The 105,143-nt window shown below is 40.9% G+C and overlaps 6 protein-coding genes and 1 long non-coding RNA gene across 20 annotated transcripts; 3 read left to right on the top strand and 4 right to left on the bottom strand.

The window, feature by feature from the left end:
- Positions 1-12,152: 12,152 nt before the first annotated feature.
- mtfp1 (mitochondrial fission process 1) lies at positions 12,153-21,710 on the bottom strand. Its single transcript, XM_003455571.5, has 4 exons — positions 21,558-21,710; positions 17,721-17,848; positions 16,378-16,610; positions 12,153-13,972 (listed from the first exon to the last, which is right to left on the bottom strand). The coding sequence occupies exons 1-4, from the start codon at positions 21,625-21,627 to the stop codon at positions 13,906-13,908; spliced, it is 498 nt and encodes a 165-aa protein (XP_003455619.1). The 5' UTR covers positions 21,628-21,710; the 3' UTR covers positions 12,153-13,905.
- A 12,553-nt stretch (positions 21,711-34,263) lies between these two features.
- LOC112847309 (uncharacterized) lies at positions 34,264-36,185 on the bottom strand. Its single transcript, XR_003220789.1, has 2 exons — positions 35,178-36,185; positions 34,264-35,100 (listed from the first exon to the last, which is right to left on the bottom strand). It is a non-coding gene; the product is annotated as an uncharacterized LOC112847309 (long non-coding RNA).
- A 7-nt stretch (positions 36,186-36,192) lies between these two features.
- LOC112847308 (piggyBac transposable element-derived protein 3) lies at positions 36,193-45,050 on the bottom strand. Of its 3 annotated transcripts, XM_025908656.1 has the most exons (3): positions 44,579-44,600; positions 40,759-43,603; positions 36,193-39,049 (listed from the first exon to the last, which is right to left on the bottom strand). In XM_025908656.1, the coding sequence occupies exon 3, from the start codon at positions 38,812-38,814 to the stop codon at positions 37,639-37,641; it is 1,176 nt and encodes a 391-aa protein (XP_025764441.1). In that variant the 5' UTR covers positions 38,815-39,049; positions 40,759-43,603; positions 44,579-44,600; the 3' UTR covers positions 36,193-37,638. The 3 variants fall into 3 exon arrangements, with proteins under 3 accessions (XP_025764441.1, XP_025764440.1, XP_025764442.1); XM_025908655.1 differs by having other exon boundaries at positions 42,485-45,050; XM_025908657.1 differs by lacking the exons at positions 40,759-43,603; positions 44,579-44,600 and adding an exon at positions 39,136-39,523.
- A 118-nt stretch (positions 45,051-45,168) lies between these two features.
- Positions 45,169-53,830, top strand: lman2la (lectin, mannose-binding 2-like a). 2 transcript variants are annotated; one of them, XM_003455572.5, is made up of 9 exons: positions 45,176-45,485; positions 45,785-45,903; positions 50,055-50,172; positions 50,276-50,358; positions 50,470-50,502; positions 50,834-50,995; positions 51,107-51,221; positions 52,153-52,278; positions 52,361-53,830. In XM_003455572.5, exons 1-9 carry the CDS (start codon positions 45,218-45,220, stop codon positions 52,501-52,503), a joined length of 1,167 nt encoding a protein of 388 aa, XP_003455620.4. In that variant the 5' UTR covers positions 45,176-45,217; the 3' UTR covers positions 52,504-53,830. The 2 variants fall into 2 exon arrangements, with proteins under 2 accessions (XP_005460257.3, XP_003455620.4); XM_005460200.4 differs by lacking the exon at positions 50,470-50,502 and having other exon boundaries at positions 45,169-45,485.
- A 2,409-nt stretch (positions 53,831-56,239) lies between these two features.
- Positions 56,240-65,790, bottom strand: wbp1 (WW domain binding protein 1). The gene is made up of 4 exons (XM_003455573.5): positions 65,530-65,790; positions 64,329-64,431; positions 63,078-63,245; positions 56,240-62,100 (listed from the first exon to the last, which is right to left on the bottom strand). Exons 1-4 carry the CDS (start codon positions 65,590-65,592, stop codon positions 61,580-61,582), a joined length of 855 nt encoding a protein of 284 aa, XP_003455621.1. The 5' UTR covers positions 65,593-65,790; the 3' UTR covers positions 56,240-61,579.
- Positions 65,791-67,473: 1,683 nt separating this feature from the next.
- On the top strand, positions 67,474-83,224 carry LOC100701678 (ADP-ribosylation factor-like protein 3). 7 transcript variants are annotated; one of them, XR_003220787.1, is made up of 10 exons: positions 67,474-67,593; positions 68,712-68,855; positions 68,967-69,083; positions 69,167-69,217; positions 69,432-69,617; positions 70,851-70,967; positions 80,939-81,014; positions 81,205-81,350; positions 81,490-81,614; positions 83,145-83,224. XR_003220787.1 is itself a non-coding variant. In XM_013264319.3 (6 exons), the coding sequence occupies exons 1-6, from the start codon at positions 67,591-67,593 to the stop codon at positions 70,899-70,901; spliced, it is 552 nt and encodes a 183-aa protein (XP_013119773.1). In that variant the 5' UTR covers positions 67,474-67,590; the 3' UTR covers positions 70,902-71,913. The 7 variants fall into 7 exon arrangements, 2 of the variants coding, with proteins under 2 accessions (XP_013119773.1, XP_005460258.1); XR_001222920.3 differs by having other exon boundaries at positions 83,142-83,224; XR_001222919.3 differs by having other exon boundaries at positions 81,487-81,614; positions 83,142-83,224.
- A 10,747-nt stretch (positions 83,225-93,971) lies between these two features.
- pax8 (paired box 8) lies at positions 93,972-104,179 on the top strand. Of its 5 annotated transcripts, none has more exons than XM_005460208.2 (12): positions 93,972-94,111; positions 95,980-96,136; positions 97,849-97,990; positions 98,118-98,315; positions 98,494-98,570; positions 98,731-98,856; positions 99,669-99,844; positions 99,925-100,045; positions 100,277-100,528; positions 100,740-100,841; positions 101,962-102,051; positions 102,874-104,179. In XM_005460208.2, the coding sequence occupies exons 2-12, from the start codon at positions 96,115-96,117 to the stop codon at positions 102,942-102,944; spliced, it is 1,377 nt and encodes a 458-aa protein (XP_005460265.1). In that variant the 5' UTR covers positions 93,972-94,111; positions 95,980-96,114; the 3' UTR covers positions 102,945-104,179. The 5 variants fall into 5 exon arrangements, with proteins under 5 accessions (XP_005460265.1, XP_005460264.1, XP_025765256.1 ...); XM_005460207.2 differs by having other exon boundaries at positions 97,825-97,990; XM_025909471.1 differs by lacking the exon at positions 100,277-100,528 and having other exon boundaries at positions 97,825-97,990.
- Positions 104,180-105,143: the final 964 nt, after the last annotated feature.

Genomic DNA, 105,143 nt, shown 5'->3' with positions numbered 1-105,143 from the left:
CTAACAGAGCTATTTATGGATGTCTGTATATTCCCTTTGTTGCCTTATGTTTCCAGTGAAGATCGCAATATGCTGACTTATCTAGTCCATCCTGACATTGGTTCAGTTCTCACATTAATCACTACGTACAGCTTTATGTATTTGAGAAAACAGCCAGTAGCTGGTACATATTGCCACAGAGCAGAAGCCTTTAGTCTGGTGATTCCTCTTATATCTGCGCAAAAAAAAAGAAAAGAAAAAAAGCAGGGAGGGGGCAAGATATGAATCAGATGGATGAGCGAGAGGAGCTTAGCCTGGTGGTTATTGATCCCTTTGCTCCAGGAATGATCCAGAACTCATTTGGACACTTTTCCCCCCCTCTTTTGTTCAATACACCCTTAAAGGCTTTGAAGACAGTTTGGCCCACTTGGTGTGAAGCTGATAGGATGAGATGCTATCAGTTTGAATAAATCTATTTCAATATGCCACACATTTCCCCTTTGTCAGGCCCCTGCTGACCGAGGAGAAAGGAAGCATTACTGCTGTGATTAAAGATAATATGTTTGTCCGGACAATCTGTTTAGTTGTGCCGTGCATCCGCGTGCGCTTTATTCAGGAAGTGTGTCTCCTGACATGTAAAAGGACGCTTTATATCAGGCAGGACATCAAGTTTTATTAAAGCTCCTAAAAAATGTGGTTGCAATTCGTAAATATTTATCAGTGATATGAAATATTTATGATGAGATATAACAGCCAAAGTTTAAGTTGGAAAACATCCTTATTAGTAAGATTTTTTTTTCTGTTACTAATACGCTTGAAAAGGTTTGCACCACATGAACAATGTCAAACAAAGACATTTCCTGTAACTGTGAAACTGCTGTGGAGCAAATAAAAGTTGTTCACAGAAATCAGCCCTGTCCCCTGTGATACCAAAACAGCTCTGACTCATGTGGGCACAGACACAGGACCTCCCATGGGAATGTGGGCAGCAGAGCCTTTGGATTCGTTGGGTGGTGAGATATCTGTGCATCGCGTTTGTTCTGGCAAATCTCATGGTCACTTGATCTGATCGGGATCTTTGGAGTCCAAATCAGTACTTTGTGCTTTTTGCTGTGTTCCTGGAGGCAGTGCTGAGCAGTGTTTATACGGCGTGCTGGGTCACCCTGCTCCGTTGCCGAGGCAGCTGACACTTGGAGAAGGGGCTGCCTTTGCCAGGGTGGGTTAGGTACATGTCAAAAAATAACATCCACATCCACTGTGTTATTTTAGAGTCAAGTTTATAATCAAGAGTAGCACACATTTAGGCTATTTATCTAATATGAGGGCCAAAAAATGGTCACATAAGGGTGTGAATAATAAAAAAACACAAATAATTGTCATCTTGTTAGGCCGCCTCCATAAAACTATTTTCTTCTGCTCATCCAATTTAAGGTTATAGTGGTGGTGGACACCCCAGCTGTCATAGCGCGAGAGGCACGGTACACCCTGGGCAGGACACCAGTCTGTTGCTGGGCTAATAGAGCAATCCGTGCTTTCTCCACACAAATTTCCCAGCCAGCCAGCCGGTATATTAAAACCCACAACCTTCTTGCTGTGAGGCGACAGTGCTAATCACTGCACCACCGTGCCATGTTTGACCACCCACAGGAAATTTATTTTAAGGTTGTGATGCAGCTTGCACATGTAGTTGATTGCTTTTGATAAGGCAGAACTAGAGACATTCCTAGCCATGGATTTACACATTATGAAGACGTTACTTTAATGTGATTGCGAAAATCAGTTTTCAGGGACAAACACTGCTGTGTTTTCCAAATGTTTCACACAAAGGCCGCCATCCACATTATTATTAATTCAAGATGAGCATATTGCAGGGGATTATGGGCATCAAAGGGAGTTCATCATTCACAGCCAGAGAGGAATGTGTTTCTTTTGAGAATGAGCAGTAGCCTCGCAGTATCTTCATTAGCGATTGATGAATTACCGTGTGCTGAGTTAACATGCACCTAGCAGCAAATCCTCTCGGTAAAATCAGATGGGATTCTCGCCTCTCTTCGTGGGTCCAATACCACTCTGGCATTTCCTGGAGCGCGGAGAGTCTGGCTGAGAAGAATAGATAGTGTGCATTATAATGAACATGGGCTGACACCGCCTCATCCATCATTTCACCCGGGAAAATTATAGCAGTGCCAGAGAGAGAAGGAGAGAGAGGGACTTTAAAAGAGGGGATGTCTACAGGTCTGACTTCTCCTAGGCTGTCATCGGCTCGTTGTTGTTATTGTTTTTAACTGCTCAATCTGATTTTGCTTTGACTTTTAGGAAGATACTGTCTAGCTGTTGGGCTCCACGTCAGGTTACTGCATATTAACTTGGCCATCATAAGCCCAGAGCCAAATATTCTAAAGACAATCCATTTTAAACGATTTGCAAGCTTAGTGTCTGCATTTCTAGGTACGTTGCATGTTGGTCAGTCACTTGATCCACCACTGGTGTAAATATCTAGAAGACAGTAAAAGCATCATCATCAGATTTTGCATACACATTTCCTCTTAGAGGATGAATCCTAATGACTGAGAAGATACCTTTCCTTTTAATAGTGCACCATCGGATTATTGAAAGCCAGGTGATCAACATTTACATTATTAATTGGCTCAGTTATTTTATACATACATTCATATTTCCAAAAAGATTAATCTTACTGTCTTTATTAAATTGTCTATGACTTACCTGTGCAGGTATGGAGATGTCTAGGAGAGAGGGCAGTGGGCAATCCGGGAGAGTGAGTGAAGAGGCCTGAGGAATGGAAAAGAAGTGTACCGGTACTGATTTTTTAAAAACAAGGCTGACGCGCAGAGTAGTAACTACAGAGGGATAAAACTGAGGAGCCATATCGTGAAGCTCTCGGAAGGAGTTGTTGAAGCTCGGTAACAATCAGAGCTGACAGCGGGCTGAGAAAGAGCACTGCAGATGTGATGTCTGCTTTGAGAGTGTTGATGGAGAAGTATAGAGAAGGTCAGAGGAAGCTGCACTGTCTTTGTGGATCTAGAGAAAGCATATGATAGGGTGCCAAGAGAGGAACTGTGGTACTGCATGAGGAAGTCAGAAGTGGCGATGGTGAGGATGGTGCAGGACATGTATGAGGGCAGCGAGACAGCAGCGTGGAGTGCAGTAGGACTGACACATGGGTTTAAGCTGGTCTGTGCCCCTTCTTGTTTGCTGGTAATGGACAGGCTGACAGATTAGGTCAGGCAGGAGTTTCTGTGGACTGATGTTTATAGACAACACTGTGAACTGTAGTGAGAACAGGGAGCAGGTGGAAGAGAGGCTGGAGAGGTGGAGGCATGCACTGGAGAAAAGAGGAATGAAAGTCAGTAGTCAAGTAAGACAGAATATATGCGTGAGTGAAAAGGAGACAGGTGGAAAGGTGCAAGGAGAAGAGGTAGGGAAGGTAAATGAGTTTAAATACCTACAATCCAAAGCGATAGACAGTACACAAGACACCCAAAGGAGAGAGTCCAGGCAAGGTGGAGCAGGTGAAGACGAGTGTCAGGGGTGATTTGTGACAGAGCGATAGCAGCAAAGACTGAAAGGAAAGGTTTACATGAGGATAGAGAGACCTGGTATGATTTATGGCAGAGCGGAAGATGTGAAGATTAGAAATGAGTCTATCAAAGGGACAGCTCAGGTGGGCAATTTGGAGACAAAGTCAGAGAGACGAGGCTGAGATGGAGGCAGATTATTTTATTTTATCATATTAAGGGATGCAGGCCAAAATATTTTTTGTTTATTTTTGTTTATTTCACTTCTCAGTTGTCATTCTGAGCCCCGCTCCATCGTGTAGAACCACCACCATCCATATTTTATTTTGTCTGATGCTTTGGTTTAATGCTTTGCTTTCTGTCTAGTGCCAATTTGCAGACATTAGCATGTTAAACATTATGCTGTTCCTGCTCAGCGTCAGAGTGTTACAGTTATTATTATGAGCATGCTTGTGTTAGCACTTAGCTCAAAGTCTCACAGAGACACCAGCATGGTGGTTGACTCTTCTGTTGTCAGTAGTAAAGCAAATAATTTCAGTGACTGACACTTACTAATCTTTTAAAGGGTTGCAAAGCTGAGGGCCAACTTTTGGGAAAAGGTGGCAGTACAGTACAAACAGGTCTCCAGTCCATTACAGGGTTAACAGAGAGAGATAACCATTCATGGTCATTCATTTGCACCTAGAGCTACTTTAAAATCACCAGTTAGTCATTGCATATAGAAAGGTGATGAATGAAAGGAAAAAAACAGGATCCTCTGCTCCATCTGTGTGGGAATCTGGAGGATCTGGGGATTTTGTTTGCATGATTTGCATCAGATAGTCTCCTTAAAATGAAGGGTCATTGTAAAAAAAAAAAAAAAATTTTTTAAAGTAAATTGCCCTGGTTGATTACCTTCATCCTATCATGAAACATCGGAAGTGGTCTCTTCCAGGATGACAATGGCCCCATCAATATTGCACGAGGAGTCACCGAATGGTTTGATGAGCATTAATATGATGTGGATCTTATGCAACCCAGCTGAATGTCCATGGGAGATTTTAGCCTGACGCGTCAGACAGCGCTGTCTACCACCATCCATCAAAGCACCAAATGAGGGAATGTCTTTCATGATAGTGATCCTCGTTCTCCCTCCGCTTGACTTCCAGGAACTTTGTAATCAGAGCCAAACCCCATTAAAGTACTCTGGGACTCATCATCTTACCCATGCAGTTTATTCCTGTTTTTCCTTTAATTTGTCCTCATGTGTGGGACTGTGGAAGCATCTACATGTGAGGAAACAGAGCGGCCCTACCTGACCTGCTTGTCTCTTAAACCAACTTTTTTCAGTGAGGGGACAGCACTGCCTGCATGTTTTAATATTTTTCTGTTTTATTTAGGTTTTTTCCCTACTACTAAAGACAGCACTGTGCTTTTCTCTCTGTCCCCTATGAACCCACCACAATTCATCCTGATACCGGTGCCGATCTCCTGATTAGATATTTTCCTGAATGTGCAATGAGACGAACTTAAATTACACACCGAAAGTCGAATTATTCTTATTATATGCAAGGACACAGCGGAGGAGACGGTGTTCTTGTGTACCTGCGTGTGTGCGCCTCTTTGTCTCCCTGCGTGTGCGTTTTTCATCTCAGATCTTGGGTGATTCACTCAAGCACGCTGTGAAGACTGTTGTAATGGTGTTTCCGCAGCATATTGATTTCACGATGAGCAGATGATGTCTTTGTAAGATGACTCAAGAGATGGGGAAATTAGATGTTATCGCGCAACAACAGAAGATGAGGAATCATATGGTACGTTATCTGATTTTCAGAATTACGTCGAGCTGTCACACTCACTGCTGCACAGGGTGTACGCGGCGAGCCTCTAACGATGCAGAGAAGGTGATTAGCACACACAAGTGCGAGACGGTAAACAACATATAGATTTTAATTTACATTGCAAATAGCAGCTGCAAAGTTATGCAGGGTAGAAGATAGCCCAGAGGTTAGAGCGAGGCCTTTAATCCTCAGCAGCCACTATAGAAACGTGGTTTTGTTGTGGAAGAGTATGGCTGGAGTCATGTGTGGCGCTTTCATGTAGAAAGATTACCACAGATAGTGGGCTTTAAGTGACCACGCCAACATTTCCACTTGGCTGCACCCTCTGATGCCACCTGAACAGAATTCAGCAGGAGCCTTCAAGCGCTCTCATACATAATGTATCGCTGAAGGTCTGCTCAGTTTTCATGTTCTCCTAATTCATTTCACAAAGAGAGAGGGAGCGAGAGCTCTGCCAGCATGCAGAGCACACAGACTGTATCACACGGTAGTGCTTGGCAACACTGATACCAAGGACATACAGGATCAGTATCACTGATACCAAAACCAATATCTTTAACCTATAAAGGAGGCTTACGTGGGGCCAAGCAGTGCCTCATGACTTATGAGATGAATCATATCATCAACTTGCAAATTCTGAACAGCTTTCAATGATGACTAAATAACTGTGAGTTTTACTTTCCACAATAATAAGTTAACAAAACACCTTTTAGCTTTTCATGTGTTTTGAAACTAGGTTTGTTAGAGACCTGGAATGTAACGTGTCTGTCTCCACTTCTGTTCTTTTAAATGTGCCATAGGCTATAAACAAAACAGACGTGACAGTCAACAGAAAAAGGTGAAGGCAGATTTCACAGTATATCTTTGAGGTGTATTTTTTCCATTTCCAAAAAGGTAACAATTTATTTAACAGAATTAAGTGAGCTAAATGCAGAACATAGAGGATAGAAACAACGTAGCAGTTCTGTCATGCTAGTATTGAGCCAATACCAATACCAGAGTCGGATGTATGTTAAGCCAATAAATACTGAACCACATGAATAAAAGGCAGTGTTGTTATCATTTATCAAAATGAAGACCCTTATTTCCCTATAGCAGAATATAGGTCTTTTAATGACACCATATAGATTTCCCAGCTGTAATATCTGATGTTATTTTTTTTTAATGATTTAGTGTTGAATGCTATTATTATTTCACCCCACATTTTCAACTCAAATACTCTCTTTGGAGTTTATTTTCAAGTTGAAAATAAATCAGCAACTACACAATAGCAACAATGTGCTAATACCCCCTTCTTCCCCCCTTCAACACTTGTAACAGCTTAATCCAGCAGAGTTCTTCACGCTCTTTGTCTTCACATTTCCAAGAAACAAACTGATATTTATTAGCTTAACGCTCAGTGACACGGCTCTGGCCGTGGCCTTCATTTTTTATGTCGCCTCCCCTTATTTTCTTTTGTGGCCGTGATTTGATGTGCTGTGATTGTCTTTTGTTTCTCTTTTGCTCACAGCATAAAATCATTCATGAAAATCAATCCAAACACGACCCGCTCTTCTATTTTTCAAAACGTAGCCTTCCCCTGACCTCAATAAATCGACCGGCGAACGTTAAACATTTCAGTTGGTGCCCTTAAAATGGCCTTTCCACAAACATAGTCCTTCACTAAAAGGGGGGCACTAAGAGCCGCGTGTGTGCATTTGTGAGAGAGAGCGAAAGAGACCGAGTTGTGTAGCAACCACCACTTTTTAGGCTTTTTTTAATGCTTTTACCAGTAGAGGGATATAATTATGGCCCAGTTCTAATCATTTTAATTTTGTCCATTCGTTTTAGTTGATTTTATCTTAAAGAGAACAGACTTTTTTCCTGCCCTTTTATCTGAGAGTCAAATGAAAAAACACAGGATATTTCTGGTGTTCAGAGAAATCATCATGAATTTAATAAATGTGGTTTTAAAGGGAGCTTTTCTGTCTATTTCTTAGTTGACTGGCTATGGTAAATGGGCTGTTTTTTTTCACTCTTGCGTAATGATACTTTGGCATACAAACCAGAGCAGCCGGGGATCGAACCACCAACCTTCCAATTAGTAGACGTGCCCTAACTCAAGAGAAGTCAGCAGTAAATATGTGCTGTGCAACATGCATGGACAGACTTGTAAAAGGCTACCAACCAGACCACTTCTTCTAGATCTTATCCAGCGTAGCTCCAAAACCTTTGTTATCTTGTTGATTGAAACCTATATCAGCATTCACTAAACAAGATACTTATGCTTTCCATAGCATCTTATTGTAATTTACCAACTTTTTCAAGTTTAACACATACACATACCACAGCAATGCAGCAGCATCCTTTTTCCTCTTCTTATTTGGGCCTTTTTACCCTTTATTATGACAGGACAGTTTAGATTTAAGACAAAAGCTGGGAGAGAGAGAGAGAGAGCAGGAAACAGCCTGGGGCAGATTCACACCCGGGCCTCTGCAATAGCCTTATGGCACATGGGTCATCTGCTCCAGCCAGTGAGCTAAACTGACACCCTCACTTTCAGGCTTTATTGGGCATGACTGCTGCTTTAACTCCAGTCCACCTACCGAGTGTTTCACAGCGCTCAGCAGCACAGTCTGCTCGCAGGCACCAGATATCAACCAGCAGCTGATTGGATTTTAGTTTGTTATCCACATGTAGCACAAAACCTGTGAGCACATCTGAGCTTTGTCCAGTGAATGGCCTTCAAACATCGGAGCCTTTAGCAGGGCAACTGCTTTTCAAGGGGGAAGCGCTTTAGAGAAACAACACAGAGTGAAAGCTCTGAGCCAAGATGGCGGCCTTGGCAGTGTTCAAGTTTAAGTTCAAACAAGTTCCCAAAAGAGGGAAAGTCACACGCCTTACTGTCAATACAATGTTTTTTAATATGGGATCATGAGGAGCAGAGCAAAGCCAGTCTGAGACTCTGAGGCACAAGGTCAAAGCAAAAAAACCTGTTTCTTTTTTAAAGACAAGAAGCCCAAATAAGGTACTCATACTCTTCCAGTTTGTACTTACATGGACTGTACAGTTAAAGCAGGAAAAGGGGATTAGGGAAGACCTTATGACAAGAAATGAAGGCATAACACCACTATCTCTGCTTTCAACTCATATTTGAATGGAGCGTAATAATGCACGTAAGCTCAGAGAGCAGGCACCAAGCAGAAGAGTTTGAATTTAACCTCGTAGCAAAAGCCACGTAGTGTACACATGCAGACAGCTAAGTAAAGATGCTGTATATTTTTAGATGTCTTCCTAATGCCTGACATAATTTATATTTGCCTGTTACCTGGTACCTTCTGTTTATGAGAGGAATGAAGCTGGCCTAAAGGGGAGATAAAACGTGTTAGTATCGGACACTCTGGGCTTCACCTAGCTTCAGTATATTTACACAGGAACTGCATGAAAGTAGCATAATTAGTCCATAGCTGTTGTTTAGATCATGACATGATGTGTTGCTCTTTGTGACCTTTTCGCCTGCCTCACTTTGTCAGATAGGTTCTATTTAAGTGAGGTTTGATGGTAATCAGGCCTGGGTGCGCCAGTGACATTGAACTCAGCTGTCAAAGAAAAAAAAAGTGGTTAATCATAGTTAATTTATGATTCAGCAGGGGGAAGGGCAAATACTCTTTCCACGTAGGCCCACGTTGGTTTAGATAGCTTCTATTTTAAATGAAATCATTTAGAAACTGCATTTTGTATTGACTCGTGCTATTTTTGTCTTATATTAACACTTGTTTGACCATATGAAGCAGTTAAATGTGACACGTCCAAAATACTTAGTTTGGACAAATACTTTTTCACGGCACTGTACTTCCAAAGAGCACAGAGAAGTTAAAACTTGAGCAACATTTGGAGTATAAAGAACAACTTTTTAGTCTTAATAAAGTGCACCACCAAATGTGAGTTTTATCTGATATATCTGATATATATAATGCAGTCGATGCTTGCATTCTTCAAGTTTTGGGGGTGAGGTGTGTTTCTGCTTCAGATTGTGTGGATATCAGAGTGGGTTATGGGGGTGTAGAGGAGCAAATGAAAGGCTGGGAAATCATGGAGAGAGAAAAAAACAAAAAAACAACACACACACACACACACACACACACACACACACTGAGACAAGTGAGAAGGAGAAAGGGAGGTCTTTTGGCCACTTGTGGCCTTCGTAACCCAGGCACAAATCATAGAGGGACATGGCAATTGGAGTGACAGATGAACAATGCTCCCCTTTTCCAGCCCCCGTGAACAGGCCCATCCATCACAGCAGGGGAGATTAATTCAATTCATCAGTGTTTTGTCTCCATGGGCCCCCTAATGCCACCTGATATTGCTCAAAGGGGACTTATAAATGTTTGCGGATTTGATGTGAGCTTTGCTGCTTGACACCGAATTAAAACATTACTCTTTACTCGTAGCATTACACAGTTTTTGCCAACAGCCTGCCATCCACCTCTGCCATAATTCTGATCAAGATTAATTCTTATGAAGACAAAATTGTTTGCCAAAGGCGGCCAACAAGAACATTAAGTAGAGTTTGCAAAGAGAGGAGGGCTTTAGTAACGGAAGATTGATGGTTGCAAAAGAAAACACAGGTCAGGTAGATTTTATTAAGGCATTCAAGATGTACAGCACCTTGAGGCATGTTGGCACGAGACTGCCTAAGCTCATTTACACAATGACCAATTTGTCCTCTACAAGAATGGGCGTTTTTGTCTCTGCTGGCCAGCAAACACATTATTCACACAGATCTTCACAGAGGCAGAAGCAATGATTCTGTTAGTTTAAAAATAATATATACACTTTTAAAATTAGGCTTTAACGGTGCATAAACAAAGCGCTTAAAGCCAGACTGAGTTTGGAGTCATGAAGCTTATGGACATGCAGCACAACAGAAAAGGTCTGAGGTTCAGTTTACAGGGTCAGATATTACCATATGTAATAGAGTATAAGCTCAGTGCAACAGCATGATTGCAATTGTGCAGAAGCAGTTCTTTATAGTTAAACAGCTCAGGCCTTATCCAAAAATTGTGTTAGTGATGACACCCAGTGGCTGCAAGATGCACAACAAGCACAAGTGACTGCTTTTATATTTTGAATAAATGTAAATGCTCAGTTTTGGTCTGAAAAGGGTTCTCTTGAGATGCAGTAGTTCATTACAGTTACACAGTATCGCTGTGGAGATGCCCGGCTTGTGCACGTGTTACAGAATTGGCATTGGATCTGTAGAGTGTACATAAAAACACAAGTTCAGGTTTACAAATGTCTTGCAGGTTCTATTTTTTTGTTCCTTTCCATAAATTGTGGTACAGAAATTTAAAGTAGGAGGCCCAGTGCTTAGCAAGAATTGCTTCAAGTTTTCATGGCATAGATTCATCAAGTTGTTGGAAATACTCCTTGAAGACCAACATGAGGGTATCACAGAGTCTCACAGCAGCTGAAAGTAGCTCAGTTGACCAGCAGTTAAAGTGTACCTAACAAAGTGGCATGTGCATGTGACACATGGTGAAGATTAAACATGTGCAGCATGTGGGCTAAAGAATGCTTTTTAGAGCCTGAAAAGAGCAGTGGTTTGGGGACCACCATATCACTTTCATTATATGTAATCACTTTCCTTTTTATAGACTTCATCACTGCCTCATTTTTAGTCACCAGTATGAAAAAGTAGCACTGAATCAGTCAAGAGTTACAAAACAGCAGCGTGTTGCAAACATCCTCACATAATTCACAAACAATTCAAATTAGACAAGGACTTGTGGGAGTTACTTCAAAACATTTCCTTTATTTAAGCATAAACCTCCTTCTGAGCCTGATAGTAGATCCTGCCTCCTCTCCAGACACACAGGTAGTAGGCTGTGCTCAGCAATCCCACTATAAACACCAGCAGGATGGCTACTACCAGGGCAATTTTCCACACTGCTGATCCTTCGGCTTTTTTGAAGTCTAACAAAGCAGAAGTGTCACAAATCAAATCTTGAGAATGCAGGATGACCAAAAGAGGTCATGATTAATGGTGTTAGCGATCATGTTAAAGGTATGAAACCTCAACCCACCTTGTTCCCTCACAAGAAATTGTTCTGGGGTAGCTGATGACATCTGGTCCTTGGCTTCCAGTGTTCTGGCAACTTCTGATAAACTTTCAGGCATGCCATCCTGGACTGCTAGAAACTGTCCATCAGCATCAACATACTGTGGATTCTCAGTGATAAGCCACTTTTCCTGGGTGTACTGAAACATGGCTGTAAGTAGATACTCAAAAATATAAGCCAATTTATCAGATCCTGACCAAACAGTAGACGCATGCTGCTGTTTTCTTACCTGAATGACCACCAGACACGGTCAAAAGGGCCAAAAACACACACCAACGCACAAACATGATCACAGATGCTCACAACCAGCTTTCCCTTGGCTTTTTTAATGCAGCCACTTAATCTACAGAAGTGACATCAGCTGTGTTGTCCTGACTCAATCAAGGCAAATTACAGCAACTGGGCTCCCAAATCGCCTGCTTTGGTGTCCTTTAGAGAGCCCCCATTTCAGTGGTTAAACTACGCCTCTTTCATCAGAAAGTGACAGTCAGTCAAACAGAAATTGACCACACAAAGAGCAAGTTGTTATGCTGCCACTTGAAACAGCAGAGAAGAGTGTTCTTCCAGGAAGGCCTCGCTGCAGACAGTTAATCGTAAAATCCAATATTTTGTCTGAAGTTCAGAGGTGGATACTCCGAGAACGTTAAAGCCATAAATATAATAACTTGAGAACCAGGTGTGATGAGATTAAAGCAATCACTGAAACAAACCACGAACAGACAGATCATTTATTTCATTACAGTTTTGGTACAGAATAACAGGACTGCTTAATATCAGATATCCACTCTAATGAATGGAGCTTTAACATTCATCACACTCCATGTTGTGAACTACAGTAAACGAAAGTTTGAGGTTTGACCTTTTATTTTTTTGTCAGTTAAGGCTGAAACTGTGACTCATTATTCCCGCTTGTAACACACAGTCACACAAGTCACACATACATTTTAAAGAAAACCATCTCCCTCTCCCCCTTTTTTGCAGCATGCAAATCAGAAATGTTGAAACTGAATAAGAGCATTTTCACAAGGGTGGCACCGGTACACTTTGTAATCAAGGCAGGCATTTTGACATGTCACAGCAGGAAAAGCACTGGTTTAATCGATGACATCAATTTGTCATTCAAATGTCCCAATTCCCTTTAGCACAGCTGATCGGTACATTAACTGCAAGCAGACTTCAGAGCCTTTACGCTCCCTATTACAAATGAAAATAAGACTAAAATCACAAAGTAAACGTGCTTACAGTAAGATGATAACATTAAATACTGCACATCCTGGAGATTTGAGTATGTCTTTTAATGGAAACCCCCCCTCAAACAAAACAAAGTAGTGTTTAGGTGATCTTGTGACTGGCATCACTTCTTTGTGTCACCACGTGAAACCTCACAGGCTTTTCCCTCACTGACAAAAATAAAACAGCGTGACACAAACATGTTAAAGAAAGGTTATTGCTGATGGCCTTTACCTCCGTGTTTCAGCTAAAAACGTGACATCTAATCAAAGTATCGTGCTACATTTTCATCAAAATTTGTGAGCACTCACGAGATGGGAAAAATAATGTCCATTTACTGACAAGTTACTTTTTCCCTTGCATAGTTCAGCATGAGATTCAGCATACGTCTCTTGACGTCTCAAAGAACTGCTTGTAAGCACAGAATATCTGCATATTTCTGAATCCCTTAAAACATTTTGTGCATATCAATGACACTGGCCCTTTGGACAGTGATCATTCAAAGTCTGATCAATCAGTTTAATCTGAGGCCTACAGGAATCAACAGTCCTGGTGCCAGAGAAACATGTAGTTATAGATCTAACATCTTCAGACTGCAGTAAATTACACTGTAGTCCACACTGATCTGGTACTGTATACACAGATGGTTGTAAAGAATGCGTTCACTAACCTTCCAAGTAAGAAAACCCTTTCAGAAAAGGACAAAAACAAAGTAAAACTTTAAATTGGCAATGAATAAGAGAATGGCTTTTTGGCCTGTCATTACAGTACTGCAGAATATGGCTAATAAATACAGCAAGTGAAGCCTCAGAGTAACAGTTCACATTGTGCTGTGTCTCTATAAGATAACAGGAGTATGGTAAAAATATATATATGTATACCGCTCCCAAAGAGCAGAAGTTCACTGTACTATGTAAAGTACTTTTTTTAACCCATCATACCCATTTAAATATTTTGGTGTCACCACCCAGACCGCCCCTGAGAGTTTTAAATTCAGCATCCCCAAAAGGGATATTTCACACAGTCGGTTTTCACTTCTTATCTATCTTAACTAATGTAGTGCATTTCATAGTTCTGCAATTTAAAAAAAAAAAAAACTACAGTATTATAGTTTATCTGACTAACTGTGGACTAATCTCATTTCATGGATCCCTTCTTTACACATCAGCAATGGTCTGCACAGACTGGACTCCTGCTCGGTCAGAAGGGGGACAGTCTGTCCTGCGTGATCCCTCCTTATTTGTGCTTCTCTTCATCACCGTAGACCTTCCGAAGGCTGGAGTCCAGCAGGTAATCCACTGACCTGCAGAGAACATGGGAGTGAAAATGTTTTTATTTACCATGAAATTATTTCTGGTTCCATTTCCTAAAGCAGAAGTGATGCAAAGAACACTTCTGCTTTCAACAGCTGCTATTAAGCAACGTTTTATCAGTGAGTGATAGCGGCTGAATTTGTTTATAAAGAGAAGGTAGTTGTACAAGTAATATTGTGCAGCACCCATATTTTGAAACAATTTTTCTGTTATAAACAATACACACAGACTTAAAACCGGGGACATTAACTATGCTGTGGTATATTTGAGCAATTTGCCAGCGTTTTGGATAAATAACCTCTCTTATCTTATCTGTTTGGTTTTTTTTAACTTACTGAGTTTCTTATTCTGTTCTGCTGTATTTTATTTAGATTTTTACTAATGAGATCCTTTCCTTTATGTTAATCTACTTTTTCTGTTTTAATCAAGTTCTTTATTTGGGGAATCAACCTGGGTAGTGTCAGAAAGGATGAGATTGCCCTTACAAGTGGTGGGGCTTCCCCCCAAGGGAGGGACTCTTTCATTATAGACAAGCTGAAGACATTAGTTGGGGAGGGACTCAGACCAGAGATGTACTCCTCCACACCTACAGGGGGCAGTTAAGGTTGTTGTGGAATTTGGCCAGGATGGCTCCCGTATGTTAGATGAGGAGTTTCAGGCATGTCCACCTGAGGATCCCCCTGGAGGTGGTGGCCTTGGAGAGTTGGTGGCCTCGGAGAGTTGGTCTGAGCAACTCCGCTCAGACTGCTGCACCCGAGACCAAGTAAGTGTCAGAAAATAGATGGATTTTTAAGGCTCTTTTTTTTTTTTTTTAACTTTGTGTTTAATGTTTTGGTTGTAACAAAGAAATCCCCCAAACTTTGGGATAAAATTAATCACCAATTAATATTCCTCTTTTTTTTTTTTAATTAATCGCCGCTATACATTGTGCTTAGGGTGGTGTAAACTTTTCAGGCTTCATCAACAAGGGATGATATAAAACATTTCAGCTCTTTAAACTAAAAGCTTTAAACTAATTAGGTGTCATTTTTACAAATATTTCTGAATTTTTTAGCATGACTTGTATTTTTTGTTTGTTTTTTTAAGTATTTTAAGGAATACATCTAGTATTATTCTACTCCCATGAAAAAACAAGCAATGCATTTCTTCTTTCATGTGTCTACTGTCAAGAGATTTATTCTAAATAACACTTCTTCAGCTGAGAGTCAGAGAGGAGAAACACACACTGCAGTTAGTTTACTTGCAAGCAAGGGCAGTCACAGCACCCGCACAGAAGTGAGGGCTCTGAGACTCCCGCCGTGCCACTGCCCTGGTCTTTATTTATACATCATTGGGTGTGTGTGTGTGTGTGTGGGGGGGGGGGGGGGGGGGGGTCAGAGTGTGACCCCATAAAGACTTTCCTAAACCTGCTGGTCTGGAAGTCCAACAGTTCATCTAAACAAAAGGCACTTAGCTAAAAACAGACATAGATACGTTTATCCTATCATAAAACAATAAGAGAAGGTATGCCCTTTTCCCATGCTCCCAGGATGTGGGTTTGAATGCGAGAACACTCTGGAATGCACCCAAAGCCTTTTGCAGTCTACTAAAGATCACACGTCCTATCACTACACAATCGATTATACACCTCTAAGCATATATGGAAACTTATATCATTAAAAGATTATACTGACTACTAAGTACAATTTTCCATTGACATCGACAAAGCAGGAACTCCAGCAACACTTGAGGGAAGATGAACAACTTTAATAATAATTGAAGGCCATCTGATGAAGGCCATCTGATGGCCTTCATGACCCTGATGAAGGCCACTAGCCGAAACGCGTCGGTCAATTATTAAAGTTGTTCATCTTCCCTCAAGTGTTGCTGGAGTTCCTGCTTTGTGAATTCTTTCATCCTCTCCATGCACCTTGGAAGTAGGTGAAGTTGTGCCAGAAATTTTTGTTTTCATGTGTCTCACATGTCTCAAAACACCTGGGCCCTGTATATTTTATCCTTTATTTAACTAGCAGTTAATAGGACATTTGTTAGGGAAAGACAAATCCCATAAAGACAATACTGCTGAGCCACTAAATCTGTTTACAGTAGAAACATTTAAAAAATCATGTTAAAAAATAACCTATTTAAACATATACAACACTGGATTTGATAGGACTTAATATGATGTCAGTCCAACTCTTTGCAGCTTTAACAGCTTCAACTCTTCCGGGAAGGCTATCCACAAGGTTTAGGAGTGCATTTATCATTCTTCCACAAGCCCACTTGTGAGGTGTTGGAAGATCCATGTTTTTATGGACCTTGGTATGTGCACTGATGTGCAGTCATGTTGGAACAGGAAGTGCATTGAATTCAATGATTTGGATGAGTGAGTGAATATATTGTAACTTGTGGTTACCTGTCTATTGGAGTGATGATGAAGGGGATTGTAGAGAGACCTATAGCAGTGGTGGTCCACTTGCGGACAGGTAATGGCCACCTCGTGGTCCTTCCTAACAGGTACAGCGACGCGGCACACACACGGTTAATGGTAAATCCTGGGATGATCACGGATGCAAGAGCCTGCCACACAAATGTGTCCACCACTGCCACAGCAACCCTTGTTGTCCTCCCTGGGTTGTCCCCATGGGCCTTGAGACACAGTTGGATATTTGGAAAAATGAGGGTTGTCCGAACTGTTATGGTCAGGTTTTAAACACAGTTAATGATGAAAGTTTCAAGCAGCAGTGAAGCGGATAAGCAAGTTTAGCTGGACTTTTCAATTGAACCAAAAGCAAGCAGCAATATGAAAAATGCATTCTTTTTTAGTCTGAAGATCACTTGTACCACCTTTCGCAAAAAATGAAGAAAAAAAAAAGTTTCCATTCATTTATTTTAAAATATGATCAAATTCAATTTTGCAGTTGCAACTATGAGGTGTTACAAGGAATGCGCAGTCTCCCTAGATCTCGTATTAGGCTGACATCATGAATGCACAGCTCAGCCTTTTAACCTTCCAATGCATTACCACACACATAGACATTTATTGAGGTAGTAAATGTTTGCTTACAGCTGTGCCAAATGGTTATAAGAGGGGAAAAAAAAAGTTTTAGTATGTCAAAGTCAAACTGTTCAAATAAAAACACTTATAAAGTACCATGTCTCAGGATCAAATCCATTCCAGGGATCTAGGATTAACTAAGGTCGTTTGCACACCTATGGTTCATTTATTATGGTCCAAATCAGATGATGAGTTTGTAAACTTGTAGCTTTTCTGCATGGTTTGGTTTCTGTTCACACAGAAAAATCCAAGGTAACTCCAATCAGACTAACATGTGTTACTACAAACCAAGTGAGAATGTCCAGTCTGCTTATTGGCCAGATATGTCTGGGGCGGGAGCAATAAAAGTAAATACAGAAAAGAAAGTGTTGTGTTCTGGACTATTGGAGAACATGAGCGAATTTACATTAATTTTCACAGCTAGTTGCAAGCCTGTACAGACCTTTGCACATCTAAGGTACCATATGTGACTAGGGGTTGTTTTTTTACGCACAAACTTGCAATGTACACCTGGTAGTTGGTAAACATCGAGGTCAGACAAACACAAATGAACCTCACCGAGGGGGAAAACGAATTAGAATTCAACTTAAAGTCACTAAAAGCTAAGATGTATTTAAACCCTTTCCTTGTTACATAAAAATGAAAATGTACTCTATAAGGTTTATTAATGAAGATACAACAAACTAATGGTAATATCTTACCACAGCTGCTTTCTTCCCTTTGTCCACGGCATCAGCAGTAACATATGCAGTGGCCACAGCATAGCTGCCCCATACAAAGCTCACTGGCACAAGAGCGCGAAAGGCCTCCCCGACTTCATTGGCATAGCCTGTGGGAACAGAGATATAAATGCATTCTAAGTCTGCTTTAGATACACAATAGCCTATCAGGTGCTGAAGCTCCAGAGCACAAAGCTAATTAATAGTTATAAACTTTTATTCATAATAATAAAGATCTCTGCAGTATAGATTTATAAGCTAGATCGCAGGACAGCATACAAATCCTGAACGAAGGGGCTAATAAACAGCTTTATCTCTTTCCATTTCCATTCCAATGATGGTGGAATGACTTGCACATCCTAGATCTTTTATTAAGAAGTCACCTGCGCCATATCCCATAGTACATGAACATCACTGGTACAATTAACACCAGTCACACAGAAGCATTATCTTTGGTTCAATGACAACAGAACCAATGGAGCGTGGTGGAGTCAAATTCTGCTGCCGCTATATGATTACATCAAGGGTACTGCGGGCAAAACTGAAGCTGTTCAAGCACTGCCAACATGTCTGTCACAAGCTTTGTGTTTAACACATCAAAAAGCAGTTGAATCCCATGTAATCAAAATAGCCTGAGTACACAAGATTTAGTGCTTGTTTTTCTCTCGACCACATGTGACATAAAACTAAAAGAAAGCGCAGTCAGAGTAGCAACAACTGTATACAAAAGACGGAGGTTACCGAATACCAAGCGATTGATTGAAGTGTAGGCAAACATCATGGATTTTATAATGTTACGATTGGTGTTTTCACAAAGAACGTGGGCCACAAGACGACCTCTACAAAAACCAGCCATGGCAAAAGTTATTGAACTGGAGGAATAAAGCCTTGCAGTCTGAACCAGTTCCAAACACACCCGACATCATAACCCAAAAGGCCAGGAAGAAACCGAATTCATGTGTTAAAGGAAAGACTGTCATAGAAGAAATCAGAAGATGAGCCTGATATTAAAATATGGGTAAAAATTAGCTTTTTCTTACGCTATAACTTGAGTGGCTGGTAATAGAAATAAAAATCATTCTAAACAAGAACTGCAACACTTCAAGTATATGCACAATTGGTTTAGCTGCAGCTTTTAACATAGCTTACACTGGTTTTCAGTCGTTTCAAGGTTGTTTTGGGTTTTGTTTTTTTGACAATATCAACACAATTCTTCCTTCTTGGCCTGTTCCACCTACTAAATTTGCTTTCCTGCTACTTCCTCCACTTACCCAAACTGAAAATGGCTGTTTTGACAATCCGGGACTTATTGCTGAGGCACAGGTGCAAGGAGACACACTGAGACTGCAGTGAGATATCTAAAAAATAGCTCAAACTGTCATTTTTCACAACTCATCTCTGTGTATTTTGCCAAGGTTTAAATTAAGAAGCATGGCTGCTTTGACTCTGTCTCCTAAGGTTCAAAGGGGAGAGAGACCATCTGACCATGTGTAATCAGCACACAGTTCAAGAGCGTGCATCTCTTATGGTATGGGGGTACATTACTGCCTATAGAACTGGCAGCTGGCACATCTGGAAAAGAATTTCCAATGCTGAAAGGTTTTAGAGTAACATGCTCCCATCCAGACAGTGCTTGCATATTTCAGCAGGACTAAACCACAAACTGCATCTATTACAGCAGAATGGCTTCATAGTCAAATAGTCCAGGTGCTGAACTGACCTGCCTGCAGTCCAGATTTTCTTGCAACTGAAAAAACAATTAATGCGTCATGAAACGAAAAATACAGCAAAGAAGACCCAGGACTGCTGAGCATCTAGAGTCCTATATCAGACAAGAACGGAACAATATTCTTCACCCAAAAGTCAAGCAACTGGTTTCCTCAGTTCCCATAAATTTATGGACTATTGTTACAAGAAGAGGGGATGCTGCACAGTAGTAATCATGGCTGTGTCCCAAAGTCACAAATTTCATCACATGGTACACTTTTTCATTTTAAATATTTCACTGTTACTGTCCAGGTCAGCTACTGGATTTGGACCAGAAGGTGAGGGTAACATTAACCAAAAGATAAGAGCCCTTCTTTTCTACAGTGCATGCCATCAAATGGTGTACTGATAAGGTTATCTAAGAAAGCACTGTCTAATGAGAAAATATGCCATGCCTTTGTATTACTGACTGCTGTTTGCCCAGCAAGGCAGGAAGGTTAGTTAAAGAGATTGGGTGTGTTTTATGTGCCCACAAGATAAGATAAGCAGCAGAGATAAGGACCACAAATCCTGAGAAAGATAGCAGGACGTGGGTGATAAAAGTGACGTTTAGAGATTTCCATGAACAATTAGTGAGTGCTCACGTATGCAGCGGGGCAATTCTGCTGCATTATTTATTAGCATCGGGTTATAAAAGTAAGTTGGTATTAATCTACAAGCACATCAGACAAGCCACTGTCTCTTCTAATGCCATCCACCAATAAATAGCCTCCTGTGTTTCACTGCCAAAACACTTGGATTTGGAGGGGGGAAAAGTGCGCCATTCAATACTTTGTGGTAACATGCTCAAAATATCTCTAAAACAACCAAACATAAGGAATTTAGGTCATCTCAAAGGTCATTAATGGATCTCCCTACTAATTTAACTGATTATTTTGTTATAATTAAGATCAGTTAAGTTTGAGTTGGATAACCACCACCTGGCAATTTCATCGCAGTGTGGAGACATGTAAATGGTAAATGGCCTGTATTTATATAGCGCCTTACTAGTCCCTAAGGACCCCAAAGCGCTTTACATATAGTATTAATAAGAATTTCATGTAGAAATGTGTAATGTTTCTTAATGTACAGAATAATATAGCTGGAAAACTAAAAACGATGGTTAATATTTTTAGGTCACCCTTGTGCTGCCAAAACAGCTCAGACCTGACCTCTGGGGGTGTCCTGTATTTTGTCACCAGGAAATTATCAGCAGTTCCTTTGTGTCCAGCAGGTTACTCTGCCCGATCACGTTGGGAGCTTGTGGAATCTGGAGGCTGGGACAGTATCTACCTGTTATTCACGTTCGAGTGAACCGTCAGGTTTTTGTCAGGTGGAGGACTGCTTTTGCCATGAGTGGCATGCTTGACCTTCAGTGCTTTTAAGTTATATATGTCAAAGTAGCATCAACATGAATGCCGGAACACATCGTAATAAGATCATTATTGCAACTGAATTAACATGTAGGTGCTTTCACTGTTGCGGCATATTGACACATACAAAAATGACAGGAATACACATTACGCCGCATACATACTGCTACTACGGTGTTACTGCTGCCTAGTGTATGTTATGAAAGCTGAGGAGGCATGTAGCCTGTGGGAACAGCTGCAGAGTTGATGCCCTTCAGGACTGGTTGCTGCCCGCGCCCTCCCTCGCTGTAATAGCTGGTAGAGATGGGGAAGTAAAGGGAGAAATACACTAATGTTTCATAGGATCACGCCTGGGCGTTTCTCAGTGGTTGAGTCACTGTCTCAACTTGCTCGTCAACTGCTTTCACTGAGTGATTTTAAGGGCTAACCGGGACAACTACACGCCGTGGAGTTAGTAGCGCACTGCGTCTTACATAACAGTGTGGAAACAAGACCACGACACTGCCGAGCATACCTTCAATGCTTCAAAATTATACCATGCAGTAACAAAACGACCTTGAACAGGCAACTTTACTATAAATATATTGAGGAGAGTGGTTAGCTGCCTTTGCTAACTCCGAGCTAGCTAGCATTTGGTCCACACTCTGTCCTGGCAGTGAATTTAGCGCAAGTAACCAGAAACCAATTAAACAACACATACCCAGGAAGCGGACCCACGTGTCTCGATAAATGTCCACCGTTTTCTCCAGCTGTTCTTTAGAGGGATCCATGGTTTTCTGCCTTCCTTCACACCATCCCCCGATGCCACTCTGAGAGAGAGGGGGCGTGGTCTCCTTTACAACATCCACTCCGCCGACCAATCTGCTGTGCCTGCGAGCTGACACAGGGCGGCAGCAACATATTGCAGTGTATGCAGTATAAGGCCCTTTTCCATTAGTAGGTTTTCAGGGTTTTCAATTAGGTGATAGTACCTGGTACCGGGTACTTTTTTAGTAACTGCTCGGCCGGGGTTCCAAGGTAATAAAATGTGCCACAGTCAGACTGTATGCCCCCGACTGGCTGGTCTGTGGCGTCATTTGTAATGGAAAACCATTCGAGGTTGGCGTATCGATCCGAGTAGGTACTATTGGAAAAGGGTCTGCAGATTATTATGACCTGGATAACTAAGAACCTACAAACGTGGCAGTGTTTCCCAAAGTGTGGGCCGTAAAGGTACTGCATGTGTGCAGTAGTAATAACAGAAATTCAGTTTGAAATTACTCACAAGTTACATATGTATACAATTTTTATTATTTATGTAAAAATCCGTTTGTGATATTCTTCAATACTCTGACATAAATTTACTGTTTTTATTGAAGTTTTTATCCCAGTGGCGGGGGGGGCGGCACATTGACCTCAACACTTATAATTGGGTGTAGTGGGCATATAACAATCAATAGCAATTTATAGCCAATCAAGGTTACCAAGCAGCCTGTTTTTTTCTTAATTAAGTATTGTTCATAAATTTACATGCACAGACCTACATGCTCTGTATGCTGACTGCCTTAAATGGAAAGCCAGTATATGCAAAGACTCCCCACACCTAGGACACCACCTGTTCACACGTTTACCTTCAGGGAAGATATATCAGATCATTAAAACCTGAAAAAACAGACTAAAAAGCAGCTTCTACCCCAGGACTTAGTCACGCATTAAGAGGAAATGGGAACAGAAAAGGGAAAGAAGACAAACGGACACACACAAACACACAGACACACAGAGACAAAAGGGGAACCTAAAGGACAAGGAACCAAAGAGGAAAATAAAAAACTCAAGACAGACTAACCTAAAGACTTCTAATGAACCTAAAACATAAACCATAATACAAAAATGACACCAAAACACAAGAACTCAAAAACACTGGATCATGACAATGAATTGTGTCTTAGTGTCACATTTCTTGCTTTCAGCATGTTAATTCTTGGCATGTACTCTGATAAATAAGAGGGCAATAAACCAGAAGTAGATTTATAAATAAAATAATACCATTTAGGACCATCCTCCATAAGACCAATGAGGACCAGTCAAGCAGAGAATATAGAGCACAGTTGTGTGTTAAAGGTTTACAGCAGTTTATAAATCTTAATGCCCCATGATAGACAGAATCCAACAGAAGAAGAGAGTGAGGAGAGGGATTCGTGTAAATTATGTCACTGTAATCCAGGACAGGTAAAAAATTGGCAGCAACAAGCCCTTTTCTTGCTGTGAAAGAGAAAAATGATCTGTACCTGAAAAAGAACCCCAATTTCAGCCTCAGTTTCTTTAATAGATGTTCAACGTGTGGCTTAAAGAAAAGATTTTCATCAATCACAATACCTAGATATTTGTATGAGGTCAGAGTTTCAATACAAATACCTTGAGTACATACAAGAGAGGAAAGTTCTGCCAGCACCCTCTTTCTGTTTGAGAACAGTATGACTTTGTTTTTTTCTGCAATTAAAACCAGTCTTAGCTGACCCAGCTGAGACTGAATACTATCAAAAGCTTGCTGTAATTGTTTGAAAACCATGTCGATGGTACGAGAACAACAATACATAACTGTATCATCTGCATACAAATGAACAGATGCATCTAGATGTTGTCCCATACCATTGACATGAATAGTAAATAAAGTAAGCCCCAGGACATAACCCTGTAGCATTCCATTAGTGACGTTTAAAAAACTGGAAGAGAGACCTCATGTCAGACACTTAATTTTATAACTACAAAAAACTTTTTTTTCCAGATTCACCATCTTTTTTTTTTCCCGTCTCCTCCACCTTCTCGTAGACCTCCATAATGTTGTTGGTCATGCAGGATGACTGCTTTACCTACAATTAGGCAAGCACTAACATATTAAGTGAACAAAAGAAAGGAAACTTTTTTTTGGAATCACTGCTGTTATTGTGATTATTTTTCATTACTGGTGCCAAAGTCCAAGTCAGTTAAATTTTATTTTAGAAATCAGAAATCTGCTGCCCTATGCAGTTTCATTTCCATTAAATAATGCCAATTCACAACAACAGTTATTGTCATGATTTGCTGTGTGGCAGGCAGGAGGAAGGACCCAAATGCAGGACTCGAACACAGAAACATAACTTAAAACGGCAGCTTTATTGCTGGAAAAACACTCCAAAAAATAAACTCGTGAAAAAAACCAAAAACCCTGAACATGGAAACTAAGAATTAACGCTAGGAAACTTGGAACCGAAACAACTAGGAAACAGGGAGCACGGAGACAATGACAGCATGGAGAGGGTGTACGACGCGACAACAAGCAGGGGAAGACTGAGAACTAAAATACACAGGCAGGAATACGAGAGGACGGAGAACAGGTCGAAACACAGCTGGGACTAACCAGACATAATGAGACAAGGGAAAGCATAACTAGATGCATTGACGTGGGACAAAGACTATCAAAATAAAACAGGACACATAGACCGAAACTCAGACTCAGGGCACACAAGCTTAATAACTTTAGCTAAAGTGAATAGTTAGTCTAATTCATTAGTGCAGCATTACTGGATTGCCCCTGTTTGAAATGACATGATATGATATTATATGATATGATATATGACTTTCACTATGTTTAACTACCATAATAGTTCTTAATAATTCTTGGGTTACTGAGTGTATGATTAATTACAGTTTTCTTTAAACATACTGCTCTATTGTTATGATTGGCAGGCAGAAGTTGTCAGGTCACCAGTTCACCTCCTAAATCTACTAACCTTTACATGTGTTTTTGTGCAAGAAATGGAATGTCCCCTGAAGGCTGAAGATACTGAATCTCTACGCCTTGCCATTGATCCCCTTGTGCCTTCATCTAGACATCTAGACAAGAGACATTTCCTTGACCACACTCTCACATGCTCTGTTCCTACATGTCATCACATGCTTGAACTCATTATGTCAGACATGCTGTAACTGTTGGGTTTCAATGGCACTTTGGATGAACACCATACAGAATATGACAGGTGTGGTTGAACTGCACGAAGACTCTGAAGGTTCTCTTCTCTTCTGGCAGGACAGGAATGTGGCCTTGTCCCGTGAGCCACTTTAAGGATGCACTTAGGTAGAGTAGAACTGGACCATCACCGGCCTCACGCTCTTCACCTTTTCAAAGACAAAGCAGTCATTTGGATAAAATATTGGATATTCTTTACCTGTTCACAGCTCAATTAGGGTAGGGGTATATAAAAAAGCAGCCTTGAGCAAGAAGTAGTTCCGCATCTTTCCCCCATGTTGAGAGGGCGCCCAGCAGTCAGAGAGGCAGATCAGTGAGCACACTGAGTATGGTGACAGTGGGAAATGATGGATGCCGAAACTCTAATGGCTCTCTTTCTAATCTTTTTATTAATTGAAGAGCTGTCCTGGACAGGTTTTTTAACAATGAGGATACTAGACCTGATTTTCACCTGAGCCAAGGAGTCTCGGAAAGTGCTGCTGAATCTGATTAACCAGGATCAGACACATGGTTGGGGTGCCACATTTGAGGTCCTTGTTATTCCTTTTCTGGCTGGCAAATGGAGCAGTACACAGAGTTCTTTCCAGAGTGGTTACAATACCTCATTCCACTGTTCATCACATCATCCACAGGGTCCCAGAGGAGGTGGTGGCTATTCGCCATCAGGTCATCCACCTCCCTCAGACCCCTGAGGACCTAGACGTCGTGTCTCATGGGTTTGCAGGGCTAGCAAGACACAGAGCCTTTTTGAAAGCAGCTGGTGCAATTGACAGCTGCCATGTCTGCATCAAGCCTCCCAGTGGCCTTGATGCTACAGAAACAGAAAATTGTTAATCCTACAGGCAGTTTGTGACCATCAAGGACACTTCCTCAATACATATGTGGGCTGGCCTGGGTCAGTGCATGACTCCAGGGTGCTCCGCAACAGCCCACTGTACAGGCAGGTCTGTTACCCTCCTCCAGGGCATTTCATCCTCGCAGATGGAGGGTATCCATGTCTCCAACATCAACTCCCCCTCATCACTCCCTACAAGAGGCCAGTCCAAGGTGTCGGAGCCTGTGCGCTTCAACTCTCATCATTCCATGGGACGCACTATTATCCGGTCTTTAGTGACGTATGAACCCCGATCCCGGTCTAAACTACTCTGCGTTTAGACCCGGTGATCACTGTCGGCCTCTCTTGGTTTTTATTACCACTATTCATTTTACAAGTAAATACAGCCCAGCGTATACAGCAGTATATGAATGACTAACCTCTATTGTGGATCGATTATCTCGGTTGTTCTCCTGACTTTAGTTTGGTCCGTGTACATCATCCTGACATGCAATTGCATTTGTCCCTAGCCATCGGGAACCCTCACATTAGCTTTCATCGAGTGGAAAAAGTTAGCATTCATCCTCTAGCTTCACTGTGCTAATGTGTTTATATTATGCTAACCATAGCTGTGTAGCTAGCCCAACTTCAGTAACCCCACAAACGTCACTACTGTTTAGTTTTCTGTCTTCATTTATGTTGGAAGTGATAGCAGAGCTGTACGTTTTAATTTTTTCAGAAATCTCTCAGTCAAAACATGGTATAATATGTGTAGGTGGAAACTAGTGAGTTAACTTCCTGCTAACTTCTAACTTTGTTAAATTTCATAAATCCTGTTTTCATGGATGCCTGGATGTTAATTGTTACACCTGGTAGAGCAGCCACACTGATCATTTTATTAGATGAAAGAATTTAGACAGTTTTTAATTCTCAGTGATGCCGCAGCGTTCCATTGACTTTGGGACCTGCAGCGGAGTTTGGACCCAGAAACAGCTAATGACGTCAGGCTTAAAGACTGGATAGAACGTGCTTTTGGAATGATGAAGATGAGGTTCCAGGCCATCTTTCTTCAAGAGCTGGAGGTGCACCAAACCTTTGTACCTCACGTGAGTCATTAGAATATAGTGCCATGGTTTTTGAATGATTAAAATGAAATAATGGGAACTTTAGTGTATGTATGTGTATAAACACCTTATTTTAAAAAAAGAAAGAAAAAAAAGCAGTTTCAGGTCATAACAGCATGTCCTATTTAGCATAGCATCTGCCTCAGTGCTGGTGACGCCGTGGTCCTGGAGGATGAGCCCGAAGAAGATGTGCCAGATGAGGGGGAGAGTAGTTTGGAGGCAGTCAGTGGTGCTCTCTGGCGGGGCCAACTATCTGCTGAGTGTCTGCCCTGTAGGAGGTACCCCTGGACCATGATTATTGTTAACAGGCAAGTATTCTGTTTGTAGTGAATTTGTGCTAGAATATTACTTGTTATATCTTTATTAACAGCATTGTTTGCACCACTTTGTTTTTACATCTTTCTGAATACATCTTAGTGACATGGCAGCCATCCACTACATCAGCCCTGCAAACCCAGATGATGCAGTAGACAGTAGAAACAAGCATCCCTAAACACCATCTGGAGACCACCCTATATGATGCTCCACTTACTAGCTGGGGACACAAACCAAGGTCTCACTTGTGGCACCTCCATCTCTTTGGCAGTGCTTCTGAATGTGCTGGACCAGGACCAGAGACTTCCTGCTCAGCCAAAGTTCAGGCCTGGTTAAAAGTAGCCATGCTTACTAGGACACTCAGGTTAATCCTGGACTTTGGTTAATAATCCTGTTGTGTTTTTTTGTTTTGTTTTGTTTTTTTCAGTGGTGTACTTATGTTTACACATTTTAATAATTGAGTTAAAAATGTTTTTTACGTTGTACATAGTTGAAAAATAAAGTTTAAGTATTTACAATTATTTTTATTTACAGAACTTTATACGTTTTATTTTTCAACAAGTTTTTCCAGCAAGCCGAACAGCCTGTCCAGTCTCTCTCTTGCTTCCTCTGCTCTTCTTTCCTCCATTTCCCTCCCGCTCCAGCCGGCCCTCATCCTCCTCCTCTTCCTGATCCTGCGCTTGGTTGCACACTGCTGAACTGGGCCCTGGAGTGTCCTCCTGGATGGAGGCAATTAGGACTGGAGGCCTGGTAGAGGGCCCCTTTCCTAACACCTCATCCATAAGGGTAAACCACTGCCATGTAGCAGCAGTAGGCTTCCCACGCACTCCCTCGCCTACCCCTGGATACTTGCAATCCTAAAGGCAGAGCAAATCAAAAGTGGCAGTTGACAAAAACAGCAAGAGTACAGGTTACATGAATGAGTTATTTTATAGTTAAAAAAAATTCATATTTGAATACTACTGTACAACTTTTTTTAATTTTTTTTTTTTCCTCACTTGTCCCATTTTTGGGTGGCCTGCGAAGGGGTGATTTTTTCCCTGCAGGCCCATCTTCTCAAGAATTGCCCTAACAGACAGAAAATAACAGAACACATCAATCATGTTAATCCCTGAACAGCATCCACAGCAAAATGAAAAGGAAACAGATTATTTAAGGGGAGCTGTCCCAGCTGCACTGACCCTGATTGCTGTGGCCCTCTGTTTTTAACCTGTTAGTTTTATTGTTAAATTTTCACAATTCCTTTTTGTAATATACATTTAGCTAGAATCTAAACATTTATTTAAAAAATATCAATTGTTATTTGGCTGTGGCTCTAAAGATATGTACGGTGGCCCTGAGCAGCCAAACGGACTGCAAGACAGTCTCTGAAAATTATCACTGTGATTTCAGCATTCATGGTTTCTGTCAGGCAATATTTGCCTGAAAGTTTTGCAAGAGAAACCAAGGTCAAATTAGCATGTGGAAATCAACTGAATTGAGACCATTTTTGCTTAACACAGGCCCAGTTGTTATACTTAATAGTATACCAAGCCAGATTTATAGACAGTTTATACTTTTATCTCTATCTATAAGAACTCTTCTAGATTTGTGTTTTGATAACTGTAGAGAGTGTTTTGAAGCAGTTTGCGAAAGATTTTGGTTTGATTCATGGTGTTGAATTTGTTGGCTATAATGTACATTCTTTATGTCACCTTGCTCAAGATGCACAACAGTTTGGCCCTTTGGACAGCATTTCCTGTTTGAAACCTTCCTGGGAAAAGAAACCCGTCTTCCCCGGTTTTGGCGTTGTCAACATAGGATATGGGTTTCTGAGCAGTTGGTGGTACCTGGAGCAGTAGCAAATATGATGATGCCTGTGTATCCCGGAGCCCCGTGGCTGCCGAAATTTAAAGGGCCTGGCCAAGATGTGAGATATCTGGACTTAGTAGAAGCCAGGAAGGTAGCTGTTGTTTTGGGAGCATCAGGTAAGAAGATGGAAGGTAAACTGAGTTGTGTCCGAAGTCAAAGAGCCACCCGAGCAGAGGGTTGTGGACGGTGTGCGCGGGTAGGAGTGTTTGGCTACAAGAGTAATGGAGAAACGTCCAACCTCGGGATGTCACGGGAGGTCAGCTGCAGGGTTGCAGGACGTTGGGTTATGATTTGCTGCTAGGCAGCAGTGCTTGGGATGAGGGCTGTGCGATATGATCAAAATCTCATATCCCGATATAAGACATTTATTGTCCTGACAACAATATATATCACAAAAATTTTTCATTTTCTGTAAATTCTGTGAATCTCGGGCAACTCGACTTCCGTGAAATGTTTTCAGCTGGGCGTCGTGTACCTGGAGTTGAGTGTTATGTAACTTGCAATGGTTGCAACTTTCTTTGTGAGTATTTATTACACAGCGTGCTGCGGGGAAAAGCCTGTTCTATGGTTTATTTTTTAGCACCTGACGGCTCTTTTTAGCTTCTCATCCGTAAACACTCAGCATACTGTTTCACGTGATTCGGTTTATTTTGAAAAACCTCAACAGGATCTTCAGCTTTATTGTGAAAGGTTTATGTGGAAAATAAACAAGCGGATGGTGGAGCCACACAATGGTTTTACCATCGTTGTTGCGAACGACAACGCATAAAAACAGTCGCTTGTCCGTTCATAGCGTGGTTTTATTACGTATAAGAGAAAGAGAGAACTAAGAAATTCTACAGTGACCATCAAAACGATGAAAAAATATTACTGTAAACAGTTTATTTTGCGACACCACGAAACAAATGATAGTGTAATATGAATCGATAGACGTTTTCGTCCGATATATATCGTTATATCGGACAGCCCTACTTGGGATAAAGCATGAAGCCCAGGTTATGCCTGGAAGTACCCTCACTGTACCAGCTAGGTGCAGTCTATGGCCTTATTACTCCAAGGTAGTGATGCCATTGGGATGTGAAATGGATCATTTTTGTGGCATGGGACGGAATGGCGCACATCATTTTACTTCTGCTTCAGGATTAGTAAAACGGAACTCGGGACTTCAGTAGGTTTGCAGTCTGTCGCTGATACTACCAGAATTACAGGACTGAGTGGAAGCTGTGCCATAGAAGGGACTGCTAACGTTTTAGTGTGGGGGGGGATGTCACGGGGCGCAATTGACACGTTTTAACTTATAGTTGTCATGGTTTTCTCTCTTCTCTTATTTTTTGTGTGTGATCAGGACAATTCCCGAGAAGATGGGCCTGCAGGGGAAAGTCACCCCCTTGCAGACCAAAAAGAAATGGGACAACTTAAAAAAAAGATACAAAGTATGTGTGTTATCATGAAGATAGTTTTTAAGAACACAATTTAATAAATACATTTACTAAAAGTTGTGTTGTTTTTATTTGTCATTTCTGATTTGCTCTGCCTTTAGGATTGCAAGTATCCAGGGTCAGGAGAGGGACTCAGTGGGAAGCCCACTGCTGCTACCTGGCCCTGGTTTGCCCTCATGGATGAGGTGATAGGATAGAGGCCATCCATTAGGCCTCCTGTCCTAATTTCCTCTCTCTCTGAGGACACTCCAGGGCCAAGTGCAGCAGTGGGTGACCAAAGCAAAAGGGAAGAAGAGACAGATGAGGAAGGGGATCAGCCACCCACAACAGGGAGTAAGAGGAGAAGGGATAGGGACGAGAGGACATGAGATACCAAAGGGAGGCTGAGGAAAGGCGAGAACAGGAGAGCAGGGAGAGGATGGACAGACTTTTTTCTATACTAGAAAAATTAGTTCCTAAATAAGTTACAAATATATTCAAATAAATTTCTTACTTTGTTCTATTTGTTGTGTCATTCTAAAAGTTTTGGATTAATGACGATTAGTTCCCAAATCAGTTGTACATTAAGATATTTTTTTTTATTTGAATACATTTGTTACTTTGTTCTATTTGTTGAGTTATTTAAAAGCACAGCATTATCCTGATTATTAAGCTTGAGTAAAATATACTAACATGCTGAGAAAAGACATTTTATACACTTCATCTGTGTAGCTAAGCTTTTTTGTGAACTCAAAAATAACCCTGTTTTCAGCTTTGTGACATTTTTACTGCCATTCTATGTACACAAGTAAGTCACAGGATCAAATGAATAATTGAAAATAAATTCAAACTTATTTTCTAAGAGATTTGGTTCATATATTTTAAATGACCGCCATCATTCAATCACTGAAATTATCCATGAAACTAGCTAAGTAATTCCTAAATGTGTCTAGATTAAAGAAAATTGTTTTACCTGGATATGATCGTCTCTGATGAGCCTGAAGTACAAAACATGCCGGCAACGACGACACAGTTTTTGTAGCTCCTCAATAATTAAAAATGTACAAAAAAAAAACGGAGCAAGATTTTGGGGTCCATTTTTGCTTTTCTCGCTGTGGCGCTAGCGACCGGAAATACGCAGAAGGGCGGGATCAGATCGAGAAGGCTAGGCCGTCCAATTTCACAGCCGCTCACTTCCGGCCTCCTAAGGACCCAGCCCACGTAGACCGCGAAGGTGGGGTCCTCAGGAGGATGCAGCCCATGAATTTGGACACCCCCAATGAACTGGCGAGGAGTGGCAGGTTCCCCTAGTTTAAGAAGCCCTCCTGCTGATTGCTTGTAGATGAGGCCCAGGTGAGATGCAGGAAGCTCCACCCTCAAGGGGTGGACAAGAGGCTGGGAGATACAGGTGGGAAAACCCCAGACACTCCCACGGACCATCACATTTATTTGTTCCTGCATTAACTGTCTTTTAGATTGCACCTGTATTTCTAACTGCTCTTTTTCGTGGAGTTCCAAGTTTTCCACTGGTATTCTGCTAAATGGCTTTTTCCTAGCAGTTTTTGGTGAGAGCACTGGACATTTTGTGGTTTGCCATAAGCCATGCTTCAATGGCAAATGGTTTGCGCATGAAAAACCTGGATTTTTTTCTTTAATGTCTATCATTTTTTTCTCTTTTTTTTGTGCGAATATTTACCCGTGTTTAATGAAGCCTGGATACTTAAAATACTTGAAGTACCTGTTAATATATGCTTTGTATATTTTGCGGTTTGTTTGGTTTTCTTACTACTATTTTTTTTTTTTTCAACCCAGCTACAGACTACATGGCTGGTGTGAGCTATGGTGGCAGACCTCTCTTTTTGAACTTCTATTTTGATTTTTTGTCTCTTAGTGCTACAATAAGTAGTAGTAGTGCTAATATTGGTCCCATAGGGAACCGCGGTTCCCTTTGACCGTACAAAATGTTTCGTCGACATTGTTCTGTTTGTTGGGGAGAAAACTTGCAAACATACAGTACAGCGCTTAAGAGTCACACTGCTAGTAATCGAAGATTTATGTAAATTTGACAAGCTGAACGCATTCTGCACTGTACAGGAGACACCGCACGAGATTGGCTGTAGACCACTGTCAATCAATCAGGATGCAGAACACAATGTGCTGTAAGAAAGAAGAAAAAAAAAAAAAAAGCATGCAAAAGTGCACCCAAAAAAAAATCTGTGAACAGCGAGGCCACGAAAGCTGAACCGCGTTATAGCGTGGAACCACTGTACTTCTAAAAAGTTTTTGTTTTTCTGAAAAGGCAGCTAATTTTGCATTACTTGTCAAGTGCCTTCATCATTTCAAACGTTAATAACTAAAGACAGTATTTTGGCTGTTGTGTAGACTCACAACTTAGGAATGAACCAAATGCATATAGCATACATAAATTTAATTAAAAAAAAAACCAAAATCATTCAAAACTGACAACCACGTTTGTGTCGAAATTTGGGTTGTGAGAGCATCAGTGTTGAATGGAGAAGTTCACTCTGACGCCTCTGTCTTTCTAAATGGAGGGACAGTAACTCCGTGTGTACATGCAAGCGTCTAAAAACTGCAGATAGTAAGATTAACAGCAACAGTATTTTGTCTATATCCGCAATTGTAGAAATTCATCCCATGTAAACAATAACGTGGCAGACAGCGTGATGTCAAAAAAAGGCGCACACCTTTGACGTTGCATAACTAAATCTCCATTTTCCTCGTTCACACCTAAACACTAAAACGGAGTTTTTGAAAATCTCCACCCTGGCAGGAGCTTTTAAAAACCTCAGTTTTCAGTGATAGAAAATACCATTTACGTGTGGATGACAGGACCAAAAGCTGCTTTTTCAAAAATACCCGTGTACGTGTGGACGTAGCCCAAGTCTTCTACCAGAGCTGTATATTTTGTAGATTACAATACTCCAAATGTGACTTGCTGCACATAAGTTTAAGTTACAAATTAAAAATCAGGAGGACCATCCATTTCTTGATTTAATTGTTCTACATTTAATTGTTCCACATGACCTTCTCAAACAGGAATATTTCTACTTTGTCACAAAGGCGTTGGCGTTCGGTGTTGTGTTGCCAAAATTACAAATAGAATCTTTTAGCTTGGTGATCAGGATTTTTGAGCGGTGGTTCTTGTGGTGTTGCATGGAAGTATCCTGAACCCTCATATCCTCATCCAAAACAACAACACTGTGTTTGCCAATGTGGCCTTTTAAAATGGGGTAAATTTTTACGTTCAGTTATATATTTTTTTTACTTTAAAAACCACAAATGTGTTAATTATTTTCATAAATTGAAATGCAAATATAAATTGTACATTTTGAAAACTTGCGCACAAATTTTGTAAATGCTAAAGTTATATACAACTATTTATTTAAAAACGCAGCCATGCATCTGGTGGGGGGGGGTTTGTACAACCATTTAAAATTACTACTGAAACTAAAATGACAGAACAATCGAGTGTCACAAAAAGATGTCCCAAAAATTATTTCTGACAGTGAAAAAAGTGTTTGTCCACCACAAGACAGAGGAGACCACCACAGCGATAAAACCTGCAGGCCTGACAGCAGCAGGCGTATCACTCCTCCGGTTTTCCACCTCAAGACAGTGTTTACATTGCGATCTGCCTTTGTGACATTCATTAGTATACTGACATGCAAAACAAAACAATGACTACACAACACATACTCCGCACTAAACGTCACAAATCTCTCACATCTCAAAAGGCGCTCTTTCTCTCTCGCTTGCTCTGTCTTGCTGCCATCACTCACAAAACCATCCCCTCTTCCTAAACAACCAAATCCCATGTGTTGCCATTTAAAAAAAACCTCTTTAATAGGCCCTGTGCACGACAAAATGCTAACTTCATGTTTTAAGACCGGATGTAGAGTTGTACATTTCCGGTAGCTTTATTTTGTGGTCAATCGCCACTGTGAAGATGGACCCAAAACACGAAAACAGAAAGACCGTGTTAAATTACAAAGAGCAGAGGGTAGGAAGACTCAATCCTTTCTCTCTTTTGCTCTGAGGCGCGGGGGAAAAATATCGACAAGTCAATGAACATCATCTACAGATATATTTGGTAAATGGCTAAGACATCTTGAGAAATGTAAATCGTTGTTGACTTGTTTTGAAAAACGCGACCGTAAACAAGGAGCGAATATCACACCGGAAACGAAGCACTATACAGGAGTTTCCCCACCGGAAGTAGCATATGCTAAAGCGCACATAGTCTATTGGTTGATATGGTACATTTTTCCACCAATAGGAAAGAGGTGGCGTCTTTTCTTTCTTTACTGTTTTTGCACTGTCCTTAGAAAATGCCTTTTTTAGCGTTTCTTCCCGCACAAACGTGACAATAGTATTCAGGAAAAAGCATTGCTTATTTTTTTAAATCATAATTCTGGATTTAGTGGCCTGTTATTAAAATTTATAAATGTGTGTATACTTTGAAGTTCCAACTTTCAACACAAGCCGAAATGGAGACTCAGCATGGCTGCAGCTTTTTGCTATGTCAGCAACTTGCTGCTGTCATTCCGTGCCATGGAGTACCGTAATGACCCTAATATCACTGGAAAGCGCAGAGTCTCTGCTTTCAGAAACAGAACTGAACTGTCCCAAACGTGTGATAGTGCATCCGTGTCTTCCTCCAAAGTGAATCTGTGCTCGTGACTTCCTTCCCAGCAATCTCCTCTCCATCCTTAATTCTAAGGAGATAAGTACAACAAAGGTAAGTTTACTTCTCATCACAGTCCTCATATAACAAGACACTCAAAGCTACTACCAGGCTTGGTAAATATTCCCACGCCGAGTGTCGCCTGACTCCACAGTTAAATAGCCCTCATAAGATGGCAGATAATTGGGAACAGCTGAGCGCCTCCTCAGTTGCTGGTGTGGCGACTCCCCCGCGGAGGTGCTTCCGGGTCAGATGCCACCTGGCATCTGAGGATGACTTCCGTAAACAAACCCCCGGAGGCGGAGAGAGTGAAAAAACAGGAGGACAACCGTGTAGGAGGACAGCCTCTCTATGGATGACCATGCGCTCATCCACAGAGAGGTTTTTCTGTGGGTGGTATACAGCTTTGCAGGCTACATGCAAACTGTCATACAGTGGACGTAGTCTGTGCAGGCAGTCATAATCACCAGTGCCTTTTTTTCTGTCATTGAGAGCATCTTCCGCAGGATCACTCATATGAACATTCCAAGTGATGGTGAGGAACATGGACATGACCTCAGAAAGATATTCCACATGAAAAATCAAATTCACACGTCAAAAATGTCTCATTTTGTTAGGCCAATGTAATCGTACATTTCAGCCCCTGTGAGCTCAGTCCACTTGAATTTTTGCCTGCAGCAATATTTTTAGGAGCGTTTTTGTTTGTGTTGGCACACAGTGTTTTGATAGCAGCACGGTCAAAGTACATGTTGAACAGTTCAGATGAAGATGGACTGTCCACACATACTGAAAATGGTGTCTCCACACCTGGCTTTCTTTTTGGAAAGAAATTCGGTAGGCAATGAGACAAGTTGTCTGGGTCCTTTTCACTCTGTAAGGCAGCTGCATCGCCAGAGAGGGACTCTGACCTGAGGCGCTTGCCTCTTTTTGCCAGACATCCTTTCCTCTCCCTCTGCTTCCCTCCGGAGTAGAGGCTGCTTCAGTCGAGTAGGAGACTTTAGTTCCATCCTCTTCAACATTATCAACACTATACACAAAAGAATTAACACTGTGTGTTAGATTTGTCCTGCGCGAGAGTAATATAATGATGCGTAATTCGCACAAAACTGTTTTCCTTCTTTTAAATCCCCCAATGTTTGTAAGGTAATCAGAAGACTGAAATCATTTTTTTGGATAAAAAAGTTTTTATTTTTTAGATATCACATGCCCACTGCAGAGGACATTGGAAGGCCAAACATGTAAAACTGAACTTTGATGGCAAACAGTTGCTTCCCCTGAAAAAGAGGTAAACCTAAGAACAAGTTTAACATCCACAGACCAGCATCACTTTTGATTAGTTCTGTTGTGCTTATTTGGAGTAAAAGCAATTCCCCTTCTTTCAAACACAGAGGAATACCTTGCACTTTGTGCACATCACATATGTTTTTGTTACGGGCCCCAGGAATGGTGCCACAATAACAAAGATGAAATCCCTGCAAATACATATAAAATTCAGGAGCAATGAAGGCACAGTGCACTCGGTTTGCCTCTCAAATTGCATTTCTTATTCAAGTTTCAATAAACATGAACAGAATTAACAATATCCATGTGTGCATTACTGTTTCAGTCCCAGTGTCCTTAAAGTTTACATCTGTCCATTTTCCCAAGTCACAGGCAGAAAAATAAATGGATTGCACTCTACACTTTCCACTATTTTACATGTACTTCATGTGATCTCTCAGTGCAAGCAAAACAAAAATACACACACGCTCTGGCTTAAGCGATTAAAAACCACTGTAGTCTACAGTGAATTGACAGCAATATTCAACTGTATTTAAAGCAAACCACACTCTTATCTGGTTGAAATTAAAGTGGACAACTGTACCGGTTCTGAATACTGACATTGAGCAAAAATAAACACACATCATTTACAGCACACTGAAGATGAAACTCACTTCTGTGTAACATGGGCAACTTCCTTCTATTTTATATGTCATTAACACTCACATATTAAACAGCTTTATACTTTCCAAACCTCAATTATACTTAAGCAATAAAACAGCTTTGTATCAAAAACTTTATATAAAATAGTAAAGTGTGCAGGAGTGCCAACCTTCATAATGAAAAGAAAACAAATCTATATGCACGACCTTCCTGCAAGACAATGCTCTGGGCACCACGACCCACAATAACAAAACATTACCGCGACGTTTCTGCTAGCGGCCTGCGCAGCCTGACCCCGCTGTGGAGATGAAACATTGCTATGTAACAAACAGTGGTAGTATTTTTTTTTTTTACCAAGTACTAACCTGCAAATACAGGTAAAGTTCAGGAGCAATGAAGACACGGTGCACTCGGTTTGCCTCTTAGATTGCATCTGAATAGTGGGCGGAAGTCCATCCCCCTAAAGCAACTGGGGTGCACCTGCCTTGAAATAATAGTTCTACCTGAGGTGTTGCTCCATTTTTCTATCCTTCTGTACAGTCCATGTGACAAAATAATATACTGCATAAATTGGTCATGTTTCCAAAATCATTTTGCGTATTCATAGTCACAGAAAATAACAAATAAACAAATTAAAGAAATTAAATCAAATTACACACATTTTGCTCTTGCAGTTGGATCTGCGATATCTTGATGCATGTGTTTCGTCCACCATCTCTGAAAGATGGATGGCACCATAGTGTCTCAGAGCTTCATTTGGCTGTGGTTTCCACTTTTGACGCGGTGGAGTATAGTCATCTTCACTGTCACTTGCGCTTCCTGCTTGAGCCCAAGTAATCAACTCTTCACCAAGGAGCAGCTTGAAGTCAAGGAACTTCAGTGGTTTCTTCCCCTGAAACTGCAAGTCACTCCTATACTGAAACCACAAGTTGGTCATTACCAGATCAAAAAAGTGGAGAACTGCACGTACTGTCCATTTCAGAGTACGAGAGGCCATCCTGTAGAAACCCAACATTTGGTCAACAAGGTCCACGCCACCCATGTTCGTATTGTACTCAGCAATTGCCAGTGGCCTTGGCACCTGGACAAACCTTTTGTCTTTCTTGGACCATCTTGTGCATGTGTCCTGAGGTTCAATGCCATAGGCAGGGGATGCCATGACAACTGGCTTTTTGTCCAACCACTTAATGACAGCAAGTTCAGGAGGACTTCTTCTGGCTACCATCTCTGATGCCCCTCTTTCTTTCTTCTTGAAGGGCTTATCCCCTATGATCTCGCACTCCTTTTGAATCCTGTTACTCATGAGGGTTCCAGTTCCAGTCAGCCCTTTAATCTTTAGGGTGTCAAGGAGGTTGATAGTTGTAAAGAACCTGCCAAAGAACAGGTGGGTTCCTTGGGGAACAGACTCTGCCAAATGAAGAACAGCTTGCTTTTCAATGCCCTTTCCTCCTGTATCTCTGAAGGTAGTCTTGCCTTCGTAGACCACAAAATCTAAGACCAAACCAGTTGGTGCAGCTAAGACAAACACCTTTAAACCAGTTCGGTATGGTTTGCCTGGTACATACTGGTGCACTGGGCAGCAACCGGTAAATGGGATCATTTGCTCATCAGTGCACAATTTTTCTGTTCTAGGTAGACTCAGACATCCTTGCCTCATTTTGGCCAATAGGGGCCTGATTCTCCACAAGAGATCACTTCTTTTTTCATCATCTGAAAAGTCAAGGTCATTGATGATCTTGATGGAATTTCTGAGCTTGTAGAAATGAATTCTGGTCATGGATTCTGCTACAACTTGAACTCTGGTGTTTGAGGCCCAATTCATTTGAATGTTTGGTTATCCTAGACAACCCATGTAAATGGAAATCCCAAAGAATGTCTTCAGCTCTTCAGGAGTGGTATTTAGTGTTGCTCCAGACTCAAGGATTGCGCGCTGATTTGTGCACAAGGCCATTCTTTCATTGATGTACTGCTTGAAGTAATCCATTGGGGTCCAGTTTTGGCATGTCATGGCATCATTGTTTTCAACAATGGCAGGATCATCAATTAGGAATTTGAATCTTGAAGAAGGGAAGAAAACACTTAAATGAGTCTGAATTGTTAAATAAAATTTGGTATTGTTTTAAAATAGAAACTCAAGGTGTACTTGGAATTCCTGCTACACAGTGGGCGCCGACTGGACTGTTCAACTTGATCTGACTCCTCAGTATCTGCTTGCCCTGCCTGAATTTCATCCTCAGAGCTCCCTGAATCATCTGCCTCTGCTTCTGGCTCAAACAATGCATCTTGATCTTTTCATCAGACAACTCAAGATCTGAGTTGTCTGATGAAGAAGATCTGAGTTTCCCTCAACAATTTGCAATGAAATTCTTTCTGCTTCTGAAAAAAGACTCCCTTTTTGGTCATTTGAAAAAACAGAACAAAATGGAGGAAATGACTACAAATGTCCACTACAGAGGACATTTTTTAAACACTTCAATACTATACTAAAATAAAGTTAAAATTAGGCATACTATGTTTTAATGTGTTATTAAGAGACTTATCTAAAATATGTTAACTACATTTATAGCCAAAAAAATTGCTCAATTAAAAGTTTTATGCACTTACTTTTCTTCTTCCCATAAAATGTGCTTGCAGTGATGGCCCTAAATGTCCTCTGTAGATACCAAAAGGAGGTAATTCTGTAGTATGCAGTGGATGGGAGATATTCAGGTTTAGAAATGTCCCTTACAGAGGACAAAAATATATTGCGCTAGCTTATGTGTTTGCAGGGTTAACCCTTGAGGAGAACCTGTGAAGGGGAACACTGAGTCAGACAGAACTCCGTCTATTCTCACTCTTTGTGACCTATCAGTTAAAAACTCTAAAGTCCAGCCCACCAGGTTTTTCCTGATTTCAAACTGTTCTAAAAGTCTTTTAATTAAAATATGGGGCTGTATTGTATTAAAAGCAAAAGAACAATCAATGAAAAGAAGTCTTGCAAAAGTCCCTTTACTCTCTACATGTTTAAGAATCAGATTTAGTAGAGTCAAAAGCGCTTCCTCCACTCCTCTATTGGGCCTGTATGCAAATTGCATTGGATCCAGCTGATGTTCAGTCTCATCAGACTAGTGATCCCTACCGCTATGTGCCACTCTGTCCTCATTGCCCTACATGAGGGACAAATAAATGAACTTGTGAAAAACTGCACCATATGCATCAAAGAGCGTTCCAACCCAGTGGAGCCTTTAATGCCAAGCGAACTCCCTGAGAGACCATGGCAAAAAGTTGGAGCAGATCTTTTTAAGTTCAACAACAGCAACTACATACTTCCAGTGGATTACTACTCTAAATTTGTGGAAATAGCCAAACTGACTCCCAAAAGATCAGAAGATGTTATAGTGCATATAAAGTTAATCTTTTCCAGACATGGGATTCCAGAGCTTCTCTACAGCGACAATGGACCTGCAGCAGCTTATGGTTTCAGACAAGATTTGCACAAAGTAATGGTGAGGCTGAGCGTCATGTCCAAACTGTTAAAAGAATACTAAAGAAAGCAAAAGACCCATGTCTTGCACTTCTAGCTTATAGACCGACCCCATTGGTTAATGGATATAACCCAGCGCAACTACTGATGGGACCGAGGCTACGCACGCCAGTACCCCGGCTTCCTTCTTTGCTCATTCCCAGCCTGCCCAACAAGGCTAGAGTGATGACAAAAGAGACATGATGAAGGAGAGTGCTGCATATAACAGGAGACATCATGTGAGAGGGCTTCCACCACTCTCACCTGGATTACAGGCAACAGGTGTGAAGGGACTTTCATCTCTTCCCATCTCTTCTCTGTCATCTCTTCTCACACAGAAAAAAACCCCTTAAAAATAAAAGCATACAGAATATATATATGAACAGACAGAAAAAGACAGAATATAATATTAAAACTACTTCTACCCCCGTAACATAAACAAGGGCATTGTTCACAAGGATATCCAAGTGGGTTGGTAGATAGCTATGGCCACACATAGTTTCAGGAATGGAAGCTTCCCAGTTTCTTCCGCAGCTGGAGAAAGGGACAACTCAAAAGCAGACAGGGACATGGTCTCATCCTGTGTTGGCACATTTCCTGATGTGCTTAGTGGCACAACACATCGCACAATTAGACACTTGAAAATGGCCTTGAACTGGCCTGGTGAAGGGTTGTTATTCCAGCCCCTTAAAAAAACATACACACATAAACAACAAACAGGTACCAAAAATCCTTTGTTAAGCTCACTCAAATAAGAAACATTGTATTATTTTTGTCTGGTTTGTTCAATTGGCTAACCTTTGTCTAGTTTTTGGACTGGTGTAAAAATCAGAGTGAAAAAGAAGCCGAATGGCTGGATGTCATAATGACAACATAGTTACCATAGAAAAAACCATTGGTGAGTTTAGACCCTTTGGGTACTCAAGTGCCCCCTAAATTATATCAGAGCACCCCTAAAAATAACTATTAATAGTATTAATTATCTTCAAATGTTATATTTTCCTAACTTTTCTACTGACGACAGCACAGGACAGGATGAAAACAGGTTTTCTGTCCAGGGTTGTTGATGTCATGATGTTACAGTGCGTTCACACAGAGGCGTTGCTGTTTCAACAGCGTGGTTTGTCATTAAAAGCCTAAATAAGACTTTTGTTGCTGCAGCAAGAAAAAGATGAAGAGGTAATTTCATGACACAAATCAGTGATGCAGATTTAAAACACACTTTAACTGAAATATAGCAAAAGTTCAAACTGTTCTGATAATGCGGGGACATTTCTGTGACTAATAAAGTGCCTGCTTATTTTTATTTGTTCTCTAAAAGTGTCAAAAACGTTAGCTAATTTAGCTTAAATAACTAGAGATTATCAGCTAATTTTAACCTTCTCATCCACTAGTCTGCTGGTATGTTGTGAGTTGCCAACCAACTAATGTATGAATTCAAAAACTTTAATATAAAACAACTCTATTAACAGTTTGCCTCGTGTACAGGTTATTTTCCAGTGTCTGTATTGAATATATTGAATAATGCTACTTTAAGTGCTTGATGATTTGGTGAACTGCCTCTGCGATTAAGACACTGAAATAATGTTGTGCATATTTCTCATCTTATCATCTTCTTCTATCATCTTATCTCTCATCGTTAACTTCTTTAATGACTGAGCCTTTGCCTCGAGTTTGATAACTAAAGGCTCCAACCTAAAACAGGTGGATTAGATTAAAATCTCTGATTATTCACCCTAAATTATTCTTAGAAACTAACGACAATTGGTCATCCAACTAATTGGGTTGCTTTTGAAGGTAACATTGTATTTTTTATTCAGCTGAACTGAGGTTTGCAAATGTTAATGGGGTTGATTACATTTGTAAACAGCATATTCCTTTAATATTAATTACACTGTATGCATGACATGATAACTGGGAGCTGAGCAGCTGTTAAAGCTTGAACCTAGAACTGCCCCAGGTAATACCCATACATAGAATTAAAACTTACCCGTGAAAGGTAATCCCATAAGATCTGGTTTTCACTGTAAAACGGTTCGAACAACTCCATGCAGCACAAGAATGAGTCATGTCTGTCTCCTCAGCAGTGCTGCAAACCTCATGAAATATCCTTCCCGCCCTGGACATGATCTCTTTTTAAGTTGCTGCCCTCTTGCTGACAATTGATGAAGTTCATTTCATCGTGAACAAACAGACTTAAGAACAGCTTCTATCCTAGTGCCATATCAGAACTGATACTGGCACTGGCTCTTCTTTCACTGCTCTGAGATCAGTTACAAGCTGCTCGCATTAGCAAATAAACAAGTTTCAGTGATGAGTTTCATGTTGCTAACCAGCTTGGCCAAAATGTGTGATGTAGAGAAGATGGAGTTTGAAAATACATAAGCAAGGAAAGCTGTGAGAATTATGGAGAGGGGATGGCAACTCTGACCATGTCTGGTCTAATAAAACAAGCAAGTTGACTTGTTGCAATTTGCAAACTGTATATTTTAATCACCCCTGTAGATGACTGTTAACCATGTCAAACACTGGTCTAATGCTGAACATTAAACATAATATGAATTATTTTAAAAGAGCTCATTTAAAAACATTTAACATTGATAGAAGACAAATTTTCTGCAGAATAATATTTTTACTTTGATACTTTGTGCACAATTTTCCAATTATACAATTTTATGTTTGGTGAGGTATTTTTATAGTGTTTTATAGCTTCTTTTTGTAAGATAAGATAAGATAAGAATAACTTTATTTATCCCAAGGGAAATTCTTTTGTCATATACATGCTCAAAGCAGCAAGAGAGACAGAGGAACAGATGAATAAGATATAGAATATATACAATAAAGAATAGTAGTATACAGTAATATACAGTAGGATAGTGCAAAATATAGTATCAAATAACTCTAACGAAGTAACAATATAACTATATCCTGGAGGATTAGTTTGAAAAATGTCTCCACGACTTGTAATTGTCAGCCAATAAATAGCAAATAATTTGGTATAAAAACACAGCCACTCACACTAAATGAGTGTTCTAAATGTTCATCACAGTCACAGCCTGTGGAAAGAAACTGTACTTGAAGCTGCTTGTTTTGGTGTACTCTGTAGAGCCTACCAGAGGAGAGAAGTTGGAACAGGTTGTGCTCTCTGATGCAACAAATGTGGCATCATTTAAGAGGAAAAAAAACAGACTGTTAAACAGTATAAGAGTTATTGCCAAAAAGCATCGTCACAACAAATAAATAATCGATCACACACAAATTTCCTTATTTTTTTGTGCTAACTTGTAGCTGCTGCATGCTGTGTGTGCTATGTTTTTATGCTTTGTGGTCGTCTCTGTGTAGCCAGAAGATTAACTATGTTGTTATGTCTGTCCATCACTCAGTTCTCCTGCCTTGGGCCTGCAGATCACAGGGAAATGCCACACATCTGTCTGTTGTCACTCCTAGAATATTTCTTTTACAATTTTCTTTACATTTTTGAAATTTTAGTTAGATACTTTTCTATATTTGCCTTTTTTCCAGTCTTAATAGTGTTCATAAAGAGACTAGCAAGAACAATATTAAAGACCCGTTTCGATAAACAGTGCACAAATGCTGTGATCAAATACTGATGATCAGCTTTTTAAAGCTGTGGAAGTAGTATGTAATCTTAAATTCTATACTTTATATAGATGTCTTTGTGGACCGTTATGGGAGCATTAAATTGTCCAAAATATAGTATCCTATACTTTATATTTATATTCTATAAGTTGTAAAACCACAGTATATGTAGAGTCTATAAAAATAGACTTTTACTGAAAGTACAAATGTTCTGCAGTAAAATATACTTCAAACTCTATATAATTATTGAGTCATTAAAGTGTGAATACAGTTGGATCTAATTCACTGTAACTGAATCACACCATAATTTATTTGTTGATTTATATGAATCTAAAGAAAGTTCAGTGAATAAATAAATCAAAAATCAATATGAAAGAGGTGTATGTATGTGTGATGTATGTGGTGTGGTGCTTATACATAAACCCTGAAAAATCCATTAATACTTCATTTTTGATGCAATTATTTATGTATCCCTGCTCCTAACCTGCTACAGTGTGCAACTTGGCATCTTCATAAACCAGTGCGTGATCTGAAATGACAAAGGTTTGAATATGGACAGGGGTGTGAAAGACATGTGAGCCACACACACGAGCGAGTGCTATCAGTCATGTAAACAAGTGACACATGCAAAAACAAAAACAACAACAAAAAAAAATACACAAAAGCAACCTGATATCAGACAGACCAACACAACCAGAAGCAGACACACACAAAACAGGACCGAAGAGTAGATCTGTCAGTATGGGTGAGGAATAGGCAGTAATAATATTGGGGGAAGTTTGGAATATTATTGTTTCATTGTTTGCCAGAGAGCCTCACTGGATTATATTCCAGTGTTTCTTGAGCTGCCTAATTCATCAAGATTTGCTTTTAGCATTTTATAATATGAATAAATATATTTCTACCGTCAAATAATGCACAGAATAAGCACTTTGATGCATAAAAGTCTCCCGAATGCAGTGGAGTCTTGTGAAGTGAAGTCTTTGAAGCTTAAATGTGATGATTAGAATAATATTTCCACAATATACGATCCCGTTAATTATTTAAAACAACTGTATAGTCCTATAGCGTGTCAAAACCATTCCTTTTAATTGACAGCCAAACCGAGCAATGGGCACGAGCCATGCAACCCAGTGGACCAATGGGAGTGAAGGTGACGGTTGAGTGGGCTGGGTTTAGAGCAACGATGGCCGCCGCCAGCAGCAGCAGCAGTCTCTACAGCGGCTCCAAATTACTGCTCGGTTTTACATGCAAAGGGAAGAAGATGCCTTTGAAATTTCGCTGGACTATCGCTTTTCTGGTTTTTACTCTGAGCCGGTGTTTTGCCGACGATGACCACGAAATGGAGGAGTTCCTGAAGCGGGAGCATTCCCTTTCCAAGCCTTACCAAGGTACCTGTGGTACAGGAGGGGGGCGCGCGCTGAGGGGCGAGGACAGATATTTCCAGAATAATGTACTCACTCATGAACTCGTGCACGCACTAGCCGCTTTTCTAAGATTAAATCACTCTATTTCTTATGCATCTCGTCTAGTGGCATTGTCATAGTGACACACTCGGTATATATTTTGTGCTTTCTTATCTTTCATGCGTTTGTCCCCCTCCGTCCCTCCCGCTGACAAATCACTTTGATCTCAGGCTCAGTGAGCTGTGTTTTGCTGTCATAATAATGGGTGCTGATTGTTTTACCAGGTGTGGGCTCCTCAAGCTCCTCCCACTGGGAGCTGATGGGCGATGCCATGGTAACCACCGAGCAGGTGCGGCTGACACCTGACATGCAGAGCAGACAGGGGGCGATATGGAGCCGCATTGTGAGTAAAGGCTGCACTGTGTACAAGTTTACATACTCCCAGTATACTGCATGAACAGCAGGTCTGGTGACTGATTATTTCCTTGACTTAACTTTAGCTTTAGCTGTTAAAAAAAAAAGTTACAATCACTTTTCATCATCAAGCTCAAGGCTAAGTGTCGGATGCAGTGGTGTAAAGCACGCTGCCACTGGACTCTAGAACAGTGGAGACGTGCTCTCTGGAGTGGATTCTCCGTCTGGTAATCCAATGGACAAGCCTGGGTTTGGCTGTTTCCAGGAGAACTGTGATTGTTGGACTGTATTGGGCCAGGTATAAAGGTTGGTGGAGGGACGATTATGGTGTGGGGTTGTTGTTCAGGAGTTATTTCCAGTGAAAGGAACTCTTAATGCATCATCATACCAATCCATTTTGAACTATTTCATGCTCCCAGCTTTGTGGGAACATGACTGCACACCAGTACATAAAGCGAGGTCCATGAAGATGAACGAGGGTGGCCTGCGCAGAGTCCTGACCTCACCCCAGTAGATGACCTTTGGGGTGAATTAGAGGGGGAACTGTGAGCCAGGCCTTCTTGTACAAAATCAGTGTCTGTCCTCACAAATGAGCTTCTGGAGGAATGACTAGAAATTCCCATAAACACTCCTAAACCTTGTAGAAAACCTTCACAGAAGAGTAAAGGCTGTTAAAACTGCAACAGTTGGGCCGAAATCGTATTAAACCCCTATGGATTAAAAATGGGATGTCACCCAAGTTCATATGTGTGAAGACAGATGACCCAATACCTTTGGCAATATATAGTGTCGTTTCAGCTGTACTCGTAACAGCAGGTTAAAATAAAAAAGGGTAGAGCTAACACTGTATTTACAGTTACTGTAAGAGCCAAAGTAAAGAGCTGCAGATGGAGAGGTGAGGGTTAGATTGAAATCCTGCAGGATAATTTCCACTGTGTTGCCTGATGAAGTTAAACACAGAGTCGTGCACTCTGTTTCCTGTTTATAACATTTACTTAGCTACAGCAACATGGGCTAACACCCCAGCCCTGCAGTAAATCCTGATTATTACTACATGGTAAATAAGCAAGATATACTAGGGTTAGAAATGAGGGATGTGTGAGAGCTAATGATAGTCATGCTCTCATCCCAATATGCAGATCCATACATTGTGGTGAAATAAGGGAGCATCCAAAAGTACCGAATCATGAAAATGTTTTGCTAGATTTCTGTAAAGCAGGGATATCAAACTCATTTTACACCAGGGGCCACCTACAGTGCACTGTGATCTTAAGTGGGCCGGACTAGTAAAAGTCCCTATATCTCACTATAAGAAAAAGAAGTGTAATTTCAACACCCACTCTCACGTATTACTATTATTATTTTATACATTTCTGTTGTCTATTCTGTTATTTAATTGTTTTTTTTTTCTTCTCGTATATATATATATATTTATTGACATTTTTTGATATAAGAAAAAACAAACAAACAAAAAAACAACAACAGACAACACAACAGCAAGGGCTAAAACACACAAATAAGACAAAAGTTTACACTGCAACGACAAAAATACTACTTCAACACTGGCAATAAACAAAAATAAAACGCTAAGGTGGTAGGCTAAGTTATTGGTGATCGATCAAACAGGGCTTTGTTTTAATACATGGTCTAAAAATGGCTGCCACACATCAAAGAAATTACTAAGTTTGTCCGCTAATGTATACCTAATTCTCTCCATATGTAGTAGAGCAGTCAGTTCTGTGAGCCACATTTTGAATTGAGGTACAATATCCGACTTCCAGAGAGTCAAGATAATTTTCTTAGGAATTACCATTCCGAACAAAACTGTAGTTTGTGCAGCAGAGCTGAGGTGTAAAAGGGAAGAGGAAGATCCAAACAATGCAATTACTGGGTCCGGCTCTAATGTGCAATTATAGATATCAGAAAAACAATTAAAAATGTCCAACCAATAGTTATACAATTTGGGACAAGTCCAAAACAAATGAGTAAGAGAGCCTTCTCCAAGTTTACAACGATCGCATATCGAACTGATAGAAGGAAAAATCCTGTGCAGTTTAGTTTTTGAATAATGAAATCTATGAAGCACTTTAAATTGAATTAACTGATGCCTTGCATTTATAGAGCAAGAATGGATCCTACACAGACTCCTCTCCCACACCTCATCTCCAATCAGCAAACCAAGCTCTTCCTCCCATGCCATCTTCAAAAAGTCAGATTTAAAATTTAAATACTCAGAAAAGGCTTTCACAAAACCAGAAACCAACTTTTTAGAATCCGGGGAACTCAGAAGGAGTGTAAAAATTGACCCCTCTTCCGGAAGAGATGGAAAATTAACAATACTCTGACGGACATAGTTTCTTATCTGTAAATAATGAAAAGAATGTGACGCAGGGAGAGAGAACTTGTTCTGCAACTGAGTAAATGATGCAAACTGCCTGTCAATATATAAATCTTTGAGAGTAATAATACCTTTCTGTGTCCAGACCTCAAAAGAGGCGTCTAAACATGAGGGTGGAAATGCATGATTACCGTATATTGGAGTGTGGATCGAAGTGTCTGGTAGACCACAACCTTTTTCAACCCCACCACTCTCTATGACCACCCAAGGTGGGGTATTGGCAGACTTAACTTTTTTGTACCCTTCCTGCCAGTAAGCAAGAGTTCTAGCATTTGCAGCCCAATAATAAAACTGAAACAGTGGCAAAGCAAATCCACCCTTAAGTTTTGACTTACATAGATGAACTTTTGATATCCTGTGAGTTTTAAAGCCCCAGACAAATGGTAATACTACTGAGTCGATCACTTTAAAAAATTGCTTATTCAGAAAAATAGGTAAGTTTAAAAATAAATATAAAAATTTAGGAAGGGAAACCATTTTGATTACATTAATGCGACCTACCATGGAAATAAGGAGAGCCCTCCATTTCTCAACATCTATTTTCAATTTTTCTACTTGTTCAAGATAATTCAACTTAAAGATCAATTTAGGATCCTTAGGCAAAATAACACCCAAGTATTTCAATCTGTCTGTAATTTTAAAAGGCAAAACTTTTAAAAAATCAACATCCAAATTTGCAGTTAAAGCCACAAACTCACTCTTCTGCCAATTAATTGTATAACCTGAGATTTCCCCAAATGACCTCACCACATCTAAGAGTACAGGAACAGATCGCTCAGGATTTGACAAAAACAAAACAACATCATCCGCATATAAGGAAATGTAGTGCTTGATATTTAATTGTTTTTCTCTCACTTGTGTGAAAGACTTTGGGTGCAGTTTTCATCAGCTGTAAAATTTACGAAAATACAGTTAAATGTATGCCCTCCTTTACATTTTCCAAAGAGTGGACCAGATTGGAGTCATTGCTGGGCCAATTCTGACCCCTGGGCCTTATGTTTGACACCCCTGCTCCATAGTAAAGCACAAATGTTTCTTCCACTTTCAGTAGTTGCTGCAAGGAACATTGAAGGTTTAGACATATAGTTATTGTGCAAATGCATGCTATGACTGTGTGGCCGTGATAAGAGCTGGTGTAGACTGACACAAACTGGGTGATAACCACAGCCTGTCTTCAGTGGCCGAGGCTTCACTAACTTTTCAGTTTAAGTCGTTTTGTTCTGAAACCGTTCTGACTTTAAAAAATGGACTTTTGACGTTGTTATGCTCAGTCACAATATGACGGTGATATTTGGTTTTAAGAATTGGTTAGATGTGGTTCATTACAGTAAGAAGCTTCAGTCGCTGGCTTTTGCTTTCAACAAAAGCTTGACTGCTTATCCACCATCATCTTTACTGTAACCCTGCTGATTTTATCTCACACTGGTAAACAAACACCCTCACCGTCTGCTGCTCATGACTGTGGTTGGGTTAAAAACCTCATGCATCTACCTCAATCTTTGTGGACTCACTAAAATGATGAAGTCTGCTTCTATTTTCCTTTCCTCTTGGCTTGACCTCAACCCATCCTTAAGTGTTATCCATGTAGTCAGCTCACCTACACCTAATAAAGCTCTATATCAAATGTAGCAGGCAGTGAAACGTTATGTACTCAAAAGGAAACCAGACTGTGGAACAGGACTAGGCCTACCAAAGACTTTTAACTTATACTTCTGTAGCTTATTGGACCTGTTGTGTTTTAGCCCTGCCATCTGAAGGACTGGGAGGTGCAGGTGCACTTTAAAATTCACGGGCAAGGAAAGAAGAACCTGAATGGTGACGGGCTGGCCATTTGGTACACGAAGGAACGCATGCAGAAAGGTAAGCACTACAGGACGTAATTTAAACCTAACCATGTGCTAAATAAACTACAAGAACTAGTTTTTATATGTTACCAGCACTCTGTCTGTAAATCCTTTTCCAGGGCCTGTTTTTGGAAATAAGGACAACTTCACTGGCTTGGGCGTTTTTGTGGACACATATCCCAATGAGGAGAAACACATAGAGGTACGCTGCTGTGGTTCTGATTACTGTGCGGGTGCGCTGTGGGCTTAACAAGTGCCAGTTTGTGTAAAAGGGGCTGTATTTTTCTTCTTTTGTGCACACAATTGGATACAGGCGCAGAAGAAGAGATACACTCCTCGCACACAGGTAACCAGTGTTTTTAACATCTGACCCTCTCCCTATGATCTGGCCTCCACTCTCATTTAACCCTTTTTCTGCCCTCCCCACATGGTTTGTTTGTGGTTACAGCTGGGTCATACTTAATAAAATGTTATAAAATTACACAAAACAATCACATAATAGGAAGTGAGCCTGCATTTCCTAATTGTTCTCCATTTTATTGTTTCTTCTTCTCCTTTAGCCCTTTTTCTTTTTCCCAGCTTGAGCTGCTGTCACTGTAGTCATACTAATGTGGATTCACTCTTATTAAAATGCCATGACCCTGTTCTGTCTCTAATTTTCCTCCTGTGACCACAAGAGGATCTTCCCCTTCGTCCTGGCAATGGTGGGGAATGGCAGCATCAGCTACGACCACGAGCGGGATGGCCGGCCCACAGAGCTGGGTGGCTGCAACGCTATGGTGCGCAACCTCAAGCACGATAGCTTCCTCTTCATCCGATACGTCCGCCGCAGGCTCACGGTGAGAGACACAGCCTTTGAATTATTTTGGCGTGCAGGAAAAAGCAGCTTGTATCATATACGTTGTTTCTAAGTGGTGAACCTTAGAAGTAAATGGAAATGTCTCGCCCAGGTGATGATAGATATCGACGGGCAGCATGAATGGAGGGACTGCCTGGACCTACCTGGGGTGCGGTTGCCACAGGGCTATTATTTTGGTGCTTCAGCAATCACTGGAGATCTCTCAGGTAAACATGTGCAGAGTAATAACATGGCTGGTTTTGGCTTGATCTTTATAAACCCACCACAGACTGATGCACACAACACTAGTGATGGGTTTACTCTTTATCTGTAGGGATCTTTTTAAAGCTGTTGTTGTGCGCTTCAGAGGTCATGTGTGGCATTGAGCCAACTGCAAGACGCAGAAACAATGGAATGAAGTGAAATCGAGCCTTTATTTAAGCTAGTACAAAACAAAGGAAAAACAGAGGGAGAGACAGACAGAAAAAAACTCAGTGAACCAATGACACTCTGAGAACAATGGACTCGAAAAAGAGACAGAAACACAAAAAAATAGAGACCACAGAGGAGGTTAATGGATGCAGTGAAGGACAATATGCAGAGGGTTGGTGTGTGAGAGGAGGATGGTAGAGATGGAGGCAGATCTGCTGTGGTGAACCATACAGGGAGCAGCTGGAAGAGGTTTAAATGTGAAAATCCACTTCTCCAAAGAATTTGGGGAACATTTGATCATCACAGTCTAACACCAAGTAGCAGACCTGTCAGTTCTCACGCCACCATCAAGCAGATAAGAGTATATTTTGCAAAACTGTAGTAAAAATGAGATTAGGAAACGTAAAAATATGAAGAACAAAGAAACTAGATGGTGTTTATTGTCGTTGTCTGGCCTTGTGTAACAGGACACTCTACTTAGATATTAAAACTCTAAATTATGGCCTCAGGGCTGTGAATATTTAGCGCTGTGAGCTGGGATTTTAACCTTTAAATCAGCAGTTTAGTTGTGAAAATAATGATCTTACCATCGATTCAAAACACCAGCTTCACTTGAGCTGAATTACAGTGCAAGAAGATTGCTAGAACTCCATATTAGCTCCTAATCTCTGGGTATCTGTTTAGCTTTCTTTTTCACATTTCCATTTACTGATTCTTACTTAATAGATAACCATGATATAATTTCCATGAAACTCTACCAACTGACGGTGCTGCGGAGCAAAAAAGAAGAAGAGGAGGAGGAAGAAGACGTGATAACCATACCCAGTGTCGACAACATGGAGCTTATCAGATGTGAGATAACACAGTCGCGCATCACTTAGTGGAGTTTCCATCAGAGGGTGTGCTTTTTACTCACTGCTGTGCTCTCTTTCAGTGGGTCAGAGTGATGAGGGGATGAGCGGAATAGCCATTTTCTTCACCGTGCTCTTCTCTATGGTGGGGTGCATCTTCCTCATCGTTATCGGCCTGGTGGTGTACAGCCACTGGAACGAGAACAGACGCAAGCGCTTCTACTGAGGACAACAACAAAGCAGACGGCGATTGTAAAAGCTATCGTGGTCCGCGGACACAACTGCACTGAAAGTGAGACGCTGCTGTCAGCCGGCACTGGTTTGTTTTTGTTTAAAATCCCGAGGACAACTCAGTTTGACAGGAAGGGGAGTGGATGTATTCCCTGCTACACAAAAAGCCATACTCCAACTTTGCCATCAGTAGCCGTGAACCAGGATCTCAATTCACACTTTGTCCTCACCCCCCCGCCCCCGGTTGACGTGCACCAACTTGGCCTTACCATCTCCACCTCTGTACATGATACAAAGCAGATGTGCAGCACCTTCACTGACTTCTCATGAGCAGCTATATTTTGTGTTTCGGTACTGTTTGCTGGATTTGGAGGATATTTTTTTCACTGGTTTTGAGCTTTGAGAAATCTACTTAAGTAAGCTGATGTGTTCCTGCTTGCAAGCCCATTAATTACCTGCAGTACAAAGCGCTAATCGAATATTAGCAAAAGCCACTGATCCGCTTCTTTGCATTAGAAAAGCCTCTCAGTTTATACTGTGCTGTATTATGTGCTCTATATTCTTATTGTTGTTTTAGCATGCATGGCGTTTGTGTGGGTTAGTTTTAATTAACTGTGATCTGCTTTGTTAACATCATGTGTGAGCTTTTAGCCGTTCTATCTACACATAGCATGTGTCAATGGCAACGATCAGTGTTTCAGGGAAATTATCAATTTAAGTCAGTTGCTTTGTCAAAATGTTTATATTTCATACCTTTACCCTAGTCTGTGTGTGCATTTTTAAAAAATGTTTTTTATTTTCACTACTGCTGTTTTATGTTTGTTTTACTTTATAAGAAGATGGTTCTTTCGGCCCCATCTCTGTTTCTATTTATCACGTCACACCCTTCCTGACACCACCCTCTCATTTTCCCAGGCTTAGGACCAGCACTAGGAGTAAACTAGCTTGAGAGACCAACTTTTTTTTTTTGCATATTATAAACTAAATTAACATCTTTTAATAACGTAACCTCCGTCCCCCCTCCCCAGTGAACACACATACGTACCGGTTTGGGACAAGACTGCCTCGTACGAGTCTGGGTGCTGACTCGACTCCGTCTTCTGCTGTATGGTCTGAGAATGGTCTACACCACACGTCATCATATCTCTTAGGTGGTGCTTTTTATTTATTGTGCAGTCTTTGGAAACTTCGTTTGTTTCTGTAACCACTTTATCCACCGCACTACCTTATTTATGTTTTTTAAATGATCTTTTATGAAACTGTGCCTCATGTATGCAGTCAGTGACTTAGGATTTACAATAAATTTAGCAGTTTTTATCTTGCTTCTGTGTCCTGAAGTGTTTGATGTATTTAATGGCATAGAGGGTAGTGAGCACTGTTAAGATGGCTTACTGTGTTTTTACACATTTATGAGTACAGCCCTACTACTGTCATTGCTTACGCCCATGCTACCCTGAACACGCCCAATCTCAGAAGCTAAATGGTAAATGAAGTTCTTGTATAGTGCTTTCTAAGAGCTTTCTATCTAACATTCACACGCCAATGGATGCATCAGAAAGCAGGATACCCAAGGATACTTTGGGAAGCACCACAATTTTCCGATTAGATGTTAGCAGATCTCCCCAACCAGGTGTGGTAAGCTTGGGGTGGCTCAGGAGGTGGAGTATGTCATCAAGTGTGAATGTTAGATAGAAAGGTCATAGGTGTAGAAAAGTTCTTGTATGAATGGGTGAATGAGGCAAGTTGTATAAAGTGCTTTGAGTGCTCGAGTAAAAAAGCACTATATAAGAACCCATCCTTTTCATGTAATATTTGCATTTCTCCATATGTCTGTAGCTGGGGCACAGAAACCCCAATTTTCCTTTTTTTCTATTTTATTTGTGATTGTAGGAGGGTTTCATTACACACTGTTATTCTCTAGGTATCTAAAAATCAAGGATCATAAACCTTAATGACTACAGACCCAATGTTCTGTCCTCTGTAGTTATAAAGACTGCCTTTCACTGTCAGTGAGTATGCAGTTAACATGGCACTGCACTTCATTCTCCAGCACCTGAACTCTACAGGAACTTTTTCCAGGTTACTTTATGGACTATTTCCACTTCCAACACCATCATGCAGGACAAGCCGCCCCAGTTGCATGTACCTGCAGCTGCATCGCTGACTTCCTGTATGACTGGAGGCAGAAGCATGTGAAACTGCCAGACATATGATGGGCTCTCCGTCTGTCAGCACTGGTTCCCTTTAAGGCTTAATATGGTGATCTGTTGTAGACACAATAACCTGGAGCTTAGTGCTGTGAAAACAGTGGAGGTGATAGTGGATTACTACCAGCGCCTACAGACTCCATCTCTCTATATCGCAGGAGCTAAAAATCAGCTTCCTCATCAAGATTGCACAGCAAAAGATGCACTACAAGCGCCAGGGACTAGGGCAGGCTGCAGCGTGTTATCAGTTCTGCCAAAAAGGTGACTGGCTACAATCTGCCTTCTCTATAGAGCTATACACCACCAGGATGCTGAGATGGGTCAAAAAAGTTTATGTCTGAAGTTTATTCCTCCTCATGACACCGAACAATGCAAAAAACTTGAAAGGCAAATTGTTACTGTGAGGATAACTTTCCAATTCTGAGCTCTGATATAGAAAATGTGTTGATTTTAGTTGATTGTGATAGGCTTCAGCTATAATTTAATATATAATTTAGGGATAGGTTAATTGGATAATCCAAATTGTCACTAGGTGTGAATGTGAGTGTGAATGGTTGTCTGTCCCTGTGTGTTAGCCCTGCGACAGACTGGCGACCTATCCAGGGTGTACCCCGCCTCTCGCCCTATGACAGCTGGGATAGGCTCCCGCAACCCTGAAAAGGATAAGCGGAAGCGGATGGATGTTCTAAATGATAGAACATCATAACATCAGTGGGGAGGTCTGACGCCTTAATGTGACTGGGGTTCATTGGCACATGTCGGGATGTCAATTTGGTTGCAAATTTGTGAACTGAATTCATTTCAATGAATCTGTTTCATTCTTGAACATACAATTCAGCATTTAGAAACGTTGTGAAACTTTAAAATGATCTTGAAGGTGTCGAAATGGAAATAAATGACTGAAGAAAAATGGCAGACAGAAGACGGACACCAGCACAGTTTATGCTGCAGACAGGCATGCAAGTGAGGACTTCAACATACCATTCAGGACACTAAGCAAATACAGCCAGAGGATCAGATAGGAAGAGCATACACACACTCACACCACCCTCATACAAATGATTTGGTTAAAATATGCATGAACTGTGTTGAATACTTGCCTGTTCTCTGGTTCTGGTATGAATGAAGTATGTAACTTTAGCATTTTCAGTGTGCCAACCCTGTGGTTGGGAACAGCTTGACTTTAATCATGATTACAATAATTTTAGCAATCGCGTGAACATGAGCTTTATATATCGTTTTAGGTGACATCTAAAGCTTTCAGTTGGTACTCGTTTGACCATTTCAACTTTAAAGAGTTACAAGTGTGCCAGCTAAACCCTGTTTTCCCAGTGTTTGAACAGCAGGCTCTGTTATTCTAACAGTTATTCCATCAGACTGAATGCCTGAGGCGCATTAACTCAACCATGTGGTCATCCTTCCAATCAATATGTGGGCACAAGAGGGGTGGGGAACCTTTTTTAGCCTCTGAGGTTTGATTGATCCTGAGGAAAACAGGATTCTACAAAAAGGACAAACTCAAAGTCGATCAGCAGAGCGCCAATGTTTGTTTTATTAAAAAAATAAAATACAAATGATGACCCAAAGAGTACACAGCAGACTTCTTACAAAACCAAAGCATTTTTTGTCTGTCAGTCAGTGCTTATTGTTTTTCTATTTTACTTATTTTGGCTTTTTTCTTTTCTTTTTAAGTTATTAGGAAAACAATGTAGAAAGAGTCAAGTTGCTTTTTTTTTTTAAATAGATGCCTTCCCTCTCAAAAGTGGATGTTTCCCATTTTGGCAAAAAAATAATAAAACAAAGAAAAATCACACAGCTCAAAGACATGTGCCTCCCATCTGTTTGGTATAATCTATGGTTGAGAAAAACAAATAGTACAGTTCACAGGTTTGATGGACACAATCACACTGAATTGTTTTCAGTACAGTGTTGAGGGCTCAGCAAAGTATTACTAATAATGGCTGGTCTGATCCAAGCTGACTGTGTTCCATGTTGAGGTCTTTCATGTGTATGATATAGATAAAAAACTGTGGTGCTGTATTAACTGAGGATTAAAGGCATGTTTACATATTTAGCCTGTAATTTCATGAAGATGGAAAACAAAAAGTTGAGGGACAGAAAAGTGTCAAACAGACCAAATAATAACAATAATAATAATAATAATAATATTATAATCGACTCTTTCAGCATACTCAACTAAACGTGTTTCATCTGTAAGTTTGTAGCAGAAGTGTTAGTGGTTGAAAAGCAGAGAGAAAAAGCCAAAAAATAAGAGGGGAAATGGTATATATATTTATATATATATATATATATATATATTTAAAAACTAAAATGGCATTTTAACTCAAGCCCCTCAATAGACACTCCCCACATCACTGTAGTAGCATTACAAGTATTTTTTCTTTCTTTTTAAACAGTTTTTCTTAAACAAATAGATAAAACACAGACCAACCGAAGTAGATTACAGTATAGTGCAGTGTCACAAGTACTGAGAGTTATATTGCTTGTACTGGTGCCCACAAAGAAAACGACAGAGAGACTGTAAAACAGGGGCAGGGGGGGTCGCAGCATATAACAGTAAGTTCATGTTTTTGCATAGCCTAGATCAGTACGTTTCACAGAGATACGTGATGCAGAGACGAAATATCAAGACAGTAATAAAAGCAAAACAGTTGCTTTGGCTTTATGAGACTCGCGGTTGAAAAAGGTGTCGATTTCAAACTGCTCGCTAGAGGTAACCCTGAGAGTACGAAACAGTGATGAGCCGTGAAGCGTGAGGACGGCGAAGGCTTTGGTACGTTTACTCTGTCGACAATCTGAGGAACGGTGCAGCTGAGAATAAAACGAGCAGCTACAGTGTTGGCTACACTTTCTGTTATCGAGACGCAGCCTGGTGGAGGGTGGTGGAGTTGCAGCCCATAAACGGCCGACGGAGCAGAACATGCCGCTGGTTTGGGGGAGCGGAGGAGTGTGAGTGTGTGTGTGTGTCTGAGTGTGTGTGTGTGTGTGTGTGTGTGTGTGTGTGTGTGTGTGTGTGGGTGGGAGGGTGGGGATCAGTGGGTTACGCTGCATCACGGATCTCTGTTGAGGTCGACAAAACAAGAAGGCAAAGTTAAAGCCTATAAAACAAACATATGTGGTCGTATACAATCAGCTATTAGATAAATACAAGCTCCACCGCAACATCACGAGACAGCCAAGTCCAAACGGTGATCACGTGACTCGCTTCTGACCGCGTTCAGATAGCGGACCTTGGCATTGGTGGCTTTTAAAGAACAGCGCAGAACAGGTGAATCGCTCGATGAAATGGGTGGACTTGACCGATATAGCCCTTACTCTCAGTAAACATGTGAAAACCAGCGAGGCATAGCAGTTGTTTGGCAATGGGGGAAAACCACGGACCTCCAGTTCACTCCTGCACAGAAGAAACCCATATTCCCTTCTTCATTCCCTAACCCCACCACCCACCTGCCCTGCTCTATTATTACCCTAAATATGTATACAAATAAGAAAAGATCCACCTTAGCAACAAACAAAAAGAAACTCTTTCTGGAAAAACTCAGAAACTCAGTTTTTATCCTTCAAATGGAAAACAAGCCATAGAAAACACGAACAAGGACATTTTCTACTCTTCTCATGCTTTCAAATGAGTATATTTCACTAACTAAACCAACAGCCACCTCAAAGAGAGGAGAAAAAAACCTAAAACAGACTGAGCACAAACTACGTGGTCTGAACGTACTCCGTCAGTGCCACAGCTAACTACACACAGATTTTAAAGTCACCACAACCGCCCCTCCGGTAACAACGCTGTACAGAACAGTTCAAATCTTGTGGCTTTTTAATGTTTATCAACCACATCCTTTTCTAAGACACAAGCACACTTTTCTCAGAAATGTATATTCTAGCTACAGCAACCATGCTTCAAACACAAATGTTACCATAGGAAAAAAAACCTGACTATGAATCTACTTTTTAAGGCAGTATCACATCTGCTTCCGCACACAGAGGTTATAATTTATATTTAATTGTGCAGCTCCTTAATCAAGACATTTGCTCTGTAGAAATGCACCAAGGCAGCTCGAGGTGTGTTGGCAAACAAAATGTCTATTATCATTTATGCTAATGGGTGTGCAGCCATGCTCACAGTGTGACTGCCTCTCTGATAAGGTCGCTGTCGTGTTAGTATGGCTTCATGTTAAAGCACCGGCTCGACCGCACAGCACACGGACTGCAAACCTCTATTTAATCTTGTATAACGGCATCGCAGCAAGTTTAAAGACGCCTGTTTAAATGAATATGAAATTTCAGGCAGCTGTGCATTCACATATTTTCATTCTGCTCTCACACGCCTGACGCAGTGGCCCACTTGTTTTCTTTTTTTGTAGCATGCACAGCCACAACCAGAACAGGCTGCTGCTAGGTGGGGGAAAAAACGAAACTGATTCATGAGCCACAGAGCTGCCTAAAATTACATATTTGTGCACAGAACTCAAGTGTCGTGTTCTGCTAACAGGGCCAACAATTTTCAGTTCAAATGTGTCCTTGTCAGAGTTCATTCAGCACTGAAAATAAAGAGGCACGCAAAGCTGCATAAATATAACCAGGAAGCTTGAAATGCTAGCCTTTTGTTCCCCACTTTGCCAGATGGAAATGTCTTCTAACTCTATGGTATTTAAAGGAAAAATTAAACACATGTGAAGATTGTGAAGCAACAGACAGACAAGAGAGTGCATGTGAACTATTGTTACCCTTGGTGAAATCATCTAGAACATAGAGTACTGCACCGAGACGTTTACTGGTGATAAAGGCCAAATGGAAGCAGGACTTGGTGAGTGCGCGTGTGAAGCAGACTGACTGACCTGAGTCTCTACACTGTGTCCGTTTGGACACGTGCTATCAGAGCAGAAAAAAGTTATTCACCGTTGTTCCAAAATAAACTCTTAATGAAATATTTGCTAACTTATCAGTTACTGCTCATCTTGCACAGACAAGAATTTCTAAATCTGACTACAACCGGTTTGACTGGCTATGTTCTAAACACAAACTGCACGGTGTGCGGCACAAGCAGCATGCAGTCAGTCACAATAGATTTGGCTGCTGTGCCAACACCGAATTGACTGCAGAGGACAGCCTGCATCCATCTCAACCTGCTAATGCACCGGGCCCTCTGCTGCCAATGGAAAATACCACTGCAAATCCCCTCACACTGCCAAGAGTTACAGGGGCCAGATAGAGAGCCAAGGCAGCCTGAGCTAACAAGCTATCAGCACGGCATGGCGCACACGGTCAAAACAACACAAAAATATTAGATCCAGACAGCTAATGTTAAACCTCAGTCCCTTTCTTTTCCCCGACATCGGGGCTCAAACCTGTGCAGTCATTATTACTGCAACAAAATAATAAGCAAAGCAAGTAGCACAAGTACTAAAAAATTCTAAAACGGTACTTTCGTCAGTCCCCTTATTCACAAGGGGGTCGCCACAGGCGGGTAGTTCCGCATGTTTGATTTGGCTGATGATTTCTTTCTTACACAACCCCAAAAGCGATCCACATCTCCTCCCAGGATACAAATGAGCTCATATATAAACACATAAACCATGCCTCATGCAAAACACCAGTGCTTTTAATAGTAACCTCACCTCAGTCTTTTCAACCAGGCAACACAGCACTTTGAAAGACAAACAGACACACATCTCAACATTGCCCTACTGCACTGAAACACCCAAGCATTACAACCGCTACTACGACGCACTCCAGCAGCCCCTGTTTGGAGCTTTGTTGCAATTAAAAGTGACACCTGTGGCATTTACTGAAGCACAGCTGGGTACGAAATGAAAACCGCATTCTTTTATATCAACATCCAAACTACACACTGAGCATGGCAATACAGAGCCACCGCAAGGCTTTTTTATTAAGTAATAAGTTTGGTGGCATCACTACTATGGATTTAATGCAATCTACAACCAGAGTGAGATTACATGCACACAATCCATAAACCGCTGAAATGCTGAGTATCCCAAATGTCATGCTGACTGTTGGTGACATGGCCGAGGAGACTACACAAAGGGTGAGGAGAAAGTCGTCTAAAAAGGGGGGTTCGTGTGCCATTCAGCATCCTAAGAATGAACTAAACTCTTTACTCTTTCCGTGAGTGTACGGCCTTCCTCGCTCGAGTCCCAAAGTCTTCACACCAGATGCTGGTTATCATGACCTCAGACGTGACATCACTACGCAGCTGTGCCTGGATTTCACAGCAGAGGCCGCAGTCTTGCACGCACAGAGCTTTGGGGAAAATTAAAAATAATCTCTTGTTGATTTCATCCAGTCTCATCCTACAGTTTCGAGATGTTTGCTGCTGCTTCCTCTGCTTAGTTGTTGCTGGGGGGGGGGCAGATACGAGAGGAATGCAGCTGACTGCGTTGATATGCTCCTGAATGATCGCCTCCACCGGAGATAAAATGTTAGACAGGAAGGATGGTTGGAGATGTTTTGACCAAGGCCTGAAATATGACAGCAGGGCTAAAGGAGAGTCACAATGACGTCAATTCTGGTTTCGATCACAATCAACTGCTGTCTTCTAACCATCCAATAGCTTTCTCATGGTTAGTACTAAATAAAAACACCTAATGGGGCTACAACACATGATTGTTTGCTCCCCAATTAGAAAAGCAAAGAAAAAAAAAAATTGTCCACACATTACAATGATTTTTCCTAATCAGGAGCTATTAAGGATTATTTATCATTATCATCATCACCTAGATGTCATGTCTAAGTTAGTTAGTTTAGAGAATTAAAACACAAGACGGTCTCCCTGTGGTGATGATGAAGCTGCACCGGTTGGCTGGTTAGTTACGCTGTGGATCACACCATGTGGTCTCCATTGCTGGTGCTAGTCTGGCTAGGCAGCTCTGAGGCGTGCTCCTTCTGTCTTAAGGTTTGCTGTTGGGGGGCGGAGCAGCAGTCCCTCCCGGCGACCTTACACATACGCTGCTCCTCTTCGCTTTCCTCCTCAAGCCCTGAGCCTTCGTCTACATCAAGCTGGCAAACGCACACCTCAATCCCTGAGTCGCCGGTCACGTGCCGACGCCGAGTCACAAGCTCCTCATCCTCCTCTGCCGCCTCTACATTCTCCTCTGCCGCACACTGTACTTGGATTGGGAGCAACACCGCCTCCTGGTCTGATGACGAACCGGAGGCCTGACAGTCCACCCTCGGCTCAGCCTCGGTGAGGGGTTGCAGCGCAGAAGAAGCGTCCGGCTGGTTCACTTGTGGAACGACTACAGGGGTACACTCAGGAGGGTTTTCAGAGTAAGGAGGAGGAGGTGTCGGAGGGTGGCCAACTACCTCTTCATAGTCAGGAAGCTTGCAGTCATTCCAAAATCCTGAAAGTCAGCAGATACAGAAGCTTCAGCTTTGAACGATCATTATAATCAACTAACTTCAACTTTAATGTGCTAACTGGTAATCATAAACTTGTCAGGAAACACTCGCTACAAAACAAAGTCTATTAAACTGTTGATTATACAGGAAAAAAGTTCACGCTCAGTCACTTTTGGGTCTAAACTAACAACCCTGAAAGCACACACTGGGATTCAAACTCTGACTCCTTTTAAAGGCTTTCAACTTATATAAATGTGGATCCCACAAATCTATGAATTTACACAGAAATAGTTTCTTATTGTGCCGACACCGATCTGAAGTGAAAACCAACTACACTACATGTTGCCAGGGTCCCTGTGCAAAGTGAGTCACTGTCTAAGTATGCACACAGTTAGAGTTGTGTTCACATTCTTGATATGAAGTCAAGCGTGTTTGGAGTGGGCTTCTGGTAAGTGTACACCTTATCCAGCTCCTATTTGTGATATCAGTGGACATATCATGTTCAAGCTGAGGTCCAGTGATCGCTGACATTAGAGCGGCATCTCTGCTGTGCTCTGCCAGCTTCAGACCATAACTATGTAATACACGCTTTGTATAACAAGATTACCATGATCACCTTCTCCAATTCTAAGATCATGACTGTGAGAAAAAGGCAGCTGCTTAATCTGTTAGGAGGAGGGGAGAACATGGAATATTATGTTTTAGGGATAAAGATTCCAAGATGTGCTGCTGTACCATGGACATATTACTGGACCTTTGTGGTAGAAAGCAGAGTTCAATGTACCAACCTATGAATACGGACAGGAGCTTTGAGCAGTGCCCACAGAAGCTGCAAATATGAAGCCTGTCAGATTTTCATGACTCTGAAAATGGCTAAATATCAGCTCAGGGATGAATTAGGGGTTAACAAACTACATCAGGTTGCAAAATAATAGAAACCTAGAGGACTATGTTCAGCACGAGGAGGAAAACTACTCACTTAAATTGAGAGGTGGAGGTGAAATAAAGGAGCTGGAGGCTCCTTGGTAGGCCATGAGGCTGATCTCACGCTGGCGCTGCTCCTGCTGAAGACGCATTTTAACCCTCCGGTGTCGATAGGCACAACAGCAGCTTAGCATGATGATTAAGGTCCATACCAACCAGAACCCTGTGAGAGGGGACAAACTCAAAAGTCACTCCTCCAATGAGGGGATGCGGGGCACACAGGAATAGCTCCCTTATAAGCCTTTTTGGGATTTTTTAAAGTTTTTTTTGTTTATTTTCCTGCAGTGTAGGACTTCAGAGGTGAAGGAAATAATTTTGCAACAGCTTCAAATACATGGTGGGAAATTCATCACTGCTGATGGTGGTGTCTAAGAAGACAAAACAGAGTTGACAAGAGTTCTCTTTTCTGAGTTTAACCAGTTAGCGCTGAGCTTTGCCTAGATGTTTTTAGGGAGCTACCCTAAAATTAGTACTTATGACACTTTTTCACTAGTATCTACTCAACTCTATTCAGTTTTTAGGGTTTTCACTAGGTGGTAGTAACTGGTATGAGCCTCTTTTTTAGCCAGGGTTCCGAGCAATCTGAATTGATCCAAATATAAGATGTCAACAGACTGCATGTCAGTTGGATAGTAAATGGCGTGACTCGATGAATCAAAACCGCCATTTTTGAAACCCAGCAACAAGGGAAATGGCTACACATAAACAAACACCGTGGTCCCAGAGTCTGAAAACTCAATCATAATGGAAAACGAACCAAACCGAGCAGAGTTGTGTCGTATCGAGCTGAGTAGGTAGGTACTAGCTATTTGTCTTCCTCAGTGGACCCAAAAGAGACCTTTCAGGTGAGGTTCCTGCTAGAAGAACAGGCACCAAAGCTGCAGTATGAAAAAAGTCACAGCCTGATTCTAAACATCTCCACATTTACGATATCAAGCACACCTAAAACATCCACAACAATTAAACATTGTCTTTCTGCACTTAAAATAAACCAGGACATTTTTTTCAGTCACAGGCTTATTTCACTTTTACTTCTCAGTTTACGTAGGTTCATTTGAATAATTCAACACTACATGAAAACTAAATACATTTAACAGTGAAAGTAAAGCCAACTCCAAAAGTTAAGCAGAGTCTGAAGAAATATACATACATATATCTATCTATCTATAGATCTCACACATGGTGTGATATATCTGAATTAGATGATGAAATGAATGAATAATCCGAAAATAGTAATTATACTTACACCAGAGTTCATAGTAGTAAGTGCAGCACTCTGTTTCACCACAGCAGTACCCCATCTCACAGCGGTACTGCTCATTGTTTACCCCAAAACAGAACTCCTTCCCCTTAAATACACAAAGGTAAACAAAGCAAAGGCTTCAGTCAACAATCAATTGCACAAGTTAACAAGAAAATGCACAGCAAACTCTTGAGCAAATGCCCTATTTCTAGGATTTCTGTTTAACCTGACTCACTCACATTTGTGTGCCATTTTTCTGTCCTTCGTGTAACCTATATTTAGACATTTAAAAGTGCACTCCACTTAAATGCAACCCCCCCCCCTTTTATTTTGGATGCCATTGTAAGAGCAGCAGATACAGTGGTAATAATAAAGTAATAACAATATACGTTATGTACTTATCATTTTCCTTTACGTTACAAAGTGTAACAACCAACTAAATTCAAAGCATTTAAGATAAGAAATAAGGAAAAGCTGAGGCTATAAAGACAACAACTGCTTATCATGAAGAAATATGATTGATAAGAGAAACCTTTACAAAAGCAATACAGCAAAATAATACAGATAACACCAGAAATGTAAAATAAACTCGGGGAAGGGCTGGTTGGTTTGTGACAGTAAGACGTCTGGCTACGTCTAATTTCGTTTTCATTTTCATGGTAAACTAATAAAATAATGGCATTGGGCTATCAAAAACTAGGCCGAAAAGCATTTCTTAACCAATATATTCACAGCAAATTGCTTAAAAGCTTTAAAAAGTTCAAATCGTTTCAGTTTGTTTGGTCGACATTTAACATAGCGACTCTGTAAGGGAAGCCAGGCACAAACTGCGGCTGGCTGGCTGCCCCGTCTGTGCTGCTAAAATCAACAACTATGAATAAATACGTCCATTTGCCGGGTATCAGTTAGCAGCGGCTAATGTTAATCTCTACAACCGCGACCCAAACTGTGAAACAGACAAAATTAAATATTCCTCTCAAGCTCCCCCAGCTTCACCACCCCTCAAAACAAATTTACTGTCGAAATTTTATCGAAAAACTTTTACTAACTGACGTCATCCCCAGCAATACAGTGCCGAGCCGTGCCCAGTTTCCTTTGTGGAGGAGACAAAAAGGCTCGACAGAAAGCGGCCTTCACCCAGCCCACGAGCAGCGGCCTCGCCTTGAAGCATCCGCCGACCCCGCGAGCTCGAGCGGAGGCTTACCTGCACAAGATAGGTCCCGGTGCAAAGAAGACCAACAATGGATCCCAGTGCTTTCTGTGCCATCTTTCTGGGTTGTCGGCCGTTGTCACGACGGGAATCATATAGCAGTCCGTCGAATTGACGACTTGTTGCGGTGACAGCAGTCGGCTGTAGCTAGTAACGGTTCAACCTCTCGGACATGTTTTTGTTGTTCTCAATCTGAGGTACAGCGCCGGTACTGAGGCGAAAAGGTGCGCAGGCTTGGACAGCAGGGGGCGCTGTGTGTGCGGAACAGAGCCCAAGAGAAAGCATATGACTTCACAGAATGCAGGTTCAAGTTCATTGCGGAAAATGACTTCTTTCAAACAAACAGTAAAGTTTTGTTGATCAAATTTTATATATTATGAGTACTCTTCAGCCACAAGATAAGATCACTCCAAGCAGCGATAATCAGCACTAACCATTCATTATTTATAAGCACTGGGATTTGAAACTTTTTCTTCAATCAACATTTTGAGGTCAAAAAAGTTTAATGCAAAGCTTAAAAAAAAACAAAGGGCAGAGAAATACCATGAATAAGCACCTATACATTTCATAAAAGACAACCTCCATACTTACCATGAAAGTAAACTTGTTAAGGACTTTGACTTAAAAAAGTTTCCAAAAATGAACATTTAATAGATTTAATTCAGCGCTTTAAATCTTCCTACAAAAAGAAGATATAGATGCTGATATTCTATAGTTAATTATTTGTACCTGCTTGTTTTTGGGGGGGTTTTCTTATTTGTTTTTATGGTGAACTGGTTTTGTGCTGCTGGAATGAAATTATGGTCCCTCCCCAAGGGATGAATAAAGTTCTATTCTGCTCTTTTTGTGACATTTGCCCAAAGACCTGATACCATTTATTTTAGTCTTATTTTGTAGCACTGACTTTAGTGAAAAAGACTATAGAGCATTTTTCCATATTAGGCTGATGAGATAAAATGTAAGTTCTCAAATTATTCAGTTTAATTTTATTTACATAATGCCAAATCACAACAACAGTCACCTCAAAGTGTTTTATACTGTAAGGTCAGAAGCCTACAATAATAGAGACAAAATCCCAACAGTCATACAACACCTTATGAGCATTTGGCGACAGTGGGAAGGAAAAACTCCCTTTTACCAGGAAGAAACCTCCAGCAGAACGAGGGCAGCCATTTGCCGCAACCTGTTGAGGGTAAGAGAAGGGATACAGGACAAAAGACATATAATAACTAATGATTGAATGTAGAATGGTGCATAAACTCATAGTGTGAAAATTAAAAGGTGAGTGAAGAAGAAAAAATCAGTGCTTTGTGGGAAGCCCCCAGCAGCATACACTTATTGCAGCATAGGAGGATACAGGGTAACCTGATCCAGCCTTAACTGTATGCAAAAAGGCCGTTTTAAGCCCAATCGCCCAGTAGGGGTGTCGTCTGCCTCCTGAATCCAAACTGGGAACTGGTTCCACAAAAGAAATTCCTGAAAACTAAAGCCAGAACTACAAGAAATCACACTTTCTTATTTTTATTGAGAAAGTAGGACTTTATGTGGCCGCCAATTTTTCTCCCAGTCTTCATAACAAGAAGGCTTTAAAAACAGTGATTTTTTCTTTTACATTTAATGTGCCTGTAAAACTCACTCCTCGCCTTTTCCTCTATGTATCTGTTGCGATTTATTTAATTTGTATGTTATTTTTTGTATTATAATCTTTGAACTCTCTAGTTTACAATTATCGTTAATAATAATAATGATAACGATAAAATAATGTTATTAAAATTTTATGAAAATTAGCTCAAAATCAGCCCTGAAGTGAATAAGAAAAAAGCAAATTAACTATTTATGTTCTTTTTATTTTCTAGAAAGATACTTTTATTTTTTAACCTCGCGCCACAGGAGCCCTCTTGCCCAGCGATCACGTTGTTTACGCTGACGTCGCCGTTTCCGTGGCAACCGAGCCTGACAGCCGTTCTGCCAGGAGGCCAAAAAGCACGTGTGGTCAGAGAAGATGTTAATCCACTCACACACTGAGCGAGGGCCACAAAACCACCCGAGAAAAACATGGTGAGTTATAATGATTCACGGCCGCAGCAGTTTTTGTTTGCGTGGGGCAAAAGGACTTTATTTTGATTTTGTTTTATATTTATATCTCAAATTACTCTTGGCACCTGGTAAACATTGGTGACAATGGTCTAAAAACAGTTAAATGATGTGTCACCTTTAGCCAAATACTGAGGGCAGTGTATGTAATACTGGTCATTAAACTGTCCGTTTTATCCCTGAAACTTAATACCTGTTTCAATTTCAGTCGTTGATATAACTCAAACGCTTTGTTTGCCAGTGCCAGGATTAAACTATATTTATTTATTATATCTATTTATTTATATTTAGAGTTGGACTTTCTTTTTCAACCCAGTTCATTTTTACCTATATATAACTATCACCTTAAGGTACTTATTGTAAGGCAAAGAGTTTAGACCAGGTATGGAGACATTTGTTGAAAGGTAAACAGAAAAACTTTTATAATTTTATATAAACTAAATTTATATAGAGAGTACTTTTCAAAATTTGAGCTAAAACAGACTTTATAGGGGGAGTAAAGCTGATGTAAAAGAGATGGAGAGGGAAATTTATGATAACACAAACATAAAATGCACAAATTACAAAAAAAGTAGTGGCTCTGAAGATGGATTTTAAAAGTGCTATGTGTATTGTTTTGTCTTTTCAGAGCAGATTTTGTATGCAGAGGGGTCACTGTCACCTTAAAAGTAAATAGCATGAGCCAAAGCCTTTCCTTATTTCCCTCCTCTGGACAGAAGCCACTCACTAACTTACTAACCTCGGCTGGCTAAAGAGGTCTTTAGGGCTGGTACATTTATAGGTCACTGCAGCTAAATCCTCACACTCTAGATGATTCTAGCTGTTGGGTGAGAGTGTAACATGCTGTGTGTACTGTGTCATGTTCCTGTGACAGACTCTGCCAACAGGGTGGTGTACTATAACTGGTGCATGCCGAAAACGATGTGGTCCCGCAGCTTATTCAGGTTTTATCTGATAAGACTTAGGTCATGTCTCTAGAAAAGCAAGAAAATGCTTGCAGGTTCCTCAGTGTTATGACATCTCGTAAGCTGCTGTTCCTTTAAGACTAATCAGCTCTAATATGTGCTCTGATCCTCCTGCAGGGCCTTTTGTCCATCCTTCGGCGGCTGAAGCAGTCTCCAGAGCAGGAAGTACGCTTGCTGCTGTTAGGGTTGGATAATGCCGGCAAGACCACTGTGTTAAAACAGCTGGCAGCCGAAGACGTCAGCCACATCACCCCCACACAAGTACACACATTCACACTCTCTCACATGCACAGAAATGTAGACTCCTGTCATTTTTAGAGCCTTTGAATTCACCTGCTGCAGATATTAAGCATCTGCGATACCTTTCTTAAGGGCTTTAACATCAAGAGCGTGCAGTCCACAGGCTTCAAGCTGAACGTTTGGGACATTGGAGGTCAGCGCAAGATCCGACCATACTGGAGGAATTATTTTGAGAACACAGATGTGCTGGTACATACGTAGTCTTCATAATATCATATTTTATTTCTGTGTTCTGATCAGTTAGTTAATATCTACGACTGTATTGTTTGCAGATCTATGTGATTGACAGCTCAGACAGGAAACGGTTTGAAGAAACAAGTCTGGTGAGCTCCATAAATACTTTTAGATTTTAAGGAGGTGCAGTAGTCATCTTCTGATAAGGTTGAAGGTTAGAAGGCATTTAGGAGCTGTTGGAATTAGAAGCTGATCAGGGATGATCGGCAGTATGATGTTGTGTTGCTTCTCAACACGTCTCAGTGGTTTTTTCTGTTGGCAAACACCATTAGCGCAAGTGTATGTGACTGCACTGTGTTACAGGAGCTAGCTGAGTTGCTGGAGGAGGAAAAGCTCGCCACGGTGCCGCTGCTAGTCTTCGCCAACAAGCAGGACCTGATGACAGCCGCTCCAGCGTCAGAGCTGGCAGAAAGTCTCCGTCTCCACACAATACGGGATCGCATGTGGCAGGTGCAGGCGTGCTCGGCGCTCACTGCAGAGGGAATTCAGGTAAACACAGAAACGGACACAGTCTGCAAACGCAACATCGCACACACAGCAAGGGTTGGGATAGTTGCCTGCAGCCACTTTCGGAACTCAGGGAATGCTGGGATTGACCGATTTTGCTCACTGTTTATTTTACCTGTCCTGGTCTTAAAAAACAGGCTAGAGGGACTCTAGTTTTGTTTAAGTAAATCACGTTACGGTAAAATAGAATCATTTAACCTTGAGAAATGACCACGTTATGGTAAATTTCTAAACACAACCTATAATACCTCTAGATAGCAAAATAAAATCAGTACAGTTCAATGGAGTAAAATGACACAAAGGAAGCACAATAAAATAGAAATATGCAGAATAATTAATGAATACAAATCTAAATATAACACAATAAGAAGCTTGATGAGTAAAATCTAACAAATGAATCCAGTGATTGTGGTATGAAGTAGAAAAAACTTGGATATATATTCTGTTTTGTGGCAATGGAGCAGAAACAGATGTTCAAGGAGGTGTTCCACTGCAGAGGGTGGTCTCGATTATCCATGATGGATAACACCTCATCTCTTCCTCCCCAACATAGCCACAGTCATTTGGAAGACTTCGGCATCAGCTAATGAAGGAATCCAAAGAGTGTGCTGAATTCAAACAGAGAAAAGAGGAAAAAGAAGCAGATTACTTAAGATCCATTATTCCTTTAATTACCATCATAAAACACATGCTTGTATAAGAAGATTTCCAATCTGGGTGGATCAGTTATGTCATCTTTCTAAAGACTAAAGAAGCTCAGCTGCTTTGTGTTATCGTGTGTATTAAAACAGTTTACTACTGCCAGTCTGCACGTTTCACATCACTGCTTTGCCTCAATTTCATGGGTGGGACGGTGATGTGTGGAGCGTGGAGTTTGCATGCTCTCCCTGTGCATGTTCCTTACACCTAACACACACATGCTAGGCTAAGTATATTTTTTCCAAATTGCCCATCTGCAGTGAGTAAAGTAGATTGAGTGCTTAAAGTGTATAGGATAAAGTGCTGTGTGACTGCGTGCTTAAAAATATGACTTGTATTCTTATCAATTTTAATGGTGGTAAGTAATCAGTAGCACAAAAGTCCTTGTAAGAAATGATGTTAAATACATGAATAATAAATCATGAGTTGTCTGTTTTTAGGTCCACTTCATTTTCACTTCTCTAATTTTCCACGATTAAAAAAAAAATCGTAATTCTGTTGTTCTGTTTTTTCCAGGATGGGATGACCTGGGTTTGCAGAAATATAAAGTTTCGGAAGAAGCCATAAAAAATCGCATCTTACACCTGGAATATCCAGTGTTTCATGTTCAGGACAAGGAGAAAACAATATGTGGTAATTCTTAAAGACACTTGTGTCTTTTTTTCCTTATGTGGCATCAAAATAATTAGTCACTGTCAGCACAGTTGTCCAACACAACCCTCAGCCCTGTATTACATATCTTAAAATGTATATACTGTAAATAGGCTGTTTTATTTAAACTGTACACACTTTGTTTTTATAATTAAACCATGTTAAGTCAGTGTTTTGTAGACAATGAGTTTAAAAAAAAAAAAAAAAATAAGCATTTGATGTTGTGCAGTGGATTCATGAAAAATGGAGGTTTTGTAAGGCTGTAAGACTCTTCAGTCGAAGCTAGAGGGCGATATGGTGCTAGTTTTGTGTATCAGAGCCTTATGCCAAATTATTACATCTCTTACTTTCTGTCAATGACAAAGCCAGGGGAAGGGCCTTGATGTTGGTGCTGCAGTGTGTGTGTGTTTGGGCAGGTGGGGGGTATAATAAGCTGTAAAGACTAAAGTTTTTCATTCATCCTGTCACATTCTAACACAACTCAAGCCACAGGCAAGAATAAACAGCCAAAACATAAGTGAACTGGCCGGTTACTCAGGCACAGGCACCACAAAAATTAAACCTCTGCCCTGTGACACATCAGGCGCACACACAGTTAATTAATTTAATTATAAAGCCATTAAAAAGTATGCCAGTCATGCGACTACAAAGTCTTTAAAGATTCAGTAATCAAGACAGAGAGTCAGCCTGTTTGCACATAGCTGGCTAGAATCTGTCTGAATATTTTACTCGGCCCAAAAGCCAAATTTGTGCAGCGTATAACACAGTCATGTAACCTTCTACAGCAAAGGTAGCAGTATGAAATACCTGTTTAATAATAATGCTTAATGGCTTTGCAGCTGCTAATAATAGGCCAAAAGAATAGAATAGAATAATCCTTTAATTGTCCCACAAGGGGAAATTTGGGTGTAACAGCAGCAAGAAAGACACATATACAAACAAAAAGTACACAAGACACAGAACAGAAACATACACAATTTTTACATATTTACATATTTACCTTCATCAGAATGCGCTGATATAATTCTCCAAATGTGACTTGGTGCTCAAAGGTTTAGGCGATAAAAGCTCATGATGGGTACTGAGGAGATGTTGTTCAAAATGTGTGTGATGGCATTCATCAGGGACCTGTGTGTGAGTCTCTTCTGCGTCATGGTAACCATGTTTTTAACTGCAGCCTGGAAAATGATTACTCAGATGAGGCCAAGAGGGATAATTCCAGAAGTTTTCAGGGGGATGAAACTCCTGTTAGGCTCTTTTTGTCAGCTGGTAGTTAAAAAAAATGTCGTTGCACATTTTTATGATAGCTGATAGCTCACTTTGAAATGCACCATTTTTAATCTATTAATGAATTCTGTTTAACGTCATTTGACCATGATGCTAGGTGTGATTTTTATAATTGTTACCTTTGTTTTACCAGGAAGTCCCACTGAGATCACAATCTCTTTTAAAAGAGAAACCTGGCAAAGACAGCACTCAGGACAAAGGTCAACAAAGTTCTCCTTTACTGGAGCTTATTATGCTTTTAAAGTCATCAATATTTAAAGAAAAAAAAATCATTTTTCTGTGCTTTACTCATTTATTACAACTTCATAATTCAGATATTTCTAAAAATAAACCAATGACAGCAGGAATAGTGTGTGAAGTGTTTTGACAACTTTATTTTTTTGCATTAAGGTGGGGGTGCTATGACGTCTGCCTTTTGCAGGTGGTGGGCGGGGCTTCTGCTTCCCATGGTCTTGACCAGTGATGTTGCATCCTTTGCCATGTTTGATTTGTCGCTTACATAATTTTTTTCTTCATGCAATGTTCTACAATTTCAAAGTGCGCTTTAAATGTCTTGTTTTGTCACAGCGCTGCCGCGCTCAGGTACGGAAGCTCTACATCATGAGCAAAATGACCATAAAACACGCACACCTGTGTCTGCACACAGGAAACAGACCTCAACACATCTCTCTTGCATATGCAATAAACCATACAGAAACACCTTGGCCATTCAATTACTCAACTTCTCACCTTGTTCACCATGATTTACCACAAGGCAATTGCATTTTCTGTCTATTTTTCTTTTTTGTCTTCTGCAGCACATTTGCCACAAACCCCACTAATCTGAACTGGATGAGTGCTCCACTGTGGTCCTATAGGGCATTTACATACAAACCTTTCCTCGGACTAATAGCTCTCTCCAATACAATTTGCATTTATATAGCCCCCTTCATACCCAACATGATTTGGCACCTTTGCCCATGATAAAAATAAACCTCCTCCTTTGGCCTTGAGTTACTGCCCTGCTGCCGGTTGTGTGTGTGTGCACTTGTGTGTCCCTCAACATATACAGGGTTGGCTGATTTTAATATGCCAAAGCTGCTTGGTCGTCAGATGGAGACTGAAACAAGTGCAAAACCTTTAAAATGGACCTCATAATGATTTGGTCTCGTGCCCTGTGTGTGTTTTCTGCTATACAGTATGCATGAATTTTGTCGATACAGCAGTGTGGGGCACTAGAACACACTAGAAGACACGAGGTAAATATTAAACCACAACAGATCTTGCTGGACAAACTACAACAGAACACGTACAGTACTGACCCAGCCCTCGTTTATTTCTCTTTTGCTTTCAAGAAGCCAGACTTGTCATTTTTTAAAAAGTGGTATTTAGCAATAGTTTTCCAGGCTTTCTGAAGGTCCTTCAAATGTTTTCTTTGGACGTTGGCTGCATTTTCATTCATTTTCAGTCTAGTCCTTGTTCTTGTTCATGTTGATGCTTTGGCCTTTGAACCAGTTGAAACTGCCTTGTGAACCATTCAAGCATAAAAAGTTACCTAACTAAAGGGAAGAACCAGTGCCCTGTCTACAAATAACAAGCATTTTATCAAAGAACCAATTTTAAATGTTGTATGTTGTATAGAGCACTTTGAGTACTCCGGGAGAGTAGAAAAGCGCTATATAAGAATCAGTCCATTTAAATTGTGTCTTTAGGCACTTGCCTATCACAAAAGCACTTTTCACCCTCAACCTATCAAAATGACAAAGATAAAACTGTTTATCAGAAATAAAACTGTAGTTTTACACCAACAAAGTGACTCCCAAAGAGCTGGTAGCTGAAAACTTGGAAACTGGACAAGTGGAGGACAGAAGAAAAAGTGGCATGCCTGAAAAAACTACTACTGATGGATCGTATCTGAAAGTCATCTCTTTAATTAATAGGAAAATATCCAATTGATTCACTCAGCTTCTCAGAAATAATGCTGTTGTGATCCTGTACGAAAGAAGTGAGAAGAGAGGCACAAAAGTGAGTCGCTACAGAAATCTGTAAAGCAAGGTGGAGGCTATGTCATGGTTTGAGGCTACATTTCAGCTAATTGTGCTAGAGATCTTGTCGAATTGATGGAATTACAACCACAAGAAAGTACCATCAGATTTTCATCATGCACCATCTGGAAAGCATCAGACAGTGGCTCAATTTTTTACCATGACAATGATCCCAAACACACTGCCAGTGCCACAGAAGTGGATAGAAAAACACACAGTGGATCATTATCAGTCATGGACTGGCCTCGTCAGAGGCCGGACTACAACATTATTGAAGCAGTCTGGGATCATGTTGACAGAGAACAGAACAAATGCAATGATTATCATTTAAAGAAATAATGAGAAAGGTCAGTATGTGTTGAAGATGAAAGATGCTTGTAATAAAATATAGATTTTTCTTTCAGTTTTATACTATATTTTCTTGATGTGTTTACAGGTTTCAATAAATTGCTTCACATATTTCTCATTTCCTAGTAAAATATAAAGAAACAAGAGGGGGCTCAATACTTTATTTTCAGTTAAAAGTTGCTTTCAGTTTCCTGAAATAAATCTATAAACACTAAAATCAAAAACAATGGAAAAACAAGTTGAAAGTCTAACATGTTAGATGATAAAAGACCTCCTTTCTCTCTGCACTGTTTAATCATTAACAATTCTTCCAAGTGATAATCATTCACCCTGTAAAACATATACCCAATTATACATATAAGGAATTGGACAAATGTTTCCCAATTTATCTACAAGTTGTCTCAAAATCAGATGGCAAAGGCTGTGGAGTAGCTTTAAATCCCCAAAATTAATAAAACAGAATTTAGCGAATAGGTAATTGGACTGGAGTGACCAGTCTTCGTTACCTCCGGCTCTATCATCAGTGAGGTGAGAGGCAGTCAGGCCTGCAAAAGGCCATAAATCACAGGACTTTCCCAGCTTTTCAAGCCGGGACTCCAAGCCTCCCACACAGGGGAAATGAAGGGCAGAGGGTCTAACTGACTCACAGGGCCTGTGAAACAAGGAGAGAGCTTCTGTGACTTAATTAAACTGTTGTTTACCTGGCAACTCATACCTTTTTTTTATTCAAAGATATTGGGTCCATACAAGAGAGTGACATTCAGAATGGGACTTCCTCTGAACTTATTTAAACCATTCATATTTATTTTTTATCTCCATCCTTTGAGTTCTCCAACGGTACTACACTGCTAAAATAGTGATAACTTGCAGTGGTTCAGTCAGTCAGTAGCCATACATTAGAAATACCACAAAGGCCTGCTTTTTCAGAAATTAATGAGCCAATCATAAACTTTTCTGCACCTTCTAGACTTTGGGGTAAGATCATTGTTGCTGTGGCACTAAAACACAGGTAATCTATGCACTGGTTGTGTACCATATATACACAAAGTGGTCCAAAAAAAGTGAATCTTTTTGCATACATAGTATTAAGACTAGAGTATTAAGGCTTTTGAACAGAGCGAGATGTAGTTGTATAACAATCAGTAAAATGTAGTAAAAGGCAAGAAAAAAGCAATTCTAGAAATAAAGAGGTGAACACCTGGTTTTATTTCCTCACATATCTGGCTTTGGGCTTTGCACCATTACAGAAAAATACAAACAAATGAACTGCCATACAACTAATAAACTGCCAAACAGTGAGGTTCATCAGTGAGTTGGTGTCCTAATCTCAACCATTCTTTATTATCTATATATTGATAATATATCATAATGTGTTAACTGCTTAAATAATATTGTGCAAGAAAACATCCTGCTGCATGTGTTCCTGTTCAACTCAATAAAACAGGGTTAAACTCATGTAGACTGGTCCCTCAGGCGAGCCTTTACTCTGATAGCAACACTCCATACTTTTCCAGGATTTAATTTTAAACTAAATTGGAGCCTCTCGTAGTCTTTTTTTCTTCTCCTCTTCAAATAAAACTCCCATGCAAGCAGCTATAACCACTATGAATCTGGCACATCCCTCTAGTGGCAATTACTGTGAATAGTTTGTTTGGCCAGCGCGGCGTCCATCCTGCCTCATTCCCAGGCCAATCCTTTATGATTAAGCAGATAAGTGGTGGTACTGGATGATAAAGCAAACAACAAATGCCCACATTCCTCTCATAGCTCCTTTGATGTGTGTGTGCCTCTGCAGGGCTCCTACCTCTCCGAGTCCCCTTTGCTATAATCAAACTGCAGAGTCATAAACAGCGAGGGATGAGGTCTATAAAAATCGTGAGTCTCTATCAGCCAGGGGGACAGAAGTTCACACCTCAGAGCGGGTCAGTTTCAAAGCTTGGGAGGGGGGTCAGCTCGGGGGTCAGCCTGGGAGGGGGTCCAGGGCTCTGTTTGATGCACCTGAGACAGAAAGCAGAGAGGGAGAGATTGTGTCAGGATGAACTAAGAAGTTGTGTAGTAATACAGTGGGTGCTATCAGAAACTTTTGTTGGGCTCCTGGTCCAGATCATGCTTTCTGGGCCCCGGTGCTTTCATGAACGTGGCATTTCTTCTGGAAACACTGCTTGGGGGGAAAAAGAAATACAAGCATTTTTTTAGTTATTATTTTTTTACGGCAGTAAAGTCACAAAAAACCACAACAAAGTGACTTTAAGGAGGCGACACTGTATGATTCCAGGAGCTTAAAGAGCTTTTCACACTTTAAGGAATAATTAGATAAATAGATCTTTATTTGTTTTAATTCACTTTCACAGGAAATCACTGAAACCGGAAACCAGTCTAGTCCGATAGATAATAACATGGGTAAACTGAAGAGCGTGAATCAATAACCCGCTGACCGGTCTCATTCTCGTCAGTAGTTTGAGGTCAAAGGTTATACTCTTGACCCCTTGCTGACCCTTGCACTGGGAGGAAATAACACTTTCCCTCATCCTCCCCTGATTAACTGATTGCCCTTATCATTTAACGGATCTGGTCCAATTTTCTCTCCGTGTCGTTGCCCTCCCTCCTCCCCTCGCACGCTGTCTTGTCCCTCCCCGGCGTTCATAATTTGACTTTTTATCACCTCCTGCTGAAAGGGAGACCCAGCTCCATCCGTCATTACAGCACACGCTGACAGCTCCTCACACATGCCTGGATTTTTACATTTGACTCAATTCAGGGGCTTACTTTACTGTAACCGATTCAATATTTCTCAAATGAGCCGGCCGATCTGTATACACGCCACAGTGGATGGGATGATCTATGGCATCGCTTTAATAGATTTCCCAGGCCTCATAGACAGGCTAGTTTAGGGGAAAAAGCCATAATCTGTGCAATAAAAACATAATTATTCATGTGAATTGCTTGATAATTTATGTTACTCGCGTGTTCCCAGACATTAAACTAAAATGTGTGTGTGTGTTTGTGTGCACACACTCATAATTGTCACTGTCTCTAATTTCTAATCCACTAACTAGTTTCATGAAGTGATTAAAACTTTTGAAGTGTATGCGTATGTATAAAACAGTATGTTATGAAATTTGCTATGAAATTTCAGTTTATTTTATTTGGATAGCCCAATATCACATTAAGGACTATACATGTAGAGTTCAAAGGGCTTCACAGGCACAAAAATATATCAGGAACTGAAGTCCCAGCAACCCATCAGACATATATAAATACACATGCACCCCTAAACACACACTGATATAGTAATAATACAATTACAACAAAGAGAAATATAAATCTTAAAAGTAAGATATGCATATGGTCTTATCTGCCAGATTACTTAATGTGGCTGAACTTAGATGGTATGGCTGTATAGTGGTATTATTATAATTATTAAGCCTAAACTCTCGTTAAATGTCAGATTAAAAAGGTATGTCGTTAACAAGTTCTTGAAATTATCTGTAAAGTTTGCCTCCCTAATTTTTCAAGGAATGTTGTTCCAGAGATGTTGTTTCCACAAACTAGGAAAGTGGCATCCCCAATTTTTTGATGGCTAACAATTTCACAGTGGAGGATCTAAGATAGCAAGTCGGGACATAGAGTCACAGACATTCACAGATATTAGAAGGTTCAAGACCATTAAGGATTTTATATACAGTATAAATAAGAGTATTTTTAAAATCAGTTCTGTATGATACTGGAGGCGAGTATAGCTCTGCTAAAACTGGACTAATGTGTTCTCTGTTATTTAGTAATTTAGCAGTTTTGGGGGGGAAGTCCAGCAAAAAGAGTTTTGCAGAGCCCTGATGAGTCAGGAAGGGTCTTAGCAATTTTTCTGAGATGTAAGAAGGATGCCATTGTGATATTTGGGATTTAAAGAGACAATCAGAATATAAAATAACCCTAAGACTTTTAACTTGTGGTTTTACCCTGTAAGCTCATGTTCCTAACTTATGAGTTTTAAAACATTTGCTGTCATTTATTGTTAATGTCTGTTAAACATGGAGCTAGAGTTCAGTGCACCATTGTCCTGTGACTCTGCAGAAACATAGCTGTGCATCATCTGTGTTAATCTGTTAACAAATGTCATGCTGGCTGATAAGATTGCCAAGTGTCAGAATGTTTAAGGACAAAAGTAAGGGACCCAGATAGCTTCCCTGGGGAACTCCACAGGAAAAATTATGAGTGCTTGATACCTGATCTCCACAGGCAACATTTCCTGTCTGTGATATATGATCTAAACTATTTAGGAACTTTAGAATTCAACAACTATCAGAAAAGCCAACCCACTGCTTGAGAGGGAAATTAGAGAGTTTATGATCAATTGTGTCAAAAGCTGCATTTGAGTTGAATAAAGTAAGGATTGCAACCTTATTAGAATTGAAAGCCGGTCCTAAAAAAGGTTTGACATTAGTCTGTATTCTGTATTTAAGTGTCCAGGTTTGGCTTCTTTAAAAGAGATTTAGCTATGGTCTTTTAAAAGGAGAGGGAAAAGTAACCTTGTGCAATCAAATGAAGGGGTAAGCATCACAAAACAAATATGTTTTTGAGGACTAAGAAATAAGTACAACAGTGGAAAAGTCCTTTCTAAATGTACGCTTTTGTCATTCTTTAGGAAATTTGTTAGCGGTATTCACAAAATCATCAAGTTAGGCTAACAATGAGCTAACTGCTATTATTTGGTCAGCAAGTCTAAAGGGTTTTTGGCTAAATTTGACATAAAATTATGATATTTTAGGTATTTCTATTCCAATTCAATTTTTTAATTCTAATTCAAGTAAGTTTTCATTTTTGGCATTTATAAACAGTAAAAGTTACATCTGGCATTTAACTGGTACTGACTAAATACAAAGACACAGCTAATTTCATTATAGACTAATATCTTTCTTTGCTTACATGAAATAACTTGACTTAGTTATAAATCATGTGCATTTTACTACCTGTTATTACGTTATAGCTAATTGTTGATGAACAGTTTACTCATTGTTTTTGAATGACTTTGGAAGGCCAACGATCCAGTAACAGCAAAGGAAACAAATATATTATTCCACCAGTAGGAGGAAACAGTGCCCTTAACTAGTCTGCTGGGTTTGAGCATGTAATAGCTACTTCAAGTAGTTGGCTACCTTGTCAAGTGTCATAGCGAAAGACAGGTTGACAGTCATTGTAGGATCATTAGGTCAGAGAGACAGAGTAACTGGATTCTGAACATGTGGAGGAGGAACAATTTATTTTTTGAGGACCAATAAGGTAAATTATAAAACTAGCAATAAGTTGGGTTTTTTTCTCACAGCAGATGACATTTTTTCTTAAAGTTAGCTTGCTAACGCTAATGGCTGTTACAGGGTTATCCCTGTATCATACCGGCTGATATGGTAAAGACTAGCTATCTTTACTGTTGTCTCTTCAGTGCCCAAAAACCAGTTTTTACTGCTCCCGTATAAAGTGAAAAGTCAACAAATTTGAACTGTAGCTTTGCTGAAGTTTACACTGTGAATGCAGTTTGGTCCTCCTGGTGTCTGCAGCAGAGAAATAATTGCAAATAAAGGCAGAGGTAGCTCTAAATGAAATTTGGTTATTGTAGCAACTTTGGCTGATTAATTGAACGACATATTTGACATTAAGGTGTGAAGCTTGATTTAAAATAGAATTCTATAGTTTAATTTACATGGCTGATAAGTCACTTCCTTATTATTATATTCAACTTGCACAGAACAATTCAGCTTAAATGCTCTTGTCAAATATGTAAAGGCATAAAAAGATGTAGTCACATCTTTTTTTTTTCTTTTTTTTTATTTCTATGTAGATGTATTGACCCAAGTATTGTACAGTATCTATAAATTAAAATTTCCATGTGTACAAGGAGGAACTAACTCGTGTAAAGATTGTGTTATCATAAATCTGTGGGTTTCAAAAATGGAAAATAAATAAATAAATTCATTTTGGTACTCATGTCTGTGGGGCTAAGAAGAGACAGATGTAGTTCAATAATATTTCACTGAACTGAGGACAACACCTTATTTTAAATAAATATAACAAAAGCTTCCTAAAAAGTGTTACACCAAATCATCCTCCTTCTTCTCTCTATCTCACATAAAAGCTCTCTGGCTAACATAACAAGATATATAAAAGTAGGAGAGTGAAGGTTAAAAAAATATTTTGATTTTTAAGTCATATAAACTCACTTTGACCACAGTTTGCAGTTAGTGGATTATTAACGTTTCTTAGTCTTGTACTTGATTTGTGGTTTGTTGTTTTACAAACCAGATGTGACAGCAGTGTGCACCCATTTACTGCAAGGCCTCCCTGGTGATGATCCGTCCTACTAATGTCTACAACACTGGTAAGTTTTTATTAAAGGAGGGCACAGAGCTGTGTGGAAATGTGCTTTACGTTTAAGGACATCAACAAAGCATTAGATGATGAAATTAATGCAGATTATTTATTATGTACACATAAGTTCGGAATAAAGATGGACATCAGCTGTATACCAACTTTTACACATCTTTTGTTTCTTTCATTTTTTTGTAAAGCACTTCAGGATTTCCAACAGGAGGAGAGACACCAGCACAAAGAGGAGCTGGGAAAGCACTGATTCAGCTGACCTCGTTCATAGAGAGAAGAGTGATGTAACCTACCTCAGTTACTGGACACAGCTTGATTTATAACAACTGAAATGGTAAAGTAGTACTAAATCACAGCATTTTCCTGGCTCCTAATTTTTCTTTTTAACTTTTTTATATTTCTTTCAAGCTAATAATTGATCATGCCTAACTGTGTCTGCCTGTCATGACGTTCTTGTATTTGCTTTTAAGCAGGTTTGTGACAGTGATGACACCTGGGCACAAGTACTGTTGGAGTGCTGGCTTTCATCGATTAAGCTGTTCCTTTCTGTCCCATCGCCACTTTAATCCAGTGTCTGCTGACGTTATTATCAAGGGAGGTATTTTACCTTAACTTACCTCAAGCTGTTTGGGCTCCTTTATACCTGATCTACCTTGAAAAACACCTTCAGCGTCATTCAGAGACTCATTCAGACCTAAATCTAATCTTTGCCAAACTTTTATAAATCAAACCTTTTAGAGTTATGTGTAACTGAAAAAAAGTCTGGAACAGCACACGTGAAACTAAAGTGTGCTTCGTGACTTTTTAAAATATGTAAACAATTATACCTCTTGTGGGCTAAACCTGTTTTCAGTACCTTGCGCCTCATGTATAAATTATGTTACCCAAAAATCTTTTGAAAGCAATCCGTTTGCATGCTTTTTCTAAGATTAGCACGTTGGAATTTACATTGCAAGATCTAGGTTATTACTGATGCACAAACGATCCCCCCAGTAGGAACGCAAACGTTAGCTATAGCTAAGCTGAAATTTAGCAGCAGCCGGTGCAGCCGGTGCTCGATTAAATTTGGCAAAGCGAGAACAAATGGCTTCGTGTAGCATTTTCAAAGATACCTTATCTTTAAATAAGGTATCTTTCCGAAGCGCCTATTATAAAAACATTTCGGAAGAGCGCCTAAGGAGAGGTGTGTATTTGTGCTCAGAAGTCTCCTCTGTGTGACAGAGTGAGAGTAAGAGAGAGTGTGTGCCGGAGAGAGGGGAAAGGGAAATATTGTTTGTGTTTTTATTCTGTTTATATCTCGCTGTATTTTTATGTCCTACACTCAAGCTTTGCAAGCAGCAGAGAGGGTGGAAAAAAAAAACGAGGGAGAGAAAGAGAGTATTCTCAATTTCCTTCTAAAAAGAAAATTCATTTGCAGTTGCTAATGTAATGTCATCGTTGTGTTTACTGAGCGTGGATGATGTATAGGGGATGTTGCATTGAGTGAGACTGCTTAATGATGCATAGAATTAAGTCTGTGGCTTTCAGCTGAGCTCCCCTCTCTCTCTCTCTCTCTTCCCCTCATACACTCCTCTCCCTCTTCCTCCCTCCCCTTCTCTCTCACACACTCACTGACTCCCTGCTTCCTCTTTCCTTCCCTTCCTCTCACCTCTCTTTTCGTTTAATCCCCACCCCCCCTTCTCCTTCTCTTCCTCCTCCTCACCACACCAGCCTCTCTCTTTCCCTCTCACGCAGGCTGTCTTGGACTGTTGGCCACACGTTGCTCTGTGTACTGTTGCCTAACTCCATCAATCACCGCGAAGGGAGAGGAAGAGAGCGTGTGGAGGGAGGGCGATAAAAAGAATAAAAATAAGATATGGCTGGGGAAAAAAAAAAAACGAGCGAGATGAAAACAGACATTGTACAGGAACAGCTTTAGGAAGCTGGAGGGGAAGTGAGTAAACGAGTGGGAAGAACACCTCGATACATTTAATGATCCACCGAGAGCGCCGACAGTCCAAATAACTGCTTGAAAACTGCGAGAATATATGGATGTAATTGTGTTATTTCTGGCTCTCGCTATGATGATCCTCTGCTGGGATCTGAGGCAATAAAGAAAATGATGATTATGATGATCTCATTTCAGCAGTTATGTTATTACCTGAGCCAGATGACTACCTGAGTGGGAAGGCCTGCCGCTGTGGAGGAGTGCAAGAAACAGGAATAAAGACAATTTTTAGTATTTAAACTGGTGTTTTCCATCTGCTGATATTTACATTGGTTTATTACTATATAGGTGCTCAATTTATATAGGTTGGAAGTAGTTTCAGTTGAGGATTGCAGATTTAACATCTTTGTATGTTGGTCCTGCAGACATCTGTGGCATTTGGAGCTTTGCTCAGATGTCTAGATAACAGGGGTCAGCAGTAGTCACGAAAGTCACCTTTAAGATAAAATATTGAACTTTTTACAAGCAAGTAGACATTTACAGTTAATTTATGAGAATTTTTATATCTTCTGTAGTTTTCAATGAAAATGGGCAAAAATTTAGACGTGTGTCTTTGGCTTAGCGGTGGAGGAGAGGTCAGAGAGTTAAAACAACAAAGCTAAATGTCAAACCATCAAAGGGTGCACAAAGCCACCGGATATAATCCAAGAGCAACATAGTTTAGTGTTTGCTAAGTTTAAGGAGCAAAAAAGTTTATATGTGCTTAATCTAACATACAGTAGGTATCTAAAAATGTGAGGTAGTTGTGGAAAAACATTTTTCTTTGGTGGTTGTGGTTAAGTTTCACTTTTTTTTATTAAATTATTTTGTAGTTTCTGGGAGTTATATTTGGTTATTTGGTTATATAGTTATTTGGTTGTCAGAGAATTTCTTTTGCTTTTCTTTGTCACTGTGGCGTCAGTAATTACTCACCAAGCCCTGTAAAAGTGTCACTACATGTGATCAGATGAAAAGGGAGCAAGAGAGAGAGATGGAGATAATGTTGTTTTCCTAGTTGTAGAAACAAAACCTCATGTGAGAGCATGTAGTAGAAGTGCAACAGCAGATGCAGCAGGCCCCTTTTTTGAATTACCCAGCATAAGAAAGAATAACGTCTGTGCACCCTATCTTAAAAAATAAGTGTCAGCTCATTCAAACGCTGGCTGCTATGTGAGTTTTACTCAGAGATGACTTAAATTGTAGCTTATGGGGAAAAATTACAATAGTTACACTAGTGACAGGGATGAAAAATGAAGTTAAAACAAACATCCAGTGAAAGTTTTCAAAGTTTAAATCCTAGAAGCTGTGAAAATGCTGTTTGTCAAAGAGTGAGAAATGTTAAAACTTTAATGATGTTTTTAAAGAGAAAAACGTGATTGTCAAGACTACGGACACTTTTCTGTAGTTTTCTCTGAGTTAACCAGTCATGAGATTACTGTGCAAAACATTCAGCGTGTTTTCAAAAAATATGTTATTTTATTTTATTTATTTATTTTTAAAAATTTAATTTTAAATTGAATTCAATTATAGTCACTGGCCACTTCATTAGGTACACCTGTTTAACTGCTTGCTAACTCAAACATTTAATCAGCCAGTGGCACACCAGCTATTCCATCATGGTCAGGATGACGTGCTGTAGTTCAAACTGGATGGAGAAACTCAGACTTTAAGTGAATTTAAACCTTGGATTGTGGTTGATGTCAGACAGGCTGGTCTGAATAGTTCACAAACTGCTCATCCACTGGGATTTTCCCATGCAAACATCTCTCAGGTTTACAAAAACAGTCTGAAAAAGAGAAAATATCCAGTGAGCAGTTCTCTGGGTAAAAATGCCTTGATGATACCAGAGGTCAGAGGAAAGGCCAGACTGCTTCGAGCTGATAGGAAGGCACAAAGCTCAAGTAACCACTCATTACAACCAAGGTATGCAGAAGAGCATCTCTGAATGCACACCACATCCAGCCAAAAGCAGATGGGCTACAGCAGCAGAAGACCACACTGGGTGCTGAGCCTGTTAGCTAAGAACAGGAAACTGAGGCTGAAATTCACACAGATGCTACAGAAGATTAAAAAGACATTGCCTGGTCTGATGAGTCTGCTCTGACATTCAGATGGTAGGAATAAAATTTAGCATATACGACATGAAAACATGGATCCATCCTGGTTTGTATGAGAAGTTCGGGCTGGGATATTTTTTACGCACACATTGGGCCTCTTAGTACCAACTTAAACGCCACAGTGTACCTGCCGACTATGTTCATCCCTTGATGACCACAGTGTACCCATCTTGTGATTGCTGCTTCCAGCGAAGATCATAGAGAAGATGTGGTGGAACGGGAGATTCACATCATGTATGTGAAACTGGCAAATCTGCAGTAGCTGTGTGACAATATGGACCAAAATCTCAGAGAAATGTTTCCAGCAACATGTTGAATCTCTGCAAAAGGCAAAACGACATCTAAGCTGAACTATTGGTTTTGCTTTAATTTTTGAGGGGGTGTTTATTTAGTACAACATACAATAATAATCAGAGACCTCGATGTGATGTATTGTTATCATCCATTTTTTTGGCAATATTTTGAGAACTCCTACACTGCAAAGTCAGGCAGAGAGTCACCCTCACCCCACCCACCTTTTCATCCAGCACCTTTGGGATGAATCAGAGCTGTGACTGAGAGACAAACTTCTCTCACAACATCAGTGAGCAGCCCCGCTAATACACTTTTGACAGAGAATGCATTTTTCTTGGGAATTGTTCCCAGGAGGAGACTGAAGCCTGTTAGCGGCACAATCCTGATATGAGATGTCCAGTGTTCAGATATGGGCGTGCTGTTTAGGTCAAATGAAAAATCATGTCACAAAGTTAGCTTATTACAAAACATATAAAACCTTTTCTTTTTTTGCTTGTTGATTTTGCACTTTCTTACTCACACCGTGCCACTTCATCTCTCTCTTTCTCTTCTCTCTCTCTCTCTCCCTCTCTTTCACTCACTCCATTGCTCTACTGTGATCCAGCTGTCCACCCCCATTCATCATCCCGCCACTCTCCCCCACACAGAATTATTATTTCTTTGATGTGTTACCAGTTGAAAACAAATCCATTTTTCTGGCCATCAATTTATCATTTGGAATGGGGAGTCACACTTGAGTTGTAGGGGCAGCCACATTTTCCCAATTCCAACTTGGACTGGAAAGCTATGTGTGTGTGTTTGTGTTTGTGATCGAGTGTGTATATATGAACATGAAAGGCATGTATCCTGTTGTAATCAGAGCTGAGATGCAGCATGAGGGAAATCAGAGGTAAATAGAAATGATGGGATGAAATAGAGGAAGTAGCTGTTTGGATAAAAGAGAGAGACGAGAGAGAGAGAGAGAGGGGGCTTCCCTCTTCCTGTCGTCCTCCTTCACCTAACGTCTGTGATAATTTATCACTCCTCCTAGCTTGGCTGACAAACTATTTGCAGGAAAATGAGTTTTTCCGCCACGGATTTGTCCTCTGGGAATAGAAAGGGGAGCTGCTGTGGTTTTATTCCATCACACACACACACACACACACACACACACACACACATGCACACACATATCCAGATGTAGGGTTTTTCATGCACGCACACACTCTCACGCGCGCACTCTGAGGTCTCCAGTATTTATTGGGGGGAGGGGGAGGTGGTTAAGATAAATGAGGTAAATTAATAGAGTCACTGAGGGAAAAGATCCGCTTCCACACCAGCAGATCCGCAACTGACACACAAGAGATGAGCACATGCACCGCCGCTGTCCCACCCTCATATCCTTCCCTCTGTTTCCCCCCACCCTCGTACACCTACCAAGCCCTCACCCCCCTCCCCAGCTCTCCCTCACTTGGCTCTCCAGTCCCCCTGATCCCTCGTTTGCCCTCCCACAGATGACAAATGTAACACTCAGACAAACAGCGATCAGGGCCATACAGCATAATGTCAGCTTAGATCAACACTGGGACAAAAGCAAATATCACAGCATCAACACTGCATTACAAGCGCCGTGTATGGGTGTGCGTGCGCGTGCATGCGTGCGCGTGCACCGTTATTACAGCAGCTGGCCCGGGTCACTGGATTCCAATCTCACTTTCAACCTCATCAACCAAGATATCGACAGTGTGCTTGACGGAGAATTACACGACAGTAAAGGCCTAATTACATTGCTATTACCGTGGGCTATTCATAATAGTCAAACACGACGCATCAGTTGGACATCGCCGCTGTAAATCTACAGGCACACCCTCTGTCTCTCTTAATGCCTGTTAGCATTATGACATTCACTTTTCTTTCACTTTACTGGCAGCTGACAACAGGGAATATACCAAAATCAGAGATACCAGGATACTGCAGGATGAATATCCCACTTTGCCCCATATCTACAGTAATTTTTTATGTCCTGCTGAACCTGTTTACCATTAAGCCACCATGCTGATTTCTGTCTGCCTGCACTGACAGCACACTTAAACCTCTTATTTTAGTTGCTCATGCTCTGTTCAATATGCCAAACTTATAAGGCATAATCAGCCGACCTAAAGTAGCAAAGCAGCTAAATTGCTAAATTATGTCACAAATTATATATGGGTCTACTTCTTTTTAGGTGAGGTGGTTTGGTGTTATGTGTACTCTACAGTGTCCTTTGTCCTTTATCACTCCCAACACAGACCAACCAGTGGGAGCCTTCTTCCTGTTAACACAGAGTTTTTCCTTCCCACTGTTGCCACGTGTTTTCTCTTAAGGGATTGTTTGATTGTTGGGGTGTCTTTCTAATGTTGAAAGGTCTTTACCTTACAATATAAAGCACTTTGGGGTGTCTGTTTGATTTTAAAATAAAATTGAATTAAATTGAATTGCACTTGTTGACTAGAGAGGATAGGACCTTTTGTTTGGTGTTAAGTTTTTCTTCTCATAACAAATCAAAATGTCGGCAGTAAAGAAGGACGTGGCCTTTGAGTTCAAGGCGTGACCTCTCTGCTCTCTTCTTTCCCCTTACCCCCAGCCGCTCATGGCAGATGGCTTGTTCCTGAGCCTGGCACTGCTGGAGGTTTCTTCCTGTTAAAAGGGAGTTTTTCCTTCCCACTGTTGCCAAGTGCTTGGTCACTGGGTGTCATGTGATTGTTGGGTTTCTTGCTGTTACTGTAGAGTCTTTACCTTACAATATAAAGCGCCTTGTGGTGACTGTTGTTGTGAACCGGCACTATATGAATTGAATTGAATTGAATTGAATTGAATCATTCCTGTGCCACATCACGTGGACAAAAGGGATTTAAAACATTTGTGACTAATTAAATTAGAGAGTATTTAAACGTTTCTCCAGTGATTGCTTGAGGTTGGCTACAAATCCAAGTCCCTATGGACTCCCATGCTAAATGAAAACATAATTATGTTTACAGCCTAGTTAACAAAAAACAAAAAACATCAGTTTTTCCTTCAGGATAATGGTAGAGAGGTAAACTTTTATTATTTTTTATTAAATTTGCCCATGAAATTGTATATAATAAAGGAAGTGGCTGCTTTGGTGACAGATAGGTGCAATTTTGTCCTATTCAACATTTTTTTTTGTACCCTAGTAAACATCACTTTTAGGTTTTCTTTTGTTAATAATCAATACAGATGATCCTTGACGACCAAGCTGGCTATCCAGATATGTTTAAGTTCCAGTTTAACAAAACCAGGATCACTAGGCTTGCCCAGAGACCCTGTGCAGCTGCTCTTATGCACAGCATCCATGAGTCTAAGGCATGCTCACAGTGTACAGCTACAATCCTGTTCACCATGTGCATCATTTTTAGTTTAGCTTGGTAACATGCTAGCATTTCCTAATCAGCCATGAACATGAAACTCAGCTGAGGCTGGAAGAATCTGAAACTGACACCATGATGGACGGTGCTGCACGAATGTGGAGGGCAGATCGCCAAAGTTATTACAATTCATGCTGAGAGGCAACATCGTGTCTTCTTCAAATCCACACAAAAATGGTAACCTTAAACATCCCGTATAACGCTCCTTTGTAATCCATTCATGACAGGCAGGTTGTATTTGTAGAAACCTAGCAACTTAACTGGAGCTATAAAATCACTCTCCAAGGACACTTCACAGGGATACTTATTGGATTAAAAAGGAAACTAGGAGACTAACTTTTTTCTCCTTGGCAGTATTGCACAGCACAAGTTCTTCTCTTAAGTGACCCCAATCTGCCCTGTTCCTGTTGTCACGTCTCTTTAGCAAGTTCATCAGAAGCAGGAAGTAATAAGGCACTGATCCAGAGGATGACACAAAGTGCTTTGTTTTTCTTGATTTTTCATTTGCTCGACATTCTTTGATATTTTCTGCACTATGGCTACATACCACTCCGAGGATAACGAGGCTCTTTTACTTTACGTTCGATCAGCTCTACGGTCTCACTCTTTTTTTCTTGCAAGGAAAGCACCTGAGTTCCCCTGAGGACACTCGGCTCCACACCCCTTCAACTGTTGCAGCCAATTGCCAGCTTTGTGATGCACGTCTCCTTGGTAATCTCTTCTGAGTGACAGGTATGAAGACAAGGTCCACCAGCTGCTCTGATCAAAGTCTCCTTCTTTTACCCAGAGAGTGCTGTTGTCAGTTTGTGGCCTGTATCACCCACCCTCCTGCTTTGTGTAAATTATTAAGGAAATGACTGCACGTTTTAATAAGTTCCTCCACTTTTATGTTGTTTTAGGGGGGGAAGAAAGAAAAATACTAGAGAAAAAGACTGAGAGGAAATTAAAAACTTGATGGTGATCGGTCATGAAAGTGAAAGTTCCTATATGACCACCGGTCCAAGTTGCATGTGGGCTAAACACAGCTCAACATTACGTCCGAGCCAAGCCCCTCTGCTGCTAATGGCTATTACTGCCAGCACGCCATTGTACGTCTCACAATAGCAATCATGCTGGGATTTTGTGTGGCGCTTGCTGGCAACAGTTATTAGCCCTCCGAAAGAAACTTAAAAGGGGAATCAGTCAAGAGAAGAACAAGAAGATTTGGGGTCCCAAGTTGTGCGGGATGATTGCGGCGGTGGTGGTGATGGAGGGGGTCAACAGGGTGGAAGGGGGTGAGGTCAGAGGGTAACAGCAAAGCGGAAATGGGGAGGAACAAGGGAGAACAATGGACAGGGATGGACTAAGACAGACAAAGCTGGAGGGAGGGTGGACAGCGCACAAAACACAGGAAGATGGGGAGAAAAAGATGAGGGGACAGAATGGAGGGGAGCTACAACAGATGGTAAAGGCTGGTTGGAGAGAGAGAGAGGAGACACTGAAAAGCTGCTGGCAACACATGCATCACCAGAGTAACAGCAAGGAAGGAAGGCTTGACACCTAAACATGTCTGGATGCCATATGGTAACATATAGGCTACACTGTAGATCACTAAGGTTCACATGTCTGGAGCTTTGTGGGCAAAGTGTGAATCAAACTCCCCCCCAATGAACCTAATGTGTACTTCTATGAACCCTCTCATGGCCCCAGTGACACACCTGAGGAGCTTCAGCTTCACAGAATAAGCCATCAAGTCCGAATTTGAGTGAATAAACATTCATTATAACAGAAATACTTTATATGTAAGCAGCAGTTATATTTTCCCCAAGCGTTTATCAGTGTGAGAAGCCCCTTGTAGCTAAGATTAGGGTAGAAAATGTATGTTTTAGAAGTTGTGCGCTAAAATCGTTGCCCTAATGGGATCATCAATACTGAGATGTTTCTCCGGCTATTATGGCCTAATTATGTGGCTCATCTCGACTCGCTGACCACAAAGAGACAAGCGCCCGCCGGGCTTAGATTTATTAAAGTTGTCATTAAGTGGATGGTTTTTTTTTCTTCTTCTCCCATTTATCTTTACGGGAGCGCGCAGAAGCACAGAAGGCGATTTCTCGGCGCGTGCACAATGAGACGGACACCCGCACACTTCTGCTTAATCGGAGTGAGAGTCTGAGCTGTTAAACATTTGTGGAAACTTTGTTGTTGTTGTGTGTGTGCGCGCGTGCGTGCGTGTGTTTTGATGAAATGACGAAATCGAACTCGTGCCCAGGCGGACTGTGCGTCCTTGGCATTCGGCGGCTCCTTGCTCACCTGATTTATCCCGTGCTACCCACCCACCCTCCTTTTCATGACATATTTTAGCGTATAAGTATCACCTGTATAACCTGGAGATCGTTTCTAAGACCACTTTTCTTCATAAACTATAGGATATAAACAGGAGGATAGTTGGGGATGATTTCCTATCTCTGGAGTCGGAAACGCTCGCCCTGGCTGACCTTTTACCCCAAGCTTTTGTTGCCACCTGTAGCCGCAGGTCACCGGGTTTCTTACAGGGACACACACTTTGCTCGGGGAAATCAGTCCGGAGATACACAACAAACACGACACACCCGGAGAAAAATAAAATAGTCCTATAAGTGGAATTTTTCTTTTGTCCTGAGTGCGCCTTTTAGTTTTTTACCCAAACAGAATGAGCTGCTCTTGAGTTTTCCCCCCTTGCGTGTGTCCCACTGAACATTTTCTGCACGTTTCAGAGACTTCCCACAGTTATCGCTCAGGGTAAATAAGTGCACTTTTTCTAAATTGGCCAGCACAGCAATCAGGAGGGAAAACGATGAGTTCCAGTGACATGAAAACTGAACGAGGAAGCAGAAAGTGGCTTAAAAGTCTGCCAACAAGCCTTTAGCGAGTCTTTATGAGGAACCATTTAACATTTGTTCACTTTGGGGATATATGAGGGGTGATGTGAAATTCATACAAGTGCACATCTTGTCTGGCGAGGATTGCATTTGGATAGCTTTGCAGTTATAACACTTATTCAAAATGAACACAGTAAATCCAGCCTAATGCGCCAGTCTGCGTGTAAATAGTTTTAGCAGTGATCTTGTTTTATCTTGTAAACAGACTGCATTTAGTACGTTAATTACACAAATACAACCTTTTAATGAGTTGTTTATAAAGTAAAGCCAAATCTTTTTCGTGTACAATAAAGTATATTATATTTTTTCTATAATATTTTTACACATAAATGCGCAATAATTCAAATGGAATTTATAGTTTAAGAGAAAACATGTGGATTGTAAATCTTGGATCATGGCATTCATTTCTCTCCTCTTACATCTTACATGCGAGTTTATGTTTTTCAGTAATTTATGTTTTCAAGTAAAACGCAAAACTTTTTGTGTTTTTATGCTTTTTAATGATATTTTATAGCCTCAACTTTGACATTTTCCAGCTGGGGAAAAATGACGGTTAAGAAACTTCTGACATATTTAACAGTAACTTCTTCATGTCGGTCTTCCTGCGTTCGGAGAGGCCGGTGGATTTTGGGGCGTGTATGAATTTCGCCCCCTTGGCAAATGGAGTCGTATAATTAAAGGCTATTTTAATTCAAAGTATGATCGCGATAGATACCAATCGTTGAGTTTTAATCCCTTGTTAAACTCTCGGTAACCTCTCTGTCCCTCTCTCCCTCTCTTCTCTGCCACCTCTCCCTTCAGGCACTTGTCATTTTCTCTGCGCTCCGATCACTTTACAGAGGACTGTCTCTGCTTCCAGCTAATACTACGATTCCTTTAATGTGCTGGCGTTTGTGTTTATTTTAAAACACTCGACCCTTTGTCCAGCAGCGGCTCTGACCATGTGCAGTGGCAGAGCTTTTCAAAGACGACGAATGAACGATTTCCAGAGCGCAAAGTTGATTCTTTCTTTCTTTCTTTCCCAGATCGTATTCTTTTAAGTCCATATGGCCGAATAAAGCCACTTGAATATGAGACAGACGACACGGTGCCATGGGTGCCTGTCATTAGAGGTGTTGTGTTTGTTTTACAGGCTCATGAGAACAACGTTTAACAGCGTCTTAAACTCACCGGGATCCTGACACCCTGCTGTCACATCACGCACACGCAGGGGCCTGCTGCAGGCACGGTGCAGAAAGTCAAACCAAGAACTACTTTTTTTTTTCCAACTACACAAAACCACTACGTGACGCACGGATGCGTTCTTTTCATAAAAGCTGGAAAAAGCGCAAAAAAGACTTATTTCAGAAGCCCCTCTGTCTCCTGTGTGAGCCAAAAACTTTTTATTTTATCTCATCATATTTAGTTGTTGTTGTTTTTTTTATTCTAATGCTGTATGCAACCAGTACAAGGTTTACCTTGTATCGTTTTTTAAAGACATACAGGCTAATATTTGTTGTTAAATATGAAGGAAAAGAGCAACATTTAAAAAATAAAATATAGAGGAAGTACAACAAAAAGATTATAGGACCAGAGGTTTATTTAATTTTCGTGTTTTTATTTATTATCTATTTATTTATTGTTCACGGAGTATTTTATTTTGATAAAGATTAATTATTTTAACTGTTATTATTTTTATTACGCTTTTTTTGTGTTGGTTAAACTATATTTATATAAATAACGTGATTCCTCATTGGTTGCGAAGATTAATTTGTTTCCCCCAATTTAATTTGGACATAAGAATCTCTCCTGCTGACCTGAGAGTATTTTCCACCTTTCATTTTCTTCTTTTTGTTCAGTTACAAAAAAAAAAAAAAAAAAAAAAAGTTTTGCAAAGCATTTTTCAGTGGTACGCAGTGGGGTCCTCCAGAGTCGCCTGTCAGGGACGCATCGCAGCATATCAAGCTCTAAATTGCGTGTGGAAGTCGGGCCCGGTGTCACACGCCGGTTCACCATCTAATCAAAGCGGGGCTGTCGCTGGAGGTGAATAGAAACAAGCCGCCTCCTGACAAGTGTTTCCGTACAGTCACTCAGGGGGTGTGATGCCATCAGAGCCCGCGGTCAGTCATCCTGTCCCACTTTTCCCCCTCCCCTCCTCCTCCTCAAAAAAACAAAACAAAAACCAACCTAAAACACACCTCCTCCACCCTCCTCGTCCAATGGCTGCAGTGCTCCATCCTCTGCGCAGCCCTGCTGGATAAAACCTGAGTCAGTGCCGACTGCGCACACACGACGCAACACAACACAGCACAACAGCCGTTCATCCTCCAACGCGGCTCGGACGCAAACCACCAGAGATCGTTTGGATAATATCAGAATATTTGCTGTGGAACATTTTTTATTATTATTGCAGTTGTTTCGAGCTCCTGCGTGGAAAGGTAAGCCCTCTTCTAAAGTGAACATGTTTTCTGTGTGATCTGTCATGTCTGAATGAGAACGTTAGACAATCCTGACAACACAGGAGCGAAATCACCCAGAAACACTCCGCAAAATGCTGGGAGACAGAGCTCAGGGTTTAACGCTGTTCCGGTGAAAGAGGGAGAGAAAAATAAGGCGTAATCTAAAGAATGTAATCAAAGTTGAAAAATGTGCGCAGAAAAAACAAAGCGTGTGTCTGTTTTGTGTCTTTAAATGACATAATTCGGAGTGACCTTATAGGCACAGGTCCTCACGCAAAAACAGATGAATAATTCTTATTAATTGTCCAAAGTGCATTGATTTCTTAAAATAAATAAATAAATTGTTCCTCCTAAAATAAAAGGCATCTCCATCATAGTCAATGACACATTAATTAACACAAACTGTCTTGTTTTTATGCTAAATTTGTAGTTGTGCGCAAAACAGCGAGGCCTTCAATTTCTGCTGGAAATCACGTTTTCCACTGAACATTTATAACCGTCATTAATACAAGCGATCGATAACAGCGGGCAACTTATTAAATTAATAATTACACAGTTTAAGTCATGAAACATTTACGTCCAAACGTAAAAGTTAGACCGCTGTGGATCATCCTGTGTACCTGTTGTTAGCGGCTCTTTATTTGGCCCGATCGAAGTAAATTAAATAAAACACACTTGATTTCATTTTACATTAGAGTCATGTCATATTAGTTTAAATGCTTTTAAAATTTTCTTCACCAGCTACCTTCAGTTTCCATTATTAATAATCATCTAGAAGTTCGATTATTTTCTAAGACTGTCCCACATTTTGCAGGTTTCAAAATATTACATGTTTCTAATTGCTAACAAAAGTAAGTCAAATAAAGTAAAATAAAGTAAGTAGGCTACTTACCAAAAAAGAAGGAGAAAAAAGTCGATAATGGTCATTGGTTTGTGCAACGACATTAAAACAGTGTTTTTCATTTAATAATAAATGAATTAGTATCATGTAAATCAGACCTGTGCATGCGCTGTAGGTTGGATTATTAGTACCTGGGATGTTAAAGTTATTGCAGGTAAACTGAACTGAATCCAAGTGTCCTGTCCGTCATTTAAAACTGCCTCCCAGCAGGTCATGACAACATTTTTAACGTTTAGACAAACAAGCAGCGGCTTTAATGACTTTTGATCCACTTCTGCCTGCTTTTTAAGGACGGGCGTCATATCGTTTCTTTTTTTCCCCCCTCGTTACTCATAAATTACCACTTGATGTTTTTGCTCGCTTTCGTGAGAATTTCACGGAGCTGAAAAGTCCTTCAGTGTACAGCAGCTGAACAGATGAAGCCTGTAAACAAGGCACACACACACAGCCAAAAACAACTGCCAGCCACCGCATCTGCAATGGATCTAAGAGCTAATCATTACACAGACCTGCGTGTCCTTAAACCGAGAAATGATGCCACATTATTATTTTTGATCTTTCTAGCTAGCCTCTCACTTTAACAAATCCAACATGAAGTCCTGTCATTTCGGCTCCATGCCTCGTAGAGACTGCTGCCATGATGTTTAACTCGGCTTTCATTCGATACTGACAGCAAATACATAAATTTATCGCTATAATAAACAAATCATCGCTATGATAAGACAAACCAAATACAGTCTTTATGATGCCATAAAGAATATGGCCTAAATCTCCTGCAGACTGTTCAATCATCACACCGTAGCCCACCAGCACAAGCAGGTGGGCCACAGGTAGACCTAACGGCGTGAGATGAACGCGCAGAGAGGAAACGTTTGTTTAGTAGGAGTTCAAAGGCCTCACAGATATGACCAGCAGCCAGTTTCACAAACACCTTGATGTCCTGCAGCTCGGAGTCGCCGGGAGCACACTCATGCCAGACCAGGCAGGGGTAGAAGGAGTATAAACACACTTTAACCGGGTCGGCGTGGAGGAGGAGAGCGTCACGTTCAGCTGGTGGAGCAACGAGCACAAACTCAGGGATATGTCCAGTAACACCGGGAGAGGTAAATACTGAGACTTGTTCTCCTATGAAGACCCTGGATTAGCAGATAAAACATCTATCTATCTATCTATCTATCTATCTATCTATCTATCTATCTATCTATCTATCTATCTATCTGTCTATCTATCTATCTATCTATCTATCTATCTATCTATCTATCTATCTATCTATCTAATTAAACCATGCTTTGTTTTTCTGTGTGTGCGCGGTGTCAGTGCGCCGTGCGCGTTCACGCACTACCCCCCCGTCCGCCTCGGGGCCGCTCCGCTTTAATATCCTGCAGGTTGATGAAGCTTGGCAGGGAGATTTTTTTCCACACTCGGCTGGCAGCGTTAATAGAGGCTGCCCTCCCTCCATGCCTCGGCCTCGTCCGGCCGCTGTTTGATGTGGAAATGAAAGCTGGGGAAAAAAGAGAAAAGGCTGAGAGAAACGAGCGACTCAATGGGGTTAAATTAAAAGCAATGGTGTTCTTGCAGAGTCACCACCGTGCAAGCCTTTAGAAAAGACATGGAGGATATGCCGGGGCGAAGCAGGGGAGCACTTTGTGTGTAATTTGTAGTAAATGCGCGCAGAAAATCAGCTTCATGTGCATTAAAAATGAATTGTAGAACACTAGTCACATTTCTGTAGTGTAAAAAACAATACATATAAATATACATATTTTTTATATGTGCCAGAGAACAAATATTAAACTTTAATAATTCATATGAACAGATGCTTCTCAAAAACAGGCTGGAAACGCATAAAAATAATTTTAAAAATTGTATAGACAATCCGAACTTTTTTTTTTTTTACTTGAACTTGACAGTTTAAAATGTTTAAAACACACGCCGCCTCCCTTCACTGAGTGACATGTTCCCCTGCAGTCTCTGAAATGTAAAATAACATTAGTCACTGTCACTGAAGCCAACTGAGTCTCAAATTAGCGGCCTATAAATGGGAACTGTGAGGGGAAAAGCCTGAAGGTGTTATTTATAAGGAGGCGATTAGACAGTGGGATCATCAAAGAACCATTAGTTTTTCCAGAATGCGCATTTCTGTTTGTTGCCAGTGTTAAACACAAAATCTTTAGAGTAATTTCATACTCAAAATAACAGAAGTTTTGATCAATATCAGTTTTTTCCCCCTATTTATAAAACTGTTAAACACATAAAAAGATTTCAGAAAAGACGGACGCTAACCACATCCAAGTACCAAAAGGTCTCACTAACCTCCACACTCACTGCCATCTTGTTTATTATGTCTCCTCACCTCCTTCATCCTCTGCTGCTTCCTTTTAATCTAAAGTGTAGATTCCTTAGTGATGCCCTTTCTAAATCTAAAGCATCAGTCTTGCTTTAGGGATAAATTCTGTTTACTTTAGGTAAATTAAATATGCCCAATTCTGCAAAATATAACACTAACATTTAATAATAGTATTTTTTTATTTCTTTTAATTATTTTTATGTTATATTTTAAATAAAATATAAATAAATTAAAACACTGAGTAAAGTTCTGGTCTGAATCTGTAAAATCTGTGTGTGTGAACTTTTAGATCATTTATTTCCAAACACCTTATGGAGTTAACCTGGATAAATATTGTGTGAATCAGCAGGTGTGATTGAATCAACATGGATGTGTGTGTGTGTGCAGACAGGTGCACGTGAGTTCCATGACATTTATAAGTGTTCATCCCCCCTCCTCCCCCAGGTCATGGGGGTCTTAACCAACTAGGTGGAATGTTTGTTAATGGACGCCCGCTTCCGGAGGTGATCCGGCAACGCATTGTGGACATGGCCCATCAGGGGGTTCGGCCTTGTGACATCTCCCGGCAGCTTCGAGTCAGCCACGGCTGCGTCAGCAAGATCCTGGGACGGTGAGTCCTCAACTTCCTGTTAATTGTTCCCGTTAATGAGAGTCTCGATAGCTGAGAGCCTGCTTAATCATCAGGAGTTTATGGCCTGCCTAAACTTTCCACTTACAAAATCATCTTTCCATTCCAGCTACTATGAGACGGGCAGCATCAAGCCTGGTGTGATTGGCGGCTCCAAGCCCAAAGTGGCCACTCCTAAGGTTGTGGAGAAGATCGCTGAGTACAAGAGGCAGAATCCTACCATGTTCGCCTGGGAAATCAGAGACCGGCTGCTGGCGGAGGGAGTGTGTGACAGTGACACGGTGCCCAGCGTGAGCTCCATTAACAGGTGACAAACTGAATTATGAATGAAATCGTGTAAGCCGGGGTTCAGGTGGTTAAGCAGCATGTAGCTGTGACTGGCTGAGTTCAGCTGACCTGAATGGCTGAGACCGAGTGTGTTGCCTTTGTTTTGCCTTTTTTTGCATGTGATGTAAATCCATTAAAAATCTGTGTTTTTGTTCCAGAATAATCCGAACGAAGGTCCAGCAGCCATTTAACCTTCCTCTGGATGGAAAAGGCCTGAGTCCAGGGCAAACTTTGAGTAAGTCTGCACCATTTATGAACCATTTATGATGGTGGAAAGGATTAGGATTAAATACATTGCTCTGCAAGATTAAACTCGGGGCCCTCATTGCATCAGCAGCAAAGAGCTGTGCAGTATCGTTATCTTAGATCTGTCTTTGTTGTTCTCTCTTTCTCAGTCCCCAGTTCTGCGGTCACCCCTCCAGAATCCCCGCAGTCGGACTCTCTGGGTTCAACTTACTCCATCAGCGGCTTGCTGGGTATTCCTCAACCCAACGGCGAGGGCAAAAGGAGCCACGATGACAGTAAGAAATCAATCTAGCAAACAAAACACCCCAATCTGAAGCTGATTCATAAGAAAAACGGGGTTACCGCCTACTATCTTCACCAATGCTGAGAAAACAAAGGGAAATATGGCTGGAAAAACTTGTTTCTAGGCCTTCTGCAGGCATGCACTCTAAAACTTCTAAAGATGAAAACAACTATGCCTCTCCCAGCTGCTTTATTTAATCATTAATCTGACCTTGTTTCCTATAAGAACACTTTTTTCCTGTTGCAAGGGAAAACAGGCCGAAAGTTGTCCCTCGAAGGGAAATTAAGCTTTACTTTGTTAAATTTTGCAAGGTCCTGTGCACGACAGGGCAAGCTTAACCCCAGTCACTGTGACACAGCAGCTTCTGTCCTGTTCTTCATCCAGCTACACTGACAGATATCAGTTTTTCCTCCAATAACTAGAAAGCTGACGTCTTTCAGGGACGCAGGCAATCAAGTCGTTGATATCAGTGTAATCATTTGTTAGCGGTGATTTATGGCCTGCTTTAGTTTTTTTAATGTTGTGATTTCTATTAAATTCAAAGAAGTAATAATTTAGCGCAGACTTGGGATGGAGCTCTGAGGGACGCAGATGGCCACAAAGAACTGCAAACCAGTTAATTAAGATTAGAGCCACTTAGGAACTGTGCCAAAGAGACAAGCTCTTTAGCTCTTTAGTTTTCAAATAATTGAAGGGGCCAAAATCTTCTCCGAGGACATTTAAAGACCTTCAAGATAAAATTACTGTTTGCCAGTTTAACATGAAGCTTTCCTCCTCCTCTATCCTCCTCGGTGCCTCTCACAGGTGATCAGGAGAGCTGTCGGCACAGCGTGGACTCTCAGGGCAGCGGAGGCATCCCGAGGAAACAGATGAGAGTGGATCACTTCCCCACAGCCTCACAACATCTGGACTGCGGCTTCGATCGTCATCACTATCCTCCGGACTCATTCGGATCAGCAGCAAACAGCAAAACCGAGCAGGTACCGACTATTTGGACTGAAAATCCTCCTTTCATTTTTTTTACCTGTGCACTTGTAACAGCAGCCTTTATCATCCTCAGACTCTATACCCGCTTTCCCTCATCAACGGTAGCCTAGAAGAAGCCAAGACCAGCCTCTCATCATCCAGCTCTGCCATTGGACGAAATCTGTCGGCACACCAGAGCTACACCATGGTGACTGGTGAGACTCTTAATGCTGGATTATGCTCTTTGACCTCCATTAACCACAGGGCCCAGGACCCTCCACATGCTGCCGCTCACTCTTTGTTCAGTTTTGGCATTTCACACAGTTCTTTTGGTCCTGCGTGTTTTTTCTTTTTTCACTTCCACCCATGTTCACCATTTGTTTTTGCTTTGTTTTGTTTTTTTATTTCCTTACCCACGCGCTGCACACTGGCTCTCACCACCTCAGAGCCCGTACAGACCCTGCCACTTTGTCTAAAACAGGAAATGTCCCCAGAAGTGACCAGCACGAGCCCCTCCCCAAACATGGCAGCCTGTAGCCTGGCGTTTGTGGAGCTGCAGGCGCTGCAGAAACCCATTTCTGTCAGCAGCAGCAGCTGCAGCGGCAGCAGCAGCTCCAACCATTTCCCCAACGCCTTCAACTCATTCTCCCATCATGCACCAGTGTACGGGCAGTTCAGCAGTCAGTCTGTCATCTCAGGTAACGCAGCCATCCATCTCATCTCTGTTTACTTTTTGCTCATTCGTTCATTTTTTGGCGTTTGAATGTTGCAGAAAGTTAAATGATAAACTGATCTTATCGTTTCAGCTTCATTTCAGTCTTTGCATCTTACACGTTCGTCCAGCACAAAACACCAATCTGAACATCCACCTCGGTGTTAAAGATGTGCGGCTTTTTTGTGTGCTTTCAGGGCGCGACATGGTGAGCTCCACCCTTCCTGGCTACCCACCTCACATCCCCTCCCCTGCTCAGACGGGATACTCTTCTTCTGCAATCACGGGAATGGTAGCAGGTAAGGAGCTGACCTGAAGGACGACATTTTTGTTTTAAAAATGGAAAAATGGAAAGACAAGTAGAAAGAAAGAGAGAGAAAAAGGAGGAAGGAAAGGAAACAGAAAGAAGGAGCAGGGCAGGATGGCGGCTTGTAGATTAACCAGGAGACGGGCTGAGTTAATGAGTAGTCTTGCCAGGGTGAGCGCAGGGGTGCACGTGAGCCCGATGGGGAGGGGTACAGGGAACTGGCTGGGGTTCCACCCTGCTGCCCACACCCCCTCACCCAGACACCTCTGACCACACATCGCCATGGGAACCAGGGGGCCCAGGAGGGAGATGCAATGGTTGTGGGCGGATGGGGCGTAAAGCTGGGAAGAGTAGGAGTTTTTTTTTTTTTTTTTTGGTTTTTTTTTTACAGGGAGTGTGTGTGTGTGTGTGTCAAGATGCCTGCATGTGAGCATAGAGAGAGAGAGTGTGTGTGTATGTGCATGTATGTGTGCGATCTGCCTTTTTTTTTTTTATTTGAAGTCTGCCCTCCGAAGCGCGAAATGAGAGGGTCTGATTTATTATTTTTTCTGGTGGGCTCGCTGTGAGGAAGCGTTGATACACAATTACCGAGTAAGGGGTGGGGGGGGGGTAGGAAAGGAGGAGGAGGTGGGGAGCTCAGGGATTCATTCCAGCCAACATAATTACCAATTAGATATTGGAATGTTTAAAAAAAAGAAGAAGAAGAAGAAGAAAAGAAAAAGGAAAGAAAGAGGAGTTGCCAGACAGGAAGTGCAGGATGGAGAGAGGAGGAGGGCATTTCAGAGGGCAGAGGCTGAACGATGGAAGGGGCCTAAGCGCTGGAGAAAGAGGGCGTAAAGGCTAGCTGTGTGCACGCACCACTGGGCCGAGGGATTTTACCCTCAGCCATCCACCTGCACCACAGATTAATGGTTTACAGGCCGCACTAACTGTCGGTGAATTATGAGCTAAGGCTGAACAGATGCTGGCACTCAGACAAACAACCTGCCGAGCTCCTTGCAACGCTCCAGCTTTGCATTTTAATAACAAATGTCTCCTCGCGTGTTTCAGCTCGGACCGTTTGGATTGTTTGCTCAACTTTATTTTGAAAATGTTCTTTTCCTTCTCTGCAGCAGGTGCAGATTACTCGGGTCAGTCCTACAGCCACTCGCCCTACACCTCGTACAGCGAAGCCTGGAGGTTCACCAACTCCAGCTTACTGGGTGAGTAACCGAGCACACGTAAGCCTAACCCCGTGAATATTTGTTACTAAGGCGGCGAACGTGTCCCCCGCGGAGCTTCTCCAGAATTCACAAACGGTTCACGAGAATTTTCTCTCTGACCTTATGATTCAGAAACATTTCACTCTGACTAGATTTTAATAGACGGCCTACCAGGAAGTGGAGCACGCGTAACACCTAATGCGCTTTTTGACCCCCCTACCTTTCTTTAACATATTCATTTATCTTGGTAAAAATGTTGCTGTATTAAAAGCCACATCTGGGCTGCAGACAAAACAATATAACATCAGACAACTGGTAAAACAATGCTAAAGAAAAAGATATTTGAAAAAAGGCACTTTTCATTAACTAAAGAGCAAAAAGTCATCTAAAACTTCAACATTTCCATTTCTCAACACTGAACTGTAGTGTAGAAATGCACAGTAGCTTGTAATTTATTCATTTTTACCTCAAAGACAGCAGTGTATGCAGTATTTAGCTGTATTTGTATTGCTGTATTGTTACCGCAGTTTTGTGGAGTTCAGGCAGGCATCTTGTAGTCTAATTGCTGGAGAAACTCACTTTGCGTTCTCATCTCATGACCAAATTGTATTAATTGACACAGAGGTGGAGGTTTGATGGCTGATTTTCTGCACTGCACCTTGTTTGAAACGTGCCCCAGCATCACTCATGCTTTTAGGGTTTTCGGGTCCCTCATTACGTGTAGGTCGCGATGGGCCTTCAGCCTCAAAGCACTCAGAGCCAAAGCTGTGACCATCAGCATCATCCAGCTGTGACAGCCTCCATCTGTGTCTCCCCCCACAGGCTCGCCCTATTACTACAGCTCGGCCTCCCGCACGGGCCCACCATCTGCAGCCGCCTACGACCACCTCTAGTCCTCGCTGGTCGCCTCAGTCCTGATGAGCCTCCACGCCACGGTAAAGACTGGAGACCTTACCATCAGCTGATCTGATGTGGACCGAGACACGCAGCTCTAAACTGGATGTGAACTCGAGACTTCTACTGATGACCCAGCAACACATTTTTTCTCTCCTTCTCGTCCTCTCACGGTCATCCTAAGCCTGCTCCTGTATTTATTTGCAGTCACAGACACCGTTTCCCAGGGTAGCTGTGACTCATGCACGTTTACACATTGCTAACCACGACCTCCTCCAGGGCTTGTTTCCACAGACTCCACGGGTGCATATTTTCAGTATGAATCTATTCAGCGCTTTTTCGGCCAAAGACTGTTTTCTTTCTTCTTCTTCTTTTTTTTCCTGGCACATCTGCAACTTGACTCCACTGATCCAGTGAATAAGGGATATGCAACTTCTTTGTACTGAACTATGCCTGCTTTGTTTACAACCTTTATTTTTTTTCTTTGTTTTTAAGAAGAAGGAAAAAAACTGAATCCTATCCTATCACCACAAATCAATTTCCATTCTCGATCTACTTGTATGCTTGCCTGCAAATTCAGTTTGTGATTATTATTATTTTATTTTTTGTTACTGTAAATTCAGATTTTTCTGTTGGGGGAAAAAAATCACAGTTACAGAAGAAAAGCCTCCATACGCCCCTCAAAGACAATTACATATCTGTCCAGCAATATGTATATAATGTAAATGAAGAATTACTTTATGGGGGAAGTGATGCAGTTTCACTGAGAGGGGAGGGGGTGATGATGATTTGGCCACTAAAAACCAACAAGGCTTGAAATACGTTTGTTTTTGCTTCAGTTAAATTGAGTTTGTTGTCATGCTGATGTTCTGATGTTTGGTAAAAACTGTGACTATTTTTTCTTATACTGTTATTAATATTATTGCAGATGTACATAATGAATTTCTAAAGAATTATTTTAATTAAAGCATGACAAATTTATGTGCTTTTTCCCTTTTTGCTTCCTCAATTCTCCAGTGCTAAATATATCAGGGACATTTTGATACCTTTAATCGATTATTGTTATTATTATTGTTAGTATTATTATTATTATTATTGGTGACGTTATCGTTGACGCGATTTCGGTGAGCTGAACCCCCCCACCCCCACCCCCAAAAAACAGAAAAAAACCCTGAAATGCTTTTTTGTTTCTACTCAGCATTTTTTAAAGGACACGATCAATGATCCCGAAAAACACGCGCATCTGTCTAATTTCTTTTTTTATTTTCTGCATCATGTACTTTTATTTGCAATTATTTCTTCCCTCTTTGCGGCCTCATTATAGAGCCGCCGTAACGAGGCAACGGTTCGGCGGTGCCGCGGCCCACCTGGTGCCACCACCACCTCCACCTCCACGCGGGATACCGCGAGATTAATGGAGAGAGGTCGGGACGATTTTTTCCTTTTTTAAAAATACATTTCTTTTTAAAAATGTTTGATTATTTAGAAAAAACAAAACAAAAACATAATATTAAAAATAATAAGACCGAGAAAATAAATACATTTTCATTTTATTATTATTATTATGAAAATAAATGCGATAACATATATTTTTAAACTGATTTTTTTTTAATCTAACTTTTTAAAAAAAAAATTTATTTGTAACTAAATATCAAAGTATTTATTTGAAACCTGCACTTGAACCTGATTGAACTCCTGTGTTGGATCTTCTGAGCTGCTCTTTACTCTCATTAGACCACCGGGATCACTGCAGTCGTTTTTTAGTTCACGAACTTCTGCACAGTTCATGGCCTAATTCATCTTTAAAGAAACCCTCAAGCCTAATTATGTAACTCCTCAATCAGACTGCATGAAGGGTTTCCTCTGAGACAATCACCTGAAGTCCTCAGTCAGAGTGGGATCTGCTGATGAAGATCAGCCCTGACACGTTTCTGTTTACAGTATGCGCTCCTCTTTCTTTTTCTGTCCCCCCTCAAGTCTTCCATCTCCTCACATTTCACCATTTCCTGACTCACTTCTTTACACCCCCTGCTTCTTCTCTCTCCTCCAGCCAAACCACTGTACACACACACACACACACACACACACACACACACAATGCTCTGTAAACTTTAAACAACACCAGCATTTCATCCCATTGTTGTCCAAGTGGCCTGGTCCACCCCAGACAGCCCATCAACCACCCAGACGCTCATTGG

The sequence above is a fragment of the Oreochromis niloticus genome, linkage group LG7 (assembly GCF_001858045.2).
Source record: "Oreochromis niloticus isolate F11D_XX linkage group LG7, O_niloticus_UMD_NMBU, whole genome shotgun sequence".
Lineage (NCBI taxonomy): Eukaryota > Metazoa > Chordata > Actinopteri > Cichliformes > Cichlidae > Oreochromis > Oreochromis niloticus.
Note: the sequence above shows the minus strand (reverse complement) of the source record. Positions and strands in the feature narration are given on the sequence as shown.

What these genes read in the sequence shown, in the direction of transcription:
- lman2la (XM_003455572.5), top strand. Translation starts at nt 45,218, where the DNA reads ATGCAACCCAGTGGACCAATGGGAGTGAAGGTGACGGTTGAGTGGGCT. An exon ending in CCTTTCCAAGCCTTACCAAG is followed by an intron (nt 45,486 to 45,784) that starts GTACCTGTGGTA and finishes TTGTTTTACCAG; the next exon opens with GTGTGGGCTCCTCAAGCTCC. An exon ending in ATGAGGAGAAACACATAGAG is followed by an intron (nt 50,359 to 50,469) that starts GTACGCTGCTGT and finishes AATTGGATACAG; the next exon opens with GCGCAGAAGAAGAGATACAC.
- wbp1 (XM_003455573.5), bottom strand. Translation starts at nt 65,592, where the DNA reads ATGGCACAGAAAGCACTGGGATCCATTGTTGGTCTTCTTTGCACCGGG. An exon ending in TTACTACTATGAACTCTGGT is followed by an intron (nt 63,246 to 64,328) that starts GTAAGTATAATT and finishes CCCCTCTCACAG; the next exon opens with GGTTCTGGTTGGTATGGACC. An exon ending in ACCTCCACCTCTCAATTTAA is followed by an intron (nt 62,101 to 63,077) that starts GTGAGTAGTTTT and finishes GCTGACTTTCAG; the next exon opens with GATTTTGGAATGACTGCAAG.
- mtfp1 (XM_003455571.5), bottom strand. Translation starts at nt 21,627, where the DNA reads ATGGATCCCTCTAAAGAACAGCTGGAGAAAACGGTGGACATTTATCGA. An exon ending in CACGTGGGTCCGCTTCCTGG is followed by an intron (nt 17,849 to 21,557) that starts GTATGTGTTGTT and finishes CTGTTCCCACAG; the next exon opens with GCTATGCCAATGAAGTCGGG. An exon ending in AAGGGAAGAAAGCAGCTGTG is followed by an intron (nt 16,611 to 17,720) that starts GTAAGATATTAC and finishes CTGTGTCTCAAG; the next exon opens with GCCCATGGGGACAACCCAGG.
- pax8 (XM_005460207.2), top strand. Translation starts at nt 96,115, where the DNA reads ATGTCCAGTAACACCGGGAGAG. An exon ending in GAGCTACACCATGGTGACTG is followed by an intron (nt 100,046 to 100,276) that starts GTGAGACTCTTA and finishes TCACCACCTCAG; the next exon opens with AGCCCGTACAGACCCTGCCA. An exon ending in AATCACGGGAATGGTAGCAG is followed by an intron (nt 100,842 to 101,961) that starts GTAAGGAGCTGA and finishes CCTTCTCTGCAG; the next exon opens with CAGGTGCAGATTACTCGGGT.
- LOC100701678 (XM_005460201.3), top strand. An exon ending in TTGAGAACACAGATGTGCTG is followed by an intron (nt 69,084 to 69,166) that starts GTACATACGTAG and finishes TATTGTTTGCAG; the next exon opens with ATCTATGTGATTGACAGCTC. An exon ending in TCACTGCAGAGGGAATTCAG is followed by an intron (nt 69,618 to 70,099) that starts GTAAACACAGAA and finishes GCAATGGAGCAG; the next exon opens with AAACAGATGTTCAAGGAGGT.
- LOC112847308 (XM_025908655.1), bottom strand. Translation starts at nt 38,814, where the DNA reads ATGAATTGGGCCTCAAACACCAGAGTTCAAGTTGTAGCAGAATCCATG.